This window comes from Neodiprion lecontei, chromosome 4, assembly GCF_021901455.1.
Source record: "Neodiprion lecontei isolate iyNeoLeco1 chromosome 4, iyNeoLeco1.1, whole genome shotgun sequence".
In the NCBI taxonomy this organism is placed as follows: Eukaryota; Metazoa; Arthropoda; class Insecta; order Hymenoptera; family Diprionidae; genus Neodiprion; species Neodiprion lecontei.
Genome location: NC_060263.1, coordinates 32548588 through 32668211, shown reverse-complemented (window position 1 = coordinate 32668211; position 119624 = coordinate 32548588). Strand labels below are relative to the sequence as shown.

Genomic DNA, 119624 nt, shown 5'->3' with positions numbered 1-119624 from the left:
CTGAGTTCCTTGGGGTCCAATTGGTCGGAAAAGAGTCATACGAATCAATTCTGAGACGAAAAATTTTTTGGTCAAAAAAAAAGGAAGGTTAACCCCTTTGTACTTTTGGCGAAAATTTTCGCGATTTTGAAAAGTGCTGAAATCAATTCTTTCAGTCACTATTCCGACGTAATTTTGCGAGAGAAATTGATTGGGCGCAGTCCCAATACGCTGCGATCAACGCATCATGAGTTACAGCCAAAAAACGAGAACCTGTGATTTGGACATTTTTCAGCAGGTGCATTTTCCTTCGTATTTTCTCTCCTGTTGATCCCACGCTCTTTTCGCTGCGTCTTCTGAGTTCCTTGGGGTCCAATTGGTCGGGTAAGAGTCATACGAATCAATTCTGAGACGAAAAATTTTTTGGTCAAAAAAAAAGGAAGGTTAACCCCTTTGTACTTTTGGCGAAAATTTTCGCGATTTTGAAAAGTGCTGAAATCAATTCTTTCAGTCACTATTCCGACGTAATTTTGCGAGAGAAATTGATTGGGCGCAGTCCCAATACGCTGCGATCAACGCATCATGAGTTACAGCCAAAAAACGAGAACCTGTGATTTCGACATTTTTCAGCAGGTGCATTTTCCTTCGTATTTTCTCTCCTGTTGATCCCACGCTCTTTTCGCTGCGTTTTCTGAGTTCCTTGGGGTCCAATTGGTTGCAAAAGAGTCAAACGAATCAATTCTGAGACGAAAAATTTTTTGGTCAAAAAAAAAGGAAGGTTAACCCCTTTGTATTTTTGGCGAAAATTTTCGCGATTTTGAAAAGTGCTGAAATCAATTCTTTCAGGCACTATTTCGACGTAATTTTGCGAGAGAAATCGATTGGACGCAGTCCCAATACGCTGCGATCAACGCATCGGAAGTTACAGCCAAAATACGAAAACCTGAATTTTCGACATTTTCCAGCAGGTGTATTTTTCTTCTCAATTTCTCTCCTGTTGATCCCACGCTCTTTTCGCTGCGTTTTCTGAGTTCCTTGGGGTCCAATTGGTCGGGTAAGAGTCATACGAATCAATTCTAAGACGAAAAATTTTTTGGTCAAAAAAAAAGGAAGGTTAACCCCTTTGTATTTTTGGCGAAAATTTTCGCGATTTTGAAAAGTGCTGAAATCAATTCTTTCAGGCACTATTCCGACGTAATTTTGCGAGAGAAATCGATTGGGCGCAGTCCCAATACGCTGCGATCAACGCATCGGAAGTTACAGCCAAAATACGAAAACCTGAATTTTCGACATTTTTCAGCAGGTGTATTTTTCTTCTCAATTTCTCTCTTGTTGATCCCACGCTCTTTTCGCTGCGTTTTCTGAGTTCCTTGGGGTCCAATTGGTCGGGTAAGAGTCATACGAATCAATTCTGAGACGAAAAATTTTTCTGTCAAAAAAAAAAGGAACGTTAACCCCTTTGTATTTTGGGCGAAAATTTTCGCGATTTTGAAAAGTGCTGGAATCAATTCTTTCAGGCACTATTCCGACGTAATTTTGCGAGAGAAATCGATTGGGCGCAGTCCCAATACGCTGCGATCAACGCATCGGAAGTTACAGCCAAAATACGAAAACCTGAATTTTCGACATTTTTCAGCAGGTGCATTTTCCTTCGTATTTTCTCTCCTGTTGATCCCACGCTCTTTTCGCTGCGTTTTCTGAGTTCCTTGGGGTCCAATTGGTCGGGTAAGAGTCATACGAATCAATTCTGAGACGAAAAATTTTTCTGTCAAAAAAAAAAGGAACGTTAACCCCTTTGTATTTTGGGCGAAAATTTTCGCGATTTTGAAAAGTGCTGGAATCAATTCTTTCAGGCACTATTCCGACGTAATTTTGCGAGAGAAATCGATTGGGCGCAGCCCCAATACGCTGCGATCAACGCATCATAAGTTACAGCCAAAAAACGAAAACCTGTGTTTCGTGGGGTCGAGGGTGTACTGAGCGGTGGTAGTTAATGAATAATTGAATAATCAAGCTCCCACGCAACGACGATGAGTAATCATTCAAACTAAGAAAAGACCTACCTTTCGATAAGCCGGTAATTTGTAGGATCGTGTTGCTATAGTCCTGTACAGGTCTGTGAGGTTTGTTTAAATTGTTGAGGCAATTTTATAATAATAAAAATGGGAAAAAGGTCGTTCAAAATAAATTCTTTTTATTTGATTTAACTGGTAAAAGATGAAGTTTATTCTGTTTCGATTTGGTGATTGAAATGTCAGGTAACAATCAATGGTGATAATGATATAAGAGCCGAAAGTAACAATTCATAAAGTGTTTAAGCTTATACAAATCGTGTGTTATTCTATTCTTGAGGATATTATTGTTTGGTACCAAGAACATCCACTCTGAACGATGGTTAACTAGCTGGTCGTGATTATTGTATTGTATCTCTCTTTTCAGATTATCTTCAATCAATTATATATCCTATTGTTAAGTCTCGTTGGTAAATTCCTGGAATACAATAAGTATGATTTAATTGGGGGTAGTGAAGCTAGCCACCAATTCTAGACTTGCTTTTGAATGAATATTACTGAAGTAAATTTTGATTATAAAGGTGAAACTAGAATTCGTTCAATTTCGAAGATTAACACTCGGATTGACTTAGCTTCAGGTGAATCGGTCGACGAGATTGAGAGCCGTCGGATCGTGTCGGTCTGCGTCGGTAGAATTCTGGACCAGGGCCTCACCTCAAGTTTGGAAGAGTTGATCAATCGAACGATGTTGAACGTCGGTCACTTAGCCTTTGTAGATTCAGAATGATATCTTATTATTGAAAGTTTGAAAGTGTCTATTTTATGATTTTGATGTATGTTAAAAATGATTGCAATGATTATTTATTAAAAACGCTAATGTAGCTATTATTATTATCACTTAAGATTACCTGATTCGGTTGAATCAGGGCCGAACTCAATTTAATTATGGAAAATGGAATGGCATAAAAATGTCTATTCTCGAAATGATGAGATTTAGTAAAGCACATAAAAGATGGAAACGTAGAAGATAGTGAGTCTCTTGCAGCTAACAGAATAATTGAATGCTCGAATTTGACGAATTAGTGCGAGACTTTAGGTCGGTCACAACTAAGATTTTCCGAACGCTACTCTTGCTCGAGGAGTAGGAGTAGGAGTAAAAGTAGGAGTAGCAGAACGAGTAGAAGTAGCAACAGGAGTAGGTGTAGGAGTAGAAGTAGGAGTGGGAGTAATAGGATTTTAAGTACGAGTAGGTGTAGGAGTTGGAGAAGGTGCAGGAGTAGAATTAAGAGTGGGAGTAATAGTAGTTGAAGTAGGAGTAGGTGTAGGAGTTGGAGAAGTGTGGGAGTAGAAATAGAAGTAGGAGTAAGAGTTAGAGTGGAGTGGAAAGGGGGAGGGAGAGGAGGAGGGGGAGGAAGTGGGGGTGGGGGTGGGATAGGGTAGGGTAGTCCTACTCCTACTCCTACCACTACCCCTACCCCTACCCCTACCCCTACCCTACCCTACCCCCTGCCCTACCCGACCCGATCCGACCCCACCATAATCACAATTGCCATTAAATATTATGAAAATGTTTTACACACCATGCACAAATCCTCGTCCTCCTCCTTGACCACCTTCGACCACCTCCAACCACCGCCAACCACCTCCAACGACCACCGCTAACGACCTCGGGTTATACCTTGAATACTAATGAATATTTTCAGTATTAGAACACATCAAAAATATTGTGTAAGGATTAATATAATATTTTTATTGACACATTTTACCAAGAAGATTATGAGATAATTGTAAAAAATCATAGAAATTTTATTAGCGCACTGATAGCTACTGAAACTGGGCTAGCGCGAAAAATGAATTGAAATAATTCATTGTAAACACGACAAATTTAAAAAATTCAGGTCAAATATAATTACAATTGCCATTAAATATTATGAAAATGTTCTACTCACCATGCACAAATTCTCGTCCTCCTCCTGGTCCACCTCCGACCACCTCCAACCACCGCCAACCACCTCCAACGATCACCGCTAACGACTTCGGGTTATACCTCGAAGACTAATTAATATTTTTAGTATTAGAACTCATCAAACATAGTCTGTAAGGATAAATGTAATTTATTTATCGACACATTTCACCAAGAAGATTATGAGAAAATTATAAAAAATTATAGAAATAATCTATTATAAACACAACAAGTTCAAAAAATTTTAGATAAAATATGATTACAATTACCATTCAATATTATAAAAATGTTATACTCACCGTGTACAAATAGGAACATAGCTTTTTCTTATTGGTTTACATAAAAATAATTCATTATTTGTTATTCATTCTGTACTTTTATCGTATACAAATGGTTAAAAACTGAAAGCAATCAATAATTATATAGCTAAATATTTAAGTAACGCCGAAAAAAGGTCAATAATAAAGTCAGATAATGGAGAAAAAATATTTTTCATGTCGGTTCAAAGTGAAAACCGGATACTTTAAATGCTACTATATGAAAGATCGGGAAAAGTGCACAAAAGTTTTTTTTTTTTTTTAAATCAATCAAATACGATAATTTCGAAGCGAAACGTTGATTGTCGGCTATTTTTTTTTAATGGGAGATAACTAACGAAGCTTTTTAAAATTTCGAGTGTATTTTAACTCACATTTCGACAGTACAAGAAAATTTTACTTATCATCAATTGTCGCAAAATGGCGAAGTTATTAGCTGGCCATTGAAGCGCCTCACCGCTGGAATCTCGAATTGGCACGAAAGATGGAGTGCGTAACCTTTGTCTGGAATGTAAAAACTAAAATTACTTTGAATTGACATATATTTTTATCATTGATGAACTAAAAATCTCAGAAAAAAACGTTAAATCACATTCATTTTTGTTGAGAATTTTCTTGGTAAAATTTGTTACTTTTTACGTTTGAGCTAGACAAATAATATGATAACACGGTTTTTTGAGTTATTTTGGTACATCGATAATAGAATGGCGCGCGAATTAAAAATAATTAGTTTTAAAACACTCGCTCGCTAAATTTCGTTCCAAGTCGGATGCCTAGTGTAACTGGTTTTTGTACTCGTGCGCTCGCTCACTCGTTGTCAGTGTTTTACCAGATGACATAGTTGTAGGGGTGACTGGGGCACGATGAGTCCACAAAAATCCTGGTATTTGCTTCACAGTATACAGAATGAACACTGTCTTTGTGCATGCGACACAAACCGAATCTGCCCGTGAAATTTTGTCAATATAATGCTACAAATCACGCTTACACATGCATGTAAGTATAACGTATTCTGATTTTACGACAATAAATTTCGTCAAAAAATACCACAGAACAATCAGCCAAGTGCTGATGGATTTGAAATACTACGCACAGCAATTTTAGCTGTAATCTAACGACGTTATTGTCATTTATTCCTATGTATACAATGCCAACCACTCACCAATTGCAATTTTTTGATCTTGGTCGTTCGATTTTGAAGCATATTGGTTCGATAGTACAAGAAGTTTTCAATAATCGAACTTGTAAAGTTGAAAATCAGTCCGGAAGGTCAAAAGTCATCTGGTCAAGGACCTGGACAGACAGAACTCCGGAGCCCTTGTCCTGGAAGTCGAGTTTCACCCGGAAGCGGACCTGGAGCGCAGAAACTACGCAGCGCTTGGTCATAAGTCACCAGGTCAAGAACCTGGACAGCCAGAACTACGGAGCACTTTTTCTGGATGTCAAAATCCACCAGGTGGAGGACCTGGATGACCAGAACGGAAAATTAGTCCCAAAGGTCAAACGTCACCAGGTCAAGGACCTGGATAGCCAGAACTACGGAGCGCTTGTCCTGGAACTCGAGTTTCACAGATAGTGGACCTTGAGCGCAGAAACTACGGAGCGCTTGTCCTGGAAGTTGAGTATCACCAGGTAGCCGACCTTGAGCATAGAAACTACGCAGCGTTTGTCCTGAAAGTCGAGATTCACAGGTAGTGGATCTTGAGCGCAGAAACCACGGAGCACTTGTCCTGGAACTCGAGTTGCACCAGGAAATGGATCCGGAGCGCAGGATCCAGGAGGTAGAGAGCCTGGCACTCGAAATTTGCGGACCGCGATTTTCATCCGTCCGATCTACTGCGCGGTTGTTTCCAGACTGCGGAATTCGGCTAGCTGATTTTCGATCAATGAGGTCAAGAGAAAAACTATGGTTGCTACGAATGTCGGTGCGAGCCCGTTAGGTAGAATCGATAGAGTAGATCCCTCCAAATTTCTCAGGCCCACCTGGGCCCACTTGCCCGCCGAAAAACTGGTCACAAAAATTTACCCAGGGGTTTCCGTATTTATATTCTTCAGTCGACGCCTGAGGCATACTGTAAACGATGTGTACAATTCAAAGATATTTGGCATCGAGTGATGAAATTCTTGCACACACAAGTGTTTCCCGAGAAACAAACTTGGTGTCACTCTCAAGTTCAAATCAAATCGCTGCATATGCTACGGATACTTGTCACACGGTTTTCCTGATGTCAAGAAATAATATCTGGTGGGTGTGGAAATCAATATCCACAACAGTTTTGTTTCCACGGCTACGAGTCAGCGCTCAAATGTCCGTGAGCACAGTTCTCGCGAAGCAACATTCATCGTTACAACTTTTACTCATCCGAATTTAACCTACTAGATTTAATTGTATCGGTGACATTACCGAGTGTCTGGTTTTATCAACATAAAACATTTCCGTGGCAGTTACGTCCACCTTCATCTTGATCTTGAGCTCATTGAGAAATGCCCGAACTCCCGTGTCCTTGCAGCGAAGGTAGGGCGCAGACCTCCATTGAAGAACCTTCAAAACCACCAGGACCTTCTACCAGTGAAATTTACCGGACTTGCAATTTACCGATGAGGTTCATGTACCCCAGTAAGCCAACAACTTTTACTCCTAAGTTCTGTGACCCTAGTTTTCTCCTTGTAGTCACGCTAGTGCCAGACGAATCAAACGCAGAGTTCGTACAAGTATACGTCAACTCAGATGTAGGTAGCGTGTAAATCATTTCACCGTGACTTCTACCATCTTAGCGTTTACTGCAAACTGCATAAAGTCGTAAAGAGAGAAAAGTGTTCGACACTTGCTCTTTCATGAACTTTTTTTTCTTCTCCTTTGCGTGCGTACGTGTGTGTGTGCGTAGAACCGTGATTTATGTCTCCGGCAGTATAGGTTGAAACCAGTATCGTCATACTCAATCACGTGGTCAATGCAAAGATCACTGCCAGTAAAAAAATTGTCGCATGATTATTTGCACGATTTTATTGTCTCGATTAAAAACTAATTCTGGTTCTAAGTCATATCATGACGAACTATTATAACTGAAATTTTACCCATCTGATTGATGAAGACTGATTACACTTTGGACTACCCGTTCATTGTACCATATCGTCATGCTGCTACATACTTTGCTCAATGTAGCAAGACAATGGATACTGCTTGCTGACTGTGTTTAGCTGACGCTAAACCGTGACGATCAATGCACTCCTGTGAGACGACCTTCTTATCTTCTACTCGCATTTTTGTAACCAACAATAATCAGCATTAGCCCCCTGTTAGTCACTAGTTCTCAAAGCTTCAGATAACTTATTTATAGACGAGAGTATACATATGTTTACTATGGGTAGTCAGTTTTCACTGTTGTAATTTCGATTCGGTTTCTCGGGCCAGAAGAGGACATTCCAAAGATCGATAAAATGATAAATTACAATAATCTATGGTCCACAGATTTGTTATATAATTGACATAAAAGGTTTCGAGCCGATCAAAATTTTAGTGCCACCAAAAGTGGGCTACGGTTCGGATTAGATCTTGTCACAGTAAGCGCTATATGGTATATGCCGAAAGAAAGTTTAATGATAAGCAATACTTTGAAGTTCAAATCTGGAGCAGGCTATGGTGATGTTTTATCTGTTCAACTGCCTACAGTCGATGGAAGGTGCAATGAAATCTTAACTTTCCCACTTGTGATGCCGAAGGCTTGAAATAGCTCATTTCGTCGCGCGACCCGGCGTGAAGACAACCTTCGAGTTACGACACACGCATTATGCCCATTATATTCATGTGAAGGCTTCGGGCGTATCTCTTAGACATACCATGTGTGGGAGAGGACGTCTGTTTAGCTGCCTCCACGCCTCCCTTGTGTGGGAACAGTAGAAGCATGTGAGTTCAGTGCATCCTGAGCGTTTGCGGCGCCATGTCACCGCTGGTAATACTCGGCATTTTGTGGTTGGCATTACTTGTCAGTGGTTTTACGGATAGTACGGAATGCCAGATTTACAATAACCTTGACGTATGCATGGAGGGTACCAAGCTCCATAGCGTCTCTTTCGTGGATGTGAGGGCCGTTCAAACGATAGACGATATTGAGTTGCATTTGGAGAATCTTGGTATCACGGAAATATCGAATAACGCTTTTGCAGATGTTAGAAATGCCTCCTCTCTCTACCTCAAGGAAAACAAGATATCAAAAATTTCTATAAACTTTTGTCAATTCATGGACCAACTGACTTATTTGGACCTGTGCAATAATACCATAAGTGAAATAGAAGACGGCAGTTTTTCCAGGCTGATTAGCTTGGAGACTTTGTTACTCGACTACAACAGTCTGACGACTTTTCATCACCACACGTGGAAGGGCCTATCGCACCTGCACGAGCTTTATCTGACCAACAATAGCATCGTGCTGAAAAAGAACATGTTCAAAGGACTGAGGCACCTCGAGACTTTGGCACTTGACGCAAATGGAATAACCAAAATCCCCGTTGGAACCCTCAACGGTCTGCCAAACCTGGATCTACTTTATCTATCTCGAAATTTGCTATCTAGCGTAAATGCCGAGGTATTTCGCAACCTAGGTGAAGTGAACGAACTCGATCTGGGCAGAAATCGCATCTCTACAATCCCCGATGGAGTCTTCAGACACCTCAGAAATCTCGAGTCACTATGGCTCAATGGAAACCATCTGACGACGCTGCAGGCGGGTGCGTTTGATGGTTTGGAAAACCTTTCGTCCCTTTTCCTCAACGGCAACGATTTTCGCAGTGTCGAACTTACCACTTTTGAGCGAATGAAAAACGTTACCATTGAACCTGGATTCCGAGTAAGCGGTTCAATCGTCAGGAAATTCAACACATTTCAGGGAAGATTCAAATGCACCAATTGTGATTACCAGGAACCATACGACTGCGAGAAAATTAATGATTAGACACTGAGTCACCTCGATCCTCAAGTATCTTTTCATCCATTCTTCTTCTTAGAAACGTACAACAAACGTACAATACGTATATTTAAGGATGTCTTTTTTTCTCGTTTGTCCACATGATCAATGTGAAGTATGTGAATCACATCTTATTTCTTTGGATAGATTTGAAGATTAGAACTCATCCGATAATTCTATTGAGCATTTGAAAAATCGACTGAATAAATTTTTCTATCTCATATTATAGGTTCGGAATATTAGCTTTATTTAATTAGCTCACTGACGTGGCTACGCTGCACAGAATTAGAATATTGATAGATGTTTGAGCGTAAATGTACCATGTCTTCAACCTAACAATATTAACATAGTGGACGCCTGTGTGAAGCGTTGTGTTTATCAGGTAATGACAAATGTGGCATGCATCCAGATAACAAGTTCATATATTATTACGATTCACTTCATTTATAAAATATTATCAACGACTATGGTGATACACATATAATCATACAGGAACTCAATGTATCCAATATTACTATCATTTCATATACGAGCGTCCTTTATTTTTACTTTTTTATCTCTGCAGCTTGAGGTTAATTCAAACATACTCACGATATTGTAAAATGAGACATGTGTGATAACTTATATTTTTCTTACAATTAGCAATAAATATGGTAAGATACAAAATTGACACGAGAAAAATACATCGTACTTATAAACACGTCGAAAAACAATGACCTATTTTGTGTTTATCACAGCCTTTCACAGCTGTTGCAGCTGAAAAATTTGATGAAATATCGGGCTTAGTACGATATATGACTTTACCTATTAACTCAATAATTAATTCTTTGTCTGTAGCATTACAGTCTCGATACAAATAAATGACATTCGCATAATTTGTGTGATATTCTTATTCCAATTAAAGAACGGAGAACATTGCGGAGCAGTGATAAGGTGAAAAAAAACCATCAGAGTTATTACAAATAAACCAGTGAGATGTTGCATTGGCGAAATTCTTCTGAACTTCTTGGGATAGATCGCATTTAAATCCAGGCTCAATATTGACACTTTGCATCGTGCTAAAAACTACGACGTTGAACATCAGTAGTGGATTACCATTCAGGTATAACTTGTTCAGGTTTGTGAACCATTTGAAAATGTTGTCAGAGCCGAGAACCTGAATTTGATTGTCATTTAGCCACAAGTCCGTCAACTTCGTTAGTCCCCTGAAGGTATGTTTGCGAAGAGTAGAAATGGTATTCATTGAAAGATCGAGTTCCTTTAATTGTCCCAATGTTTCAAAGTACGCTTTCGAAATAGCGGTCAACTTATTATTGGAAAGATCTAACCGCTGAAGTTGATCCAGGCCGTCGAAACTGCCCAGAGAAATCGCCGAGATATTCGCCCCAGATAATTCGAGCAGTTTCAGTGTCGACAATCCTGTGAATCCATCTCTCGTTAGGATAAAAGGATTTTCGTTTAATTTCAATACTCGCAGATTTTTCAGTCCGCTTCTGACGCCATCTTCAAGTCCACTCAAGCGATTATAGCTTAATTCCAACTCTAACAAATTTGGCAGAGTATCAAAGGCTCCATTAGCAACGTCCATAATTGTATTATTGAAAAAATTCACCATCTTGAGGTCCCTCAGACCATGAAACATGCCTGCTGCCAGGGTAGTCAATTTGTTGTCTGCCATCATGAGGGTCTGGGTCGTCTCGCAACCGTTGAAAGCCCCAGGCTCAATGTATCTGATGCCTGCGCCATTTATCACGATATCCTGTTCCGAAGTCACTCTTATAAGACTGGAGTTGTTCACATATTTACGATGCTCCGGGCTACTCTGGGAGGTCATTCGCATTGCAACCTCCGGTCGAATGTCGGTTTTCACGAGGACGATCAGCGGAACGAAAAATAGAATCAACATTCCGCGCATATTTTATTGGACTGGAATTAGGATATGTCTGCTATTAAGCTCGAATTGATCGTAACGAGTAGACAGCGGTACGCAACTCTGATTTTTCCCCGCTCGTTTCATTCTTATATTGCTTTTGATATCACTTTCCTCGCCACGGCGTCACTTATTGACAGTACATTATACAGATATATCAATCTTAACGCTTACAGTACAGGTCATTAATTTTTCTTGTTTACTTGAATTGGATAACCTCCAAGTTTCAGACTAGCAAGTGTAATGTAAAACTCACAACCACCGTGCGGAGAAAGCTGACCAAAATATATGAATACAAAAAAACGACCCTACAATTCTGGAAGATATTTTTTTTTTTTTCTTTAAGGAATGATCTCAATGCCAGAGCTAAAGCGATGTTTTCTTAGTCCGCCAATATTCAACGTATCAACCCGACAGAAGCACAGGTTAAATAGATATCCGATAGACTTGTTTACCAGAAATGTTTTGATGTGCAAAAAAAATTATTTCGAATAATACTTGAAGAAATCATTAAGCTATCGATTATTCAAATGAGAAAAAATTATAAGTAAATAAATTTCATCCCACGTCAGATTTTGCAGCGGTTTCGAGAAATCCCTGATGCAACAGCGCCGAAGAATTTCTATTAACATATGAAGGGTCGAGGGCAAGAACCACCTTAGCGACTCGAAGTGATTTCATGAGAATTGCAAATTAATGTTTATTTTCTCGTTTTTTCAACTACGTGCGAAAGCAATAATTCTGGTAGATTTATCTTGGACTCGTACTGGTTTTCCCATTCAATAGTGGTATTTCCTGTAAGTACTCTCTGATGCCAAAACAATCGTATATTCTAACTCGTTCGCGATAAAAAATAATCTAAAGTGGTTTTTCCCCTGGACCGGTCATATACTTAAATATTTGCAGGAGAGACGAACGAAGAAAATGTATTTGAATCAGTGTTGAAGAAATTGATAGATGGTCACACAGGTTATCACGTTGCTCAAACGATATCCCAGCTGAAAGAAGTGTTTTCGTCAATAATTTTCTACTCTGTAATAAATATCCCTGTCAAATAATCTACTCAGAGTACATGATGCAGTCGTATTTTTATTCGAATTCAGTTAGGAGTTAAGTAACTATTACATGGCTCTTAAACGTTGACATGTTCGCCCGCTACTCGCTACGGACTAACTAGAGAAACTAAGAGCCGCCTAACGCGCTTGTCGGAGAATCAACTGGTTATTAATAGGTCGTATTTACTATCAGTTGCCCTAACAGCATTCCTAACTCGGAAAGCTAGGATCCGGCACGTCACGCGCGTGTCGTACGCTCGAAACTTTACAAGTTGGGTCCGCACCTCGCGTCCCAACAGTCGTATCTCCTCTTCCGTGGGTTCGAAACATCACCGTTTTAGCCTCCGACACGTGGGAAACGTGAGCCTAAGTTGAAAAAGAGGCTGTCTCGAATGGTTCATGATACAACTTTACCTCTCTGATTCATTCCAGAAACTTACGTCCAATTAAATTATATGTTTCCAGGAGTATTCCAAGGCTACCGCCAAGACGACTGCACCCTTCCTCACCCCTGCTACAGGAGCACATCGATGGATTATGGGTGGTATGCGCCAACGGTTCACAGTGTGCCAACCTCGTATTTCCCAAGGAATAACGGTTTCAGCAATCACCTGGGTCGTGCAGGGATGTATCGTAACTGTTCCCTCAACACGGAAATGGACAAGTCGTTCTTCTGAATCGAAATTTCCCCACGCAGCCTCGAGAAACTTGTGTACTCAATGCAGAGACGGTTCACTCCGTAACTGCTCAATGGGAAAGTGCAATAAATTTATTACAGCCAGATTTATGGAAAAATATTCATTTACCCCTTACCCACAACAATTATTCGAAACGTTTTAGAGGATGCTGGAAAAGATGAAATTATCGAGTTGATGAGAGAGAAAAATGTACGTATTGCTTTCGCCTTACTTTCTAACAGTTAAAATGTTTATTCATCCAACATCCTCCATCCATTTTTTCGATGCTTGCGGAACTTGCAGGAAAACTCTATGAATTCGTATTCCGATGCCATTTTAATCCTTCAGAAAATTTGTTTACAGTAATGACTAATGCATAACCATAGGTAGAAATTCACTGCGCAGAAGGAGTAGAATTGAGACGCGTTATACTTACTCGTATATTTATTATTACAGATTAATTTAATGCAATACAATAAGTTAACCATAATTTAACAGATTTTCTAGTGGGCACTCTGAGTACACCGTGCCCTATCTCTAACGAGGGTTCAAGGATTTTTTTCATCATTGTTCCAGTAGTTTTTGACAGGTAATCCCAGGTAACGTCTTTGCGTTGTTCAAGTTTCTTCATTTTATCGTTTATTAATATTTTTTTTTTTTTTTAATTATTTTAATGAGTTTTATCAATTTTTTTTGTCAACTTGTTTTCTTTTTCTTTTAAATCTTCACGCACGACACATTTGTTGCACTTGCGTCCACTCGCAACAAATAGATCAGAGTATTTTAAGGGTACAGAGAGAATTGCTACATTATATACTATATTATATATATATATATAATACATAAGTAATAATAATAATATATTATAGTAAAATTACCGAAGTAATGCATAATAATAATTATCATATTTATCATTAAATATCGTAAAACCTTCCGGCTACCTATATATATATGTGTGTGTGTGTGTGTGTGTGTGTGTGTTTGTGGGTGTGTAATGTTACGCATATATGTGCATATACATTGTCAACAACATTATTTATCATATACCTATATACGTACATATATGCATCGATTAAACTTGTCACACCTACGGGGTATACAGAGTCTTATACATATATAATAACTACCACAATGACTAGGAAACATTTGAAATGTTTTGTAATCAATTATGGCGATCGTATATATAATATAATCAACAACCGATTACCAAACATGACATAGCTCGAATTAATCGCTGTCCCTAATAGTCTTCGACACTTTAATCAATTACAATCGAGGTTTAGGTAAGATCGCCTCCTGTTCAAGCGCGCGTCAGCCTTTCGTTACCAGAACAGCTCGGACCCAAAAAACGACGCCGTTAATCCCGCGGCTCTGACTGCAGGCCGAAGTGCACCGCATGCGGCGCTTCAACGTCGCGTTCCCAGCTGAATTCCGCAACGCGGTCCGGCCGCCATCGCCGCGGACCGCCTGAAACTCGGGCGCGTTTCCGACCGCGGCAACGGCGGTGAAAAACTCTGCGGATCCTGATTACCGGTAACATTCGCAACGACTCGAGCACATTGCGCCATCCTCGAGGAACGGCAGCGCCGATTTCTTGGGCCGATACTTTCCGGAGACGAAAATTCATCCCCGCAGCGATCGGGACGATCTCGCGAGGGTTCTGAGCGCTCTAAGTCGGCCAAACGCTCGTCGGCGGCTGCCGGAACGTTTCCGGAACAGGGAATGCAGACGTCCCTGTTCCCGGGCCAGTGGGAACCCCGTTGAAATCGCCGATCGGGAGCTCCGATCGAACTGCGGAAATGAGGCGAAGTTACGTTGTTGCCGCGAAACCGCGCACCTGAGGAGAAATTCTGTCTGGGAGCAGGTGTTGTGCAGCTTTTAAACTTCTTTGTTTCTAGATATTATAAAATCGACCTCGTTCGGTTTTCGCTTCTCCTGCTATAATTGGTGTGTTTGTGTTATACAATAGTAATAATATATATATATATGTATATGTATTATACGTATTTCTCTTACAGTTCTAATTTTAGAGTCTTTCCAAACTCCGATAATCCTTAATAATAACGATGACAGATAGAACTCGCATTTTATGTATGATTTAATCTTTCTTTGCTGTTGGTTGTTTTTTTTTTTTTTTTTTTGTTATTTTTTATTTTTTTTTTCTTATCTTGATTTTTGTGTGTGGTTATACTTACATTTATATCAATGTATGGATACATACATATATAGATTTATTCATATATTATATGTATATATTCATCCATTCTTATATTCATTTATTAATTCCTTTATATAATAGAGATAAACAATCGCATTGTTTGTGCAGACTAACCTAAGCACGACCGCGACCCGGGCTCCAGGTTACCTCTCGAACCCGCGTCGTGGGTTCGTTGTCACCTCAATTGCTACTATTAGTTAATTATTACTATATCCATATTATTATAATTCATTGATTTTAGTTTTTTTCTTTTTCATCATTCATTTACGAATCGGCTAATTATTCCCTAATCGTTAATTCTCCTTATTCCTCCCTTACCTCGCTATAGCTTCAACCCTATGTATCATATACGCCTAATCCCCTAACCCTTAATTTTTACGTACGCGGAACTTATACATGTATACCTACTTGTAGCTTTAAATTATATATATATATATATATTTTTTTTTTTTAACTTCAAACACCTAGTTCATAATTATCTGACACTTACCAAATATTTGGCTCAACGCTTATCATCATATATACTGAAATGGTAACATTTTGGGCATGTAGAGGCGACGCCGATCGGCGGGGTGCAGGTACCGGGCCTCTGTTTGGGGCCTGATATACCGGTTTGTCGTCACCCTTTGCATCACCGATTACACACGTAGAAATAGGCCGTTTTGCCGATCGTTGGACGAAGCCTTGATACGCTGGAGTTACGCACGATGTTCAGGATGTTTTACGCATCAAGAATCGTCCACGATCGTTATATCCGGTCAGATCAAATTATTATCATGCCCGTGTTCTTCTCTCGTATATATAATACATGTACACATATATCTTGCTCATATATTTGCGTTTTATGTGTTATTTTAGTTAGCCGAATAGCGTCACAACGTCTGACTTAACTCGATCATTAATAAACACGCTATATTGTCATAAACCTAAATTACGACGACTTTTATACGCTTCAACTTCTCGGGCGTCCCGCGTCGCGGGGTGCGTCCCTTGATGGGATGGCTGGTGTCGCGATCCCGGGACGCCCCGCGACGCTCGACGTCGGCCGATCTTTGATCTCCCGGGAAATGCCCGGAGAAATCAAACATGCATTCCTCGTTCGATTTTCGATGGTCATCCCGTGGTTCTTTTCACGTAATTCTCAATTCTTGCCTCACTTTTCCGTGACTATTTATGACATATTATTATCGTTAATTAGGAGATTACAATAAACGTGTTATACAATTATGTAATAATATTTTTAGGAGTGGACATATACTTTATACTGCTTACGCAATACTTAAATTTTAATGCACACTTACTAGCTACAACATTCGCCCAAAAAGAACTGTGGAGTCTGTATTATAGGTATGTTATTACAGTAGCTAGAGCGTTTAGCGTATGATAATTTTGGAATCAATTGTTTTACGATAACTTATAAGATTAAAACCTTCGCATTTTATCCTTAATTGTTTTTTTTTTTTTTTTTACATCTTCCCTTTCGTTGAGTTACTTCTTGTCTTCGGCAAACTGTACGATCAGCTATATTCTTCATTGGATCTATAGATCATGTACAATTACATCTATGTAGTTATGTAACGGATATATTAGAATTTACATCGCATATGCGCTTTCGAAACTGCGTTTATTTATTTTCTATTTATTCGAGCGTTTGCAAACATCTCTTCGGCGCTATTTTACTCTGCGACAATTTCCTATATATTATAACATTATATATAAGATTTCAGTTATGCAGAATATGGGATGTAATAATTATAACATTGATACATATCGTTGATAACATTATACGTGTAACGTATATTATCATACTGATTTTAGCAGTTTTCTTTCTTTTTTTTTTTCATGAGTTATCGGTATGTGGATATTATATGTGGCTAGCACGCGTTGAAATCAAGGAACGAACGTACGGTATTCGGCACGATCCGCGCCTATGCGCCTACGATTACTATTTTTTTTTTTTTTTCTCTTACATTTTTTTTTCAAGTTTTTTTTCTCTCTTCAATTCTTTATTCATGAATTATTTTTACTAAAGTATTTAGTGGTTAGACAAGAGACACGTACAGAGAGTATTACACGGGACTACTGCCCGGATTTACGTACTTGGCGTCAGTCTTTCGCGCTCGCTGCAAAAATCTTCGCCATACCCCCCCTCCCCCCAATTAAAAATCAGTGGCGATAGAGTCCCACCGAACTTCTCGTATCTTTTCAATATCATTTTTCCTTTTTGTCAAGTATACTCCAAGCCAGCTCTATGTCCCAGGACTTGTTTCACTTATTTTTAACTTTGCGATCGGAAAAGGGAATCGAGATTGCAGTGAGCACGAAGAGATGACAGAGTAACCGAAAAATCCGGCCAGCGCATAAATAACGACAAAAGATCATAATGTTGCAAAAATCCACAACAACGATATGAATACGTTGTACAAGTATGCATGGGATAATAAGCTACGGAGCATGCATAAAATATTCCCGAGTTCCTGTCAGTATATTTATTTTAGTATTGTTTTTTTTTCTTTTTCTTTTTTTGATTTTTTCTTACAATTTTCCCACTGTCTTACATATTGACGATTGGTTTTGATCAAAATTGAGTTTGCGGCTATTTCGATGACGCGGTATTATTGACAAATGAATACGTGTTACATGTAGTTAAGGACGTGCTTTTCCTCTTGGCGCTGCCGGGGCGCCGTTTCGAAAAATGAATAATTCTCATCACGGAATGATGAAAGTAATTAGTAATTGCACAACAACGCCACAAAAAAAAAGTACAGAGGCGGCGAGTGCTTATTCTGAGTATTTCACCTTATATATAAGTATATGCATAGTAATGAAACTAACGATATTGCTATATTGGGGGCTACACCACATTATTAGTTGGGGGTGAACACATTATGCATATACATTATTATGATTAGACATACTATTCAGTACTGAAAAAAGAAACTATACCAAACAACAATATAATTGTGGTTCACAACAACACACGGACACATGAAAGAAAGCGGTAAGGAGAAAAAGAAAATCGAACCGAGAAAAGATGAAATTAAAAAAGCTTGGAAGTAACAAATATTCAACAAGTCTGTACGAAGCGTATAAGCTACATAGATATACCAGATGTGTCACAATTTTGTTTTCGTCAATATCGATTCGTCGCGTTTAGCACGGTAATTTTGTACCGAGCATGATCCAAACCTCTCGATACTGGCTCAACGTCAGCCGTTTTCCTTCACGCAAGTGAAATACGTCGTACGTCATGCGATATCAGCGTACACCCATGGCGAGAAAAATGGCAGCAGGATTGAACCGATGCTGTTATTTAAATTCGTCAACGATCTCAGACTGCCGCCTCGTCACTCGGCTATTGCTAAACTTTTCTACTTTTCTCAGTTTGTGAAATATTTTTGCCCCGCTATGACGAAGCCGTTTACACTTGCCTTCCGAAGGGCGTCACGCCTGACGTCGCCACTGATCAAGGTTGGATCAAGGTGCCTTGTATCGGTCAGAAAAGGATCAGCTCCGGCGACAAAGTGCCGCGCTTCGATTGCGGTTCACGATCGCCTCTTGAATCAGACGTTGAAATTAGCGTCCACGTCAGTCTCGAAGTCCAAGTCCAAGGTCCGAAATATTCCGTCCGGTCATATTATCGTAGTACGATCGTTTACATGGTATTTTTATTCTTTTAACTATAGTATTAGCAATTTGGCCCATGAAACCATCTATTACTTGCAGAAACCGGTCTCTTCTATTTCCTATCTTACCACCTAGTGCCCGGGGGCACCCCCTGAGATATTCCTTAACAATTATAATCGTACCTACGCTTGATCGTTCATCACTTCGTTCGACATGTGCTTTCCTCATTCAACGATCGCGACGATCCCTGTACGTTTTTCGATGCCACTACTCCTCGAGCTTGTCAATTTGCGCCTTAAGCTTCTTGGGCCAAAGAAATCATACCGGCGTAAATACGGAGCGTTGCACAGCTTCGCCTAAGCCCGGAGCGACTATCAACTGATCTTCGAAGGCACCTCGTGAACTTTGTACTTCTTTGGATCAACGGATTGCTTACTGGGCTGACTTTTAACTTCGGTTGACTCGCCTATTACTGTCAAGGGCGGGAAAAAAGTGTGCGATAAATAATAGCTTCGTACCCGAATCTTCATTAAAAAACGCGGTCATACGATTTTACTTGCGAATTCATTAATTGAAGTTAAAAAATGGACTGTTTGCGGGGAAATCGTACAACTTAAGTCTCGCTTCCGAGCTTCGTAGCTGTGTGCCGAATGGATATTCTGCTACATCCAATATTCTTCACTCGCATGCAGGAGCAGGGAATAAGCTGAACAGCGACCGGTATTTTCGTTGCATATATTGTCAGCTCTGACTCAACTCGTTAGAATTGATTCGGTATTACGTGATTGAATTGACGAGAGTGACTTTGTCGTATTGTATATTTATGTTGTCAAGGTTGGCAAATGAACATCTTTTGGTATACGGAAGGACCGGTTGACATCAGGAACAAATAAATTTTCAACGAAAGTACCTGCGTACGTATGGCGTGTCAGAATATCGCAATTTCGTCCCGTGAACGGTTTCACTGATTGTGCTCGTTACTCGACTAGACGTGACATCTTGAATATGTGGATGCAATGAATAATTCAACGAGGCAACGCGTGTTAACCGTGACATTCGGATTTTGAAGCACGACCGATTTCTTTGAGCCAAGATCAGAGGCAGGCTTATCGATACCTTGTCGTTACACAAACCGTGTCCATCAACTACCGATCTCAGAACCCTTAAACTAGCTTAGTACATATCTCCAAATGGCAATTTGACGAACGCAATGATTTTTGTAAATTTGCAAACCATCCGAGTTTCTTTTTCTTTCTAGATCCCTTGCCCAATCGACGATTCTCCTCAAATGCCAATCATTTTCCTCCTCATCTTTGACACTGTTCATGCCTCCGTTCTCCGAGTCAGATGTTAAAGTTCTCAACAGCCAAGATTGCAGCCGGTACAGAGAACTCTTACCACTAAAAATGAAGTCGATTTTTTGTGTGTTTTAGGACTCCTTTCCATTCTCAATCGATCTCCACTCTTTATATCGACATGCCATTACCGTAGTTATACAAATTCTTAATTAAGCTTCAGAGCTTTTTTGACATGAATGTTCCGGTTAGTATCAAAGCCAATTGAGTCGTCCTGTGCAGCATTTTCGACGACCCTTGAAAAGGTGTTGGAAAAGTGTTATTCTGACTTTAGTACTAATGGAAACAGTTTCATATCATAAAAACTAGTGTTAAAAATTTAATATCATTTTACGATTTTAATTGCGCCCTCCCTTCATCCTCGCCCTTTCTTACTCAACCTCTCGATTATTAAATTCGTTAAAATTTATCGATGTTAGTTCCGCCGTAATCAGGACTGGACCTTAGTACCTACATTATTATAGCTTACTACGTAATTAATAACAGACCTTAATTAATAAGTTTTTTTCTTCTTTTTTTTTTAGCTCTCTCGTTGGGTATTCTTTGCTGACAGTGATTTTTAAACTTTTTCCTCACTCCGTAGTAATTCTTAAAACTATTTGTGCGTTTAAAGTACGGGCTCCCATCTCTAGAGCAGCCAGCGATATTATTTTCATCAATAATATCAATATTCCGTTCGACTTGCTTCAAACCGTTATTTTTCAATAACACTACCCGCAACAACCGCAATTTTCACTGCGTTTCATACCGCAATAATAATACTTCGATCAATTTCGACCTCATTCAAAATTCCTTCCTACTTATTTAAATATATATATCTACCTTTGTTTCCTCATTTCTTTCGCGCTTCTTTCAATATATCATCGCAATATCAACATTTCACTGCAATCTCTCGGCTATATAATTCCTGTTCGTAGTTACTTTTCTGAAACTCTGCACATTGGAATGACGAGTATGAAAGAAGAAGCATTCTCCTGACGTCTACGTAATGATCGAGTAAATCATGTACAACCCATCGCAATACAATAACATACTTATAAAAATTCTGATAGGTAGGAAAAGTATTCTTCCTCAACGAAAACTGGTCAACACAGCGGAACAGAATATCAAATATGATGAACGGGGAAACAGAGGCATAAGGCGTTGCAAAAAAGAGGTCGAAATAACAAATATTTACGTAGCAGATTGCGTCAAATGGACTTGAGAAATCGGTTGCGTGCAAGTTAGCAGGGCAAAGGAAAAATACCAATAACTGATCATTTGATTATTCACTCAGCCATGTCGTCAAAATATGGTATATAATGTATGTATGTATATATTGTATATATGTATGTATTTTTTGTCACCAATAAGTCATTTTCTTGATGCAAGTGAATAAATAAGTTTTAGTAGAATTTATTGTAGAATCAAGTGTCAGACAAAATGAAATATCTACTGAATTCAGACAAAATTTCCGAAAAAATACTAAAATCACAACACTATTAATACCACCAAATATCGCGACGAGCGACAGGTAACCATTTTGGTCGCGTGTTTTTTTCTGCTTTACGTTCCATCATACTCGTCCCATACATCTTATTCATTTTATATCGATCCACTTCGGAGTAGTTTGCAAATTTACAATTTCCGACAGCACTATAATATGCGTATGTATGTATTTGGATCACTTCATGTTAATTCAACGACGTTTCGTACGGTGACCGTCTTAGATTTTTATGATTTTTTAATATGTTTTTATACATATAGAAAGAAGTCCTCAGCTAAATTTTTAGCTCTTTATCTCTCCCCATTCCGGAGTTGTCGATTTTTGAAGAAATTAACGAAATTCATGTTTCTGACAAAAATTGAAATAACCTAATTCAATATAAACATTTTTAAGTATTTTTTGTTGCTCTTTCTGGAAAAAAGACAAAAATTGAAAAAAAAATTTTCTTCATGCTTTTTTGGCCATTTTTAATCGAAAAATTGGATTTTCGTTCAATGGGACACTTTGAATTTTAGCCAAAAAATTTTACCAAATTCTACGTTAAAAAACAAAAGTTTTGAGCCATAATAGAAGATGGGCTTTCAATAACTTCTAGTGAAAATAATTTACAGACAAATTTTTTTTCGGTGATTTTGATTTAATTTCCTTCTCAGAACGTAGCTTTTTAAATTATTTTCACTAGAAGTTATTGAAAGCCCATCTTCTATTATGGCTCAAAAATTTTGTTTTTTAACGTAGAATTTGGTAAATTGTTTTGAATAAAATCAAAAGTGTCCCACTGAACGAAAATCCAATTTTTCGATTAAAAATGGCCAAAAAAGCATGAAGAAATTTTTTTTTGAATTTTTGTATGTTTTTTCAGAAAGAGCAACAAAAAATACTTAAAAATTTTTGTATTGAATTAGGTTATTTCAATTGTTGTCAGAAACATGAATTTTTTTCGTTAAGTTCTTCAAAAATCGACAACTCCGGAATGGGAAGAGATAAAGAGCTAAAAATTTAGCTAAGGACTTCTTTCTATATGTATAAGAACATATTAAAAAATCGTAAAAATCTAAGAGGGTCACCGTCGCAACGTCGTTGAATTGACATGGAATGACCCATTTATAGGCCATGATTTTTCACGCAACTATACTTATAACGATTACAACAAGCTCGCAACAGCAAATGATATAAATGCCTTGGCAATATTAAAATTTTTTCCTTACTTTTTTTCAATTTCTTATTTTATTTTCTCTTTTGCCGGAAAAACGAAAACATAAAATGATAAAATTACGTCAATTTCCCCAAGCACGTTTACCACAACATCTTTCTCTGCCTTAGATATTCTTTACTTTATTTTTATTTATGTTATTATCATTACTTGTATTATTATCATTATTATTAGCAATATTATTGTTACCGTTATTATTATTATTAGTATTGGTTTTTTTTTCAACTTCATATTTTTGATCTCTCATATCTTCAAGCAGTACACCAGGATAAGTCACCGAAAACGTTGTTTCGTTATTATAAAATTCCGGCAATATTTACGCGGAGAATTAAAATGAAAATAAAAAATAAGAAAAAAAACTTCACCACTCATCATCATTTCATTCCATCTTCTTCCTGATAATTGGTACGGCATGACATCCGGGAGTACGTCCGAATCGTATCCCCCCACCCACCCCCCTGTCCCTAAACCATCAATTCTTTCTCCTCCGCTTCTTACAATATTACCGCCCGATGATGCTTGATCGAATGCGCACTGTCGTTGTCGCATATCTGTAACAATACCTTACATATCACCGAAAATTCCAGCAAAAGTTTTCCGTAGATTCTTCATCGTGTCCTCGGTATCCTCGCCTTGTACCTGCGTTTGACTACCCTGACGGTGGAACGGTACTCGAGATAGAGGTGGGTCCTCTGGACGACGACCAACCGATGGAGCGCTACTCACGGTGCTCGACTGCGATGCTGCGAGATAAAAGAACGTCGTTAGTAATTGCCACTCAAGCCCGTATGGGAGATGAGTCGAAAAATCGAAACGACTTGTACACAGCCATAAACAGACGAAGCTTAAGGATCGACTAAGGTGCGGGATCTTTGGTTATTTTACGGACGTTTCAATTATATCGTAAGCCAACGGGGAGATTGAGGATTATCTTCTGTTTCAAACGGTTTCGTTAAAACAGGTCAAGCTTGATTTCAGTAATTCGTATGTAAGCGTTGGGCACGTTTGTGCGGTCAGGGAGAGATTGATAGACCCGGCTTGAGAGCGGAGAAGGAGTAGGTATAGGCAAATCATGGTTAATGCCTCGTTAGCGATCAGATTATAGTATATATTATACGCGGAATAACAGATTTGCGCAATCTGTGCGAATGTATCTGCGCCAACATGCGGGGTTCACGTATACCTGCAGTAATGACGAGTTCTAAGGTTTAGTTGGCATTTGGTACTATAACTAGAGACGCCTGCGCTTTCGCCTCGGGGGCAGTTTTGCAGCCCTTCATACCGGCTCGAACAATTAGATACAGTAATAGACGACCGGCTCGCCGCACTTATAGAGTCTCGGCAAATTTGCCTCCAGGCAAAGCTTTGACTCGTAAGTACGTTTGCACAATATAGAGATAGGCACCGTAATTGCTTAACATTCTGCTACACTTGGGTGGTAAATAGCGTGTGATATATAAGGATAAGTAGGAGTATAAGGTATCTACAACTGGTTTACTATTTGCTCGGCAATATAATATAAAGGCGGAGCTACAAGATACGGGTTTCCCCGTTTTACACGGATCACCGGATCGGCATAATTTAATAAGTCTGATATATATCGGAAAATTTATAGTTTCGAGGCGCATGTCGTCTATTATACCTTATATACTGTAGCGGCGCTACGTACGAGTATGTTTCTACGCCACGCCGCGATTGCACCGTTTATATAAAACCGACGAGCCGATACGATCCCTCGAATGTAATTACCTTTCGTCGTAGCTAGCGGTTGGTCGTACACCAGATTAATTATAACGCAATTTTGAGCTTATGTATATATATATATGTATATATATGTGTGTATCACGCATATCCAGGATTATATAGAGTCGCTTCTTCGAATAGAGTTTTCCGTTCGATACGGCAAAGGCGTTCACATTATACCGAAATGACAAGGTAATTCGCAAAACGGTCGAACCGCAAAGAAGTTATAGGGAAATAAAAATTTTCACTGCGTACTTATAGAACTAAAATTTCCCTGAATACAAATTGTCGGTTCTCCTTGCGTAATGATCACGGACCGAAACTCTAGACGACCAAGTAATTGCAAAGCAATCTAATACGATAAATCCCACGGTTTGACTCGTGCTGTATACCATGTACCTATGTATATACGCAGTGGCATGAATAATATAACGCGGAAGGTGAAATTATTAATGTTGCTGGAGACTGTATGCGTATATGTAGGTATATACAGAAGGGTACGCGGGGCATCGAGTTGACCTAAATCACCGTAAACCACGGAACCAATTAAGTTTCAGGCGCAATATCAAATGATCGCATCTTTGTCGTAAATAGGTACTCGAAATGATGTCTCGATGCGGTAAACGTAAAGTCCGGAGAACCTCTCTCACGACTGTCAAGACGTTTACCGTGGGAGATGCGAGCTGTTTGTGGTGTAAATGCGGTATATCTCCGTTTGTAAGCTCTTTTCATAGGTATAATAAATTGACCTCGATATTTACACTTTACCGAAATACTTGGGCTCACGGGTACACCGAGATGCGTTCAAGACTTGAAAAATAACTGAATCATTTCTTCTGCCGCAGTGCTTAAATTTTAGGAAAAGTCATTTTCAAAAATATAATAGCGACATTCGAGGAGTTGTGTCATCAGTCTTCGAAATTACAAATCGCGTCAGAGTTACAGTTTGGAATATCTCGACCAGTACAGATTCACTCAGCGTGAAAGCAGTTCCCTTCTAGTCAAAGACACGTTTTCAGATTTTCCATACTTCGATCTCCAATCCCCGAAGATTTATTTACATCGTATTTACAGCTGTGTAAGCACTGATTTACCGACTACAGAATCCGTCCACCGGGCTCATCGAATCGTAACACGTCGTGGCGCGGTTTCAGCACCGTTAATGATGCCCATAGCACGCCTGCTCTAGGTTAAAGTCACCCATGCGCATACCTTGAGAATCACGACGCTGAAGTTGATGATGGCTGTCAGAAGTGGTGACGTCGCCGGCAAGGGCTGTTGTCGAACCCATCGATCCAACGCTGCCCATACTCGTCATGGAGCTCATACTCCCATGCGAAGCCATGGTTGGCGGTAACGGAGCCGGTCGTTCGTCAACGGGACTTGTCGCCTGGCTCGTGCTGGAAACCGAGCCTCGAGATGTGGTCTTGGTGAGTGCGCTCGGCAATCGACAGCAAGCCTATGCAAAGAGACGGGTTTATACAGTTAGGTCGAATACTTGAAGGTTCGGTTTGTCTCTTAAGAGTGGGTAATTAACGTGGCCTGCCCATGCCGGTAGGATTATCAGCTGGTACGCTGATTTTCGACAAGTCTTACGTCAAGATCTTCACATGTACTTCACCGGCCTGCGCACCTACGGTATGTAAAATTACGGATTCTTTCTCGTTATTTCCACTTATTTTCCTTGTTATTTATTTTCTTCACCTCTCGGTGTGAATAAATGTTCTCGAGTGACAGACTGATAGCCAGCTGCACTTGATGCCTCAAGTGATGTGAAGTGGAGTGTGAACCACGAAAATAGTGAGCACCAGACCCTGGTGGGTGGCATTAAATCGTTCTGAAAAGCTCGTGGTTAGGAAATAACGTGGATTTCGTAACCGCGACAAAGGGGTTTAGAGGGTCAGGGAACAGTTACGCTTTGATTTTATGCCGCAAAAGCGATTAGCGATCGACGAAACATTTACCTGCATCTTTGAAGTGACGAGGTCAGCGATATGGCGCCGATCTTCCTCCTGAGAGTCGCCCATCAGAGACAAAGCGCTGTCATTTACCTCAATGATGAACTCGCGTCCGTCCTTGCCAACGACCAGCTCGATGGCGCAAATATCCAAACCTCCAAACAGCTGAGAAACTTGATCCACCCATACTCGATATCGATCGATGACTGCCAGCTGTTCCAGCATCGCTGATCCAGTGTTGGACTTCCAATTACCGCTAATGCTTTTGCGCCTGAAGTCAGAATCTTTAATTAGATTTCCTCTGAAGAAATATACACGATTTTACGAACAACACGGATGGTCAGTTGAAAGCTACACCTGTTGTTATTCAGTTCGTGTATATAAAATACGATGTATATCAGGAATTTGACTATCCGGTATTTCTGGCTTCTCATTCCATTTTCAGTTTAAATCGTGCGACCAAAGATGAAAATCAATTTACCGTATTCATCGGATTTACGCCGTACGGAGGAACCACTTTTAATTACCGTACAATTTAATATGCAGTTCAAACGAACAGAAATACTTCATGCAATATCTGAACGTTTGTTCAATTAAAATGGAAATTCATTTGGCTGAAAAAAATTACCCATTAAAAATGAGAATGAAGCTTTAACAACTATATTCAGCGTACACGTCGCTACAGACTAGCCTGGATTAACATCTAATTATCCCCATTAATTGAAACTCAGCAAAAACTGAAACGCGGAAAATTCAAATCAACTAGAATTTCAATACCTTAATCAAATACTGCACGGAGTACTCGAATAGAATGAGGTGGTCCTGTACATGAGTTTCGTAAATCCATCTGCATGATTTAATTTTCCCAAATAACCGGCGGGGTTTATAGAACAACTAATAATTTTCCCGCAACTTTTTTCGTGCCTCGATTTTTCATAATAAGTTTCCATTGCAGGCAGAATTATTATTCTCCTGGCGAACGTGCAAAGCCACAGGTATATTTGTTGCATCGGACAACGATGAACCGTCATCGAGGAGGAGCTTGTATAATCGACTGTGAAGAGGGCGTGGATGATGAAGGGGATACCGATGACCCGAGCGGATTCGGTATCCCCTTGATAAAGGACTAGGAAACTGCCACACTGCTAGCCGTGTCATTATGGAATTCAAAGCCCCTTCAATACGAATAAGGGACCATTGAGTCACGCGACGTTCTGCTTACCTTGCAAGTTTTTTTATTGTTCACTGCATTACGGGATTCGAATCACTGGATTCACTATAGAGTACACGTACGTGCATCAACACCTACTTTCGAGCCAAAAAGATGCTGATCCCCATTCTGACGTAAGCCTTGCAATTTGGCACCATGATATAGAATCATGTCCCTTGGAAGTCCCGGAAGCATTCGTGCCCAGGTATTTTGGAGCCAAATCTGATGGATTTTGCGGGTACTCTAAAGTTTGTTAAGTGTTTGCAATAATATTTTACGAGTGAAAAGATTGTTTGAATTCATAGAGCCTTCCATTCCCCGATATTTCAACAATCAGCGTGAGAACTAAACTCAAAGGTCCTGAAAGTGTGAACAAATCATGGGTAACCCGCTCTTGATGCACGCCATAAAAAAAAACGATAAATGAATTCACTAAGTGGCGAAGAAATCTTCCGACTGTCCAAGTACACAAAGAAGTGTCGTCAGAATTTTTCGGAGGATCCGTAGATCAACGTACAAGTGTGCGCAGTAGCCATACATCAGTGGCTTCGCGGTGGCACCGAAGCTTTCACGTACACATTAAACTGCGATTGAAATATTTCCACACCTGATCGAGTCTACGTATGGCAGGGCGCACTTAAGCCGGTAAAATTTTTGCTGTGATTGATCGACCCGTGTCTCGTGGCAGAGTTGACAGGGGTTTGTGGTGTGGAGCGAATGTCAGCTATAAGAAACGACGTCACGAAGCCCCCTTGCCACCTCCGCTTATCGAATGCCGAAGAATTTTTCAGCCCGATCGAACATGGCTGAATGGGACCTGCAGGTCCCGCGCACTTCTGTATAGGTCCTCATATTTTTTTATTCGACTCATTTTTCACACTCGCGAGGTACTTCGCATCAATTCCCCCGCATTGTCGTTCCGCATTGATCCTGAAAAATTTCCGCGCTGACGCCGTTGCTTGCCAAATGCAGAGCCTGTATTTGTGCGGCGATCGGATTGATCGATACGATTTCCTTCCAACCGAATGAACACTCACATAAAGGCTTTGTAGTTGTTCCCGATCTTCTGCAGGTGGACGTCGTACTTCGTGTCGATGTAAGGCTCTGCCGTTGCGTACGCGTTCGACAAGGCTGCGAGTGATGCAAGATCTGCGAATTCCTGACTGGTCTCTGCACGAGCTTTTCCGACTCCCCCGTGCGCGTGTCCGAGCTTCACCACGACTGGATACTTCGAGGCAGTCACCTGAAAGAGACATGCGAGAATTTAATTCACTATTATACTTGGCATAAAAGTTTCACTGCACTGAATCGAGAATGATTCTCATCATTGGTCCAGACTGATATAATTGAGCGGTTACAGGAAATTGACGTGACCAAAATCTCGACATGATAAACGTCGTCGATGGTTAATCGCACGCTGCAAATTGTTATCTTAATTAATTTTGGATCTGTTATAATAGACGCTTGTACTCATCAAAGTGTAGTTAAACTACAATTTACATCGCAACGGTCAGTTGTCATTATCTCTTGACAAGCCTGTACCGTCCAATTTGCAATTCGTGGTATATTAGCTGACAACCGCGACGTCATAGCCTAACGATTATCCAATTTGTGTTAACGTCCGCAAGAGAAAATAAAATGCTCGATTTAACTTCGCGGTCGTTGAACGTCAAATTATCGACAACCTAATCACATCAGGGCAAGCGCGTATGTCGGGATGTTGAAGGAATAGGAATGTGAACGAACAGGAACCCTCGAAAGCAAATAAATAAATACCACGGAACACAGCGTTCCTCTTCTTTGATTTTCTAAACTATTTGAATAATTTTTATACAGCTTCAAATACACCATGAACACCCACTGCCGCCTCTATCCGAAAAGAATCTTGAGCTTCTTTCCAATAATTTCTGAAAGCCGTCGCAGCGGTAAATTATTGACAATTAATCTTATCTCGTTTCCGGTAAGAGTTCCTTCAGACACTTATACCTACGTACCATGAAAGAAATGGAAAGTAGCGATCCAACTAAGGAAAAGTGGGTTAGCCTACCATCCCATATGAATCCAGAATATTTCACAACTGATGAAGATCTCTGGTTTTGTACTTAATATGTATATTAGCATTAATATAACTTAGGCGAGTCTATTCGTATCCTCGTTAAACTAGCGCCCCTCAAAGACAAGACTTACGGTGAAACAGACGTAAGCGGAAGTTAATATCCAACTCCTACGGAGAGCTTGTCAGTTCCTACCACAGCCGGCCCGATACGCGATCTCGCCCGTACGTTTCAGAAACAGATGCCGGTGTGGGTGTACTATGCTCAGAGCCGCGCTAATGACTAACGAGAAAATGGCTCAATTCTAACAGCTAAATAGTATCGCTCATCTCGAGCCGACTTCGATCCGGAGTCATTTCGTTGGCGGTCTTCGCCACGATGACGCTTGAAATGACGTGGAAGTAATTCGAGCCAGCCCGGCATCTTCTGCTCTACTTGGCCGTGTCTGCAATCACCCTGGTGATCAGGTACCAACCGGGGCGCAATAAGTTCACCGGCGACTCGGTGCACGGGTGGTGATTGGAGAAGGATCTTCAACGACGTCACTTATATCCGCGGATCGTTGTACAAACGAGGGGAATTAGTCAGCTCGAATATACTTGTATGTGTCGTAAATAAACGGATCGACGAAGCTACCCTGTATACGGGTCTCGGTACCTGAGACGCAGTCAGGTTACCGCGGCTAATTTGCAATCAGGATAAGATAGTCGCGGCTGCTGGTACGTTGGTTGGCTTGATGTCTTGTCTTTGCCGCCTTTCAATCAGGTCTTATTTCCTTCCATGGAATTCGAACGGGGTTCGCGATTCAGCTCGCGGCAAGTTACTCGGGACATTCGTCGAGCCCTTTGGTGTCGCGCTCTAACGAGCATCCTCTTCAACCTTCTGAATAATTAAACAAGGTGCGAAAGCACAAGAGGGAATTTCGAATCTTGGCAAATCTCCTGGGTGGCACCTAGCTCTCCGAAAAGTTTCTATGCGACGCACTTCTTCGCTTGAAACTCTTGTTTACACTCAACCTCATCCTCACGGCTTTCTGTCAGGCGGGAATTCACACGGAATATGGTACATTAAAGCGCGGGTTTCTAACCGAAAGTGTCTTAAGGCACTTACAAGTTTTCCAACCACCTATCCCAGGTACAGGTTCTCCTCGGCATAAATTTCTAATCCGCTTTCGACAACGCGAATACGTTAAGCACTTTTCAGATCCGGTGTTAAACTTAAGTCAATCGTATTACAAGCGTTGGAGGTAAATTATGGGAACATGTGTTCCTGAAGAAAAACTAACGTTCAACAGTGCATGGTGGTTTTGACACGAATGCACTTTTTAGCGAGATAAAGTAAAACATATTATAAGGCTAACTTCTCAATTATTTTGTAAAATGGTTTACTAGTTGATAGACTTACCCATCCTTCATGATATCCTTAATTTGTCTCTACCAAAAATATTGTAAGCGTTCAGTAAAAATTTTCAAGCTTGTTTTTTCAAACTATTTTTATCAATTTTCCCGCCAAAAAAACCATTTCTATTTTGGAATGAGAAGAATTTTGTCAAACATGTAGGCAGCAAGCACGTAGGATAATTGATTTCCACCATACTTCTCGTTCGTCTCTTGACCTACGAAGCAGGCTCTCCATTTTCAAGTGTGACCAAGACGAAATCCTCTCTCCGTTATCTCATTGATAAAATAGTTCTTGAAAGGTTTTACCGAACAGCGTACGTAGCATTTCTTCGATGCCTACAAGGGCCGCTTTCTACGTTAGCTTTTTACGGAATTAGGTGAAGCTACAGGTCTACTACTCATTGTCAGTTAAGGTCCCAGTCGACGAAGTCCGATGAGAGCAGCGCAGCGTAAAGAGCTCGGCATTAGCGTAGCGCATTATTTCATCGTTCTAAGAGAACTCCGGGTACAGAAGGGTCTGGATGTAACAAGAAGCACTCCATTGTGCTCGCACCGAGATAGGAATAGTTTCTCACCGTCTATCTACCCTTCCAGCTGAGTACAAAAGGACAGCTCAGGTGACGGAAGAGCTGCGGAGGATATTGTGGCGCACGGGGACCCGTGGGACTCGGTGAACCACATCGCCAGAAAAGGTATTTCTCAGTTGACACGCGTGTGATCACGGACTGAAGGAATTCCTCGAGAACGGGGCAAGGCCTTCTGGAATGAGGAGGAAGACCGTTTTAGAATGCGACGTCGCATCGACTGCAGGGCGGAAATATCCAGTGTGGAGAAACGACGATTCTCAACCAACCAGTGTCTGTAACTGGTATGATCGGAAAATACAATTTTCATATTCCTCCAGTGGATGCTTCGGTTCTCGCGAGCCTGACTTAAGTCACGTTTAAACTGGGCTCCAGCGGCTCGCCTTGCAGACCCCATCTTCCCTTATCTCGCCACTTTTTCGATGGTAACATCTCGTCGCGACGACTCGGTTACATTCGTCTCAGTCCTCCTTATTCCCGGTAATATCGACGTACAAGTTGTACTCGTGGTGGTATACAGGTACACACGTATTCCTGCATCCACACCTCGCTCACCTTATCCCGCCACCCATCAGGCGAAGAGTTATGGTCAACCGATGCTAGACAGCGCCTACACAGACCGCTTGCACGACTGCAGCCGGCTTTGAAAAACCAAACCGTATCGACTGCCCACCATGCCTAGATCTGGAAGCCAACAGCTTCCTGGGGACCAGCTTGACCCGCAACGATACACGGCACCCGTATTTCTAGGCGTTGTTGCACAGTTCCGTGTTTCCGGTTCGCCAACTCGCAGGAGTCTTGGACAAAAGAAGCCCTGAACCGCCAGCGGAGCAAGAACTATGCACATTTTCTCATCAAGTGTCAGGGTTTGAAATTTGGTGGACGAAGCGGTGAGAGTATACGAAAGCTCGACTGAATTACAAACAGAAAACTTACAGCTACGGAATCGGCAGTCATTCTTTTTATCACACGTACATGAAAAGTGGGGCTTTGCGTAGCAGTTTAGCGGGACGAAAGTGGCCAATTTTATCTCAGTGTTACAAAGATAGGTTTGCGAATGCGCAGTCCGTAATTGCTTCACTTTCGTCCCTAGGGAGAAGCAATTGTCCACTGCGTCCCACAAAACTACCGTACAAAGCTCCACCACTTTCTATTCACTTGTTATAAAAATGATCCTGTGTGACTCGGGCCAAACATTGGCGATACAACTCGTTTGATTGTCGCCCTCGCTTCGCTCAAGCGCAAACTTCACACTCGTCCCAATTGCCAACTTTCGTCCCTTGTCAGACAATATACTATATTTCGCTCGAGACGAGTTGGAGGTGACGAAACCTCAGATATCGAAAGACTGAATTCAGCTAGCAGGCTAAATCTGTGAAGTTTGGAAGATCTTGGCTATAGAGGACCACGTGGTACGCGTACGGATACATATTGGCGTTGTGGCCTGAATACTCAAACCGTCGTACAGAAGAAAGTGGCATTGTACCGAGGGAATTTCTCCTTGTGATAAAAATTGATCGTTGTTACATAGAGCCGGGAGGTTTAAAGGCTTCTGTATGATGTACGGTTAGTGCCGTGTTCAACGCTCCGAGACGACGAAGCGGCGGTCTTCCACCCGTGGCATGAGTTCTTATCGATCGTTGCAGTCGGAGGCCGACGTCAGGTGAGAATTGAGTTTCTCTACTTTTTAAATTTTTCCTTTCTTTTCATCGGTTAGGTGCGCACCGGGTACGATATCCACGCGGGATTCACAACCCGGAGGGTAAATTCAGGTCAAAGTTGCGGCTACGTTTCTGCATTCTCTCTATAGGTAAGTTTCCTTTTTCTCTGCTTCCTCTTCTTCTTCTTCTTCTTCTTCTTCTTCTTCTACTAGAAGCGAGGAAGGCCAAAGGTCGTAAATATCAGCTTCTTGGTGGCAACTGAGAAAGCAGGCGAAGCCTCAGCGTTTCGTTCGCCTTGTCTCAGACTCGCCGGTGTTGTTTATTAGCATCAGCCCCGGTAGCCGGTGAAATCGTCGGCAGCTCCTTGGACCGGACAGCGGCTTCGATTCCTCCACGCTTGTCCCGACAACCGTCGTCGAGGCGCCGGGTTTCCCCCTTGCGCCTGCACTCGGACACCAGAAGTCACTTGGAATAGTTGCTGACAACGCCCCGTTACGTGGCTGAAAATTTCACGGCGTAAATCAGCACCGTGCGGTTTGTAACAGCCGCGGAATTCATATCTCTCCTTATTTTCAATTCCCATCCCCGCTTACGTCGTCGCACCGGCAGCGGCGGCGGGGTGGAGAAAATGATTAACAGCTGCAGAGCGATGGGGTTTCGCGAAGCTCATACGGGGTCACGCGATCTCCGACTCCCCGTCTTCCGGTAATCACACGCGATCCACTGATCAGGAAAATTGGCGAATTTAACGAAATCACGCCTCACGTGACGCCGATCGTTAGGAGTTTCATCGTCAGTCGCGTTGAGCGTTAATGAACCACGCTTGTCGAGACACCGGATCTGGGCTACCGGCCATACCGCAACCTTGTGTGACTTGGGCACAACAAATTCGATAAAACAAGCCAACTTTTTATGAATTATCACCGCCTCTGCGTTGCGGACATTGTAATAGAACTTCGGTGGAAAACGGACAATGTTGTAGGTTTTCGTTATCCTACTCCAGGCTGAGCGAGTTATTGGCTTTTAGATCGACACGCGTGGCTCATTGTTCTAGGACCGATCGCAAATTGTCAGCCAGAAGCAGTTATCGGTTACTCATTGTTGCCGATACGATTTCGCGCGATGCGTTTATTGCTCTACGAAACCGGTAACTGTGCCGAATTGTTTGATAACTCGAATAAATTATTCTTTTTTTTGGCAAGGTACCAAAAGGGCATCTTCTCTCCAACAGTTCCGTCACCTGAGAGAAATCAGCGCAATTCCAGTAATAGTGCGGACGCCACGAGTCGAATAATCAAATAGAGTGCCTTTTATACAAATACTTTACTTTTCTACGCCATATATTAAGCCGGGCGTCGTAAATGTTAGCGAGCAATGCGCGTTATATTTGCTGAACCAGCACCGGATATGGTTATAAATTGGTATGGTATTGGCAATAAAATCTGACCTTCCTCTCTGCGCTATGTTATTCGCCTGTATAGATATATATTACCGACACACAGGATGTCCGTTTGCCGAGATTATATTCTACAGGCATTGGCTGTCAGTTGTCTGATTTGCGATCCCGTCCACGCGCGTAGACAGGAGGTAAGCTGTATTTTTTAACCAGGATGAATCCTAGCGTATTTCATTTCCGCAAAACGGCCGTATCTACCAAGATTTTTCAGGTCACGGTCGTATCCTAAAATTGTAATAACGAGTTGCAGGGAATTAAAATCAATTCCAAAACTTGACTCGCATATATTGCCATCGCACCGTGAACAGCTTTGCTATGAGCGCTCGTTTTATGCATTAAAGAAGAAAGTCACGTTTTCACCGATTACTGCGCAGCTGCAAAGAGAGACAAGAGGCATATGACAACGAATTATAGACCCTGAAAGGGATTGTGTGGGTACCAGAGATTCATCTCGAACGATCTCGTCACCTTGCGTGGTCTTCCACCTGGCTTAAGATTCAGGCGAGATAAGAGTGCCAGGCTTACACGGGTCAGAGACGGGTGTGGCCATCGGTTATTCTAAACGTGTTAATTAGTAGAGGCCAATGTTTGAGCGCAGGACCGCATCGCGATGTGCGTCGGTAGACCTCACAATCTATACTACGTAAAATTTTCACCTTATTCCCGGCGGTTCCTACAGGCCGACGTTATCCACGCCCTAATCGGGGCCTCGGAATATTTATGCACCCTTAATCGAACCAACAGCTGCAGTATCACGAGAACAAATCGTTTCTTCGTTGAATCTAGTTCGACCCGTGGAAAATTTATTACCACGTCCGTACGGCCCGTATTTCCGATTCGTATAAATATTTGGATTTACGAGATCGTGTTAAATCTCTGCATAGAATATGTGCATTACGTTTCAACCACCGTACAACGGAAGTTGTCAGAAAGTTTTCCCCCAACGTTTCACATCCTGAATAGTTCATAAATATACCAGCATATGGTCCGTTTTTCGCCAACCTAAAAAGTATCTCCTTTCGTTTGCGATATTACCACAGTATCACAGAATTCTTTGGTAACTTCTGTCACGTTTCATCATGTCCAAACGTTTCACCGCATGACCGGTCCAGAATGTCAGAGCTTGTACCAACTGGAACTGGTCGCAAGTTTAACTGGACAGACGAAAGACTTCTGTGCTCACAATCAGCGAAGGTACAGGATAAGGAGCTTATATGTCGCCGTGTATGAGCACAGCTACAGTAATACATGTTGAGATCTCATGTAACGTAACATGAAAAATATTGTGCGTCGTCGATTTACGTAAACAAATGTCCGAACAGCTTACGGCTCCTTTTGGAACGAAGAAAGTAGCTTTGCCACGAAAAGGAAATCCGAAATCCCGGAGTATTGATCTGTGGGTAAAAAGAATTGAAGAAAAATTTATGACTCTAGTCCCAGCGGCAACTTCGCGTTTCTCAATCTTCAAGCACTACACTTGCGCTGGCGGACCTTCCGCGAAGAAAAATGCAGATGTGATCAGCATCAAGACGAGTGATATTTTTTGCCCCAAACAATTAACTTGTGCGGTATACTCATTGAAGATGTTTTGCTGGTCGGTACGAACCGCGGCATGCAGCAGCGTGACGTAAACTCGCGCGAATGCCGCCAGTGCACGGGATTCACAGGAGAGTAACGTTTATTTATGGAACTGCACGATCCGTGGCTCCAGGCAAGGTTGGGCTATTTCTATACTCCGCGATGACATAATGGCGCTTTATTTTCGGCATGAAAACACTGCGTTCAAAAATCTTGCATACCTACACACGCACGAAGCGACATGTGCATCAGCGAACAAGTGAATAGCCTGCCAAAAATACGACCAAAGTTCATCTCGTGCCCACGGTGCATCATGGTATATGTATAATGCACGTGTTGCCTTGACGCTGAAGTTGGAGTCGCAGACTCCGACGGCCGGAACTGACGTAGCAAAGGGTTGTTCGCGCGGAAGATGAAAGCGGAACACCGTCGCTTTGCCGGTTTTTATTGACCATTTTCCTCCTCGTCCCCAAGATTCAGGATAAGAATAAGATTCGTATCGCTCGGGACGTTCAAAAGTGCACCACGCGCTAGCTGGAATCCCGGTGAATTCTACACGATGCAAAGCGCGGGTAATTTCGACGTTGTGCCCGTCGAGCTTCGCCGGAATTACGGAAGAGGTAGATACCGAGGGTCAGACGTTGTCGACGGCAGGACGATAAAAAGGAACAGGGAAGAAAGAGCACCGAGCGAAAACTCGCCCACGTTAAAGATACGCTCCGTTTCCAGCACGTAGGGCGGTGCTCTTTTAAGAGCCGGATGCTTTTTGGGAGTGCGGATTTCTCACCTCGACAAGCAGAGTATCGCAGATACACAATGCCACGGGGAGTATCTTGCACGGCGATTTATTCCGAGACTAGAAATACGAGAGCAGGTTCTTCGACCCGAGTCCTGCATCGACGCCGTTCAACGTCTAAGGCACATTACGGTATTTGCAGAAGGACAGTGAAGTTGTCAATCTATTTAAGAGGTACTCGTGACCCGCGCCGGCCACGAAGGCGCTACACCTTTTCGCATATGCCGGCTATTTCGTAACCGCAATCCCACAACGGAACGGCATATGCACCGCACATGCTGCTTACGTAGGTACGTACCTATGTACACAGTCTAGTTAACAAAGCTCAATGCGATGACTCGCGTACCGTAGTCAAGACCTGTGAAAGCCGGCCTCTGTTCCTCCGCGTGGCGTTAACGAGAAAAGCGTGTAATTAATGTAGTGTGAAAGTTGTGAACCGTTGAGAATCTTTTACCTCTTTTATTCTTTACTTTTTATGCCAATTTCTTTGCCACCCATACGCGACTCTTTACACTCCTTCTGAGGAGGAATCCTTCAAAGATCAAAACGAAAGGTGTTTTCTATTGCAGCGAAAGTCAAGGGCTGATCGACAGGCAACGGAATCCGACTTCTGAATACTTTTGGAAAAACAGTCCGACGCCATAAACAACTACTGTCAAATCTACTTCCTGTCCCGTTGAACGTTTTATCGACCTTATCTTGTTACTACGAGTAAGGTTCTCGGTGTCGAGGTCGAAATGAAAGAAAGTAAAAAAATCGAAGTTTCGGCCCTGAAGGGGGTCCTCTTAAGAAGACTATAATATGTTTCATTATTAATAAAGAAGTCTTTAGGATAACAATGAAATATTCAATTAATGATAGAAGTAAAGTAGTATTTACAATTAAATACTTTTGAACCTCATTTATGAGGTGAAACTTTCAATATGAAAGAATTCTAAATAGCAAAAACAAAAACCAAAAATCGGGGATATCAAGATGCAAACATATCGTCGGTATTGCCCGTTTATCGACCCTCGTCCATGTGGTAGCTAAAGTTATCGTGCTAAACGATGACAAAGGTTAAGTTAGCTCTCACACCTAATCTAAAGCGATCCATAGTTCGATTGATTTAAAATGCTTACCATAGTTGACGGAACGTCTAAAAATCTTTATTTGGTTCTTTTTGCGACATTATTCAACGGATAATATCGATTAATAAACAGAAACAAGCGTAGATCGAATCGTGCGTCTTATCTCGACTTAAACCGGAGAGCGAGCGTCCCATGTACAGCAATCAATCAGGTGTGAGAGAAAACTCAACGCCACATTAAAATCTACGGAGAACACGGTGTCAATGGCCGTGGCGTCAACAAGTCTACTTCCTGTCCATTGATGTGTAGAAGCGGATGAATCTCTCATTCTACCGGCACAGCAATAGCTGTATTAGAATTCTGTTTGCAATTCTGTTTCAATTTCATTCGCCCAAAATTCCCCGCAAAAAAACTTCCGCTTCTCCCGTTTCAGGAAAATAGAGCGTATCAGCGGAGCAGTTGGCAATAATCGAGTGATCGGCGATAGCCGCGACGAATGGTTTCTCAGCCTCCGAAAAATGCGAACCGAACCGTCGGCTCACGGCTTGAGCCGGCAACTTCAAAGGAAACGGTATCTCTTTGAATTAATACACATAGTGCAATTACGCACGGTGATATACCTGCTCCGAAGGTTATCCAAGAAAATAATACATGAACCGTTTTCTGCGTCGCGTCGGAGTGACGGGATCTCCCGTGCGCTGCTCGCTAATGGCAGAAGGGTTTATCTCGGTGCCGTAACGAATCTAGGTCGACGCCAACTTGAGCCAGGCTCTGCACATACACCGTATTACCGAGGTGCACGTATAACGTGCATCACTTTGCAAGCTCGCCACTCTCTCGTTTAAACAGCTCGCAAAACGTCTCGGGTTCAACTGGTTGCCGGATAATCAATCGTTACGTACACTCAGCTCAGGCATGAAGCACCTTCGAGTACCTGCCTGCTTCATCTCAACTATCCCCGTTCGTTGGCGCCAGCCTTATAACTTTACCTCTTATCATTCACAACTGGCGTAATTGCGCTAAGCGACTTGGAGTCTTTCCTGCATAACACTATTATTATTGTATTTCTTTTAACAACGTCAACCATTACTGAACTTGTTACGATGAAAATTAAACACCGTTCGCGGCACAATTTCTACAAATATATCTGTCCAAACAAGTCAACTGACACCTGAATCCCATGATCGATTGTCTGTCACTTTCTCTGCCGATTTTTCACTATTTCCAATCCTTGAGTCACGTCATAAATGATAGATAATAGTGACGATGGACAACCAAGTACTGTGTTTACTGCGACATAAAAAATTTCGATCATCAAATTATTCTCACTCAATTGTGAGTATGTAATTATCTCAATTTATTTCACGAATTAACAAGAAAGCTTGCATCAAATAAACCGTAGAGCCTCGTCGCAAGGTCTGAACTCTTTGTTCTTACGATCACGTCGGGTTAATTAATCGAGAACATACATCATTGAATAGATCATTTCCCGCTGATGTTAATCAGGCAACCTATAATGATTACGGCCAAAATTGTCAACACAGTGAACACGGAGTAAACGAAGATTGAGGGCCTTATTTTCGCTAGCTAATTGAAAGATAGAAAGGAGATGAAAAAAAGTACGCGCTGTGAGATTTCGCTTCACGGGATCACGTCGTCGGTCATTCGGCGCGATCAGTCTTATTTTTGTAACCACGAGATGAGGATTCCTCAGCTTCGCAAACGAGTCTCGATCGAGGCTGGGTCTGCTAGGGTCCGGTTCGTGGTTTGACGAGGTGAAAAAAACCCTGCAGACTAAAGTCGTTGTTGCACGAGCCACACCTCGGCGAAGACCACGTCGAAGAAGTTTCCATCAACCGAAGTATACTTTAGTGGATTGTATTATCGATCGCGAATAATAAAACCCCACGTCGAAGCGGAGAGCGTGAAAATTGAAGGTGTTGAGCAAGATCTTTAACCGTTAACAACGCATCGAGTCACTTATTTAACCCATTCAGCATCCGTCTCCGGAGGGTTCGGTTCATCTTCCTAGTTTCAACCGCTGATGGCGCGAGGCATTGTTCTCGCAGTAATTCTCTCATCTGCCTTTCATCAACCGTCAAATAAAGGGCTTTCCAATCAGGAATAGATTAAGTCATCTCTTGCCGAACTTGATCACCATACGTGTACACAGACGCACGGAAGCATAGATGGGTTGCGTATCGTTGTGTCATTCATCGACGTTTCGTAATCACAAATCTCGTCCGCAGATGCTCCTCTGCATTGAGTTTATGGACCGCGGTCATTGACTGACGGTCTAGTTAGTCCCGAGTTCTCTCTTTCCGACTGTACACGGGGCGGCAGAGATGCGAACGTGTCTGTACCTCGTACAACTGTATGCCCTAATCTATGCAACGCTTTCTTTCACAGTGGGAGCTCTCGACTCGAGTCCTAATTGAATGCATTATTGTGCCGTGTGGATGTGCATGCGCGCCCCTTCCTCCCGCCACATCGATGCGCGTATGGTAAATCGTTATACTCTCATGCTTCATCCCGGAATCTCTGTAACAATCGACCAAGTGATTCTCATCAATGAATAGCCGGGAAAACTACAGGCTACAATTGCTAGCGCGGAAAACGATGTTGGACTAAAATTTACGCTCCAACCAAAAACGCCGACGTATCTCGTGAAACCGGCTTTTATTCAGAGTGACGTATACGCTAATTTTCGGTGTAGCCTGCCCCCTTGAAGACCGAATCGTTTCAAAGCAGCTTCACGTCACCCTTGCTTACGCATTCTGTAGCAGAAGATTATTTCATGGGACCGGGTTCTTGTCTAATTCTATGTCAGAGACGGTTATTCATGTGTAATACAATCACCATGCGGTGCTGTAATGTCAAAATATTTACCGGTATGGATTACTCGTAAGTAATTACCTCCAACCATTGATAATAACTGCAGTGCGGTTGACTTTCCGATTAAATTCGAGTAAATGAAATCTCTGAAATTGTAAGTACTTTTCCTATTGCTGTGAACATTGAAATGGCGGAACCTCCCGACGGTATTCGAGCGACCACCCATCCAATTCACTCACCCATCCATCCATTCGTCCAGTATTTAATTGCAGCAATTTGAGCCAGGCTGGCGGAAGATGTAACTTGCGGCGCATCCGAGCGATTAGACCTACGAAGGCGTATTCCTGAGGTGGGTGAACCAGTGATTGTCCAATATTATGCTCTCGGCAGCCGTTCGCTCCGTAACTGGGATAGTTTTCGAGTGGTCGCGTGGGAATATTTCGTCGGGTCACATTCGTTCTCCACGGTTTTGTTCCGATAGAGATGGAGGAGGATGTTGCAGCGTCCTTTCTTACCGCACACGGTGCCCGAACCAATGAAATTCATTTCACGAAGCAAAAAATTTTTCCTCCGCACAACCGCCGCCCTTTGTGGCATCGAGTTTCTCGCCGGTCCGTTATACAATTTTCACAAAGCGTCTAAATCGGAGCCGACGGAAACTGCACTTTCAGGAAATTGAATGCAAATTTCATTTGCAGAAACGGATCGCCAAATGGAATCCTTGCAGCAATGCCGAGTTGCCATAACTGTGCGGCACGCTGTTCGCGATTTTTCGTGCAAACATGTGCAGGAGCTGCTGCCTGCAGCGAGGTCGCGGATTTTTCATTGTTGGCATACCTACTTTGACCCGCAGCGTTTGTAACGGATTCTCTTCCACGGGTTTAGCCAGCTCGTTCTTCCGCTGCAGCGTGCACGATTCTGTTTGAACAAGCGATCGGTGCAACGATATGACGGTCGCTTTCTCTTTGCAAAAAACGGCGAACAGCCTCAAGCCGAAATCTCATTTTTGAGCTTTTGTTTCCCGATGGTACGAATCGTGACTTTGACCGAACAACCCGTTCGATGGTTCAACCCAGTTTTCACCCCTCGGCCGCCATCGCGAATTTAATCGAAATCCGGTAAACAAATAAATGCGTGGGCTGTTTCGCCCTGCACCTACCGCCGCAAATATTTGATCGAGTTACCGGCGAGAATACTCTGATAATCACGGACCGGAACTCGTTGCAGCGATGCCTGATAAAGCTGGTAATGGATCGCCTGCCGGCGAAATAATGCTGCTTTTGGCAGTCGCATGAGACGACGATTGAGTCACGCGATTGGGTTCGGAGTGAAAAACATAGTAGTGTGACAGAGGGATTGTTCCTCTTTTCGTCATAGGTACACAGAGAAAGGCGCCGGCATTGATAGACGCTCACAGCTCCGACTTGGCTGAATGAGTTCACCTTATTCGGGCAAAGAATGCGAGTAGTTTGTGTCCCCGCTGCGGCACTGACCACGGACAAGTCGAGCGGCGGCGCCAGCCAAAGCCATCCTTTCGTCGATCGCGACGGTAATAAAAGAAGAGTAAAGACTTCCGCCAATATCCTCGCCCCTCTTTCGCATTGTCGATTCACGTTTCCGAGGCATCGGAACTTTCGATGGGTGAGGGGGGATATTCACGATTCGAGGATTTCGATGGCGGAGATAAACTGACGTTCGGGAGTGTTAACATACCGTTCGAATTACGTGCATGCTTTACGTTTACTTCAACACAGCCGAATATTTGTGTTTGTTCAACCCGCCGTCCCGCCGTGACGTCTCGCTCCAAAATTAAGCCCCGCGCCTCGCAGCGTAAAATACTCGCTCGAGTCACCGTGTATGTATTTACGTTTACAAACTGGGAGAAACTCGGTGGTTTGTCAAACAAACTAAAGGTATAGAGCCCCGCCCGCTTACCAATTCCTCGAATAAAATCATCGACCGTGAAATTGTTTATTGAATCAGCTCTAGAAAATTACTGGAAACCTTTACGATACAATTTGCAGTCCACAGCGACATGTATGCACACAGACACACACACCCAACGCGAGTTTTATTAAAGTTTTCTGATTTACTCTGAATTTTGCCGATTCACAGACCATCGTTAAAATTTTTCACCCCATGGTATGTTTGCCGAGTTTGAAGATAACGCAAGTATTGCTTTTCTCTGAAACGCTCGTCAGAATTTATACGATCAATTCCGATTGTAGTTCTTCCGAAAATCAGGTAACCAATTACGTTATCGATAATTTATCACGCCCACTTCTGTTAAAATTTGTTTGACCGAAATTTCCTGGTTCTTCGATGTTTCCATGAATTATTACAATATACAATATCTTTCCATTTACATTCGAATGAATATTTACCACTGAAATAGAGTTTTCATTTTTTATTCCTGATATTCGAAAGGGTATATAATACGAATACGCATGGTATGGGTCGAGTGATATTCCATAGTTTGTTCATTTTCATTGAATCCGTAGTCAGTTTCAAAGTATACAGCAAAGCGTAAAGTTCATTAAATTTCAATTCAAGTTGTGCGTACACTCGAATAAACTGGTCAATTTATAACCCATGCATAATTCGCTGCGGGCTACGATGAATAAAAATTGATATTACCATGCAGCATCAGCGTTAGGAGCATCTCATCCAGAGTTACGTCTATCATCAATCGACGCGCCAATCGTTACGATCATGCGTATAATCCACCTCTGTACATACACATACAAGTACATATAATACGGTATGTACGTATACGACCATATTATCACTTATCTCCAGGAGGCGAAGTTCGCACTTTGATCAGCTGCGGACGATCGGCTACCGCGAAATTCCGATTGGCGGATCGGTATAAAATATTGATCGATACAGAGTCGACGATCGAGAAATGCCGGGAACACGTGGGTGCCACGAGAGTTCCTGCACGGCGCCATGGACCAGCTCCCGTTGCATATGCGTGCTCCGTGTGCTCTCCGATTACTGCCCCAACGCTCGTTCCCGGTTCTGAGCACCGCTGGGACCGACGGGGACCCGATGCCACGCTCCGGGGCCCGTTCGAGTCCCGTCTGTGCCGCGTTGCGCACAAACTAACGAAGAGAAGCGAAGAGAAGTGAAGAGAAGAGGAAGAGAAGAGAAGAGACGAGGCGAAGGAGCGAGTCGTCGGTGCCTCCGCGGCTCGCGCTAGCATTTCTCTCCGAGGCGCGCGCGCGATCGGTACGTTTTAAACGCTGGGAAGAACGGATCTGTTTTTACTCGAACCTGGTAGCCGTGGACATATATAACCGGGAAGAGAAGCCGGGTGTAACCGCAGGATCACTCGTGTTCCAGATATTCAAGCACGTGGACTCGAATAACCGCAAAGAAATCGAACGATAACACTCGCCGTCAGTCGTCTCCGAAAAACGCGTCACGTTTTCTGGATTCGTTGGGAATTTCGTTTTCACATATGAAAACTACCCTGTAACCATTTCTCTGTCAACTTTCGTTCGGACGATCAGTTTCTTGCCGATCCTTCTACCGATTCATTGTCAGCTTGAGAAGCACTGACGCGCGAATTGCCTTTTGGCGAGTAAGGATCGAACCCTTGCGGCTGCAGTGTGTTGTTTTATTTTCTCTTGAAATCCATCGTGTCCGCGATGGCAATATGACGGTGTAGGAACAAAATATCACCGAGATCAGCGACGCCGTGGAAAGCAGAGACTTCGAATTGGGAGATTTACGAAAAAGGTAGGCGAAGCAAATGACAATACTTAATGAACGTGAAATCGTATCGCGTGACCCTGTGCTGTCAGGAATGCGGGAACGACAGTTTCGGAAATCGAATGTGTGCAAATTTTCAAAATCCTTCATTCGCTGGTCTGTTTCGTGTATTAAAGATGAATAAAACGCGAGTCCGAGAAACTAGGTAGTCTCTAAATACGAATTAGTTACACGTATACACCGAGAAATCAATGAAATATCAATGAAAAGTCATTGAATCGTCAGTGTGTATGCCCTGTTTTTTTCCAAAATTGAATTGAATTGAATTTTCACTGATTCAAATATCAAGCGAGGATCTCCGTACTCGGAGGCTTCTTCCGGGTTTTTCAAATCGTGCAGGAGATTTTCTTATCTCATTCCTATACTTATTACACCTCTTCAATTTTCGCCTCGCGACGTCTCGATAATTGTCTGTCACATCCGAAGAGTTACTACAACGAGTGCATGCGTGCCATTACATTCGATGTGCAATTTAACGGTGCAGAAACAATGCCGCGGTGAAATCCGACCGGCGTTCCCGTCCGGAGTTCGAACCTCTCCTGCAGATGCAGATATGGGCGGAAAACGATAAACCGTTTTGCGCTTGTCAAACACAAATATTTTACGAAGGTGAGGGGCGCGAAGGCTGAGCACACACACCAAGGAACGAAAGTCAACTCGACTTTCGCCTTCCGTTTTCAAGCTGCAGTTTCAATTTATTTACCTTCTTGTAATCGCTTAAATACACGCCCGGGGCTGTTAATCCCGCTCATTTCCATCATTCCGCATTGCTTGAACGGCGGCGCCTCGCCTGCCGGTCCGCCGACTACTTCGAGTTCCGCAATCAGAGGCTGCGCATCTCAGAGATTGTGCTCAGCTTCTTCCGATTTCGAACATCACCGGTGAAATGGCACGTCAAATTATTCAAATTAACTGCACTTTGCTGACTAGGAAAGGAGGAGATCTAATGGATCAGGGCGGTACCCGAGAACCGCGCCGACATAATTGATGTCAATTTATCGAAAAAGAAACAAAGCTTTCATCACGTTGGCTTTTCGGACCATTTCGTAATTTTATTTTATTCATTTATACTCTCAAACAGGAGAGGGTCTCGTAGATGGTATACGGGCACCTGAACGCGTCTGCCAAGCGTGTCTCCGCATTTTATTATACAAATTGTTTGCTTATCTTTCCAAGGTTGTCGCTGGAGCTTTAAAGCTGATTAATTATCAGATTCAAGCTGCCGCCAAGAAAACCTTATCACGATGCAACTTTGCACTAATTGTCGTACCGATACCGTAGTCACTTGGTAGCAAGTATCTTCAGTTGACATTTTTCAAATTTTGCAATGTCGCAGTTTGAACCTTAAGTTTCCTCGCGCAGAAACGATCCGCGATCACGGAAACATAAAAACCCTGTCGAGGCTTTCGGAGTGATGAAAATTGCTCAGACATCGACCAGCCAATCATCCGCGACAAGGATCGCTGAAAATTTTCAAATCTCACCCATTCACGTGCCAGATATTCTTTTCCGACCGATCGAACACTCGCGGCGCTTCACGAACTGTTTACCGTGCGACTAGACGCTAATGAATGCACGCACACGCGATACTTTCTTTCCGTTCGTGCGGGATCACGCCGCAAACGGGCTTAACGGGCAATCGTAGGTACAGCCTTTGTGGATCAATTTCATTCGTGCCCTACAACTCTACCAGCTATTTATGCATACCTCTACGTGTCTGAGAGAAAGGGGAATCAGGGATTTCAAATCTACACCCCGATGCACCATTCGTTGTTGCTTGTGCGATGGATTCCAATGAAGATATTCAACCTCGGTACACGGCGTGTTTCAACCGCGACGTCAGGAATTCGAACCACGTTATCTGCGTCGTAATTAATTTGGAATTCTTGGGACAGTTGTAACGTTATTATTATCATTCTTATTATTATGCACCCTGAACTATTCGCGTCTCGCTTTTGCCGCCGGTATCGAAGAAACTCCGATTCTCGGAGCAGGTACAATTAATGAGAAATTTTCCAGCCTGCTATCTCCAAATTGAAGCAAACGGTAACAGATCGATTTTACATCATTATTATTCAGCTCCACGTAAGTTATACGTATAATAACGATAATTCAAAGAATTTCTTATTGATTCTGTTATACCAATATAACCCGCAGGCTGCAATATCCCGAGAACCTTTGCACCGATCAGGCTCAAATTATTTTTCTAACGAGACATTCATTTCAAGATTAAAAGTATCGTTTCAAGATTAGAAAATGTTCAAAGTGGAACTTTACTGTTTAAATACCGTGATTCGATTAGAGTTGACTTCTTCCACTTTTTCTCATCTTTCTCTCTCTCTCTCCTTTTTTTTCAATATAATATGAGGAACGATTATGACCGTTGCGTAATGCCCAAACTTTTTATGCGTCAATTTCGCCACAAGTTTGAGAAGAAGAACCGCAGGAGTGCATTAAAAGATTGAAAAACTGAGTAAAGAGTACGGTGAACATTCATTTTGAGTCGTTATCGCCGGTCTCTCTGATGGAAGAATCAACTTGAGTCGTACGCATAATCAGCCCGCAGCATTCAAGCCTGAAGGAACATTATCTGCGGTAATTAATCAGGGATTCCTGTCACAATTACAATATAATTATTACACACATCAAACTATTCATCCCTTCGAGTTCACAGCGGCGTGCCGAGCCTTGATTACCATAGGAATCAAAGTAGCTACTCCAAAGTTTTCCCACTAAGATCCCACGGTCGCGTCGCTCACTGCATTCACAAGGCAATCCTCGAATTCCCGATGTTTACAGAAATTCCGTACGGCCATTGAACGATAGCTCGGAATATTTTTCCACCATGTTTTCACCAAGCGCCGTTTTTTAATAACCCGCTGATCCGTCACCGAGACGTTAATATCGACTGTACATTTGACAAGGCAAAGAGCTACGGTACAGTATTAAACATTAACAGTCGCCACTTCTGAACTTGGTATCGTTTCGGTGCGGTGCTAATTTCCGCAGATTGCCACCATTAACACTGTGAAATTTTTTTAATATTCGTAGAAGGATTCCTTGCCCGATTCCGCCGGGAAAACGCTGTTCGCAATCAGCTCAAATTATGTGCAAGCCGAACACGATAGCCTCTGACTGCATCACCTCATCACGGCCACGATCGTATCACGGAAATTGAACTTACCTTGACTTTAATATAGCACCACGATAACCCCAGTCTTGCCAATCAGCTCTTTGCCAATCTCTCTTTTAAATTGAATAAATAATTTTAATGAGGTGCCGGGCGAATATCCAAATCATTCGAACTGATAAACTGAAGCTCAAAATTCGAAAGGATTCTGATTCAACTATGAAAGATTCGCATAGTGCTTCAAGATGGTTAACAATTTCGAAAATTAGTTAAAAATTGACACACTACTTGTCGATCCGAATTTTGAACCTGAAAAATTTCAAACTGCCTGCATGTAAATTTTTTAAGCAACTTCTTACCTTGTCAGAGAAGCTAGGCCATTCAAGAGGGTCGACGTGCAAATAAAAGCGAGCAATAGAACGGCAACGTCGTTTTGACGGCAGCGAACGATAGCATTCTATAGGTCAGTGATGCCAACCAAGTTGCCCGGCGATGCCCGGGTCGTACACCCACCTTTCAACGGGCGTCAAGGTTTTTTTTATTTTTTATTGTATATTCAACGCCCCGCCGTCGCATAGCCAGTCTATTTACATCGATAAATTGGTCCTCTATTTTCTCATTCTATTTTCTATTTACACACGTATTCACGCGCTGGCGATGGAGCTACGTGACACTGGTACATGCATTGCAGGTCAAAAGATATACGAGTTATCGGTGTGATACGTCATCCAAATGTTGGATATAATGACCTGGACCATCGGTCGACAAAAGAAGAATCGAACGGATATTTCGGTTGCTCCGAATCCTTTCGGACGCAGTAGAGAAGAAAGGCCTTATTCTTCGGAGATTTTGTACGGAAGAATCGACGAAAATTCAGTCAGTGATTGAGAATGACGAACGATTGATGCGTTCGTGCGAAAATTATTTTAATTCTTGCTCGAATTTCGAGATGTAATAATGGGATAAGAGAGGTATCGTAAACGCTGTACTCGTCATTTTCGTGTTATTTACTGCGCTCTTTATCCGATAGCATTCTTTGCCAATTTCGACATAAGTCGTTACATATATACGTGTAACCCAAAATATGTTTTGGCAAAGTGGGTGTTTGAGAATCTGCGCCAAGTTGATCCGAGTGTAACCAGGGATTCTTTACGACTGCTTGGTGAATAGAAATAAGAGGCATAAGAAAGTGGCTCAGCTGTATAAAATGAAAAATCTAAATACCGTGTCGAGAACGCATGATCAGGCGCAATAAATACATCGCGTGCGCACTTTTCTGCCTCGACGAACCGCCAGACGTGGCCTAATTCCTGCGGTCATCACTCGCCAACTGCGTTGCACTAGATGAAATGGTTTACCCTACGCTGTATATGCAAGCGTGTCGAAACGCGTAAACAATCCCGTCGTCATCGGCCGATTAATTTCGCCGGTTTAACAGAATATGTATTTCGAGACTGTACATTTGTATAACCTCGTATATACACGCATTATGCACGCCCGAATATTTCTATACCGCGTCACCGAAAAGGCTGGAATCGATTGAATCAACTGAATCATCGTCGTTCTCTAAACCGAAAATTCACGACACGACGCTCATATAACAGCGCGAACGACTTTGCCCAATTGCTGTTCCGATTCATGGAAAACGCGAGTGAATATGCAGTTATTTGCGCATGCACTCGACTCGCTGCAATTGGTATAAAAAGCCTCTCTGTCGGGTCAGCATGTGCACGAAATTTTGCCCGATGCAGCGACGTTTCCGCAATACGATTTTCCGAGGGCAATTGATACGTCCGGTCCGCCGGCTATTCATCCGGTCGAGATTGGAGTGAGTTTTCGATTACGCCAATGATTGACCGCGGCGTTTGGTATAGGTAGGTACAAATTTCTCTCGATGAAATCTCGCTAATTGGATTTTCTACGACGGCCAACTCGACCATCGTTCTTCACACAGTTGCCCACCTGCCGACCTGTAATACCTACAATTAACTGGCTGGCGCCAGGCTCTCAGGCGACGCCCAAGTAACGAGACGCCGCAATGAAATCCGCAGATCGTAGAGGGGGAACCACTGTTATTCGGAGTCTTGTTATAAATATAACGAATGCATCGGTCTTCTTCTTTTGTTTTCATTTAACACGCATTTTATAATGCGAGTTGTCTTGCGCTTGCTTTCGAAATGAGGTGTATGTTCGATAACGAGTTTTAATCAGCTTCGAGAATGCTTCTCGTCTCGTTCAAGTCGCCGTGTATTATCGGGCTCCCTTTGAAAAACGGTATTGTCCCATTCGGACAGCTAATAAGTACAGCGCAGCCAAGACAATCCTCTTCTAATTTTTTTCCTCGAAACAATTTCCTTTCAAAACTTCTCCGAACTATTTTTCTCGCACGATATCGCGTGGGTGGATAAACAATTTCTGCATATCAAAGTCGTTACACGAGTCTTTTACAATCGTTTCGTTACCACGTAATTCTGATAACGCTGACTGTTAATTGCCCGTCGTTGAATAACTAGTGCGTCACTTTTTTCAGAGGATATCTACGAGCTTTTATAATTCTCTGATACGATTGTAATTTCCTCGTCTAATTTGTTCACGTTGCGGCATGCGAAGCATTTTATTGTGCAAGAAACTCAATCGACGCTATTTTCAATCCGTCACGTTATTCACGGCCCGTGATGATCGAACGACGAGCATTCTAAAAGATAGTAAAATTTCACGGGTCGAATAAAAAATGGCGCAACCCGCGGTTTGTAAACATAAGGGCCGTGGATTCGGTTAACTCGATTATTTTCGCACCTCCCGATGGACGTCTGGCTGTGAATTGACCCAAAAAGCGAACGATCCGCCTGCAGAGCTTGAAACGTTACGTACACAATCGTACATCCGCGTAAAACTCTACCGACGAATTATACAAGCGCAGCCGTTTAGGCAACGCGATCAACAAACGCGCTTAACGTGCAACGATAAGTCGCATAGAACGTTCATTCATCGCATGTCGCGTGAGCGCGTAGTTCTGGCTGTAAGGTTATTGTTTGCTTCGAACCGGAAGCAATCCAATTAACTACTAGCGAGGAGGAGGAAGAGGACGACTGGTGGACCATTCGAACACGGCGGACGCCCCACGCTGCACAAGTCTCTGCATGAAACGATTTAGTACCTATCACGCAGCGTGGCGCACGCGTGTCGCCGATCGAAGATAGCTTCCATGTCCCTGAGATTTACACCCCGAACTAATTGGAATTGGATTTACTAGTGCGCTAACAGACGGCTCCAGGCATCCCCTCCGGGGAGGAAGTGATGGCGGGAGGTAGTAAGGGGGATAGATCTCTCTCGCGCAGATCTCGTTGAAGAAGATCTCGAGATGGATCTTGATTTACGCACTCACAAGCCGTAAATACACGCGATATGCTTTGACGACCAAGCCTGCGAGTGGAGAGGACTAATTACGCAATTGGTAACAACGTACTTCGCTAATCGACTAAAGATCGTTGTTCCACCTCCGTGGATGCGAGTTTTGTACTCGAAATCCTGTATTTTGTCGATTCGGTCCACTACACGTTATCATGCAAATTATGCTTCTAAATTTAAGTACTCTGGCTACAGTGGAAGTCGTAAAAGAAACGAGGAAATCACGAATTATATCCAAATTCAGTTAGCCACCTTGTGATTATTTTCACGAAGATTCGATTCAAGTTTACCAAAATCGAGTTTTAGGTTTTCTGAATCCTGTTTCAATCTATAGATTAACAACGACAGCTTGTAATTAACAAACAACCGTTTTATCAAAATCGAAATCAAAATTTCCCAATATCCTAAATTGGACGATGACGATCATTGGACTGAAATGCGTTTCCGAAGACCTTAAATTTATAATCTAGGAAAACGAGTTTTCTAAAAAATAATTACAACGTCGTTGCTTCAACTGCCGCAATAGCGACGCTTAAATTATATCATTTATCAAAGTCGTAACAATTCGTACCGATCCTCATTTCGTGCTGCGGAACTACGATACGAGTGGCTATGTATAGTTTCAAATACGCTTATCTGCGTCACTCAATACCGATTATTGTCAGAGTCTCGCGGTGCCCGTTGCAGTACTGCTCAGTTTACGAGGCGAGTCGATTACGTTTGGTCGGACAATACATTATGTACCGTGTAAAAGATAAATAGGTGTTCCTGATCTCCAGATCATGGCTGCGATGCACCAAGTTTTATGACAATCGTGTACATTACCATCTCTCTCTCCCTGCTGATCAGCAGTAAGTCTCGATAGTCGTGATCATATCCTTACAACTCAATGGTTGATTCGAATCTACAATTTATGAAAAAAGTAGCCATTTTATCACGGTTTTCACGGTCTCAAGGTTCTGAATGATTAGAGAGAAAACGGTCGACGAAGAGAAGATTACGACACTAAAAAAAGTTGAGTCAAAATACTTAATAGGAGTCGTGTAAAATTCAATACCGTGGATTGCTCTGTGCCAGAAATTGGAAACTTTTCTGCGCAGCGCCAGTGCAAGTTTACCCCGCAACTTCCGATCGGGAAACGTATTGCATCAAACGCGTGCATTGAAATGGGTATGGAAATATCGAGATCGTAGCTACAACGCTTTGCAGTTGGTATAACGTGTCTAGAAAGTTCTAGAATCCAGATATTTTCATGTAGGTAGATAGGTGTTGCCTTCTCGAAAGAAATAACTCATACACGAGATCTGAGACCCACTCGTGCAGTCTGACCGCCGAAGTTACACCATTGCCCTGGAAACTTGGCATATAATATGTGCGTCTCCCTCGAGTCTTCGATGTTTTTGAGACGCGATGACGAATCCTTCGAGCAGCTTTTTTCCTAATGAGCGTTTCAGTCTCGAAGCTTTCGTTACCCGATCATCTGAATAATTGGGCTACTCGAGACTGCTCTGTATCTGCGATCGATCCGAAGATAACGATCTGACCGTTTATCACTTCGACGCTTTACCATCCTTGCAGCCTGTTCAACGATTACCAATACATTTGCTTTCAAGCATGCTCCGACAACTGGAGTGCGGAATTTTTGCACTTGCTGCAAAGTACCAAGCGATTTAAATCACGGCATCCTGCATTACGTTTTGACGTATTGAGTGAGGATCCAGTTACGTACTGAAAGTATAATTTGTGCTCTGATACGGGTAGGCAAACTACAGCAAATGATGACTGTAATCTTTACCCCGTGATCTAGAGAATCCGAATTCAATACTTCCGAGCTCTCAAAAATACAAGCAATGGCGTGAATACATTTAGGACGCGTGTACATATATAAACGATAATGTTGGAACTTTTCAACCACGTCAGACAATCATTGCTAAACACCGCCGCAATCGACTTTCTTTCTCGAGGAAAGTTATATTCTCCAAGTATAATTATCGTAAAAGCCATTAGCTGATTGTAATTTCTCAACCGGAAACTGCAAGAATACGTTATATCAAATGTTCGAAGATATGTATGTACGATGTTCGGATCTGGTAGCAGACGGGTGTTTTCATTAATTATCACGATAGTGATATAAAATATTCACAGGATTAATGCCGTACTGCAGAGGTACGACAGTTTCGAATGCGCTGCTCGCACGTTTTTTTCCCCTTTTACAGTCTCCGGTTTCTTTAACTCACGATATCCAACCAACGCGCACAACCGCGTCGAGTGTAAGGTTGAGCGGAAACGCGATCATCGCTGATTCGAGTAATCTTAGACCAAGTGTCCAAGGAATTTCGATTTCAACGTGGTTAATTTGCACAGTCAGTTCACCGCCAAGAACGAATGATTAAATAAATAACAAATTGTTATTCTACGAAAAGCTATCGCTGTTAAAGTCCTTCGCGGTGTTGCCGTTGGTCGAATACGGTATTACACTCCACGACCGACAATCCATACACGCGGATCTTTCTGACGTGATGGTATAACCGCATTATTTATTTACATGGAACGCGAGCTGCAGCGAGGGCGGAATGGTCCCTCGACCAAATATTGGGGGAAGAAAGCCGAGAAAATGAAGAGAAGAAATTTATTTTATAACCGTGGTTTTCCCGGAATGTTCCCAGAGCGGCATTGGAAGGGACGAAAAGAATGGATCCGAAATATGTGGTCAGGACCTCCCACGCAATCACCCTACATATGCGCGTGTATGAGCTGGGTGACATTTATCGCTGTACCATACAACCAATCATTTGGGTAATAAATATATATTATCCACCCCAAAGCATCCACTTCCATCCGTAGTCAGATTTTTAGATACCCAGATACTTTTCGTCGATACGTACATTATAGACATATTTTACCTTGATGGTGGTTAAAAAAAAACGAACTAAATATGCAAGGCCCAAGATTTTCTGCGCGTTACGAAAAAGTGAGCAATTTACTATATCGCAGCTCGTACTCGGTATTTATTATGTATTTACTTGCTCACCTTTCACGCTGTTGACCATTACGCTAATTCTACGTAGTTATTTTTCTGCGGGTTACCAGCTCGTCATTTTACTGATGTCTTCATTTTTTTTTTTTTTTTTCTTTCTTCTTTATTTCTTTCTCTCTATTTACGGTGGGATCCAACCGCGTGAGACAGCCTCATGCTATCGCTTTACCAGGGAATACTAATCGACCACCGCATCTGATAAGTATAATAGAGTTTGAGTTGTAACGTTGCGTAATTTGATCGCAGATCGCGATGTGATAATTCTGACAAAGAGTTGGTAAAAACAGGTTCGAAAGGGAATATCGACGGCAATGAACGTTGCAGCGAGAGTCGCGAGTTAAGTGACATTTATCAAAGAGAGGGGCAAACTTTCGTTGAGCCGGAGGATAAAACTGGTTTAACATACCAGTCTTGGCGCTTATCGACTTCTTCGCGCCTGCTAAATGATAGGAATTAAGAAAACTTTTCAAAACTTGTATAAACGGGGTGAAACGGTGCCGGCGCAGGAAGGGCGATATGCTAACTATCTGGAAAAAGTTCCGGAACATCTCAGCCGAGTTAATAAGCCTAATTTAATTGCATTGGCTCAAACTTTCCTCTGCAGCAGCTCGACGTCGAGGGTGCGGAACAAAAGTCTGTTTTCTATTGTCACGAGCAAACGCGAAATTATAAAGCGCTGAGGTCTGTCGACCCGGTTGATCCTGGAAAATTATACGTCTCCTTAAAATTGGGGTGAACGAAAGAAAAATCGAAAATTAAATCTCGACGTAACGCTGAAAGTCCCGACACCTTCATATTACGGGTGAAAGATTTATATGCCTCTAAAAAGTCTAATTAATTATCGAGATACGTCTTATTAACCTTCATCGAGCCGTACGTCCCACCCATCGAGAAGAACGAACTCCATTTTTCACCTGTCTCCAAAACTCATGCGATACTGTTGATCGTTCCGCGTGTAGCGCGAGCTTAGTTTTTTCTTCCGGGTGAACGGTCGACCAGTGAGCTAAATGATTAGAGGCTCTCGATCCCTCGGACACAGCTGGGCCACAGCTTTTTATCGTGATACAAATTTGTTCGTGTTTTTGGTACAAAAGATCGCAACCCCGGCAAAATAACTTGTCAAAGACAAACGAAATTTTCATCGTTTTTACCAATCCGTTTTTAAGCAATGGGGATATATTTTTAGTATCCTTGTTCTGATACGATCGAGAGAATAAATATGATGTAGAGTATTGAAATGAAACTACAAATGTAACTTGAAGTTTGAACGGGATTTCAAGTTTTATTTCCAATTAAGTCAGCAACACCAGCCAGCTGAAACTAACTTTGAAAGAAACTTCTCGATACCTGGCTGCAATTATCCGCCTCATATTTGTCAAAAATGTACTCAAGGACATAAAAGAATAGCTTACAATTAGTTAGCTATTTATCAACCTCCTCGAATGCCGATAACCGCGAGATAGTTTAGAAATTGATGGAAATGTGGCGTACCTCGAAAATCCTTGAGGTAGGTGATCCATCATAGATTCCGTACAGCGATGTCTGCGTCAGGTTGAATTTGCGGCCGAGGATGCCTTACGCAACGAATCTTTAGCCATGGGCATGGATCGCGGCTGCCGGAGTAACGGCTGCGCATACATATATATAGCTACATGTACGCGCTCTGGATAGCGTAGTACGATGGGAATTTATCAACCGCCTCTAGGCGGTTATACGCCTCAACGCTGACTCAGCGGGCAGCAATCTCATTCACCGCAAAGAGAGGCGAGATTTCGCGAGATCGTCCCGATGCTTGGCTAATCTTTATTTCTGTCCGCACGCTTCGGGCGAGCTTCGTCATATGACGCGTTGTTGACGGGCGAGAAGAACAATAAAAATCATTATAATATCACGACAAATACGGTATAAAAATCTCAACGTGCACGACTTTTGGATATCGCACTCGTGACACATTCGCACAACTCTGCGATTCGCGAGCAAACGGCTCAGACGAATGCCACTAACGTTGATTTTCTTTTCGTTGAACGCCGTACGATTGATTTAAGGGATCGAATGGAGCGTGAATATCGCGAATCAGCGGCGGATTTAGCAACGCGCGTCACAGTCAGCGCGTCTCGATAGATTTCAAGAAACGCTCCCGCAGACTGTGGCTAATTATAGTAACGAATTCCGATGCTCGTTACACATCAGACGTTTGCTGATACACAGGCGGCGAAGAGAAATGATTTCACTTCCCATCCAGGAAGTTTCTTGGCACTCGGCCTCGCGCCTCTTATAGACTGGCCAAGTGGGTGGTCCGCGTCTCTTAGATTTTATGGTAATCATGCAAATCAACCGATCGATCACTGCAGTACTGTTCGTATCTGATTGCACCGCTGCCTGAACGCCGATGTAACGAAAGCCGAATTAGCTTATAGGCTGGCGTCTTTATCCGAAGGTTTGATTTCAGTTTCATACATGATTCAGAGTCGTTCCACACTTTCTCCCTTCATCGGTATTACGCTGAACGCGTTTCCGACGATTTTCTTTATCGCAGATCGGTGACGAGTCGCTTTGCAGAGTCATCGCAACGCCGGTTCAACGACCTTGGCAGACTTTTTTTTCATCTACTAGGAGACTGTCAGGGTCACGGTACTGACGTAATCTCCGATATTATATTTTTTTCGTTTTATTAATATTTACGAAAACTGTACTAAATTCAACCCACGCGCAGTCTTATTCCGACAACGAACATCAGCTTGCGATTCGATCTATTTATTGCTGACTGAACTTGAGCCGTGCTAAATATACCTACGTATACAGGGTTTAAATTCATTTTCGATTTGGATGCACAATTGAACGGTGCTGAAGAAATTTTACTGGACATTACACAAGGACAATGGGGAAATTCCAGAGCCGTGGTATCACGACCGCGGAGATAATATAATACATTTATGGACATCTATCCAGAAGTTTGATGCTTGGGAGGAATTCTTTGCTGACTATGAAAATTATGCGTTGAACGATATTGCGGTCAGGTACAAAGATCGATTACTTTCCTTATTCTTTTCCACGCGCTTCTGCAACTGTAATTAATTTTTTTTTTTCCCCTCTTGTTGGGTTTTCCAAAGAAAATCTTTTGATTATTTATTACAAACAATTATTAATAAAACGCATAAAACCAGCTATTCCAACGGAACAATATAAACTTCTACTTGCCATTCTGACCGCTATACTTTTAACCCTATCTTGATTCGTTTTCTCGCTTATATAAATTGTCACATCTGCAAATAAATATCGTTCGTTCGAACAAGAATGAATTTCAGTCCCGAAGCTTTATAATGTAGCGAAAATAGAAAAGGGTTGAAGTTACCGTTAAACGGTGGAACATCCACGTCTCGACAGCCTATAATTCAAAGCGAGTGACGCAAGAACCGAACGAAGTCTGCGTAATGAAATGCGAGTTTAACCCGTACTTCATCCGTGAAACGACGAGGGTCATTTGCCGCTCGATATTCCCGCAGATTGATTGATCCGCAGCGCATATAACTGCAGCGGATCCACTGCGCATTCACCGTACACCGAGGATTAATCAAGCTCTAGGTACAGAAGCTAATTGCCGCGGAGTGAAAAGAATCTGTCACCGACGGCGAGGATGTGAATTAGTGAGAAAGTGTGGGTGGTATTAAAATAGTCAACAGTGGTATGTAGTTTTAATTAGTCAGGTCGTCAAAATGTTTTATCACCAAATCGCTGCGTCGGAATTTGATCCCGGCGGTGCTGCTTCAAACTCGTCGCTTTACACACACGGAATATCGGCATTAAAGATTAGCCCAAAGTTCAAACTCGACAAGTTCGAACGTATTCCGATACTCCGGTTACGCGAGCTACCTATAAGTAAGTACACAAATCAACCATGTCTCCGGTGACGATAATCGTCCGGCGGTAATTATGCCCTGACAATAAGCGGCCTTGTCCGTTTCAAATGAAAGTTCGTTGAGTGGCTATCGAGGGTCAACCCTGAACTGCGGTTGCGATTAGTCGAAAAAAATCGAGTTCCCCGCAAAACGCGTCGGAGTCGCATAAACGTCGAATATCCGCCCCTCGCCTCTCGCCGTTCAGCGAAAGCACATCCGAGTGAGTCAGCGGCGAGCTTTCGCGGCGCTTGCAACCGAGATGCGTTTATCGGTGATCCTCCGTCGCGGTGCTGCGCGCCTCGAAGACGAGCCGGCTCGGTGTTTATGTAGATACATTTGCATACACGAAGACGCGAACGGAGTGTGATCTCACGGTCTGCCGTGCGCCGCGGCCCGTATAATAGGGGATATGCGATGGAAGTGGAGCAGTCTCGCCGTGCAGGCCACGCGTCTGCGAAGTGTCCGAACTACTCCCGCGATACGACCGACCGAACCGGTGACAGGTATTATTCGTACCGAGTATAATACACCTCAATTATCCGCAGCTTCGAGTGAGTTTGACGATTCTCCGTGAAAGTGACGCGAAACGGTTCTTGCGGACCAATTTCCATTTTTAATATTTGTTGGTTTTTTTTTTTTCTCGTTTCTTTTACTTCTCTCCGTATTGCCCTTTGGGAAAGCATATCACCAAATCGACAGTGTCACCTCGTTTTGCAAAGGTTCGTTGCTGTTTCGTATTATACATACTGTTATATGTAATATATATTTACTTTCCAATTTACCTTCAAGGTTGGTAGGTATAATGTCTGTGCTACAATAACCGTTGGCCTTGATTTAATTTCATCCGCACGCCGATACTGGGTCACTTATTCGATAGTTCGTCAAGGGGACATACTCTGACCACTGCCCGAAGTTTCTCGCTTTTCTCGTTTTAAACAGGCCCTGCACATATTTTCATTTTGCGCATTAACATGTTACTTAAAGTATTCGACCACGTATCGTGCGAAAGAAGTGGACAGAATTTTCTAATTTCAGTAATATTTGGAAAACATACCTAAAGTGCTGCATGTCTTTTACGGGTTGAAGTTAACCATCGGAAACAACATTTTATACTCATAACCTTTAGCTTCAATCTTGGCATAAATACGAAGTATGTACTTGAAATAGTACAAGCACTTTTCTCGGAATTCACCGTTTTGCTCCACTCTGTGCCGCTGCGAATTAAAGGCGATGGACCAAAAGATCTCTAATCAATTTACAATTTTACAAGCCTGAGGCAAAAGAGTATGGCTTTGAAAAATTGTGGTTTACAGTTTAGTCTTTGCATGAGTTTAATGCAGCTTGCGATCGAAAGCATGAGGATCGAATACCCCGATTCTGTTACGGAAAAAGCAAATAAATTATCGAATTATTATATCGCCGTCGATGAATTAGTTCTTAATCGTTTGAAGGCGTATTATGTATGATTCGCGAAATTTAACATTCCCTTAGAATGTTTTCGGTAAAATCGACGGAAAATGAAAAAAAATTGTGTCCTGATACACATTTTTCTGCAGCATACAATGCAACCTGCATGCAAGGTAGAGAAAGTTTCTGCGATCTTCGATCATCTCGAACGGCGATATTGCGCCGCGTGAAACGCTTTGTGAAATAAACGTGTACGTCTAAAAATGTTTTTGGCATTAGTAAACAATGTTTTTACAGTCCATATTTACGAAGCGATGGAGACTGCTGATTGAATAATCACAACGTTGATTCCGTACAGACGAATAACGAAAGTATCATTTTAGCAATTCAAATTTTGTGCAAATTAAACCGCGACGGTATTAATTTGTAGCTGTTTCATTATTACACTAAATAAACTGATGAGGAACGCGTGATTGGAAGGTGAAAAACAGCACGAAAATACGGAAACAACTGCGAATATATTTGATATGAATATTCTGGATGGTGTTCGTCACTTTCGAAATTGAGATATAAAAAACCCCAAGAACTTTTTAGTGCCTATATACGTTCAGAATTGAGTCGACCGTCCATTTTCTAAAAGTATAAAAACCAAGGCGAGACTCGATACGTTTCACAACTCCCGCGAGTTCCACAAGTAAAAGTTACCTCCGGTGAAACAACCTCATCTCCAGAAAGTGACTCGTCTCTGGTTGTCCGGGTTTGGTCCGGCAGTCCTTGTACATACAAGCCGTACATATACGGTGCAATGCCGCATTGCACGAAGCGTTAAATCTTAGCCGTCAGACGCGGTCAGCATTTTTTTGTATAGAACGAGGAAACATCCAGCTCAAAATATGACCCGCCAGTGATTTACGCCGCCCGCCACACGAGCTACATCTGTAATCCGATATTCGATTTCATATTCATTGACCGATGGCAAATGGCTCGAGACATTTTGAGAGAGATAAATTGAATACAGACGATAAAACGAACGGATTTGTCGATCCGCCGACCTTTTACAACGCCTGCAACGCAGTGCAAAGCGCCGCCATCTATTCTTATCGTGAAAAGGGATTCCGCGATCCGTAATTGAGTCGCGTGGAGAATTCGAGTCACGAGTGTGCAGGGCGGTCTTCCATAATCCGCGATATCTCAATCAGTATCAGTTCTGACTGGTCTGAAATGCTTCCGGAATATCGTAATAACCGAGAAAGCTATTATAACCCGGATAAGTTGTTTTTATCAATCTCGGAGGTCGGAGGCACGTCTCGATGTCCGGCGCCGAGATACGTGCGTCGGGAATGTTATAACATTCTCCTCGAGGGCGAGTCTCGATCTTTTATTCCGACGTCAAAAATCCCCCACCTCCTTCCCTCTCTCGCTCTCGCTCGCGCTTCGAACTCTTCCGAGACCGTGAAGACCAAACTTGGGTGAGGTTGAGCAATGCAGTCGTTTGATTTACGGCCCGTACGCCGACCTGGAATCACGACTCTATGCCGGAGTGCAAGGAACGACGAACAGGAAACTCCCGGCTATCCAAGGGAACCGAAACTTGCAGACCGGACTGATGCGAGTTCGAAAGTTCACTCGTAGCTCGCTGCACTCCCATAGAGCATCGGGCAAGCATCGCGAATACGTAATAGTATAAGCACGGAAACGAATCACCGCCAGCATCTGCGTTACACCCGTAAAATTATTGCACAACTCCAGCCCGCGTCGAAAAACTAAAAAGATTCGTCGTCCGCGAATGCGAAAGAAAGTTTCATTTTTAAATGTACTTGCAACGAAAAAAACATAGAAAAACAACTTCTGCGAGAAGAGCGAAACGTGTCATCTTCTGACGAGCGTAATGCCTTATTTCAAATACTTTCCAATCTTCGAACGCTGGCAAAATTTCTCAGATATACGTTTTTTAAGGTGTAGAAAAAAATTTAAACCGCAAAAAATTAAGGAAGCATTATTTCTGCCCATGTATTGACATTCTTTTGCCCGTTCAGCCGAACGTACTTCATGCTGCACCGTGCAGTTGAGAAGCATGGGAAAGGCGAATGAAATTTTTCACTCAAAGGGTGAACACCGGACGTGCGCAGCGCAAAACGCGTGACTTTGACAATGAAAATAGGTCCGTAGTATTTCCCCATAAGCATTGGCGCGGGAGTTCCGTGATTCCGAGACACTACCTTATAAGGTTTGTCGGTGCAGCCTGATACTTATTAGACTCTTTCTTTATGCAGGAGCAGCAGCAGCAGCAGCGGCAACACAGATATTCAATTAAACGATCACTTTGAAGCGTAGAGTTTACGTGGGTGATAATCAACTCCATTGATTAGCACCCCTGGAGCCTCTTGTCTCTCTTACAGCTATGCAATGAAGCAATTGAATCTGCTGCAGAAAGTCAACGCTTGCCTAGACGAGGCGCCTTTTTATATTCGATAAAAATTCTCGGACTGCATCGTTGCATTTACTAAGTAAGCAGTAATTCGATTCCGTAGTGGCGAAGCTAAATCGCGATAAGAGGTCTCAGAAGTTTCCTGTCTGCGGTGGCGACTGTTTATTGCGCCACAGCGAATTGTGAGCCTTACGAAATTCCCCGCTCTGTAGGGTTGCGAATTTACTATTGTATGTTTATAACGGGTTTTCGCCAAAACGTTAATTACGTACGTACATTTTTTTCCGGTTGCAAAGTCTGCGTTGCAAAATCTGCGCAAGTTCAGTTGCTTGTCTTGACCGACTAACGTATATTCGTTGTACGTTGGACGTCAATGAGGCAGTTTATACGTTTCCTCTTGTTGAAAAATCAGTGAAAGTACCACACAGAATAGTATTTCATCATTGATCAGTTATCCCCGATGTAATAACAAATAAAATTCTCCGAATTTATCACTCGGCGGAAAATCCTTATCGAGTTTCTTATACTCTGCGGTCAAAGCGTAAAAAATTGCCTAAGAATTACAAATAGTGCGAGTAAAGTGTAAAGCGTCAATGCTGACGGATAAATACATGATTTGCTTGATATATGCCAGGTATCTGAGAAGACATTTTTTACGATCCCTTGTGTTACTAATAAACGATAATTTTTGTTGTTCGTTAACACAATTAGCCAACAGTCGCGCATCTTAATTTATTGATTATCGAGCCTGCTGCGTTACACATACACCTATATACTTCCTTCGAAGAGGGTCTGCAGAAGGGTGGAAAAAAGGATGGTCGAGATTTCCGTCCGGATTAATTATCGGTTTTATCTTCACCGCAAGTGAACCGAAACCCCACAGAGACGAGGGAACAAACGTCTACCGTACGAGCTAACCGGGGATTGATTTTTGGGGTATAATTTCTCAGCGATTATCGAGTACGACGACGCGATGGCCGATTTTTCGCCGTCGACAAAACATTGTCTGGTCGTACGCGACGTATACGTATATGGGGCATTTCATGTCAATCCGCCGGGCCATTGGCCTGACCCCTTCCGATTTTGATGTCTAATGTATTTTGGGTTCTCTTTGGCCCGAAATACGACCTCAAATTTTTGGAAATTTTTATTTCATTTTTAAGGGGTTGCGCGAGCTCAAAAATCATAAAATTTTGAGAAAACACGAAGAGTGATCGTTTTTAAATTGATGATTTTTTTTTCACAGAAACTAGGACCCAAAACATAATTTTTCGTCCTAGTCCGAAAATGGGCCGAGAACTAGCATTTTTGATTGTTTTTTTTTTTTCAAGAATATTTTATTTTATTTTGCGGACGAAAAACAAAAAAAAAAAAAAATTTCTTGTGAAACTTGTTTTTTTTTTCTTAGATTAAAAGTAGATATAAAATAGTAACTTAGTAAAAAGTAGAGCTTCTTCGACAATTTTCGTGCCTCTTTCCTTATTTTCTAAACTATTTTTTTTTTTTGTTTTTCGTCCGCAAAAGAAAATAAAATATTCTTGAAAAAAAAAAAAAAATCAACAATGCTAGTTCTCGGCCCACTATCGGACTAGGACGAAAAATTATGTTTTGGGTCCTAGTTTCTGTGAAAAAAAAATCATCGATTTAAAAACGATCCCTCTTCATGTTTTCTCAAAATTTTATGATTTTTGAGCTCGTGCGACCCTTTAAAAATGAAATAAAAATTTCCAAAAATTTGAGGTCGTATTTCGGGCCAAACAGAACCCAAAATAAATTGGACATCAAAATCAGAAGGGATCAGGCCAATGGCCCGGCGAATTGACATGGAATGCCCCATACATAAGGCATGCGTTCTATACATAGAATGACGCAATGATCAATCAGCACGCAACGAGAAGATAATGTAATGATAATGATACGCCTAGCGCGTATAAATAACGCATGTCACTACAGTTTTGCAATTGTATTCGCAGGTTCGCGAATCAATCAAAGTTTTCTCGGAATCGCTACACACATTGTATCTACAGCGTGAATTCTTATCTCCTCGCAACGTCACGCATCAAGGAATGCTCGTGTATAAAATTCGGAGTATTACCATAAACGAATAAAGCGCACTGTATTTATACATGTATACACGCACGCTCGCACACGCAGCTTATGGGTACCGTGTGGTATTCGTACCAAGATTGAATAACGTCACGTCGGCTGTTATAAAATCGGAGCTTGCCTCTCATATATATATACAGGCAATCTTAATAATCGTTTCAGTTAAGCTCTGTCCGTCGCGGTCTTCTCATTGCCAAGTTCATCAGTCTGACATTCGCAAACGACTCGATCCGAGTATTGTGCCAACTGTTACTTTCGTGCTGTAAAACTTCGATAGGACATTCGTCACTTCAATCGTGAGTACCCTAAATATTCGTTCAATGATAATACATTTCAAATCTGTTACACTTCGTTACTTGACAGATGATTTTTCATTTGTTTAAATAAATTCGTGGCAAACTAAATCTTACGAATTCAGACTCTGAATATTTTTGACAACATTCGGATAATGAAAATATAGAATAAACGAAAAGTGTGTCTCACAGATCGAGAGTTGATTTTTTGGGATTTTCAAATTTTTACAACATTTATTTCTGTTTGGATTCATGTAATGTTACGTCTCTCGCGGAGAAATTCATGGAATCATCGAGTCTGTGGGCTTGATAATTTACGTCCAAATCGTTTCTAAATGAAATAGCAAAATCTGATTCTGAAGAAATAACTCACACGCTGGTCAACTTTTCGACGCAAAGTTGAAACAAGAATAAGAACCATGTCGCAATTGTGACGTTGAATTTTTTTTTTACAATTCACACCTTCGTACTGCCTGCGCGCAACAGCGATGAGGAAACTCTGTCAAAATTAGGACTGACCCGTCCACACGTGGCATTAGAAAATAGTACAATAAATAGACCGAGGAATGCAGTGAGCGTGCCTTGACTACCGACCGGCATTCCCATGTGCCATTCCGTACCCGGACTGAATATGACATCGTGAAAAGTGAAAAAGGAAATACAGTCGCGCCTTATACTCCAGAGCTGGTAATTAGAGAAGCAATAACGCTCGGTCGAAGAAGAGGTCGATGAACGGCAAGTCGGTCCTTACGGCCCAGACTGAGAACCACTGGATATATTATTCAGTTTCAGGGGTGTTAATTAATATCCAAGCATCCTCGTCCTCGCGCGGCATACCTAACCCGCTTCTGTCCCCTTTCGAACACCCGAAGCCTAGAGAAACGCCCGAGGAACCGAGATAGACGTGCGTTGCGCCGATGCTGCAGAAACCCCGTCATGCGTCTTCATCCACGGAGCCCATCTCCGTCGCTATCCGGCTGCCATCGCTGACGAGGGTTGTAATTATTGCATAATCACGACCGTAATACCAGAGGCAAACGGGCCATCCGGAGGATCCCGGATCCCCGCAACGTTTCATTGTCCGCTGTTCCCAACAGCTGTAATACAAGACCCCTGTCTGGTTGTGCCTAGGCATAATTCGCCCGAATCTAAACTGCGGATAATACAGGTCCACCGTTGAACCTAACGATCAAACCCGGAGATCCCGTCTTCGTTGGCTACTGACTCAAGGAAACTGTGCTCACGGCTGACTTCCGATCGATCGATCGATCGATTGATTGAATTAGCGGAGTTTCCGGCCGTCTACGCAGAGCGATACTTTCATCCTTGCAATTTGGAAGATTTTTTATCTATTTATTTTTCTCACCTTTGTTCTGTAGTGTACATTGAACGGACGCCTACAAGCGGTGGGCGCGACGAAACGCTAAGCCTTCGGTATTTCATCAAATTGAGGTAATTTTAATTAGTTATACCCACAGACAGTGAACTGCACACGCGAGTTTTACCGACCCGCGAATCGCTGGACCAAACCGAGATTCGTAAATCTGGTAACGCTTTCGCTGCTCGAGTCCACCGATTAATCAAATTTCGAACCGACAAACCTCCCGCTTCCGCGATTTTCGCCATTCGATGTGTGCGTATGTGTTGTGTGTATTATTTGATGAAAATAACACCGCGCTGCCGCAATTGCCAATTGGAACGAAACTAACGCGCGAAGCCAATTATTACCGCGGAGCGTATATAACTTTCGAGATTCGCAGCTGGAATTTGGTCGTTAATTATTTTGTTTTTTTTTTTACTTTCTTTTTCCTCGTTACCGAAAATGATAACGAAGCCGTTCATTAAGCTCGGTGAATTGCGAAGTGATGAAAGTTTGAAAAATATTGTATACCTGCATTATCTGCGTACCTACAATGAAAGACCATTTACACGCGGCGTGCATCGCAGGCAGCACAAATCGTCTTGCGGACAATGATGATAATAATGAACCGTGAAATAGAAAAAATTCCGGTGCATAATTCATGCATAAAAATTCTCCAATTTAAGTATATAGTAAGAGACCTAGAAAAGTGTATAGAAGAGCACTGCAATGTGCGCTTCGCAGTGTTCCAATCAATTCGGTACTTGCATCGAAATACACGTTAGGAATTTTCTCGGCCCTTAATCTTGATCTCCGCCTTTTTTATCCTCTCCAATTTTCCCCGCAGCAAAGTTTGAAACTAATTTGTCGCATCTATCGCAGTGGAATAGTGTTGCAAATTACGATGGAATTTTATTTGATAGTTGGTTACCGATAAGTCGCGATCAAGTCGATCCTCGCTGACTCAGCTGACAGGTTATACATGCGAAGAAGCCTATAGGAACGCGGCTTGTTAATGTTATACACACCGTCGCGATCCGAGCGAAACGGAGGCCCCCATGTATCTCGGTATCGTGCATGAGCATGGGAGTCGCCTTTACGGTAACGCGAAACCGGGAATACATAAGTACAATATACATGCATGTACGCGTGCGCGAATGTTACCATGCATTCACCCACGGCATGGTATAAGTGCCGGTTTGCATACCTATGTAATATCGCAAAAGGTTCATTGGCACTATTCTTGCGGGAGTGGTGATTTTTATCGCGGTTCGCATATTTTTTCCCCTCCCTTTTTATGCACCATTTTTATACACTGCAGTAGAAAACTGATTGCGCAGAGCATGCAGCTATGCTGTTGTTGGTTGTGGGAATTTTTTTTTTTTTTTTTTTTTTTTTACACCCCTCTTTCACCGAGGGACGGCCGTGCCTGTAAAATTCCTAGCGTTTATTATCGGCATCGGAGCTGGTGTATGCCCACATGGGTACACTGTCGCTGTCAAAAATGCTAAAATTACACGCGGATTTCTGCAGTTGCACGGGGTGGATATACAGCCGGTTGACGCCGGGGATTTGAATCTGGGCGTAAAACGAGCTTCAACGACGGATCATCGCTCGCTGGAATAATTAATAACTTTACCCCGTACGACTGTATGACTGTGAGGATTTCAATACGCGGCGAGCCATTGTTTCGTTAGGGGGGTGCATAATTTCACCGTGTCAAAACATTGGCGGTTATAATGCAACAAACTTTTCTAACGTTCATAGAAAACTCTCCGATGTCCGCGCGGTTCGGTTTCAAGAATAAAACCACCCGTGGAAATTCAACGGGTCTTGAACTATGTGTCATGCTTTGTACTCTTTTCAGAAATTCATACAATCAACCGAAAACAATGAAATTTGATTGTAATTTCTGCGGCGACGCGAGCATGAATTAACTGCGTCGGGTTTCCTGTATAGAGTTTCATTAATTAGCGATACACCGAATTAATGCTCGTACATACATACATACGTATGTGTTTCGTGGTGTATATAACGGTGCTGATGCAACAAAAGAAGCAATCAAACCTTCGTAATTAGTACCGCTATTAATATATACAGATACATGCATATAACGGCAGTCGTTGACTGGAAATTATTAGCTCACAGGGTGTGGGCATAAGGGAACAAAAATTATTATTTCACTTCCGTCGGATATGCAGGCGAAAACCGCGATAATATATCGCGAGTTTCCGTTGGCCACGTATTCGGAGGAGTGTCGGTGTGCAGACGTTAGCCGGGATGAAAAGATTGTTAGTCTGCTTATCTCTGCGGCGTACGGCCGAGATAAGCCGAAGTTAATTAATACATGTATGCAAATGAATTTATAATCTCGTCAGCTTATAATAATCAAAAGTGACATCGACGTGGCGACGTCGCGACGTACGTCGAATAGCCAATCAACGGTAATTGATCCCTTGCACTCTCGGGCGAGGTGTGAAGTCGTTAATTTGAGGATAAAAATCGCTAGGCGAGTAAGTACCGCGTGTTGATGGGATGAGTGAGTATTCACATACCTATATACATAGGTATAATACATTTTAATGTGTGGTATATACTCAAGCGGATTAAACGACTATGCAAATACCGGAGTAAAGTTTATAACAATAAACGAAACTAAGCTGCCAGTCTCTCCGTCTAAGTCAGATATCAAGTCAGCGATGTGTTTCAGGCTTTTACGAGCCCGCGTAAAACCACTTGAACATTTTCATTGTTACTCGTAATTGAAATTTGTCACATGTTACTGCACAATTCGCGTAACTCACACGGTTTTTTCGATAAAAAATTTACCGTTCGCATCGTTTTTCCGTTATTCAGTTTCCAGGACTCGCTTAGCTTCTGATTGACAAAATTGCTTGCGTGTAATACCATTGAAGAAAAATACTAATGAACGAGCTCTAGTATAAAGATCATTTTTCCTGAACTTGGCTACTTTTTTCAAAGTTTAACATAATTCTCGTTCGGAACTTTTTGAATGGCCTTCGGCGAGCAGACGAAGCCTGATTAGTTTCTGCCCTGTCTGCATCGTATACGCGAGTACGCGTCCGCGTAAGCGAGAAACTTGCTTTGCAACAAATATCAAATTATCAGAGAGTATATCGATAGCCCAATGAAACCCAATACGGCGGCTAGGACGCGGTGTGTGAATATCTTGCGCAATCTGCAGAGCCGCCACAATACTCTCTACAAACTGCATGCGCTGCGGCTCTGCTAATTCGCGCTCTGAAAACCAATTTCCGTTATACCAGCCCGTGCGGAAAGAAATCGCGCGTAAATTTCGATCGCCGGATGATCCAATGGATATAATTTCCTCAAAGATCAACGTGGAGAAATCCAAATCGTGAAACATTATAAATTTACGCACAATCTCTGCTGTTGGATATCCTGCAGTAGTCATTGAACTTCCTTTTTTCCCCTGAAAACCTGAACAGACCGATATGATCAGCACGCATTGTCCAGTTGAATTCAATGTCACAATTTCGCACAGACGCAGGTGATATGTTATACGAAAAGTCGAGGATGAAAAAGAAATTTGAGTCGTTTCCGGAAACAAGTCTGAATCCAGACAGCAGGCTTAAGGTCATAAGAGATGCGAAACATTGTTTGTCGCTTCTGCGCGTAAGTAATTTCAAACAGCGTAATAAGCTCGAATTGCACCGCTGTACGTGCAGGCGTATGTACAACACGCGTAACGTCGTCGAGCTTTTTCCCTCTTCAAATCTCTCGCTCATCTACGTCAGCACCGTATACCTAGACCTCGAATAACACCCTCAAGTCTATTGGGTTACCCGCTTAAGGCTGACGAAAGACTAAGGAGCCGCATCATCAGCTTTGATATCCTCTGCATTGAATATTGCTGACTAGGCGGTGTTAACGACGTTCCTCAAGTGCTGCAGAGATGATCCTAGGTATAGGAAGGTGAGTATAAAAGAATTTTTCAAACTATCGTCCGGGTGGCTACACTGCAGGCATTTGAAGCTGCACCGCAACTGCGGCGATAAGACAGCTTCGGTTTTACGCAAATAATAATAATTTAAGGGATACGCGTGTGATTCTATTGTCGGTGCGATTGTTTTTCGGAAAAAAGCAATGAGAGAAATATTGCCACGAAATTGTCAGCCTGGTTCTTTGATCATCAACGATTCGTGATAGCTAGATCAACCTGAATAGAAACATCGCCATCTCCTACAATGAAATAGTTAACTTGAAGCAAAATTACGACAACCGGGTGGTTTTTCTGAAAAAAGTTCGTTTATGATGCACTGAAATGAGCTTTAAAAAGTCGTTGATTTTCCTCATTTCTCTAAGAATAATCGAACCTCTTCAGGTATTCACCGCGTATTTGCAAAAGCTGTTTCTCGCTGGCTTCCTCCGTATGCCCTGAATCGCGTAATAATTCACACCTCCAGTTTCCGTGCTGCATTCACCTCGGCAATTGCAGGGATAAACTTTGTGCGTTGCAAAATTTTAACGCGCAGTATACAGTGATTATACATAAGCTATATGTACTCGAGCATGGGTAAGTAAAGGCGTATGTAACTACCTGCATCGGCATGTCGCGTTATAGATCGAAATTTGAAGTGTGTAGAAAGCGGAATTCTCGTTGGCGAGAAATTAATTAATGAAATTTCCTGTGCTGCAGGGTGGATCCCAACCCACGGCTTGGTTATTGCGGGGTTTATAATAGAGTTCAGTTTCTAGCTTCGCTGGAGTTTCACGTGCATAGGTATGGACAAAGCTAACACGTCGAGTCGAATTTCCCTTAAGAGACTGCAACAGCCGCTAGCCGGGCTTATCGAAGAGGCGTCGGACTCTATAAGTGAAAAAATCACATTAACCTGCCGACCCCGGTCTGGTCCTCGTCTAGGACTCGATCCAGGAAGGCGTGGTCGCCGTCCGGCTCGAGGATGCGGTGCAACGAGAGTGTAAATCAAACTGGAACTAAACCCTCCGTTCACCGCGAGCGAACTGCGAGCAATTTGCCATGTAAACAGACCATTATATTCAAATGCTCATTGAGTTAATTGAACATTCGTATATCAACCGATCCCATCCACTACTCCAGGGATGTTTGTCGCTCGGGGATGATGTACACTACAACGGTGTACACAAATTCGCTGTTTGCGCATCAATCCGGGAGTGGAATAGCCTTGATTGAAGACACGCCGCCAGTTCTATCCTAATTAACCAAAGGTGATCGTGTCTCGGGTTAAATTCAAATTTTCCTCGTTTGAATTATACGGTGATTATCGATATTGGAATTTTATTCAAATTCACGTCGCGTAATCGTATCTTCTACTCTGCGTTCTAACTTTGAAAATTACCCCGATAATTTTTACTCTCATTATAATGCGCCGAGTTTAAATGCGCACCTTTCACCGTACGCGGAACTAGGAGGAGCGAAATGCTCCTCGCAATTCTGATATGCGCACTCAATTTAGCATATAAACACGAGTTACATACCGCCCAACTAAGAGCGCGTGGCTCAACCGCCATTTACTCGGTTTAATGGTCTTCTATTTTGCGTTATTTAACACAAGGGTTAAGGTTAATAGTTGCGTCCTTGCGGGCAGACTCCGCCTCGTTAATTCAGCTTCGCCACTATCGTCGACGCTACTCAGCCTTATTCGGTCTACTCATATTATGATTTACTTACGCACTCCGCTTTGGCGGATTATGGGGCATGCTGACTTTAGATGGTGTGAAAAGATTCGGGGCTTACCTGAAACAGAAAAATACAGGCCTCGTCAGTGGCGCTCGGCGTTACAAATTGCATAAAAATGTGCTGAAAATGTGATTTGCGATCCCGACTGAGCCTGATCCCAGAAATTTGTTTAGGAACAGGCTTCAAGCGCTGGAAACGCGGGCGGAATATTAAAGGAGGGGGAAAAAATCAGGCAGCTCACGGGTAGTTGTGATATAAACTTGGCGATAAACAGCACAGACTTTTTAGGGCAACTCGGTGATCGGCCGTCGGAACAGCAGCCCGCGGAAAACGCTGGAGACGGTTGAAAAACGCTAATTTTTTAATTCAGACCATATTTGTATTTGCAAAGTTTGAATCTGTAAGCTTGAAAAGCGATATATTTGTTAATTGAAAAATTAGTCGTCACAGAGCAGAGAACAACAGGCACAACTTCCATAAGAACGCAAGGATTTTACTACAATAGTTATTTGCTTCTACTGATAAAATGACAATTTTTCAGTTGTGTCACTCTCGTCTTCGGGATGCGAATTTATTCCGAGATGAGGGATTCGGTGGCGAATAAAACAGCTTGCAGCTTCTCGCCCCCTGCGGGGATCGCGTCTTCGAAGTTGAGTGAATTGACGAAACGGCGAGGATAAAGCCGAGCGTCTCTCTGTGAGGGCACGAAAGTGCTTGACGTGATTTTAATCTCCGAGGTGGGCTGGCCGCGATTTGAAACCGGCAAAGAACTTCTCCTTCTGCATTGTATAACTGCATGCGGTAGAGGGACGAGATATTACCATTTGAAAAGCATAATGAGGTGATTCACCGTCGTAATAACAATACGCGTCCCGCGATCCTCGAGTCACTCGCAAAAAGACGAGAAATATAAACGGCACGAGCCGCGTTCGGGATCCTGCGTCGCAGATCTCGCCGTTTGCCCTCCGAGGATAGCAAATGACGCAGGCGAGACTCTGCAGGGCCGCTTTCATCGGCGTGACCTACAAAGGCCCGATGCACCCGGCACGTGTGACGCAGACGGCGGGCTGCGTTTTTGCGATGTTCCATTTTCGGACGGAAAGTGGGATCGGACTGTTTTTGACAACAGGTAAAGAAAAATAGATCGACCGCTCATTGCTGCAAGGGTTATAAACTCCGAAATCGAAGTTTCGCCATTTATTATGGCTCATATTCAGCACCCTCGTTCCACCCTCGAATCTAATTAATTACCGTAAGAATTTGTTTTCCTGTGCCCGGTTTACTCACTGGTGATGAGAGATATTAACGACAACAGTGTCAGGGCGGCCAGGTGGTCTAGTGGAGTAAGGCTCCGGTCAAGCAATTTTTCGAAATCACCAATTTTTCGAATTTACATTCTTTCAACAAATATTCTCTCGTAGATAAATGATTTGCACATCCGCATATCATTCATTAGACGGCATTGCTTGTCTTACGTGGCTTCTCATCGGAAGCAAGGATTCAAAAAGGGTAAACACAACATCTACACATTAGAGTCTCCTTATACACAGTGCTTGCAGAGAAGAAACTTCTTATTCACTAATTAATTACCATCCGTTGAATTATCTTCCTTGATACTTACCGCTAGCTTTCAGCACCTTGATCTATGGACTCGACCGATACAAATGATTCTCCCATTCCGTTGGCGGTTGAAAACGCTGACCGAGACCGAAGAAAACTCGTTCTGACATTCGGGTATTTTCGATTTGTATGGAAATAGGCCCGTTCGAGGTGTCCTCCATAATTTAGACTGCCAAGAGACTGACTCGACAGTAGATGTTGCTTTATTTTATTTTATTTCCTAACTCTTTCTCACTCTGTCTCTCTGTCGCTCAATGCTTTTCTCTTTTGCCGCAGGGTTATTTCACGGGCATTTCGTAACCGTTTCGGGAAGCCGTTCGAACCCCGTTCACGAGTTCTAATAATTCCCCGAGTTTACGCCCAGCTCCGAGGGTCCGCAACGCGACGTAATTGCCGTGGATCTGAGATCCACGGCACACTCTCCGGGGAGAAAAAAGAAAAGGAAAAAAAAAAACGAAACACATTTTCCCTGGATATATAAGTAGGTACGGAATAAATTGTAGGGCGTGACGCATTGGGCACACCTTGCACAACGCGTAGCTAATTCGGCAAACCCTAAGGTAGGCTTGATGTGTTCATCACGCGTATTAAACGTTTATATTACAAGGCGTGCGCAAACCCATCATCTCGTTTCTCCCTCGAGGCGTTATCTCACTTACGAACGTGCGTGTGCGGGCTTCTCTGTCATTTCTTATTGCCGGTAAATAAGCATCTCAAAGAAAACGTCCCGTACAACACATACGCGTGCGCGATGCCTGACTTTTGTGAAAAAGAAAAAAATTGTAAGAACGTGGGCGCATTTTGTACCGTTCAAATTTCAGCCGCGAAAATTTGCGAGATTCACGTGCGTGGATTCGCTGAGAAATTCGCAAGTATTCACTACTGCATCATTCGTTCGGAGTGACGGTCGGTTCCGTTGTCATTTCAGTCACGAGCCCTTGACGCGGGAAAAACCCGCAGCGTGCACGCACACGCGCCGTGATTCACGAAAGGTTCGGTATCGCCGAGCGCAGGACGATGATGATGGGGTGATCACGGTTCCCCGTAAGAAATCGCGTCATCCTCACGACGCAGGTGGTGCATCAACGGCGGATTTGTTATTCATGGGATGATCCCGATCGTGATCGGCGCGTACTTGTCATTCGATTCGGCACATCGTCGAACGACAATGATAAGCGGATAGAGAATTACGAACCCCCTCTGCGGAATGACATCAGCTTCGACCAATTCGTTTTGCATGATGATGCATGAACCGCGACGGATGAGCAAATCTCAGTTTCCAACTGGTACCGCCGACTCACCAGGGTGCAGCGGAGTTACACGCTTGATCGGTCGAGCCTGGCTGATCTGAAATTCCTCCCGTCTATCCGATCGCATTCGGCAACAATCCTAATTCAGCTTGCTCGATCCTTCCGTACGGAATTCTGCGCCGAATCGCCAAACGTCATTCTGACATGTTCGCGTGCTTCGAATACTCGGGGGATATTCGGTGGAAAGGTTGTCCGTATTCCAATTTATCGAGCAAGTAGAAACTTGTCAACCGGTCATCCAGCCAATCTCAGAATCGAAGGCACGTATCTACCATACATTGACAATTTTATCTTACATATTCAACGGCGTCAACTGGTTACTTGACAAAGGTGGTTGCAGGATGAAACTTTCGCAAATTGCAACGCAAATTATTCGCGCCTTGCGATATTGCGGATTTGTTACAACCCAACGATTGCTTTGAGCTTCACTTAAAATGCGTATCGGTGCATGGACGATATTATTATTACATTGCATATGCACCCTCCGCTTTCTAGCTTGGGATAAATCGAGTTACAAAATTGGCTGAGTTGAGTCTCGATGTCGAGTAATTTATGCCAATTTCTGTTCCCTCCCTCTCTCGGCTGCCTTTGATATAATTACCGCTACCCTACAGCGCGTTTTATTACCGGTTACACGTATTAAAATATCGGTGACTCGCACCGGTAGCTTTGTCGTTGATGCCTGGGAGGTAAAGCATGCGTAATTCTGTTCCCGTTGCACAAAAGCTCCCTGTAACGTGCCTTAAGCCTGCCGGACGGCGTCAAAGCCCTTTTCCATTTTGCCGGATTCCCCGGCAGTGTAAGCTCCCTGTTTTCATGGTATTATAGTTCGGCGCGTGAACGGCTGGCCGTAAAAATTACAAAGCGGAAACAATACGGTAGTAATTCGGTTTTACGGGCAAACTCGATGGCGTCGTGTACAGGTGGGCAAAAAGCCTCGGTACATGGAGCCAACTGTTCCGCCTTGAAACCTCGGGCAATAATAAAAAAGCTTTTGCGGTTTCTCCGGGAGCCACGATCACTCTCGACGCCAACGTCGAACGGGTTCCTGATTAACAATAAGCCCGCACCCTGGGAGCGAATAGCTGAGAGAGAGAGAGAGAAAGAGAGAGAAATGAGAGAAAATACCTACCAGGAAAGCAGGGTTTACGAGTAAGTTCAAGCGGTTGATTTTCCGCTTTTATTTACACAACGAGTCCCGAGTCTAAAGCTGCACAGTTTTGTGGCCGGTGAAACGTTTGTTTGGAACTCGAATCCGTTTCAAGGTGTAGCCAACCAACCTTATACTTTTGAGAATTTATCGGAAAATTCAAACTTATCAGCGTGAACCGCTGCAGCTATTTTCATCGGATGCGAATCGCGACGTGTAACTCGTGTTATGTTCGTGCAAACTCCATACACGAAAAAACCGCGAAACGGAAATGCGGGGTACGCTCCATTCCTAGAACCACGAAACAGAGTGGTTTATAGAACATAGCGGCAGATTCGAGACCGTTGAGAATCAAACGATCCACCCTACTCACGGTGCGCTGATTTTATTGGAAACGTCGAGCTTTGACTGCGGTCGGATGTTCAGGCATACACACGCCCCTTGATTGGGGGCTGAAATTCTGATTAAAACAGCTTCGATTTTACACCGTCAATATGCCGGACGCAACTCGTGTAATTACACTTTTGAACGCCCAGCGTAAAACAGAGAATTTTCCCTCACATCAGCCGCGGCAAATTATTATACTCACCGGACTCGACGCCTACGGTGCCGATTCATCGATATTTCCGAGTCGACGAGACGATCGGCGAATTCGTTTTTTTTCTTACAAAATTGGCAATGCGTGCCGAGCGAAACTCAAAGCGCGTAGGTGCGGCGGACGCGAGTTGAAATCTCATCTCGTCGACCGGATGTGACGAGTAATTCACAGGGAGCTGTAGACAATTTGTGTCGGACACCGGCTGGGGTCAGCTAGGCATTGATTGACCCCCGTGCAGGATGGGCTTCGTGACGTAGCCGCGGTCTGTGTGTTATGCGAGGAAACTGATCAGGCGCGTGCTGCGCCGAGAGCCGAGGTCTAATTCACCTCGGACTGCATTTCGGTGATGAAATTCACCGCGTTTCCGCATTGCCGCGTGAAGATTTTCATCGGAGCTGTTTTTTTCCGTAACAATATTCTCGCTTGGAAGTCGTCGACTTTCTCCTCTTCCTGTTTCGTTACTTCTCAAGCCTTACGATCAATGATACTATATCACACACACACACACACACGAGCCACGTGAGTCCCTCCGAGCTCTTCTAGTTATTACCAGAAAGAAATGAGCGTCCGTTTTACCGCTCAATCATCGTTCTCAATACGGGAAACTGTCGGCACCCAGAGTCAAGCCTGCAGGACGCCACGTGATCGTCATCCGCATTCGCTCGTTCCTGCAGGTTCCACGGCATCAGGGTTTTGGGCCTAGTCGGGGTCCCCGGGCATCCTCTCCAAGGCTCTGCCATAACGACGCCGGAGTTGCGGTCCTCGCTCGTAATCGCCTCGAATTATCGCCGAGTCATGAGAGCCACGTCTGCAGGGCATCGCCGCCGCTGAGAAGTGCGGAGACGAAAGGCTGCCGACCTACTCGAAGCGACGACCTCGATAACAATCGATTACATGCTTTTGGCGATCGATAAATGGAACGGTTCGCGCTCAGTCAGTCCCTTCAACATTCCGAGTGTCGCTGGCTGCAGGTGTATTTTTATTTTTTCGATCCTTTTTTCTTTTATCCAACAACGATTTCTGCCGTTGAAGTACATTCGGCACAGTTTGATATCGATTTCGGCTTCGCGGTACGAGTCTAAAAGTACTTTTATTTATAATACACAGGAATTTGCGGATGATTTTAGGTCTTCCGTTGTACTTGACAAATCAATTGAGTGAAAACTCCGAGTACAATATTGTAGTAACCGCGGTAAAAACGACTAAAAAAAATTAAATTCTAACGGCGATCGATACTCTAGAATCGCATAGGTTTAAGGCACTCGGAGCAGCGTCCAGCGGGGCATAAATATCCGCTCGTCGATTAAGCCTAATAGTTTGAAACCGTGACGCTAACGATTAATAACCAATATCCGCAATTTCCCTGCACCCGCACCTTCTACAAACATTCACGGCAAGCATTTCGTGCGATATAACTATTTCAAAAAAGCACCCTGCGTGCAGTGCGCCGGTGTTGATATCGATTCGTGAAAACTCCTAATTACTCTTATCACGATAAATGACAATGCCGGGTCGGAAACAAGCCCTCGGGGAGAATCGGGCACCCCGACAGGGCTGGCTGAACACAACTCAGACAAGAAGACAACCTCCCGGCGATGTATATATTGCTCATGTCCCATTGGTTACACGGCTCGTTACCACCGACTGCAGTCGAGATGGTCGCTGCATATGGCCAGGGTATGAATGTCGGCATGACGTGGTCACGGGATACGGATCCGCTTGCGAAACTGCGCCCCTATTTATTGATAAGAGAGTGTTTCTCGAACTGCTAACTATCGCACACTCGCTACCCGTGCTTTTGTACGCCCAGCAGTTTGAATGGTTCTTCTCATCGGTTCCCCATGTCTTTGGATTCGCACCATAAAGGAAACAGTTGTACGGACTTGGCTCGCAATTAGTTTGAGAGATATCAGTCGCGGATTTTGTGAACGACAATCGTGGCGGAGTGTAAGGATTTTCAGAACGAACACATGCAGCTGTAGAAGTCAACACTGCAGTATCTCTTCTGTCACTTCTTCGGCACGTGCTGCGACAAAAGTCGACTGAAACTTCTTCGTTTCCTTTACACTTTTGAAATATAAAAGTTGTTCTCTACGAAAGAAGAGAGACGATGATTTTCTTCCTTTCTTTTTCTCCTTGTTCCTCAATATCTTATCCTCCTTTTTTCACTTCTGTTTCTCCTCTTTTCCCTACGGCCTAAGAATAGATTCCTCGTTTCTACACAGCCGGGGACTTGATTTATCGTCGTACATCTATACCGGAGTATTTTGAATCCCGGCTTTTCATTCGTATACCCAAAACCTCTAGACGCGTAACGTACGCATAGTTGAAAATAACCAACGGCGTCACGAGCACCGCGGAACAGACATAGTAGCAGCGTAAAGAGTGCTTTTCGTCGATGTAAGGAAACGGGTTACAAAGAGAGGTTTTATCACCAATAATGCCAGGCCGCTACCCATGATAAATTCAACATAACTGTGTAACAAATGATGATTACAAGGTTCGAGCGTGTGCCGCTCAGCCCGGTAACGCTACGGCGTAACGTAACGTAACGCAACGAAGTACCGCGGACAGAAGAGGAGAGAGATTTATTGAAAGTGATAGATCCGACCCGGTCGCGATGCTTAATAATACCCGCGTACAAAGGTACGAGGTACCTACATAACCACCGACCGCGGCTTGAGTATATCACGACTGATTCACGATTTACGGTGTACCCACCTACCTCCTCGCCTCCACCTCGGAACTTCGCAGAGGTTCGTGAATTCGCCATCAACTGCAGGCGGTTCTTATTTCGACGAAGAAATCGAGCGAGGTGGGCCATGAGGAAGGCCGTTCGATGTCGGGAAAATACATCCGAGCCGGGAATATAGATAAACTTCGTCAAGGATGGAGGCAAGAGCCCTTTTATCAAACGCTCCCGAGGGACACCGCCGCTATAACCTAGGAACAGGGGGAGAATCAGCCTCACCGCCTGCAGGTACGTGCTTCTGGATGGAGAAATTCACCTTCAGTCAGTGCCGAACAAGCTTCCTCAGACGCCGGCTTCGACCTGCGAGAGCTGGCTGACTCGAAGTGAATAAGGCATTGCCGGGATGCTTCCGATACTCCTGCAGGCGCAACGTCATAGAGAGGGTGAACCGTTTGATGTCTTTCCCGGGAGGAATGCGCATTTTTCAAAAAAGACCTTCGAGCGTCGCGAGCAGGCGGAAACATCGTTTCACGACTGTGTAGTACTCGCTATATGTTTTCGTGATCTCTCAGGGAAGTTTCAAGCGAAATTTCAAGGATCTTGTGTCGTGTGCTCTCGTGAAACTTCAAAGCTGCAGGCGTCTTTTCCGTATCCCCGCGGTCGTAATTATCGGCAGGCGTAGAGTGAAAATTGATTGAATTCTGATTAATTTTCGGGAAGGATCTGGAAGCTCAAGTTTGACGACGTACCTGCCAGTTATTCCCCCCTTACAAATTGTTTGCGTGGTCGGTGAATTTTTTCCCGCGGTAATGAGATTCCGACGACAAACGATGGTCGAATTTAAATGAATGCTGTCTCTCCCCCCACGCGCACACATAGACACAAAGACAAAAAGGTGCTGAGATAAAAATTTATTTTTGGATCTGTAGAGCACGACGTGGTCCACGGTTATACGATCATGATTCGATTGTGTCAACGACGAAAGGCAAAGGAGGGAAGAGCTTTCGTTTCATTTTCTTTTTCTTGTTCTTCTTCTTCTTCTTCTTCTATTTTCATGAGAATAACCTTCTCAGGAGGTCCTGTGATTTGGGCGGTCATTCAGACCATCCAGAAGCGTGAAATTCGCTTCCAAAAATAAAACGACTCACAATCGGTGAGGCTCCGACAAGACGGGCATCTGTTCACCTCTCAAAATGACTAACGTCCTCAGCCCCGTACGCAATGCGTAACCACGCTAGTCAACTTCGGTAAGCTGGTAGGTACAACTCGAAGAAATCCCCAGCGGTGTAAACCGACGATAACTCGGTGCCCCGAAAGCGTGGTGACCTCGCGTTTGGTGAACACCGCTTCTAATCCACGCCCGAAAGGCACTCTACGAAAAACTGCTCTGGGTGTGAGAAGTGAAAGCAGCGTTGATCCGAATTATCGTCGCAGGTTGCTGGATCGTATGTTTACACATATAAGCGGCTCAATTTGGAACACCGGCTGACGTTACGGTATATCGGTAGTTAAAATTTTACCGCTCAGCCGAGCCATTTCTTTATAACATTTGAGCTTGGATGCGCACCAAACACGCAAGGCCATGCGGTGAGGTTTTCGTCGCTTGCTTGAGTGGTGAACAGAAAATGAAAAGAAAATTTTAAATCATCCTCCTATTTATGTATCCTGAAAGAAAAGTTTACCGATTCTAAGCAGACGTGTAAATATACACAAGGTAAATGTACTCGGATTCAATTTCCAAGCGATCTGTTCCGCGTTCCAGGATGTAGCCCATGTGCAACATCTCGACGCGATCGCGACGACCGTTCCGTTTGAAAACACCGTCTGAGAGAAGTCGCGGCGTGTCGTTGAAACTTGTTTTTTAATTCCTTTTTTTTATGCGACGATAAATTCTTTTCGCCCGAAAAAAAGTAGCCAGACGGCAATACATCCGTCTGAAGTTCAAACGCGTTGTATTAAGAGTCGATAAACATCCATCCCCTCGTTTCGTAATGCATCCTTCTATGATCCACTGTGGTTGTACAACTCAATCGAGCTGGTAAACAGAAGCAGAAGAAGGAAAAATTGGAAATTCCAAAACGTGTATAAAACGAACGAAGCGGAGAATGTTTACGTCTTCCTGATTTAGACCTCGTCATCTCCAAGCCCTTCTATTGAGCTTGGGAAAAACAAACGTCTTTCCGGATCTATTAGTGGGCAATATTTCACCGGTATAGGTATATTTTTCTTCACGCACGAGAGGACGAGGCCATTAGTATAAAAGATGCCTGGGTGCCGGCAGCTTTCGCCTCCGCGTCTCTTCGCCGCTATTCTAATCCTTTTCATTTTATCACCGGCCTGTGGCGAGGGGTAAGACATCAATGAGAGCGACGGTAGCGATTCCGCGTTAGTTACAAGTTGGCGTTCTCCACGTCTCGTCGCCGCGCCACGCCGGTGGTTGCTTTTATCTCGAAACCCGTACTATTCACGGGCATCGGGACCATTCGATACTATCTTTAGAATCGGTTCAGCTGACGCCGATAAACTAAAGTGGATTACCAGCTTCGGCGAGATTATCGAGTAGAATTATGGCGCCTGACATATCTGATCCGGTCTGTTTTCTATTCGTTTCTCATAATTTTTTCTAACCTACACGCGATCATGATCATAGGTCAGGCATTGCTTTCACCAGCTCGTAACGAGTCACACCGCACGCTTTTCTAACCCACCAATTTATTTCCTGTAGTCAAATAACCGAAAAAAATTTCAATATCGTTATTACGTGTCCGTTGGAATTTAGAAATTTCAATTGAATATATCGATAGAAAAAAGGAACGCAATTTCCACCGATCTTTATCGTTATAATAACCATTCACGGTAAAATATAGACTCTGCGGAATAAAATGGCGTAATTCTCCCAGATTACTGGGATCAAAGCGAGCTGTCATTATTGACAAAATGGTATATTAAGTCACGCGTGTTCGCCGCTCAATCGCGTTCAGGTTAACCATTAGCTCCCACTATTTGCATATGAAATTTTCATCGTTTCACAGTAATAATTTCAAACTGAACAGTCTTCACCGTCTGCAGACTTCATACCATTCATGGGTGAAATTTTTTGCGATCGATTTTCACTCGCCTAAAATTTGGAGTGCCCCAAATGAATCGTAAGCTGTATTCGTGCAGCAGCCGGATAGAAAAAAATAAACTGCCGTACGACTTCTCGGCAATAGTTGCGGTCAGAATTATTGGAGCGTTTATTTTGTATAACATGTTCGTCGTCCCCCTGCTGATATACTTAATTACTTACACTGCACTAATTGCCGGCAGAGAAACGGCAGGATTTTTAATTCGGTTTATCGTCACGATAGTTGGGATACTGTGTCTTGTTGACACTTAAACGGGGCTCTTAAGGACCCGCGAGATTCCAATACGCCGTCTCTAACGAACTTGCGTAATCTTCGACGCAGAGAATCTCGGCTGCGTGCGTCGAACGAAAAAAGCCCGACACGTCAACAGGCTCTCCTTATTTTCCTGGACAATTCTAGTCGAAGATTTACTCCAAGCCTTTCGTTGCGCGAATTGCAAACGGAAAGAGGCTGATTAACGGGCGGACAGATTTCCCTTGAATTAGGGTCGAGCCGCCGATATTCCGAGAATCAATCAGGCCTGAGAATTAGCCTGATATAAGGGTTGCAGCCGAGGTTTGAAAAAATTGAGGCTTATCCCTCACCATCCGAAACTCATTCCGTTCGGGGTATATACGTAATTCCAATCAACAATCCGTCGCCGCTCACGGCCCATAAAGCCTGTCACCTTACTCCTCCTATTTCCGATGGCAGCTTATCAGTGCCAAAGGCAAGAGTTTCCCATCTGTTAGAATCGAGAAAGGTTGAAGGTAGCGATGGAAAAGGACCGGCTGAGCGATGAGCCGAGGGAACCGCGGTCGAGGAGGCCGAATACCGAATTCATGGTTACCGATCCCCTGGAAGAAGCCATAAACATTTATAGGCTTTCTTTCAATCGCTTGGAGGAAATGACACGCGTTGTGTCCGAGACCCTCGAGCAGTGTTATTCTGGATTGAAAAAGGCTAGATCGAATAAATTCACACCTAATTACATACCAGCAGCCAGCCTTCCTGCAGCTTCCGAGATGCACGCGGTCTCGAGCGGCGAATAGTCGCTTCGGTTTTACACGCCGACGTGCGAAAAGATCGATCGCGATGGAATGTAATACAGGTACGTCTCGTCGAGATCGAGGATTGATGGCGATGTGTGCCGCGCGCAGCTTTATACTTACAGAATTATAAATGCAGGTATATTCGATCACGGAGAAGGTATTCCAAAAGCAGCGAGGAGTTGCGTTCAATCGAGTTAATATATACTATGCAGTTGGTGAATTTATTGCGGCGAAACGCCGGAGAGACGAATATAGAATGAGTAATGCTCGAATCGTGGTGGAAGAGAACCATACTCGAGACCCGTTCGCGACAGCGTGAGACAGGCGAGGGACCGACAAGAATTTACACGGCTAATTGAACCGTTAGCGATTGTCGCGATAAGTATGGAACGATCAATAACGATATGCCAAAAGTAGGAAAGACCAATAATGTTACGAAGTTTGAAATATCCAGCCAGCGTGGATGCGGCAGGATTTATCCGTTATACATGGATGATACGCTTGGGCTGATTATACGGCTGATAAATTATTGGCACAAGGTATAATGAACGGAACATGCATTAAGTTCCTTCGACATTGCAATTCCAGCGTCAAAGAAACTTTCAGAGCGTATATTTATGTACACATCGACCCGAGTAATGAAAACTTGACTGCCGATGAAATCGAGACTCCCTGTGCTTGCTTAGCTGCGTCTTGCAACTGCATAGCGGATAATGATCGGACCAGTAATTAATGTCTAATATGAACAACTTGCAGTCAAGCGGTTCATAATAATTATTGCAAAACAGCGATCGATTCCAACAGCGGAGGGATTAACCTATTTCTTTAAGCGAGGCTGGTTTCACGGATTTAGATTTATCGATAGGCCAAGTGTCGCGAATCAGCGTTCGACGAATGCAAATAAATTATATATGTATGCATTTATACGAATGTACTTACAGTGATCTCGCGTTATGGTTATGAATAGAATTCCACGGCACTGCTAAAAAGTTTTCATTATAACCGCGACGATTTCCTTAACGCAGTAAGCCGTTGAATAAATTTCTTCAGTATACCTAACAGTAATGAAAAAAAATGTCGATGAAATTTCTTTACAGCAACGAAATCAACGCATTTATTGTACGTGATCGTGACGCGTGATTTGAAGAAAAGATAGAGAAAAGTTGATAAAAATGGTCGTGGTTAAAAAGTATAACCGTATATCGTGTTTGTTTCTGCATGGTTGTATAAGTTATACCTCGTTGAACAATTTTTCTCTTCCAGCATCGCATGTTTCGTGGCTGACGTCCGACAGGTTGTACGTTTGATATTTTATTCCGTGATTATCGCGTGACTGTTTCGATACTTTTATCCTATACATACCCACGTATATAACGTCTTTGAATAATACAAGAAATGATGGTTAATTAACCCCGGTTTTACGAGGCGGTCCTTAGGCCATCAATAATCTTCGTGTGGCTCAAACCGAGCGAGCAGCAAACTTTCGTACCTGGTCCGTAATTAAAAATTAGTTAAGACGGTGACTGGCGCTTGGCTAAATGGCATCGTGGGACTTCGTGGGTAATTAAAACCGGGATTCGTATGTGTGAAAGTTCAGCCGACGAAGGATGCATGTATACCTTTATATCCGTTTAAAATCCGTATTCGTCGTTGACGTCGATTCGGGATCCGAAACTTCTCCGAGAGGAGGAGGAGCACCGGCTTCGGGAGCCGCACTGAAATGTAAAGTGGCCTTTTAAATATTCAGGCTGCAGACAGGGTTCACGAGCCGTTTAAACGAGGTGAATAACCCGGCGTTTGAAATTCGAAAACGTTTCCCGTCCCAAAGAACACCTGAACTCTGACCCCTTTTCGCAAAATCAGCCCGAGGTACGGCGAAATTTCCCATATCCCAGACTTGTTACACCTCGAGGGTGGCAATTCAAGCGAATTGCCAAAATCCCCGGGACAAATTTTTCATTTGCTTTTTTTTCCTCCTCTTACTATCATTGCGCTTTTTGTATTCACACTGGGTTTCTCGCATCGATCGACAGTTTTGTTTTTTTTGAATTTCAGATGGGGCGGACGATCAGTTGGGGTCTCCTTGCCTTGTTGGCGATAGCGCTTTCGCCATCTATGAAAGTGGAAGCGTGCAGCTGCCAGTATTCACACCCTCAAACGCATTTCTGCCAGGCGGAATTCGGTACGTATATCTGACACTACGCAGTTCCGTTTCACTAGCCCATTCTTGTCAAGTGCATGTACCTTATCAAGGTGGAAACAGCTGCCGCAAGCAATTCAATCAACCATTGATTGCCGAAGGTGGTTGATTTCAGAAACGTCATTCAACGAGCTTAGGTTCGGTGTGTCCGTATTATATCCGCTAATACAGATATAGCGATCGAAATTCGTTAGCATTACTTTTATTGCTTTTAAAACGTCGCAGATGTTTGAATTTACATAAAACAGTAGCAGAGGTAGTAATTTATTCTAACGAGATTTTAATCGGGTTTTAACTCCAACAATCGGAAAATGTTGTAACGACGCGAAGAGAGAAAAAAATATATAGTAAGCGGTGAAGTAAAACGGAGCGATATCAAGATACAGCCTGAATCGAAAATTCTTCGTAACTTGGAATATATAATTTCGCGAGGCTGGACGCTGAGGCGGGGTGATAATTTAGTCGAAATATTTATTCAAGGGACGCTGAGAATGTAAATTATTATCGCGGAACATAGAGCCGCGACGAGATATTTGGACGTCACACCAACGGGGTGTAAATCGCGTCTCGGTGTGAAGCGTATTCACGACCTAATTCAAAACGACATCCGGTACCGCATATCGGAAGCATGCACTTCGTCGACTGGTGAAGCGAAATTTAGATCAATCCGCAAGCGGATCAGTCGCTTTATTGAACTGTCGTACGTTAATATCATCGAATGACGATCGAAGGATTCGAGCAACCTGCGCTGGTCCGAATCCATCCGATAGAACATCGGATGAACCACATGCCTACCCGCACATCGGGAACTGATTCTGTGTAAAGAGGGAACTTCCGAACAGCATTGATTTACGTCAAATTATATGTATATATATGTGCATATATATCTACGTATTTCCGCTTCGAGTGCCAAGCCTAATTGTCACTGTCCCTTGGACCGTTCGGTTTGTCACGGAAAGGGGTTAGAATCGATGGGGTAAATGGATAAATGCGTATACCCACGGAATCGGTCTCTATTAATCGATACGAAATTTCCCGAACGGACGACGCGGTGTCGTTGACAATACTCAATCCGTTTTCTTAATTAATCAAAAGAATCGACGCGAGGAAAGTTCGAACTTTGAGCTGCTCGTTGTGCGGTGGTGAAAAGATGTGCGGGAGAGAAAATCCACCCAGGTATCCGAGGAGGTTATAAATCGAACCTTTTTGAAATTCTCGGGTTGAATGAAGTTAACTGGCAGTCCGGGGCAAAGTATAAAGTAACCGCAGAGAGTGACTCGCAGGTAGGGATTGTTTATATCGTCTGAAGCCGAAGCTCTTTGGCAAGGATGAGTGGTGGAAAAAGGAGGGGGAAAGCTGAGATCGGTGGTGAAGTGAAGTTGCTACGGGGAGGTAATTGATCTCGGTAATGGAACCATTGCTCCTTGTGGAATAAAGGATTCAAAAACAGAAGGCGGAAGTCTTTTCCTGCCCCCTTTACTCTTCAAGCTCTGGGAGCAAACTTTATCGTCCTTCTCTTCTCAGCTTTGCCTCCGCAGCATTTGCCTTCTTTGCGCGATATTTTCTCCGAGGGTCCTCCAGGCGAGGAGAGTTAACTGCAGGACTCGCGGCGCAACAAGGACTCCGATACTCCAGCCACCCGCGTGCACTTGGCAACTGGCTGTATCGAGTGTGAAATATGCTTTATTTCAAGTGGAGAGAAACAAGGAGAAGAGAGGAGTCGAAGGTCGGGTTCAGAAGTCACGTTGTAGCTTGCAATTACAACGCAGAGCCATTCGTAAATCGTGCGTTAGCGTAAAGGTAAGAAAACGAGAGAGAAAAAACGATGGGTACGTGGGTATAAGCAGCCCATCCCGTACCTTCGGATCAGCTCCAGCCGATGTTTGCGCTTCGTTATTCGAGACACGCTCGCGGCTCAGCTATATATCCTCCAATTAATCGAACGATCCGCAGCGTCGTTGTCTCGCCATTTCATTTTTTACCCTCCATGATGGAAAAGAACCGTCGAATATCCGTTAGACACTTGGGGTGACGATCTGTGGCAGTGAAAGGCAGCCTCCTTCCCCGTACACTGTTGAAAATAATATCTGAACCCGTTACTTTTGCATGTCTACTTTATTTCCGCCCTACAAAGAAACAACGAATCTTCCGAGACCCGTTAACGAATCGCCAAAATACTGAATGGCCAAGACTAATTGTCTGCGTTTTTCAGCTCCTTGCATCTAAGTGACACTAAACGTTTCTGGAAGTTGTAGAAAACCATTTTACTCGTTGCTCTCCAAGGTTGGGATTTTCTTTTTCAACCGGAATTCCAACTAATTCCCGGATGACCTATAGTGTATCGCTCTCGATCCCTAGCCGACGTTTAATCTTGCCTGTTGGGACCTTTAACCATATCCGAACATCGAGAAAAGATCAGTCGTACTTTATCTCGTGATTAAATCACGGACGACTCTATTCGGTCTTTCACACCTGTGAGAATTTCCTTTTTGATCTTTTCTTTACAATTTGCTTTCGCGGCGTTCGCAGGGTAATTATAAAACAGCGCAGCAACACGTAGATAGCCAAGGTATTTGCACTGTGCTCATTGCCCGTATCGGAAATATTACAAATATCTCATTAATTTCTGTGTACGCCGAACAAACAAGCGATAAATGCGCAGCCGGTATACACGTGATGTTTGTATGATGTAAACATGATGAAAATGCACATTTAAAATCTGCTTCAGTCGTTATATTTGAGTGATGTATGCATACGTATACTGGAATTTCCAATCATGGCTCTGTTCAGACGAACAATATTCAATGAGGCTCGTAGTTAGCCATCACTGTGATAATAACGGTCGCAAACTTCGAATCAAAAAATGCTGCTTCACGTTTTTGGTCCGTTTATGTGGTTGGATTTTTCTTTTTCTGTTCGCCCGACTTTTTATTTGCCCGAAATTTATGAGCACTGCTTACAGTTTTTCAACTCGTGAATTTTCGTCACGTGGTTCAAAACTTTTTGAATGTTCTTTCACAGTTTAAAAATCTTCATCCGATCAGCGATTTCTTTGACCACGTGTCGTGTATCATGAATATTTCATCCGATTATTACTTTAAAAAAATAGGATGAATTATTACAGTCGGAAAGCCACGATGGCACAACGAGCGTCGCATCTCCTCGGTTATATCAATATCAAATACCAAGGGTGGGAATAAGATGCATCGAGAAAAATTTGCGGAATCCCTTGGCAAACAATCCAATTTATCTCGAGTCCAGAGTACAGCGCATGCGTATGCTGTTTGACGAGGTCAATACGCATTGATAGTAAAAATATCAGCTTTGTCAATTGGGCTGCAACTCAAAGGCCATGCAACGGATGTGGCAAAGTTTAAGTAGGAAGCAGAGCTGTAATGGAAACTAGCCCACGCGATGGAACAAAAATAGTTTCGACACCTACTCTGAGAAACCCTGCGTGAAACGCACCCACTTGCAAGCATAAAATAATATCTATCTCATAAATATGAAAAATGATAAAAGTCTAGTAACGTGTGATCCAAGTTATACATGGGATTGGTTATACATCTGGATTCGTCAAAGTTTCGCTCTTGGCATACCGCGGTATAGTCTTGTTTTCCACCGATCGAGGAAACTGAACGCGCGATGCTATTTCCTGAGGCAAGACTGCAGATTATACGTACAGCGGTGTGATTCGAAGAGTCGGTGAAATTCCTGGGTATTTTCTCTCGCAAAGTCAATCAAACTTCCCGGAGTCTCGCTAAGCCCGCCGAGGTTCGTGGGCCTCGGTTTCAGAGCGGAAGGGTTTGTTACCGGGGTGCCGAGAGCTTCATCAAATATTGCTTCCTTCCGCGAGGAGAGAGGCTCCGAGATTGGAAGAAGTTTCTTCAGGGGTAGCGGAAGCCTGGGGAGAGAAAGATTGCATCTGAGGCAATAAGAGCACCTCGAGAGAATGATCGCTGATCCGCAATGCGTTAGACAGGTCGTAGGTACCCGAAGGTTCCGGCCTCTCGTTCCTTCTCCGGCAACCATTTTTCACTTTCTCCGATAGTGTATGTAGAAAAAATTTTCACACAGGTATAAACGATACGCGCTGAGGATTAGCACGATTCGCAAATTCTGCAAAGGTGACGCGACAGGCGTCGAGAATGAGAACGAAACTTATCCTAGAAGCTAGAATGAGTCAATATATCCCCTGCTGAAACTGCGTGATATTTATTTCCAATCCCCGTGTAAACGATGAAGTTTTTATTGACTTTTTATTGAAACGGTCGTGAATTACTTGCCTAGTCGCTCGGCCATTGCTCATAAATTATTATCGCCATGACAGAGCTGCGGCTATATAACGACAAATAAGATATTAATGGACCGAACTGGCGCTTACGGGACTTGAAGTTCCAGCTGTGATAATAACGTCAACGCATGCGATCAAGTCTTTCTGGTGATTCGGACGTCTTCTAGACATCGAAATACGTTTGCGCCACACTGAGAAAGGAGTTTTTTTTTTTACCGTTAACAATAAACGTATATTTGGATACGGCGAAATAAATGTTTCGTTATTATTATAAAATTTCAGTCGAGCCAAATAATGATAGATCGACGGAATTTTGCTAGTATTTAAGAAATCATTTCTGCCTCAACTAAAATTTGATAATGACAACGAAACATTTATTTCACCATATTCAAATATACGTTTGTTAACGGTAAATAGACTCTTTTCTCAGCGCATACGCTAGTTGTATAACACATCCTGCGAAACCTCCTATTGTTATTATTACGCTGCCTATTATTATATCGCTTTGCTAGAATCGGGATGACCCGGTTACTCGCAATACGCTACACTAGCACAACCGAACACAGACTGACCTCTAAATATAATTCTCAAGGATGGCCGGTTACGAAATCGACGCCGATAAACATCAGGATCTAATTTAAAACCTCAATAATAATAATAATAATAATAATAAGAAAAAAAAATTTCGCCGCTCAGCGTCAAAGTCACGTATTTCGGATTCAAGTTTCAGATTACAAAAAACTTGTTTTAAATTGTTTCAATTTTTAGCTCCGCTACGATCCGCCATACCCGCACTCTTTCTAATTCAAACTGTATTTTCCAGTTATTCTTGCCAGAGTAATGAAGCATATCCCAGGCGACAGTTACGAGACCGCCTACAGAGTGAAGATCCACAAAAAGTTTAAGGTAAGTCGATAATGCCGTTGTCGATTTTCCATCAGCGCAACACCTACCGCGATTTCCGTGCGCGTTTTCTTCTGCAAGCGGAACGTTTATCGGGCGTTGAACCACCCGGGCGACGGAATCCGGGACAAAGCCAAGATTATTGCACGACAGGAGTGTCGGCGCGGGTTGCATCACCGCAAATGCGAAAATTCATTAGATATCTAGTATATAGGTGCAGCTCGAGTCGACCGCAAAGCCGTGCAATCTTCCACTCGCCGTTCACGATTACGACTATACGCGGTTTATATGCCAGGGACCGATTACGCCGCGCTCCGCCTCTCCGATCTCAGGATAAAACTGCATCTAGGATCTCTGGATTCTCCGGTATTAAAGTTTTACGTGTTTACTATTTCATCCACTCGCTAATCGGCTTCACACGACTGGGCCAATTTGCAGTTCTTCGCTTATCGTGAGACCTCACGATGAAGTTCGGAACTTGTATAACGTTGCATTTCTCTGTAAATTCTGGCAGTTAAACGAGGCATTGAGATAAAAAAAAGAAATACCATTCCGCAACTACGGAATGACTTCGAAGAAGCTGAGTTTCGACCCAAGGCTCGCAAGGCTCCGGAGATCCTGCACGAATTATTGATGGCATCGAAGACTTGACGCGAACAAATATATGTGTCAGTTGGTTTGCCCCGGTTACTCGTACGTTTCGCACAATTTTTCGCAATCTCTCTTACTTGCGAATTAACGATTTTTCCGGGAAATTCATCGTCATAGTAACGTTACGAATTCAAACTTCATAAATTCCGGGCATAAAAAAATCCACCGACGAATAACGGACCCTTGAAAACTCTGTTCTAATTTCATTTTACCCTCGAAAATTCAACACTCTCCAATCCTATATTTGTTTTTCCCCTCTACCTTGGTTCCGTGTAATGTTCTCGGTCCATTCATTTTTTCTATAGCTCGGATCGTTTTCGTACCTTTAAGCAAAGGCAGCGTGCATTCTATAGACTCAGTCGAAACTCAAGATTAATTTCAACGGGTTGCACGACTGTACAATAATTTCGTGATTATACAACAGATTAAAAGGTCGAAGCTCGCAATTTTGCGTCGGGAAATTTCAGGGGACTTAAGTTTTTCGATACTAATCCGTCGAACCGTCGGGCAGGCGCGATTCGGGTCGACGAATCTGATCGACGGATCGACGGATGTTTGAAGTTTCGCACCGGGTGAACTATTAGTACTGAGCTACAGCTCAGCGATCTCGCTCCCTTCTGCACCGGACGTAATCAATATAACACCCATCAACCGTCTCCTCGAAATTCAGCCTCCCTCTTACGCAGTGAAACTTCTGCGCTGAAGTTCGAACGGAAAGTTTTCGTGCGTATCAGTTACACACCGAAAAAAATGTGAATCGTCTCGTCTCTCCCAGTTAATGATGGATTGAAAATTTCGGAACAAAGCACCGACACGTCAACTTTTAATTGGCCCTCCTTAGGTGTCTGTAACGTAAAAAAAATTTCACTCGACGAGAAAAGTGGGGGGCATGTATTTCATCGGGAAAATTTGTTTGTATTCCCAATGACATTCGCTTCCGTTTACAGCTGAGTCACGAAGCCGAGCGCTCTCTGAAGGATGGCCTGCTGTACACTGCATCCAGCGACGGAATGTGCGGAGTATCTCTACAACGGGGATTGACGTACGTTATCAGCGGCCACGTGAGCGATGGAAAGCCGAGGTTCAACCTCTGCGGCCTGGTCATGCCGTGGCCGAAGGTTTCACCCAGGCAACGAAAGGGATTCAGGATGCTATACCACCACAACTGCGTCTGCAGCGTAAGTTTCTTTCATGTTAACGAACATTTTCTGGTTGTCTCAATGGCGCTAAATCGAGTCGTAGCGAAGTCCGATCTCCATTCGAACTTCTGGCCGATATTTATCAGACCACTTCCGGTTCTCCGAAAGAAACCTTGTCCGAGTCGTCGTTTGGCAGGAGTTTTTAACATTCTGCAGTCACTCGTTACCCGAGTGGTGAGAATGTGATATGTGAACAATGCTTTATCACCACATTTGAAAGCCGCGAGAGTCAGGACCGTTGAACCAGTCGTCGAGACAAAGGTAAACACGCGAAAGTTAGTCCAACGTACAGCGAGATCCAATTCCAGCATCTTCGGATATAGCTTGCTCAATTGGTCCCCCATTCTGTCAGCTCTAAGGGCTGTCCAACGGCCCGAATATATAACCGCAATAACTCTATGCAGATTATAGTTCCCGCTGAGAATCGAGGGCTGTTAGCTAAATCCGATTTCGCGAAATGGGTGGAGCTACGCGCGAATTCGACTACCGTTACTAAAACCAAAATTACAGGATCCTGCAATTTGCTACGAGTGATGGAAGGGCAAATAGAAGAGTCTTCGAGCTGGGTATGTTTCGCGGGGTTCGGTAGATTGGTGCAACCGAACGGAAGCTCTCCGTTTGTTCGCTTAGCTGCGAACCCGACTCCGTCGCATCTCGAATGTCACTCATTCCTCTTGGCATGGCTCCGGGCTCGCCTCGCCGTTTTCCCAGATACTCCGATCGCCCGAAAGCCCGCAAGGCTCCGGAGATCCTGCAGGAATTATTGATGGAATCGAAGACTTGACGCGAATCCAGTCCAATTTAACCCTGCGTCTCTGCGCAGTGTACATAATACTATCTACGCGTTACCGTAGATACCTAATCGATTTCGCGGAATTGAAATGACAATTTTAATTAACTCCGACAAACCCGTCGTACTTGTGTCACGATCTCCTGTCGAGTTCTCCAATTTCCTCTTTACCGGTGAACTTCATATTGTCGAACCCGAAACGTAACACTTGCCAAACAAACGACTCGGCTTCTACCTCATTTTCTTCAGCGTTTTTCTCTTGAACGGTTCTCTGCCCCTCCTGCGTACTTCGATCAATCTGAAGGTAATAAAATGCGGGGGTGGAATATAGAAAGAAATTGATATCAAGTTTGAAGTACATAGAAGAACGAGGCTCGGTGCAGCGTCGTTTTCAATTTGGTCTCTGATCGTTTTATCTATAAAAGCTAAAAGCCTTGCGAGCCAGACGTATATCATGCAGTCTGCGTAGAGGATCAATGTCGCGCGGATATTGAATTCCGAATGTTTCAGATTCAATACACGGCCTGGCACAACAAGGGTGCCGCTCTGGCTAACGGCGCGAGAAAGCAATGCCTGTGGGAAAGCACCCCCGGTCCTCAGGACTGCCAGGAGCAGCACGGACTGTGCATGAAGGGACCAGCCGGATGTTCCTGGTTCCCTTCGGTCGCCTACAAGAACTGCATCAAGGAGCACCAGCGTAAGAGAGAAGAACAGTGGGCAAGGGAACCCTGATCACCGATCGTCGACTACGAGCTACGATCACGCGTCAGAAAAACACGCGGATCTTTCATTTTTAAGTATAAATATTTTAACTACGAACTAACGCATACGTATTTATTCACCCATCGCGTGGGCGTCAAACGATCGTATCTCATCCAAGAATCTTTGAATCGACGTTAAAACCGGTACACGAGGACGGACGTGCTTTCGTTCCTGGGAGGTACTCCGGATCTTTTACCCCTGCAGACATATTTATTTTTTTATTTTTTAATTTTTTTTTTTCAACTTCTATTTGTACTACGAATATATTGAATGAGAGAGATCACCGACTCGGAGTAGCTGCGATGTTATCGGATTTTATTAAGACTCAGGCTCACAATCAGCTGCCCAAGCCAGGCCGCAGGTAATTGACGCGACGCTCAATGACAGAGTCCTTTATGGGCTTGAATTGTACTGATTGGACGCTACTGCACTTACCTCGAGTCCGAGTATTTGGGTTGTCGAGGACGGATATGCAAACGACGACCTGACGGTACGGAGAACACGGTCAGATGATAACCGTACGCGATCAATAGATTCTCGTCAATTTGAACACGTGAAGAGAAAAACTACCGGAGGCCAAACTCTTTCGCTTTTATCGTGAAACACGTTTTAACCCGCGCGGTATAGATATATACATATCTATTATGTACTGCTATATATATGTGTTGTAAATATTTCACAAGCTTATTGTATATTGTGTATCGTTAAATTATTTCCTTCACATTTTATATGTATACATATCTAATAATAATGTTAATGTAGATTTAGAATTAATTGTAAGATATACCTACACAGCTATATAAAGGGTGGGCCAAAAAAAAACATTATCTATTTAAAACGTGAATGAAATTTGAACGCATTGACCGATTTCCGAAAACTTTCTCTAATAATTAATTTTTTTCAGTCTTCCAGCGACATTTTCAAAACCTGCTTTTCAACAACGTGTACATCAACAACGAATTAAGATTTCCAGATTTTCAAACGCGGAATAAAAGATGCGTTCTTCTACTTGAGGAGAAAAAAAAAAGTTTTCGAAAATTGGTCGACACGTTTGGCTTTTATTCAGGTTTAAAATCGGTCCTGTTCTTTTTTTGTTGGCCCACCCCCTATGTTGCACAGCTTATAATACATGATATATTATGATGTATGGCTCTTTCGCGTTGCTATCGAGTTTACCTAATTCTTTGTATTCTTTTGAATGGTAGAATTCATTTTGATACGCATTTACGTATCGCTTTTATTTTTGAAAAATTTTTTAACTTCGTTTTCACTTTCGTTTCACATCATCTTATCACCTTTTTTCCCCCCAATTTTCACTTATTTCGCAATCGGGACTTTCGCATCCCACCGTTGGCCCCGTAGAGCGTGACCAATGCGTAGGACCAAATTTAGTACAAACTACTAATACCAATAGTTTATAACCTTATATTGATTGAAGAATAATTTCAAACGTATGCAACGTAACAAGACTAAAAATAATGCTACCAAACAGTAGAATTGAATATCGGAACTGGAATGGGTTGGTTCCGCAATTCCAGCAATTTATCGTCAATAAGTACTTGGCAGTTTTGATCAATCGAAAATTAATTACTCGATAACTATTTCATATGGAACGCGTTTCACAGCGATAAATATTGGTAGAAATTTGTTGCTGTCTCAGTTGCAAACCAGCCCGTTTTATTTCTGGTATAGACGTAGGCCATTTCAGTTCTCATAGGGATATGTTCTATGCAAGTTGTAACACTTTTTTGTTGATAGCGATTAAGATTTGCTCGCAACTACTCAACATGTTGATGATAACCGTTTCGTTCGACAAGCAAATCAACTGACACTTCGAACATTAAACTGAAATTCATGATCTGCAAAAAAACAGTGTCAAACGCAGTCAGTCTGAATCGAATGTAGAAAAGTTAATATGACTGAGTGACCCATGAAAACCAAAATATGTATAAGTTGAGTAATTGGAGCTATATATTATACAAATATTTATAAACGCCTAGATTTAATTAATATATCGTTAGCGATTAAGAGTACTGGTAATCCGGGCAGGTGAATCGAAGCTGAAAAAATTTCTCCAATGCTTTGCAATCCGGATAAATTATCGGCTGATAATTCAATCGTTTGCTTGTAAATTCGTAATTGTCGAAAATGGCTTGTGTAGCCTTTTGTTTTCCCGAAGAAATCTAACTCGAATTCTAAAGAATTGTGCGAATCTCGGTGAAAACATTCACCACTGAAAAACAGGCAAGAAAATGTAATAAAAAAAGTGTCGTCAAATTTTCATAAAACGTGTTACGCTTGCTTTTAATTTTTAACGATCCTGCATCCACACGTCCCAAAATTTATACTTCACTTCTCAATAACCTCTTTTAATACACGCTTGGTACTGACTCCGCTCGTTAATTCTCTGTGTAGTAATAAATAAGTAGCGTGCACTCGTAAATTGTGTATAGCTTCAATTTTGTGAGGCATTTAATAGAGTTGATGGATTTTATCTGATACACTCGACGAGCCTCTCTGAAATTTTATGTTCAATTTTTTCGGCTATTTTTGCTCTGCAGCTCAGCAAAAAGAGTTGTATAAAAATGTTCATTGAAAATCGTTAATGTAAGAATGAAAGAAAAAAGAACAAAAATATGACATTAACATTATGACAAAAAAAAAAAAAATCTCATTTTAGATAAGGGCGGCACGTGTAGCTATTCGGTACCCGTCAACGTCAAACTTTGTCGTCCTCTCTATCTTGCCGGCCAAAAGTTGGACCCGTGTTTCAAAGACTCGAAGTTTAATTCATGGTTGTCCCGCTGTGTGCTATGAGAGGAAGCATTTCCGTAGGGTGACAAGGATATCAGGGTTACGTGAACTGCGAAAGAGATTTCACGGAGGTCTGCGCTGCTCACGAGGCAGAAGAAATTATTTTCCATCCAACAATTAGCGATTTTTAATTATACAGTTTAAAGCACTGTAGGACAGTTGAACAATATCTGGAAGACGAGGTAGCGAGAGACTTGTAAAGAATGTAACGAATTAAACATGATTACGTGCGATTAAGAGTAGCGAACTCGTGAATAACAGTATTTACGAAAGTTGAGTGGAATTTACTTTTACAAAATGGAAATTTCGTCGTAATTACTTTTCATCTCCACCATTGAACTTTCCCAACGAATTTCATTACTGTAAAGAGGGACATTTGAAAACAATGTGTTCATCTCTCGCCACTCAGTCCGCAGTTTAACCGGCGACGTCGAGACGCACGTAGTCTTGCGGGTTTATATGGTCGATCCGTGAGCCGTACGGTCAGACCCAAGCTGCCAGAGAGTCTAGGGATATAGATAGCTATGAGGTAGGTGGAGAAAATTGAAACGGACACTCACCATTTCGCGGTGGTTGGGATAATAGGTTTGCTCGATAAGTGGGAAGTTGTCTCGTCCCAAATGGCGCTGCAGCCCAAGCAGGTGCGCGAAGACCCACGGTTTGTCCTGAAAACCATAAATTCATTTTCATCTTCGTAGCAACGTTCTATCATCGGCACGAACGTCCCTCGTATACCTCGCGTGCATTACGTCCGACAAATCCATTTTGCGTCATCGATTTTTCGCCGAATTATGATTTCAATTCAGCAAACGATCGCTGCATCGATCGCAGAAAAATTGAGTACTCAGAATCGAGGTATACGATGACGAAACGCACGAGATTACGATGCGATATTTCGCTCTGCGACGTTTAGATCGAGTGGATTCTTCTCACCTGGAAGTTGTAGATGGCCGTCAAGTTGTTGACGCTCGGAACACCCCCGTACATCAATCCTAGTAACAAGTTCTTGTAATCTTCGCCAGCGTCGCGGAGATTTTGACGAACCAGCACGAAGTCTGGTTTGAAGGATCTGGAGCAACGGAAATTAAACTTCTTGATTAAACAGCACCCACGTTATTGAGTCGGGAACGTTGTTCCTGGGATATTTATTGTATTTCTTAGATGATATCCCTGACACTTGCCCGTGTTCGCTGAAAGATTTATTTAAGCTGAACAACGGGAACAAACTCCTGATCATAATTTAAATATTCAAAAGTTCGTAAAAATAATACAGTAGGTACATATCTGAAATACTAACTTTGAACTGTGTTAAAAATCTCATAGTACAAAAGTCAAAAAATCTACGACGAAAATGAAAGCTAGAAGAAATGCTTCGTGCCTCGATAGGCGAGAAATTTTTGCACGACCGATCCTCGCAGGTCACGAACATCTCTCTGTATTATAGTGATGAAAAAAATTCACGGTTTCACGTAGCGTCGAAAGATCTTCCGCCGAGGGATCGCGATAGAGTGAAAAATTACATTCGTTTACGAGCCTCGAGCCGCAGGACGATACGAGCACTTCGAGCCATCATCGCGCCTTCATTCTGCAGCAGCGTCAAGGACTCTGCGATGTGCACGGGTCATAATATAAAAGCTGTAAACCTTGGCACCTTTTATGGAACACGAGACTTAATTACCCGGTGCGCACGCGTGGGTCTGACTCTGCCGTATGCATTAAGGACTTCCTGCACTCCATCCTACCTCCACCTTTATGAACTCTGAATTATTTATGTCCTCGTTTTGTCACGGTTCCGGGGCGCCCATGTCCCAACCTCTCACCGTTTCACCACCGAGTCACAACTTCCGGTAGCCGTACGTTGCCCGTTCAGCCAAAGATATTTCCCTCTTGTGATCGGAGCGAGGATTCGAGTATGAAGGAAATCGCGATCACAACGTTCGAGAAAATTCATCCATTCAAGAATAACGGCGAGAGAGAATTTCTCAGATTACCGAAAATGTCAGGCAAAGCAAAAAGCTCCCCCCTCCGAATGCCCCTTCACCAAGTTTATGCGGCTTTAAAGCGAAACGGTTTCTTTCGGCAAAGTTCTGCGGGATGATACGCGGAGCGACGAGCCAAAGTTCGTTAGGCAGGGGCTCTAAGCTCGGCGTTAGAGCACGAGCAGCTGTGTGCCTGAGGTTTTCTACAACCTCAAATTGCGCGGGGCCCTCAAGGCTGAGATTCAATTTCAACTGTTTGACCTGCAATTTACCGCCAAGTGTCTACTGTGTACACATTCATTAGCCCGTCTCAAGCGTGGGTGTTTCGAAGTTATAAGAGCCGGCTAGCGATGGGAGCTTCCAGGAATTACCCAACAGCGGTGACGCGGGTTCACGCAGCGATTAACCATCGCCGACGACACCTTCGCGACAATATGTAACACCGAACGAATACATGAGTGGCCTACTCACCGAATCACTTTTGTGCCGTTTCGAAATACCGCCATGGAGACGATCGTTCCCGCCTCGCTTGCGGTGAGCGAAAGCTCCCGGAACTCGGCTTGCTCAACCCGGATCTCGTAGTCTCCATGGAGCCGACGTCCTCGGAAGTATTTACTCCAATCGGTGTTCTGGTCGTCCACCACTAGCAGAGTGAAGCAGCGATCCTTGTTGTAGGAAGGACCACGCGTTGCTCCAGAAACCGCGGCGCCCAAGATCGAAGCACCCTGCGCAAAAAGAGAGGAATTTCGTCTTACTTTTGGCTCACCTCTGCGTTCATCGTTGATCCTTAGTGTCACACGCTATTCGAAATACGAGTACCCAAACTTACAAGAATCAAATCCAAATACTCATAGATCGACTTATAGATCATTTCTGAGCCATTCTTTAGAATTTGGAAAGGATTCTTAAGTTGCATCTAGTCATAGCCGTCTATAAATTGTACCAGTTTTTACACATTCCAGAAATCGGATTACATTTATTTATTCAGACTTGTCAAATTCACTACCGAGTTCAAGAATGCCTGTCGAAAACCAATTCGCCACATTCTTTCATTACCTGTTAAGATCTTCGACTGTGTTTGGAGAGACGACAATAGATAATGGATCGTTGGCGTGGAATCCGAGAATTATTGATAAATGCTTATAATAATTGATTGCTCACTAAAGATTCTTTATTTGAGAAAGATACACAGGTAATGCGATGTGTATACCGAGAGAAGAGAACGATAACTGACGATTTACAGGCGAGAATACACATAGATGATATACAGATATGATTTCGCAACAGTATCGAGAATAGGACGTAGATACAAAGCAGACTTGTTTTGAGTCGCGACACGGGCAAGCGGCTAGATTTGAAGTAGGGACGGACATGTAAACATTGCACGCGAGTGTGAGTTCGTGTATGATGATGATTTGAAATACTTTTGTTTCGACTTACGCATCGCTACTTTGACGAAACAGACTGAAATCCGAAATAGTTTGTACGATACGTAAAATTTCTCCATGAGAATCCGAAATTACATGTTCAAAATAGAATAGAGAAGAAACTTGCACCAGGTGCAACCGTAAACCGCATCGTTAGACTAACGAGACACGACACGATGGAATAGTGGATTGTCTTCAGACCACGTTCCGAGCTGTTCGCAAGGCAGAGTCAACACATAGCTACCAGCGCAGTACAGTGCACGTGATATGAACGTGCAGAGAGAGGTTGGATCTCATCCCTCTGTCACAGTATTAATTAGCGCTTCGAGAATGAGATTTTCATTTAGATTGATAAAGCCGGAAGCGCATGAAAGTGAAATCCGATTGGTTCTTTTGTTCGCGAACAATATCCGTCGGTGGTAATTAGCTGTAACTAAACAACGCGGTGTTGAAAAATATGCTCGATGCGAGTGCTTTACCAGCCGCCAAGAATCCGTATCCCGGGAAGTGTAGCATTCCGATCATCTATCTGGCTGGCAGTGTTCCACCTTTCGGTTTTATTAATTGAGACGACAAATTCACCACCGATCGACAACGGCCTCGGTAATTTTCCGGCTGAAGACGTCGAGAGGCGTCCTTAAGTTTGCTAAGAAGTCTCACCTGGAGCACCGGCGCACGTTCCGCTACCCGTAATGCACGCCAACGCTGAGCTTAAACTAAAATTCCGCGTCACCTCGGCACTGACCCAAATAACCAGACCCTTTCAAGCCCCATTTTCGTTCTCCAGCCTAAAGCTGCTTCCGCGAGAACCGACTCGGAACACGCCTCTCATAAAATAATGATAAAAGTTCCTAGTCTTTCGCGAGGCCGAGGGCAACATGCCTCCGCCACCGCGGGCGTGCCTAAATTTTTTATGAGGGTGTCGCTCGGATGTAGGGTGACTGGCTACCCGATATAGCCGCGAAGCCCCCTTCTTTCCCCCTTTCCTTAGTCTTCCTTTTTCTCCCCGTAGCCACGAGCCACCCCCGTGCTACTTATCTCCGCTGTAAAACGTAAGCATGTTTTATTTCCGCAGAGAGATTACACTGTCTTCCAATTACCGTTTTGAGCTTCGTTTATGGGGCACGTTTGCCACGAGATGGAAGGTCGATGTTAATATCACGCACAACTTCCTCCCATTTTCGCGGATACCAGTTATTCAGTTTTTCCATACAACGAGCAAATTGCGACGTGCCCGTATTCGTACCACGCCCACAGCGATAGCCAAACTCAGGCTGGATGAAATATCGAAGCGACTGCTGGTCGAAAGGGAGCCTGTTCTATGGAAGCTTAACACTTGTAATGTATGTTCGACGACGTCCCAACGTGAGCCCAACAAATTCCAAAAACCGCAGAGATTTGGCTTCGCGAGGTCACGGTTCACGCTGGGAGCTTTTAACGCGAAACAATTACGAGTAACGGATGAACGGTGCATTTTGCACAATTTCGAATTTGTTAACGACGCTATAAAACCTGATAGAATTTGCCAGTCTATGTAGATTCGCGCTTCGGCTCAAGTCCGGACATCGTTGATTAGATCCTGCTCTCAATTTGCAGACGAATAGCTCCAGGGGCAATTGCATCGAGCCCACCAGAGGAAGCAGTATACTTGTGAAAAATAAACAGTAACCTGTAATCTAAACGTAGTTTGCAAGCAGCGAAAATTCGGCAGCCTCTCTATTCGCTATGTTACGCGGTGTAAAAAGGGGGGAAGAAATGCAGGAAAACACGGAGCACGCGAAACAGGATCTGTTGTTTTAGGTCGAGCTGATATATAGATTTAGAAAAATAAATCAAGCCAGGAGGCATCGTGGGTGTCTCATCGAGCCTCTCCGAGCCTCTCAATCAAACCTTGTAACTACACGCGCATACTCGAGAATCAGGTTTTGCCGAAGAATTTGAACCTCTGCGCCGAGAGCGGAGCGCTCGTATCCAACGGTTAAATAAATACGAGCAATTTAATCCCGACGTTTATCCCGGTACCTGCAGCAGCTCGTGCAAGTGGTCGAGTTAAATTGATTCGAGGAACGAACGGAAGGCGGACTCGGCTAAGCCAACTAATTCCACGCCGAGGGTGCAGGACGATAGTTGAAGAGGAGTTTGGGACGAGCCTCGCCACCCTTTCGAACTTGTTCAACCCGGGTTGATTTCACTTATACTGCAGGCCAAAGGGGTGAAAGGTGCCGATAGTGCGAGGGCTGTTACCACGGCTTTGCGACGTGGCTGCTGGTGCGAGAGTCCCGTGCCAGCTGGACGTAAAAGTGTGTAGAACCGATAATAGCCGAAAGGGATGACGAGGGTCGCAGCGTTGTTTCGCTTTAAGGACTCCAGGACCGACCCTGTCGGAAATCCCGAGCACGCCATATTGCTCAAACTGCAATTACCTTCTCAATTGACAGACTTGGGATATCCGTAGTCGGGACGGTAGTTTCCGCTAAACTGCCTGGAGCTTTTTCTTTCCATAACGCCGACTGAGAGTCGAGTCACGATAACAAGGGCCCTTTTCAAAAAAAACTGCACAGCCTGACGCGTTGCTCGTGGGCACAATATGACACCGTAATGCCCCGATTTGAGGTCTTAAAGTCGACGGGTAATCGCTGCACCTCCGAAGCTGTTTCCGTGACAACCTTATACGCCGGGTACTTTACTCGAGGGCGACTTGCGTGGGCTTGACGTACTGATTCATCTGCCCCCTTTCACTCGCCAGTCAGAGGAGAAGAAATGGTGATATTTTTCTCTCTTTTGCCTTCAGTTTCTTGAGGCGTAAGAGAAGGCGAGGCTTCTAAATTACCCTGTACTTTAGCCGAATGGAATCTGTCACTGCTGAATCTTACAGTTTTGACTTAAGCTTTCGCGTCACCGGCAACTTACTCGATCTACCCTGTTCGAAATTACGCTCTCTAAGCTCAATGCCGCGGTTGAATGTCTACAAATTATTTCAGGAACTGCGTGTCAAATTTATGAATACAGGTCATATTATCACCTGACGTAATACCGAACGATATAATCGTTCCCATTCGTACGGTGATAAGTTGCCGCAAAGTATCGATTAGGTGATGTATGAATTGGTAATAAACGTGAGATACCTTGGAAATGAGTAGATATAACAATTATTTTGCCTTTGAGAAATATATCGATGTAATATTCAGTAATGTAAGCTCGCGCCTGAATTGTTTTCGTTTACGAATATAGCGAGACACATAAATTACGAATGAATTTGAAGCTCAAGCAGACTCGTTGAAGTTGAATTCGCAGCTTCGTGGTGTAACGAGTCAGAAGAGTAGAGAGAGAGAGAGACAGAGAGAGAGAGAGAAAGAGAGAGAAGCTCTCAGATCTTTTGTCAACGAGTTTAATAATTCGGCTGGCTTTGAAATTGTATTACGTTATCCAACTCCAAGTAGTACGTAATTATTTACCTTTGACAATTTGCCTTCAACGCAATGATTATACACGGTCGTATCAAATTATTGTAAGCAAATTAGCGCCAAGTCAAGCATGTTGCCCAATTTTCCAACTAATTATCCGAAATTTGATGAAACTAACTTGCTCAATATATCGTTACGCGGCTCTCGGCAGCGGTGCTGCACGGTGTGTTTTGCATATTCCAACGCCCTGTACACGTATATGTATAATCTGCAGCCCGTATAACCATATCCCATATACAGAGCTTGGCAGTTGCATGGCTGAGTGTCTGATATAGGTCAGTGATTACGGCCAGGATGGAAAGCCGGCCGAGGACCAGAAACGTAAACACGCGATATGATACACAGTCGCCTTTTTTCCCAACTATTGCCAAGGGGTCTTCAAATATTTTTAGCCGTTTCCCTGTTGCCGTCACGTTGCGGAGAAGGATTATTCTTATTCGCCATAGTATACGTGAAATTCACAATGCAAAAGTATTATATATATTTATAGATCTTGAACTAGGAAGCAAAGTAGTACGGGGGAATTGCAAGAGTTGGTATGCCAATCAATTGAAGAGTCAAGTTTTTCACAATGCTTGCAGATTCTTTTTCTTTTTAAATTATTCGCTGTGCTTCCTTTATTTTTCGTTTTCGTCGAAGGTTAAGAAGGAAACTTTCGCGTAATGTGATTACTTTCGCACCACTTACGCGGGTCGTAAAATAAACTTGAAACGGCAACTCAGACTTAGTCATTCCTCGTACCTTTGGATGCATTATGTATTCATCATTTTTGTCGACAACTTCAATCCCCCGTAGCCTTATTTTCGCGGAACAAACTTAAAATCGTATTCAGGCCGATCTTTTCACGCGTAAGAGGATAAAATTCCTTGTTTCAATTTACATCAGCTTTCCGTCAAGTCAGCAAAGCGTCGACTCTAAATTTACTGTCTTTAAACCCATTTCTCGGTTTTACGTGGTATAATTTTACGACTCGCGGATACTAAGAGTCGTACCTACTTATGACTTCTGAAATATTCATTCTGTAATGAAAATAAGAATAATTTTCAATTTTTTCAGTATACTTCAACGAGAACTTGGTGTATTTTATTTTCAAATTATTCGAGAATTTATTTTCATCTCATTAAACCGTCACATCATTACCTAGCATACCTTAAACTTCATCCTGGCCTCCGTATCGCTTCACGTCTTCATCATAACCTATACGTGTCTCATTGTCAGTACACGAGAGAAGAATACGTTCCTGAATAATAATGATGGACAAGTTTCCTCGATAAAAAATCGCTTGCGCGTCTAGACTGACAACAACTATAACGCGTAAAGCGCAGGATATGTAAGTGTATTATGTGCTTTTTGCAACCGTGAAACGTTCGCGTGGCTGCAAAAATTTTGCCAACAAATTGAAACGTTTGCCAGTATGGGGGGCTAAAAAAATTACTCTCCACTACCGGTAACGGACACATGCAAATTGGCAAGCTGCCACCGCGATCTCGGCCATTCCAGCCCTGCAGCGACGTGCTTGCACGCTTATTTGCATGAAACTCCAATTAGTTAATGCGGTTTTCTTCCCTCAGGTTTCCCCCCCTTTTTTTTCCTCTCCCACGCCGGTATGCATCTTATATGCCATTGCCTCGTTGCAATACATAAGTAAAGGAGATACTGACTTGGTTCGTACCTGTCGTTATAACCGATCAAAAGCTGCTTCCAGATTTATTAGGCAAAAGAATTGCGAATAGTTTTCGCCAGAGAAACGCACAGTTCTTCTAGTTACGAAATCGAATTATTCAAGATCGTGGGAAGCTATGGTTAAAATATTTTACATGCTTTTTCGCAGATGTTTGTGATGAACTAATCGACAAAATATCTCCAACGATTTGAGGTAAGAATAACTGCGCATGTATCCAAAAAATTAAGCTGCAGATCTGGCCCTGCCACCATGGTATTGGAAGATTTGTCGTCTTTGATCGAGCCACGTGCTTACTAGCGTACAGCCACGTTGTTATCCGCAAATTATAACAACATCTCTATTAATCTGTAGCCGCACCTATAACACGCAGCGTTAAATAGAGCGGCGTGTTTTAGCGCAAGGGTATGGAATAAAACAACCACTGCGTCTGGAAGATAGGGATGAAAATAGGTGTCTATTTCCGGTTTATATATCTCGTTCCCTCGCCGGCAATTCAATGGAACTCGCAAACGCTTTGAAATATCTCTAGAGTTTACTGCATGCAGGCGGTCGAATGCATAGTGCAATAATGGGCAGGATGTATAGACATGCAGGATGAAATCTACGTGAAATTCCGGAAAGCTCGGAGTCTGCATGCACCGCGAGTGCATAGACTCCTGCATTTAGTCTGGATTATCCACTGCAATCGTCCATTGTGGTAATTTGATCCGTAGAAACAATGGCCTCAATTCTAACGGCATATTATCACTATAATTCAGAATTGTTACGAGAAACGGTCAGAATGATATTTTCGAATTAATTTCCCAACCAGATCGCACCTGTATTTAGTAACGTCGGCAAAACTAGATCATTGGCCATCAAATTTAATTCTCGGATTTTTCAAAGTTGACAAATATTTTGTCAAAACTTAAAACGGTCAGATTCAGTTGTTTTATTTTCGAAATTTTTGGGTTACGAACAGTCTTAGTCTAGGAATTAATTTGCAACCGTGTGTAACCGACTAATCGGCACCTCAGGAAAACAAAAATTGTCCAGGAAATTGTAGGATCAAACTTCCTGGTTCTCTGTTATCACAACGCCATATTGGGAACAAAACGAGCGACCGCGATGAGTGACGGGGACGTATATCGAAGGGTAAAAGCGTATCTGGATTTGAAGGAGGCTTGAATATCGATCCTCGTCGTGAAAGAAAACCAGCGGCAGGCCCGGATACCCCTCGATATGCAATTGATTTCATCACTGGCGACGTCCCGAGTCGAAGGAAGGCGACAACTTACGCGCTCTTCAACCCGGGTTGTATTGAAATTTCCGATAAACGAGAAGAAAGGAAAGGAAGGCTTATGCGGTCGGATCTCGTCTAGCGAAAAATCTCTATACCGTTACTTCACATCACGGGCCGCCTGATGTCATCTTGAGACACAAAAAGAGAATTTAACTAGTCTCTTGGACGGAAAATTAAGCGACAAAATGACCGCAGCGATGAAATGAATTTCCGTAGAATTTAAGTTATTACAGGTTTTTAACCACGGTACTCGGCCTTCTAATTTTCCCTCCCTGATTATGTTGCCTGAGATTTTGAGCGATTAATTGCTACACGTTCCTCGACTTCTCCGGTATCTCAGAGCGGTGACCTCCTTCGATACAGAAAGAGTTGTTTATTATGGACAAGCGATGCGGGGGAAAATTGAATCCACTTCTTTCCGGCTCGAGAATGGATTTTCCGCGATGGGAGAAAGAGCCGGAGCTGACGTGCCTTGTACCTTTAACGAAGCGATTATCAATTAAAACGGCAACTCGGTGTTCCTGCAATTGTGATGTTTGAAGTTCAATGTTCGTTGCGAAGTTGAAAGAGCTGCGGGAAAACAGGCCACCACTACCCTGATAATTTATTCAATCAGCTTTACGCGATTGTAAAACCTTGAAAGCAAAGCGTCTGCCAATGAAATTGAAATACTTGCAAGCTTAATTCGCCCGGTCTGATGCTGCTAAGAGATGCGCAAGGTTTCGAATAAATTTAATCGACTTAATACCACGATTCGTTCTCGCAATTTTCAGTGTATCTGCAATCTGTACGCGGTACTCGTAGATATTTGAGCGAATAAAAAAACACAGGATCGACCTGCCGTGGTCAAAGAAACTAGGACTTTATTATCGCCGATACAGCTCGCTGGGTGATGTAGACAGCAGCCTTTTCTGCTCTTGTGAAGTGAACGATGCGAATTTATTTCCGAACAAGAGTATTTGATTGATGCCGAGACGCGAGGGTGAGAAAGAAATTGCGACAACCGAGATACTTTCGGAGAATCTCCTCTCACTTTTTCATCCGTGCTAAATCGAACGAGCATTTCCACCTGAATTCCTACTCAACGATTCCAGTCGGCAGTTTTCGTTCGTCTCTACTTTTCGTCACCTGTCGTATATACCGTAGTTACATTGAGTCGTAAAAGTCCGTCAAGTTTCAGATCTCCGGCTCTTCTCACCGTTTGGTCCTATGCAGGATAGAATAGATCGAATTTCCTCACTTTTATCTCAGATTCAACTTTACGCTCGCATTTTACCTCGCGCTCTCCTCTGAGAAGGTATTTTTATGACCCACATTTTTTATTCAAAGGGTTCGGGAAATTCTCAAATCAGATATCCGCTCTTCGATACATCCTGAAAAACCGACCGGAAAGCATACGATTTTTGACGGAGGCTGCCTTTTTTTCTCAAGGCTCGGCGAGGCTCGAATTTATACTGACATCTTGGAATATTTTACTGAAAATCTGTCGATATGTTGGACCCTAGATATACTTATATTATAATTTGATTTTCTACTCCAGTCGTGTTGTATTTTCTTTTTGGTGAACTCAATTTTTCCGATTAAAAAGAAACGTCAGTGAATTACGAATCAATGATCCTTAGTTTATAATAATTCTACAGAAACAAATGAACGGCAATTCTTAAGGATTAAGACTGAAAACAGATTGCCTTTGTAATTTCAATTATTCCAGTTCAGCGATATTTTTTTCTTAAGAAGCGGTCGTGTATAAACAGAGGAAGTTTGGATGTAAAGAGGTTCACCGGATGATTTTATTCCGGAAGTAGATTGATCAAAATTAGTCACAAATGAATTGTATTGTTATTTGATTCATAAAATTATTGGATCGTGACTTAAGATCAGTGTAATTTTCTTACAACAATCAACTCATCGGAGGCGACTCGTATACTTTTCGCGATAAGTTTTGCGCCGCGACGACGACGATTCGTCGCATTAAAAGTGACGAGCGTATTCAATCTGACGTTATCTGTATACCCACTGGGGTCGGTGTAGCGTTTGGATGGACCGCAGAGGGGAATTAGCTACACTCTAAAGATCAAATCGTGAAAAGATTTGGGAATCGCGTGGCAAGGAAGGTAGTCGAGTCGGCGAAGATAAGGTTCTTTCACGCCTCAACATAAAAGCCCGGCGTCTCACTTGATGCTCGAGTCTCAATTCCAAGGGTCAGAATCGCGTTACTCATCCATTGTATTCGCGGCGTGTCTTCAAGATTGGCGATGTCGCCATTACACGCGTGCGCCTATTGTCTACGGGTCGTCAACTTTTATACTCGACCTATTAAATATAACGAGACAAAACATCGGCTCGCCTTATACCGCTTCGTTATTAACGATCCTTCGATATCGCATCGCCGTGCAGGCAAGAAGAGCTCTTCGTCTACCCTTACAGTCGTATTGCTCGCAGGATCGTCGTCCCGTTACCGATCTAACGAGATCTCCCGCGCCTCGGGCGTCGACGAAGCTTCAAGGATCTCGATAAATACAAAGCCGAGAAAACAGGCGAGCCGCTCCCCAATTTACCGCTTGCGTTACCTCCGCACCTTCGAAAATTTCGATCCAAGCTAAGCAAGCAGGAAATATTTGATTGGCCTGAAGGAATCAGCAGTCCTATAACTTCCCGCTATATCTATACTTTGCCAAGGTACAAGAATTTTTCACTGCAGAATCATTTTTATTTTCCCAACAACAAATGATAAAAAAGAAAACGATCTTCTCGGGGTTGCAGATAATCTTATTAATTACGAGTAGAATAAATAGCCAAACACATGGATCAAATTTCGTCTAAATTGGTCATTCCGCTTTCAAGTTATCGTCGAGCAAAAAAATACACTGTTTTGCATGCAGTTCTAACAAGCAAGCTATACCCCAGTGTGACCTGTCGATACTGTTCAAACTTTGTACACTAAAGAGTCGTAGTAGGGTAGCCTTACTTGTAAGTTAGAATGAATCGCGTCGATTGATACTAAGATCACGAAAATTTATTCTCCAAATATCGTCGGATAAAAATTGAGCACACAACACACGTTCTTCTGGAAATCCAACTCTGCCATATTTTATTTATTAATTTTTTTTTTTTTGACTACACAATAATATAATTCTGGTCTGAATATGCTTCAAAGCCGAGGGACCGTTCACTTGGAGATCTAATGAATGATTTCTGTTCTCTATCACTGCTTTAGAGTGATATCTATCGGTTTCTACCTCATCACGTGATTCTCGTTTATTTCCATTGATATTCAATATTACTACTTAACTTCCAACCGGAAATCAACAAGAGCACGCGATTGGATAGGAGTGAACAGAAACGTTAATGCGAATTTAAACCACTTGATGTCGATCACCCCAAAACTTACAACGATTCCCACATGAATTCCAACGCACCGATTTCTTCACTACTGTCACGCGATTCGCAATGCTTTCCGATGATTTCAGTCTTCTCAATCGATTCCTCCTCACTTCAAATAGCATACATCAGTCGTTCAAGTAATTCCTTCGATTTACAATTTGAATTCCAACTGGTCAACGTCTACGCGACTTCCTTGAGCGAACGACCCCCCGTCCAGAGCTTCGGTAAGTTAAAAATACGAAGGCGAAGGACTCACCTGGTCACGAGCAGCTCCTGTCAGGCTCTGAACCCTCTGCAAAAGACTCTCCCTGGTTTTAGCTGGGGATGAAGGGGCGCTGGTGGTCCGCGATCCGGGGCGCAGATTGAGACTCAGGTCGCCTCCTGCAGGCTGCTGTGCCCCCGAGGGTGGTGCTCCGGGGACCGGAGGCTGGCTGGGGGGTGGCGCGGGTGTCGGTTGGGACTGCAGGGGCCTCTCGGAGGAGGCGGTGCCCTGATAGGACGGCACTGCGTCCTGCTGGCTGACGGAGGTCAGCCCGGAGCTGGTATCGTCGTCATCTAGCTCCGAGCTGAGGTCTCCCGACGAGAATCTGCGGGAAATTTGATTTTTCCTTTTCTTCTCGTTATTATTATATTGCGAAGCACTGCAGGTGGGGGAACAAAGTGGCCTATTCTAATTGACAAATGATGATACATACATATATGTGTGTGGTACGTATAATTTGATTCGGAAATAAAACGATCGTGACCGTCGTTTGTATTAACTCAGGGTGCAGCGAAGGGCGCACCGAAATTTCTAATTACGAAGCAATGACGCCATGGGAATATAAACGAATCGCGTTACTTTGCGATGTGAGTGCAAACTTAGGCTGCAGCCATAAGCGTGAATCACGTTAATATTATACGACTAGCTTTGTTTCCTGCGAGCCTTCGCGTCACGTGTTGTATAATATGATGTGTAATGTGAAAACGGCGTACCAACAGTTAAAAAAAGAAATATTAATGCAATTGTAATAATGATAATTAATGATATTCATACTAATAATGATGATACAATTTTCCATGCCATGACAATTGCGATGGTATAGAAACGCTTGCGGCTCATGAAATATAAATGAATTTCAATATTGGCAAAGAGGCGCGGATGCCTTCGATAGGAATTAATTTGCAGTACGGTCTCTTTTTTTCACTCTCACGCTTTATCTTTTTTTACATTTCTGTCCATCCGATTTAATGAAATTACCATATCCCCGATGGTGCGACAAAAATAATGGATTCTCAATTTGTTTAATTGGCTCTGTACGGAAGATTTTTCGTGCGGAAAGGTGGCAACGAAGCTTGCAAAAATTGCGTCGTTCCATATGTACAGAGCACTCAAATCCGCGTCCGCCGAGTGGAGAAATCAGAATTCGTTAAGTGTATATCGAATCGATTTGCCTACACGATTCGCTTGTATTACCCAGTGCGAATAATTTCAACGTAACGTTAGCTGAGATTTAACGCGACCAACCTAACTGATTTTTGAAATAATTGCGCTACACAGTTTGCGAATAATAAAATAATTTTCATACGTAAACTCGATTGTGTTGTTTTCTGCAGAATTAGGTTGTAAAAACTCTCGTATACATAAATTAAATTATACTCTCAAAAACCATGCAAATATTAATTTTCTCTGAACTTATAACGATCCTGTTCGTTATAGCCTGGACAATTTATTATCCAATTCACGTATAAAAAAGTGTTTGCGGCATGTAACGCACAGGATCGGTCAAAGTTCCGTGAGTGAATTGAAAATGAAAAACGGAAAGCTTTGTTCGCGAAGCGTCGTGTAAAGTAGCCCGTCTGCAAGGTATATGTACGTAACAAGTAGATGGGAAGATATTAAAACTAGTTGGTAAGCCAGGAGATTCCGATTGTAGAAGAGAAAAGCGAGCAGGGCGCGTAAACTACACCCATCTATCCGAAAGTTATAATTGCGATGAAAATTAACCCTCTATTGTTTCGTTTTAATAGAGTTTAAACGTAGAACTCGAGCTGAAAGTTCGTTACCGGTTATAGCGGAATACGAGAAAAAACATCGTAAGAAAGCGCGTGAAAATTTCGATCTTTTGAATTTCAATCGAACGGAGTCGAGACGCGGAGGAAAAAAAACCCAGTAATAAGAGCGAATATCTACCGTATTTCCCGCGTATAAAGACATCCCGGGATTCGTTAACGCGACAGAACAAACGATGCTGCCACTTTTATCATCCACGGAAAAAGGAGGGAAGGAAACCGCCCGAGGGAACAAGCGAGGGAGTGAGAATAAGACGAATGTACTCCCGCAGAGAGGTTCATGCCAGGTAAAATTCTAATGTACCTTCGAGTCGTACGGAATGAGTTTCACCTGCGGGAATCGCGAGAGCTGTCCGCCTTTTTTGTATCCCCCTCGACTTTTCAACTCTCAAAGAAATATTTGGCACATTGCCTATCCGAACGTCCCTACCATCATCCCCACTGGGTACAACGTGCTGCAATTTCAACCGCAAATACATACTTCGTAGAATTCTGCCGTCTGCACCTCAGGCACACCGAGTCGATTGATAGAATTTAAAAATTTTCAAAGACAATATTTCACACGTTACAAATATCATTCAAGAGTGTAAGATAATCCGCGTCAACTTGCAATTTATTATATAATACTTGATATTTTCTGTGAAACTGGCCGCTCAACGCCAGCAGATACGCAACCGGAAATACATATTTTACGTACGAGTCAGTATCTACTGCCGTTTATGAAATGCAGCGCGTCTACCAGTGTCTAAAAATGGACTTCCTCATGCCGGAGGCACAACCAGTTTCGATATTTTGTTTCGTCAGAATAATCGAGATTGTCTGTCTTGATTAACGACGCAATGCCACGCCATCATCTCCATTTAAGGGAGTAGAACACGTACCGGTGATTATATCACCCATAAAAAATCTTCGCTATTCGAATTCTGGCAAGCTTCGTTGGACGCATCGCCCATTGTTTAAAATTTCGTATAATTAAACCTGCTTCATTTTTTCCTTTCCGTGAAGCGGTGAATACGTGCATTGTACTGCACGAATCTACAAGGTGTTATACGTGACAGGTGACGCGAGGTCAATTCTAAACCAATTCAATTTTCACACAAGTACCAAATACTAGGAGTACCAAACGAGTCAATCCGCGTTGTGTATGAGCAACTCTCGATATTAGTATAGGTACAGAATGTAGAAATAATGGAGTGAAGCTGAGATTAAATTTGTTGAAAAGGGGTGGCCGTATACGTGTCGGGAAACAAAGGGAAATTAACCCTTCATCCGTGAAACACTAAAAAATTTGCGCATAGGTATACAAGAGCGAATCGGGAGTGTATCGCGAGTGTTAGACATGCTGGGTAAAGTTTACTCACCTTCGTTTCAAGTAATTGACATTTGAGGTGAAAGATTGGCGGAAGCTGGAGAACGAAATGTTGCCGGATGTAGGTGCGTTGCCGCAATATTTGGCGCACCCGCCGCGACCGGTAATTTTGCCGGTTCTTCTTTCTTCACCGATTCAGAAAAATCTGAGGACAAGTCTTAGAAGCTGCCGCTGCTGCTACTGCCGCGTTGCTCTTATTCTCGGCTGTACGATCTCCCCGCGGTTTTACACTTCGTACTTTGTGTGCGTTGATCGATTGCTTGATTGCTGGTAGGACAACTTCCGGTTCGGAGCTGCCCTTGCGATGCTTTTGAATGATTCGCGTCGCTTCGATGTCTTTGAGATCGTTTTTTACGTTGTACGTTGGTCGGGTCGTTGTCGTCGTATCAGTTTTCGTCGTCGTCAACCGTCGAGTCGAGGAATAACGCTTGAAAGTAAAGTAATTGAAAATTAAAGGGTGAACTAAGAGAGGTAAGGAAGGAGAAAATAAACAATCCAAGTTTAAATCTGAAACAGACAATGTGAAAAGAGTGGTTAAAGCAGCGTATCGAGATGGTATACCTACGTACAACTGCAATGATCGTTTATAATTGCCTGAACTGGCGAATATCGTAAAATGGAAGAGCCGGGCACCGGGGACTGTGCAATTTATTAAAAAAGTTTCACTTTGGGAAAAACCTAGCTTCAGACGGGAATAAGGTGAACCTTAGACCATAACCGCACGCGATCCGACGGCGGAAGCCACGTGAATTACGAACCGTAATATAGCCGGGAGGCCAGAGCGAATAGAGGCCTTAAATCAGGAACTTTATTCCGGTGGAAATTTTTTAGACGTTGAAAAGACAATGACGTGAATTTAAATTTAAATTGGATGAAACACCGCGAAGTGGGAGAGTCGAAATCCTAGCTTTGCGTTTCTTTCTCATGTGTATCAAGGCCCAGTATCCCACTCAGAAAGGCGCCTACGCGGAATAAAATTTTAAATCTCTCGTTCTTTCGCAAATTCAAACTCGAAATTGAATCTCGGAGAGATTATCCGGACAGCGTTTTCGCAGATGAAACGCTGGGCATGGGTAAGATTTTGGAAAAATGACTCCCCGCAGCATCACCTTGAATTCTCATGCTTTATCTTATTCATTTGCTTCCATGTCTCCCCTTTTTTCGCGCTCGGGAAATCCAATTTAGTATAAGCAGATTAGCTTCGTTCTTATCGAGTTAAAAAAAGAATGACGTCGTAAAAGAAATTATGTAGCGTAAGTTAAGGCTCCCACGTTGGCGCCACCCGAAGAATATAAATTAGAGAGCTGCAGGGGCGGATTGGGCTGAGCACTGAAAGCCTTCGGCGAATCGAAAGCGGATTTACCTTCATGTAAAGGATTCTTCGCTGCCTAACCTTGCTCAATCCGACCCTACATGCCCTACGACCGGTTCTGTTTCGACCCTGGCAAAACTTTCGCCGTACAAACTGGACCACTTCTAGGCGTATCCGCGGATGCAACTCCCTCCTTTTTCTTTTAACGCGTATCATCAAAACTTTTTCTCACTACGTTATATCCGGAAGAGAAATAGAGAAAATTGGCGGGAAGATACGCGGTGCGTAGACTTTATAGGCACGTGAGTGTATTTTCCAGTTCATTCTTTCCTCTGCCACCCCCCCGCCTTCCGCAGTGTCGTAATTCGTTCCTTGGAGGAGGGCCACTCAATCCAACCTCAATTTCTCGAGGCTTCAAGCCCTCCACTCGGGACGCTCAACGAATTCCTTGGATCCCTTAAGTTCAACCCCTGGTTTTCCAAGTCAACAAGTAAAAAGTAGGTAGGTAATCGTGATAAACTTGCAGGCCGCAGAGACGCGGCGAAATTGACGGGAAACTAATAAATGCGCGTAATTTGAAACAACTGGTGTGCTTAACGAAGTTGGAAGCTCCGCGCTCCGATGGTGTGAGGAATAAAAGAGAAAATTTTCTAATGGAAGAACAGGTTTGAGCTCGCAAAAAGTTTGTGCAACTTAGCTTATGCATCTTCAGTGCAAGCTACATTCGATAAAGTTTCGCGATCGGCTTTAAGGCGATCAGGATATTTCCTCGCGCTTTCGTCAAAGTTGCAATAACTTTTCCGGCTTTTACCCCGACGTCAGCGTCTTTCTCATCAAAGGATATTGCATCTTGCAGCGCTGCGGCTCCCCTGCAGATGAATTCACTACACGAGACCCACCATCTTAAATCCGTCTAATACCCACCAATCTTTATCCTCTCCCTTCCCTCTCGCTCTCTCTCCATTTCAAAATCCTGATATTGAAATTCCGTAAATACAAGTAGCGGACACTGATTTAGATCACCTATAAGTCCAAGAAGAAATTCCTTCAACCGTCGCATTTCCTCGAGCATCGGTTATAACCCTCGCAGAACTTTGGCAGAAAAGAGAAGAAGATTCACAATGGAAAAGTACCTCGATAATCCACCATGCTTTCCAGCCCGAAGAATGTTGAATTGAAAAAAGTAAGCAAGCACCTTACGCCGAATGGTCGTTGATTTCCACCTGCAGGCAGAGGTGGAATCAAGACCATGCTGCTTTCGTTAATGAACTTCGGAAGTCACTCGGAACAAGTTTTTTTCCACAGTGCTGAATATACTTACAATACGCACGGCAGACGGAGATGAAGAGCAGTAAATCATTTCTCGTGAGATCGGTAGACGTTTGACGTCCAGTCGTGCGGTTTACGCTTCTCCAAAACGTCGGGAATCAGGACCAGAAGGCAACGCGATTCCCGGGTTGATTTAACGCAGAGAATTTGCATAAATCAAACAGTGTCGCTATCGCCGCTCGTCTGAAAAATTACTGACTGAAGAACTCTTTGCTGGCCATCTTCTCCCGCAATTTTGATGCATTAATCGGAGGCCAATTATCCATAGTTGACTACAGGGGCAAATGGGTATCGAGTCGGTACACGATAGTATAGGTATAGGCTTAAGTGACGAGAACTCTGGAGTTGAACAGGCGAGCAAGGAACCGCGCGTGTTCAGCGGACTGAAGAAACGATAACTCACGGACGTCTGAAGGAGCCTGCACGACGGTAATTTCCCCTCTTAAATTCGAGGCTGACTTCTTATCTGTCACTCCCACGATTCTGTCCCGAGGGACTCGAACCGTCGCGATAAGATCACAGACCGAGTAAAAGATCCCGCGCGAGAAGAAGTCAAGGAGTCTACACCCTCGACCCTGGAGTGGCAAGTGTCCTGCACACACCCGTAACTGTACGCCAGTAACTGAGAGGCAGCGCAAAGCGGCTAGGTGGACTCGAGGTCTGAGCAAATGGTTTTCGAAATCGCAAAGTTCAAGTTGGATCCCAGCCATCAGTCGTGAACCAATTAACCCGTTTACGCCGAGTCGCTATACGTGCACCGCTTTGCAGAGAAGGGAACTATCGGATGGGGTTTGAGGATGAAGAGCCAACACGATGGCGCAAAGCTGCACACGAACATGGCGCATACATTCACGCACTGTGCTGCTGCTGCTGCTGTTGCTTCATTGATTGCAACCCGTAGGCAAAGCACGGCTGGTTCTGCAGTCCCGACGTCGTATAATATCAATAATCGTCGCAGGTGTGACGCATTCGAATCAACCATCGCGATGTCTAGAGAGTTACTCACAATCCATTATCTGTAATCCCAGAGTTTGTTGATTAACGGTATATCCGCGGAAAGTAGTCTTCCCTTTTTAATCGTGCGCTGATCCAAACGTTCGCGAATGCTGAGAGATCGATTCGTGACTTCCGGCAGCTCGCAAGGATCGCGAAATTCTGATATGATTGCAGGCCGGCATTAAATCCCTTCGGCGCATTGCAGTACCGTGTGGGTGAATTTGTAATTACATACTTCGATCTGCCCACTCTTTTCCACTCGTTAACTTGGCGACGTTACGCATATAGTTTGAGTCAGTTAAGTGAACGGCTAGAGAAGAACATTACAGTAGCACCCTTTTCTCGGGTTTCAGCAAAATTCTTTCCACCCTCAAGAAAACTGGCATTAGCGTTGATTGTTAATTTTTCATTACTATTATTAGATACCGACGCGTTGCGGATAGGGCGGGGAAATGGAAGGCTTGTATTATCGGGGCGTGATCTCGTTCACAGTATCGTTATCCGGCAGTACCGACTACGGGGGGCTTGTGACAGCTCGTGTACATCAAGATTCGTGGCACGCAAATTCCTCGTCAGCGTTAGTCACAAAGGTGTAGTTACTCGTATAGATCGTGCGGAGTCCCGCAGGTTGTTATTATTCGAAATCTTTGAGCCCAGGGGTCGCTGCACTCACTCGAACTTTGTCAATCAATTGCTGAATTTCCTGACGAAACCTGCAGTGTGTCGAGCCGCGCGGTTATCGGGGAATGAAACGACGTAGCTGAGGTACAATATCCTGCCTAGTCCAGAATCGAGTCGGAAATAGGACCGGAGCCAAAGCTGAAATCAAATATCGCCGGTGAGTTGCGGAACCAAGACCGTGATTAAACCGTCCCACCCCAATATGCACCGAGGGTGGAAGTTTCTCTCGGCTGATTAATTGCAAATAGAACAAAAAAGAGAGTCGAACCGAGAACGAGAAAGCTACGTGATATTTACGCTCCGGATCTGATTACGCGCAGTTGACCTGTTTTCCCCCTAAGGGGAAGAAGCCGAGAGTATCGTTTGACGATATAAAGAATTTGAGGAACAGCGATTTAAAACTCGCTGAACGGTACAGGATAAATCTCGAAAAAGTCGCGCGTCGAGATTCCGTTCGTATTTCTTAGAAGGCTTACGTACTTCGACGGGATGTATTAGGTTCGACGTTTCGGTTTGGGTACCCGAATATCTATATACGCACATTCAGGCGAACACTTGCGCGCCCTTCGACAGGACCGTGTGAAAATCTTCGAATTAAATCCAAGCTCTCGTATAATACAGACGATGAAAAGAAACTCGCGGAGAGGATATCAGAGGCGTAATTCCAATCCCAAGATGGATATATACGTGGTGCGCAAATTTACAACTTGTTGGAGAAACTTAAGTTTGTTGGATCGTTACTTATCCGAGGATCGTCTGGGCGCTTTATACACCCGTAGAAACTTGTACCACGCCTAATGGTTACGTCGAGTGGCCGTTGTGCCAGGGACAGAATGCCGGACGACTGAATGGCGGCGCAGAAACGAGGATAACTTTGACCAACAACTATCCATTAGCGCTCGCCCGCGACATTAAAAGTTGGGAATAAAAGTTGGCGTACGCACAATGAAAAGCGAGGAAGGTTATTATGCGCTTCAGGGTTGCGCTCGAAGGAGTCGCCCCCGCGTTTTCCACTAGTTAGTCACCGCGAATGCCGCACGCCGCGTCAACTTTCCGGATGATGCAGGTGTAATAAATTTCGCGAAAAGTTTTCCACCCGGGGCGCGAATTATTTCATGGATTTAGCTTCCGTCTTTGCGGTCTTACGAAGAACTCTAGGTAGGACTCTACTCCTCCGATCTTGATCTAGTTCGCACATGTTATATAGCGCATCGAAAACTAAGAGACACGAATATTTATTTTATTTGCTAATAAACGGTTTAGAGGGATGAAAACGATCCCCAAAGATGGGCACCCAACCGGATCATTTTTCGATGCTCTTGACAGATTTTATGTTTCTATTCGTTAATAAAACATTTCAGCGTTGGTTTCGTCCAAATCCATCAAGCACGTCAAGAAATCACCCCGTTGGGTGCCCATCTTTGTGGGTCGTTCTCAACCCTCTAAACCGTTTATTAGCAGGTAAAAAAATATACGTGTCTCTTAGTTTTCGATGCACTACGACATATATGAACTAGATTAAAATCTTGTTAGCTATCCCCGTTACGTAATGCGTTGCACCCGAACGTCGGATGAAAAGGTTGAGGAAATTAGCAGAAATGTGCTCGAGCTTAATCCTCGACGCTGTAAGGTCGGCTATTGTGAGTTTGAAGTAGAAAACTCAAGATCTGGAACAACTTTGGGGGGGGAGGAATAAACGCGTTTGATGCGTATCTTTTACGGAGCCGTAAGTATAGTACGTGGATATATCTTGCGGTGATTGAAAGCCTAGCCATTACCTGTAGTAATGGTTTTTTTAACGGGAAAACACGGCGGGAGGAGGTGAAAAAAGCAATTTCA

The 119624-nt window shown here is 43.2% G+C and overlaps 4 protein-coding genes across 6 annotated transcripts; 2 read left to right on the top strand and 2 right to left on the bottom strand.

The window, feature by feature from the left end:
- Positions 1 to 8144: 8144 nt before the first annotated feature.
- On the top strand, positions 8145 to 10159 carry LOC107218444 (leucine-rich repeat-containing protein 15-like). The gene has a single exon (XM_015656322.2). It carries the CDS (start codon positions 8210 to 8212, stop codon positions 9218 to 9220), a length of 1011 nt encoding a protein of 336 aa, XP_015511808.1. The 5' UTR covers positions 8145 to 8209; the 3' UTR covers positions 9221 to 10159.
- Positions 9456 to 11401, bottom strand: LOC107218443 (leucine-rich repeats and immunoglobulin-like domains protein 3). The gene has a single exon (XM_015656321.2). It carries the CDS (start codon positions 11145 to 11147, stop codon positions 10131 to 10133), a length of 1017 nt encoding a protein of 338 aa, XP_015511807.1. The 5' UTR covers positions 11148 to 11401; the 3' UTR covers positions 9456 to 10130.
- Positions 11402 to 13323: 1922 nt separating this feature from the next.
- LOC107218430 (synapsin) lies at positions 13324 to 114836 on the bottom strand. The gene is made up of 11 exons (XM_046737973.1): positions 114831 to 114836; positions 113706 to 113894; positions 113460 to 113602; positions 110303 to 110633; positions 99277 to 99530; positions 97760 to 97895; positions 97387 to 97491; positions 28742 to 28947; positions 26501 to 26765; positions 25749 to 25995; positions 13324 to 23536 (listed from the first exon to the last, which is right to left on the bottom strand). Exons 1-11 carry the CDS (start codon positions 114834 to 114836, stop codon positions 23358 to 23360), a joined length of 2061 nt encoding a protein of 686 aa, XP_046593929.1. The 3' UTR covers positions 13324 to 23357.
- LOC107218432 (tissue inhibitor of metalloproteinase) lies at positions 44365 to 96300 on the top strand. Of its 3 annotated transcripts, none has more exons than XM_046738786.1 (5): positions 44365 to 44882; positions 85269 to 85395; positions 90531 to 90613; positions 92209 to 92439; positions 93761 to 96300. In XM_046738786.1, the coding sequence occupies exons 2-5, from the start codon at positions 85269 to 85271 to the stop codon at positions 93980 to 93982; spliced, it is 663 nt and encodes a 220-aa protein (XP_046594742.1). In that variant the 5' UTR covers positions 44365 to 44882; the 3' UTR covers positions 93983 to 96300. The 3 variants fall into 3 exon arrangements, with proteins under 3 accessions (XP_046594742.1, XP_015511794.1, XP_015511793.1); XM_015656308.2 differs by lacking the exon at positions 44365 to 44882 and adding an exon at positions 58648 to 59105; XM_015656307.2 differs by lacking the exon at positions 44365 to 44882 and adding an exon at positions 64476 to 64623.
- Positions 114837 to 119624: the final 4788 nt, after the last annotated feature.

Excerpts from the sequence above, each read along its gene's own strand:
- LOC107218444 (XM_015656322.2), top strand. The coding sequence starts at position 8,210 with ATGTCACCGCTGGTAATACTCGGCATTTTGTGGTTGGCATTACTTGTC.
- LOC107218443 (XM_015656321.2), bottom strand. The coding sequence starts at position 11,147 with ATGCGCGGAATGTTGATTCTATTTTTCGTTCCGCTGATCGTCCTCGTG.
- LOC107218432 (XM_046738786.1), top strand. The coding sequence starts at position 85,269 with ATGGGGCGGACGATCAGTTGGGGTCTCCTTGCCTTGTTGGCGATAGCG. Across the intron at positions 85,396-90,530 it reads TTTCTGCCAGGCGGAATTCG|TTATTCTTGCCAGAGTAATG; the intron begins GTACGTATATCT and ends TGTATTTTCCAG. Across the intron at positions 92,440-93,760 it reads ACCACAACTGCGTCTGCAGC|ATTCAATACACGGCCTGGCA; the intron begins GTAAGTTTCTTT and ends CGAATGTTTCAG.
- LOC107218430 (XM_046737973.1), bottom strand. Across the intron at positions 113,603-113,705 it reads AATCGATCAACGCACACAAA|ATCGGTGAAGAAAGAAGAAC; the intron begins GTACGAAGTGTA and ends AGATTTTTCTGA. Across the intron at positions 26,766-28,741 it reads AACAACTACAAAGCCTTTAT|GCGCAAAAGCATTAGCGGTA; the intron begins GTGAGTGTTCAT and ends TTCTGACTTCAG.